Source organism: Ochotona princeps, chromosome 24 (assembly GCF_030435755.1).
Source record: "Ochotona princeps isolate mOchPri1 chromosome 24, mOchPri1.hap1, whole genome shotgun sequence".
In the NCBI taxonomy this organism is placed as follows: Eukaryota; Metazoa; Chordata; class Mammalia; order Lagomorpha; family Ochotonidae; genus Ochotona; species Ochotona princeps.
In genome coordinates, this window is record NC_080855.1 from 25,543,517 (window position 1) to 25,649,805 (window position 106,289).

General features: G+C 51.2%; 6 protein-coding genes and 1 pseudogene across 14 annotated transcripts; 2 read left to right on the forward strand and 5 right to left on the reverse strand.

The window, feature by feature from the left end:
- Positions 1-1,518: 1,518 nt before the first annotated feature.
- Positions 1,519-13,299, reverse strand: FUS (FUS RNA binding protein). 5 transcript variants are annotated; one of them, XM_036492895.2, is made up of 15 exons: positions 13,103-13,277; positions 11,701-11,725; positions 11,461-11,615; positions 10,672-10,813; positions 10,307-10,494; positions 9,891-10,101; positions 7,914-7,948; positions 6,432-6,464; positions 5,180-5,283; positions 3,198-3,327; positions 2,934-3,035; positions 2,722-2,845; positions 2,224-2,324; positions 1,977-2,124; positions 1,519-1,719 (listed from the first exon to the last, which is right to left on the reverse strand). In XM_036492895.2, exons 1-15 carry the CDS (start codon positions 13,113-13,115, stop codon positions 1,680-1,682), a joined length of 1,551 nt encoding a protein of 516 aa, XP_036348788.2. In that variant the 5' UTR covers positions 13,116-13,277; the 3' UTR covers positions 1,519-1,679. The 5 variants fall into 5 exon arrangements, with proteins under 5 accessions (XP_036348788.2, XP_004586965.2, XP_058536536.1 ...); XM_004586908.3 differs by having other exon boundaries at positions 10,672-10,816; positions 13,103-13,270; XM_058680553.1 differs by having other exon boundaries at positions 1,977-2,324; positions 13,103-13,299.
- A 16,250-nt stretch (positions 13,300-29,549) lies between these two features.
- On the forward strand, positions 29,550-38,780 carry PRSS36 (serine protease 36). Its single transcript, XM_058681096.1, has 14 exons — positions 29,550-29,586; positions 30,117-30,149; positions 30,317-30,479; positions 30,627-30,907; positions 32,911-33,077; positions 35,449-35,698; positions 35,800-35,929; positions 36,120-36,376; positions 36,471-36,637; positions 36,945-37,182; positions 37,274-37,415; positions 37,657-37,907; positions 38,001-38,122; positions 38,258-38,780. Exons 1-14 carry the CDS (start codon positions 29,550-29,552, stop codon positions 38,543-38,545), a joined length of 2,526 nt encoding a protein of 841 aa, XP_058537079.1. The 3' UTR covers positions 38,546-38,780.
- Positions 38,781-40,555: 1,775 nt separating this feature from the next.
- PRSS8 (serine protease 8) lies at positions 40,556-44,399 on the forward strand. 2 transcript variants are annotated; one of them, XM_004587157.2, is made up of 6 exons: positions 40,556-40,776; positions 40,995-41,012; positions 42,175-42,337; positions 42,890-43,161; positions 43,252-43,418; positions 43,512-44,399. In XM_004587157.2, exons 1-6 carry the CDS (start codon positions 40,692-40,694, stop codon positions 43,815-43,817), a joined length of 1,011 nt encoding a protein of 336 aa, XP_004587214.1. In that variant the 5' UTR covers positions 40,556-40,691; the 3' UTR covers positions 43,818-44,399. The 2 variants fall into 2 exon arrangements, with proteins under 2 accessions (XP_004587214.1, XP_058536521.1); XM_058680538.1 differs by lacking the exon at positions 40,995-41,012.
- A 69-nt stretch (positions 44,400-44,468) lies between these two features.
- KAT8 (lysine acetyltransferase 8) lies at positions 44,469-54,700 on the reverse strand. 4 transcript variants are annotated; one of them, XM_004586906.3, is made up of 11 exons: positions 54,428-54,700; positions 52,885-52,959; positions 52,625-52,800; positions 48,485-48,538; positions 48,231-48,395; positions 47,515-47,604; positions 45,707-45,847; positions 45,529-45,622; positions 45,287-45,437; positions 44,957-45,111; positions 44,469-44,629 (listed from the first exon to the last, which is right to left on the reverse strand). In XM_004586906.3, the coding sequence occupies exons 1-11, from the start codon at positions 54,636-54,638 to the stop codon at positions 44,565-44,567; spliced, it is 1,377 nt and encodes a 458-aa protein (XP_004586963.1). In that variant the 5' UTR covers positions 54,639-54,700; the 3' UTR covers positions 44,469-44,564. The 4 variants fall into 4 exon arrangements, with proteins under 4 accessions (XP_004586963.1, XP_058536517.1, XP_058536518.1 ...); XM_058680534.1 differs by lacking the exon at positions 54,428-54,700 and adding an exon at positions 53,108-53,648; XM_058680535.1 differs by lacking the exons at positions 52,625-52,800; positions 52,885-52,959 and having other exon boundaries at positions 54,428-54,528.
- Positions 54,701-56,971: 2,271 nt separating this feature from the next.
- Positions 56,972-60,982, reverse strand: BCKDK (branched chain keto acid dehydrogenase kinase). Its single transcript, XM_004587158.2, has 12 exons — positions 60,847-60,982; positions 59,977-60,298; positions 59,813-59,881; positions 59,581-59,691; positions 59,316-59,363; positions 59,116-59,235; positions 58,932-59,030; positions 58,362-58,435; positions 57,959-58,087; positions 57,790-57,879; positions 57,492-57,650; positions 56,972-57,397 (listed from the first exon to the last, which is right to left on the reverse strand). Exons 2-12 carry the CDS (start codon positions 60,157-60,159, stop codon positions 57,253-57,255), a joined length of 1,227 nt encoding a protein of 408 aa, XP_004587215.1. The 5' UTR covers positions 60,160-60,298; positions 60,847-60,982; the 3' UTR covers positions 56,972-57,252.
- Positions 60,983-62,362: 1,380 nt separating this feature from the next.
- LOC101520996 (nicotinate-nucleotide pyrophosphorylase [carboxylating]-like) lies at positions 62,363-68,065 on the reverse strand (annotated as a pseudogene).
- A 12,223-nt stretch (positions 68,066-80,288) lies between these two features.
- AKR1E2 (aldo-keto reductase family 1 member E2) lies at positions 80,289-94,463 on the reverse strand. Its single transcript, XM_004586905.3, has 10 exons — positions 94,329-94,463; positions 92,254-92,421; positions 90,175-90,291; positions 88,835-88,912; positions 86,829-86,951; positions 85,991-86,088; positions 84,206-84,278; positions 83,573-83,656; positions 81,672-81,754; positions 80,289-80,513 (listed from the first exon to the last, which is right to left on the reverse strand). Exons 1-10 carry the CDS (start codon positions 94,365-94,367, stop codon positions 80,471-80,473), a joined length of 906 nt encoding a protein of 301 aa, XP_004586962.1. The 5' UTR covers positions 94,368-94,463; the 3' UTR covers positions 80,289-80,470.
- Positions 94,464-106,289: the final 11,826 nt, after the last annotated feature.

Below are 106,289 nucleotides of genomic sequence, written 5' to 3' on the forward strand. Positions count from 1 at the left end.
ACCCAAGCCGCTCCAACCTGGAGGGCATCCCAAGAGCAGCAGGGCAAATCCTATTTCAGGATGAACTAAGTCCTCAATACAGAACATACACCAAGCACACTGAAGCACAGCACTTCCCAGCCAAGCAGCCCAGGCACTCAGTGCTGCCCCCTGTTTTGCAGTGTTACAAACCGCCATGACCAGAACCTCTTCTCTCTTGGCTCTCAGTTCTGTGCAGTTAAAACTCACACGAAACAACTGGCCTGGCAGGTACAAGCAAGCTTACAAACACTACACATGGGGAAAAAAAGTAGGCCAGGTGAGGATTATGGCTAAGCGCCAAGAGGAATTTTCTCACCAACACAACCCCACCCTTTCTCTACCATTTGACGATCCCTTAGAAAGGTTTTCTGCCTACAGGCATGGAGCCTCAAACCTGCAATCTCATCCCCTGAAACCCTGATCTCCAAACTGTTCCTCCTAAATCCAGCATCCTGATCTAAGGTCCCTATCAAAGTCTGGCAGGCATCTACCCTCTTCCAGAAAGAAAATGCTAAGAAACTGAATCAGAGAAGACCAGGAGTTGTGGGTTCTCCAGTTGACTCTAGAGCATCACATAACTGACCACTTCACTTCTGGCCCTTGAAGCACATGGCCTACTCTCCCAAGACTGAAGATTAGCTCACGACAGTGCCACCAACACTTCACTCAAGTTATACTCCCTTCCTGCTAGATCCAACTAACTGGGGTGTGGGCGCTGTGGCAGAGTAAGCTAAGCTGGAGTTTGTGGTGCCAGTAGCACATATCGCAGCCAGTTCTTGTCCCAGTAGCTCCACTTTTTTTTTTCCTAAAAACTCAGTTAAAGTTAGGTACCAAGAGGATAGAGATCTTCCATGGACTGGTTTAAGCCCTCAGCTGTTCCACTTCTCACCCAGCTCCGATGAGACCATGCCTAGTGAGCAGTGGGAGATGGCCCTATGGCTTCAGCTCCTGCCACCGACATGGAGACCTGGATGGAACTGTCAGTTTCTGGCTTTGTCCTGTCTCAGCCCCAGCCCTCGCAGTCATCTGGGGAGTGAGCCAGCAGAGGAAAGATGTCTCTCCCCCAACGCTTTCAAACAAGTCTCTAATTTAAAAAAAAAGAAAACCCAACTGGCCAACAGAGTCAGAGGTGAACACAGCCCTCAAAGACAAACCTTCAACAAGGAGATACTTCTACAAACAGAAACTAAGCCCAGCACGCTGGTGAACCTCCCACGCGGCTGGACAAATGTCAGACAACATCCATGACATCACATGTGTTCCTTTACTCCATTTACACCTCCAGTGTTGCCAGGACAGAGGTTTTCATCTCCACTCAAGGACACCACCGGATCTTTTCTCTCCTGGATCAGATATCAAACACTTTATTCCAGTTCCCGCTTGGCAGGAACAAATGAATTCCTGCTATGCAGGAGGATGTGAAAGGAGCCAACTCCCCGCATTCCTGACCCGGACATCAATCCTCCAGAAGAGCCAAGAGGGGGAAGAGGAACAAAATTTAACTAAAATGATGGTTTTTAATGGGAACCAGAGGTATGGTTACAATTACAGAGTCCAACACAAAAATCCATGGGTGATCCGGGAGTTGGAAGGTTACAAAGTAACGAGGGTAACACTGGGTACAGAAGAAAAGCCACTTCAGAACCTTAGGAGTCCGACTAGTACGGCCTCTCCCTGCGGTCCTGTCTGTGCTCACCCCTGGCAAAAAAAAAAAAAAGCAAAATGTGCATTAGGTCTGAGTGCTCAGCCTCTCCAGCCACCCCTCCCAGCCACCCCTCCCAGCCACCCAACGACCTTCTCATCGCCCAGTGGAAGGCATGTACAGATGAGATCATTTTCCTCAGAGATATAATTTTCTTTCCCCTCCCCACTTTCCTATATAATTATCAAAATGAAAACGCTCAACAAAACCTTGTTCCCCCATCACTGTGTTCCATTCCCCTAGGAAATCTCACCTGGAGTCCATCTTGCCAGGGCCAAAGCCGCCTCTGTCCCCACCACCCCGGCCCCCTCGGAAGCCCCCACGGTCCCCGCCGCGGCCCCGGTAGCCGCCCCGATCATAGCCTCCTCTGCCACCACGTCGATCATCTCCATAGTTACCCCCTAGAAAACAAGAAATATAATTCACATTTCCACCCCAACCTCCCTGCCTGATAAAGGCTGTCTGTCCCATGTGCTCATTACCAGCTGCGCCTTTCTTACCCATGTGCGAACCTCCTGGTCCCCCTCCTGGGCCATCTGGTTTAGGGGCCTTACACTGGTTACATTCGTTTCTCCAAGAGAAGTTCATGTTCTCACAGGTACTGAGCAAAAGGAGGACAATCAGTTAAGAGGGATGGGAAGTAGACAAGGTCCAAAGCACAGACTTCAGTGACCTCAGAGCCTAAGGCACCTGAAAGGCAGAGGAACGGGCCTCTTCGGGGAGACTCAGGAATGAAAAGGCAGGCTGTGACTGGAACTCGGTCCCTTATCTTTCCTACCACAGTCCCCCAGTCAATGGGAAAAAAATTAAAATTCACCAGTTTTCGACTGCACGTGGTCCTATTTAGCACGATGACGCCTCATGCCCTCCCACTTCATTCCCTAGTCCCACTATGCACACTGCGCTGCGCACACTACCTGCCATTTTGGTTACTGAATTAACTGTCATCAAGGCACACAGTAAAAGGACTGAAGGAAAAAATCACAAGATTCACTCACGGATTAGGACACTTCCAGTCCCCAGCTCGTTGCTGTCCTCCTCCACCACCACCTCCACTGGGGAATCCTCCTCGGCCACCACCACCACTGCCACCGCCACCGTAGCCTCCGCGGCCCATGGGACCTAGTGTGGACACACAATGATCCATGCCCCTTCCAAGTCTGTGTACCCTAACCTCGCCCTCCCCCCAATCCAGCACGCAGCACCTCACCTCCTCGCCCTCGGCCTCCACGACCATTGCCACCACCCCGATTAAAGTCTGCTCGGCGTGTAGCAAATGAAACCTTGATGGGATTCCCAGAGAATTCTTTGCCTGTGAGAAATGAAAATATCTATAAACCCAAAAACACTCGTGGTACCTACCATCTAAGACCTTCCTGAAGAGGTTTCTGGTGTACTAAGTGTTGCCAGACAACTCAAAACACAGCCTTTCCTATCTGCTCCTGCCCCACCATCAGCTGTGTCTCACACATACCATCAAACCAGTCGATAGCTGCTTTAGCAGAAGGTGGGTCATCAAATGAGACTGTCGCCTCTCCCTTCAGCTTGCCAGTTTCCCTGTCTGTATACAAATTAATCATGGGCTGCCCCGTTTTCTTGTTTGTCTGAAAGAAGCAAAATGAGACAAGAATGATTGCAAAGAACACAGCAGTCATCCCTCCATACCTGCATGTGATGGCCAATTCCAGAGCCCCCACCATCTTTGCATACTCAAGGACCTAATAAAATGGTATCTGCACATCACATCTTCTCTAGGTTACTATAACACTTAATACAGTGCACAGACTATGCTAGTAGTTGATCTGTTGTACTTCACAGGTGATGACTGTTTCTCCCAAGCGTCTTTAATTTGCAGCTGGCTACATCTGCACGCGCCATGGAACCTGTAAAGGGTCAACTAACTGTATTCCCCATATTCCCCCCAAAAAACCTGAGGCTCCTCATCCCCAAACTTCAGCTGTTTCTTCCCAGTCACTCTCTCCCATCTTTCAATTACAGCCATGCTCTGCAACTGCTTCTTTCTTCAAAGAGAAAGCTAAGTATTATACAGCTGACTGCTGAACATGAAGGAACTAATAGAACCATCAAAACGGCCATCAAAATTCCACATAAAGCTTCTGATTCCCTGTTGGCCAGAACTCTTACAATGATACACACACGATTACTACATTCTATATGTTATGTACACTACAGTAGACTGTGAAAAACATACACGATAGGGGCCATCAAAGTGCAGCTGCTCTACTTCCAACCTGGCTTCCTGCTAATGCACTTGGGAAAGCAGCGGATCATGTCTTAACTACCGTCACCTGAGAGAAGCTGATGGAAGCTGATGGGATTCCAGGTTCCCGCCTTTGCTGTGGCCCAGCCCCAGCCACTGGGGACACTTAGGGAGTGAATCAACATGCAGGAACTCTCCTGTCACTCTGCCTTTCCATTAAGTCTAAAAACAGGGAGAACTGTTCACATGGTACGTCATTACCATAACATCATCATATGCCATTTGACACTTGAGTTCGCTACAAAAAGCAACAGGTGGCTATTAATCATAGCAGGACAGGACTTCAGATAACCTTCATGCAGATGCGGGGACAGCTGTGCCACCAGCAATCCGCAGTGGCACCGATTCCATCCCAGTTGCTCCATTTCTGGACCAGTTCCCTACCAGTAACGCTCTGCAAAAGCAGCAAAAAATAGTCCAAATGCTTGTGCTCTGCCACACATATGGGAGACCTGGTCCCGCCTTGGCCATTGAGGCCATTTGGAGAGTGAAGCGCTAAATGAAGGCCTAATAATTTGACTTTCAAAATAAGCAAATATTTTTAAAAAATGAAAAACTATGCAGCCATATTAAGTACTATAGCCTCATGCTTACATTTAAACTGCAAACAGTATCACATACGGTGCTTAAGTTTTGACATAATTTTTCCTGTAATTTTAAACTTTTCATATTGTTTACATAGTTGAGAGGGATGCATGCCCATATGGGCCTCCAATTAGAACGGGAAGGGTCAGGGTATGGAGGAAAGTAGGTAAACAAATTTTCTTTTTTCCTGTGTCCACTGGTGGTGAAGGAGAAGAAGCTACTCCTTGCTGAAGTTCTGACAAATTTAACTTTTCATAACATATCTGGTTTTTAGGATAAAGATAAAACAGACACACTACATGCTTCGCATATTAAGACCAGAGCATGCATAAGGTTTCCAATATTTCTAGACTACACAAATAGCTTCTCACAGACCCCTGAGACCACCATGTGTATAAATGGATCTATACACTCCAAAATGTGTGCTGTTCGAGAATTTCACAGTGTTGGGCACTACCTCTTCATTTTTGTTTCGTGGTAAATGTGATTTCTTTCCAAAAGATGTCAAGAATCAAGCTGGGAAGATGTGTTTCTAGCCAATGCGTGAAATCAAAAGCTAGTAAGAAAGCAGCAAGCTCTGCTCCAAGTACCTTGATGATACCAATCTGCTTGAAGTAATCCGCCACAGACTCGATGGTGACATTCTCGCCCAGGCCTTGCACGAAGATGGTGTTGTTGTCGGAATTATCCTGCTCTGCTCGAGGAACACAGAGGAAATATAAATATATAGAGTTTTAAAGTAGAAAACAAATGCTTAACAAATAATTCATAATCTAACATCTGATTGAAAAAAATCCTGAAAATCTCTCAAGTGACCAGTATCATTTTGGATCCAGGATAAACAACTGAAAAGAATCCACATGGAAATTGGTGCTGTAGCTCAACAGGCTAACCCTTCACCCCCCCAAACACCGTGATCCCATATGGGCCTATCCCAGCTGCTCCACTTCCCATCCAGCTCCCTGCTTGAAAGCAGAAGAGGATCACCCAAAACCTTGGGACCCTCACCCAATGTGATACCCAGAAGTGACACGGCCCCTGGTTTCAGATCGGCTCAACTCTGGCCATCTTAGCCATCTGGGGAGTGAACCAGTGGATCGAAGGCCAGCCTCCTCTCTATACAATCTGACAAAGATTTTCCACCTGCTGGTTCACTCCCCAAGTGGCCGCCAACACCTAGAGGTGAGATGATCCAAAACCAGGAGCCAGGAGCCCCTGCAGGGTCTCCCATGTAAGTACACAAGCCTCTACTGCTTCTCCAGGCCGCAAGCAGGAAGCAGGATGCAAAGTGGAGCAGCCAGGACATGAACATACAGGATCCTTGTGCTCGGAGGTAGAGGATGAGCCACGAAGCCACTGTACCGGGCGCCCTTTAGCTCTGTCAAGTAATTTTAAGTTAACAAAAATCACACAACAATGTGTACCCCTATTTACCTACTTTGAAGACCTACCATAAGAATCCTTACATTTAACCTAGTGTCCAAACGTGAACTCATTAAATGCTTCCCTTTGTGTGACACAATCAGGCTTTTGTTCAGTTTACAAATTTGGACATGATACATAACCAAAAACAGCCACTGCTTTACCAGTTCTGCAGTGGCCCACGGTGCATCAGCACCACCGGCTTATTAACAAAACAGAAACTCGGCACTCCTCCCACACCTACTGAACCACTGTAGGGAAGAGCCCATCAACCAGGCACTGCAGAACCAGTACACACTAGAGAGCTACAACCCCATTTAAACACCCTGCCACCTCTCCCACCAGCTGCCTCAGCTGTCACTACCCGTCTCCAACCTCTAGGTTCCCATCCCTTTGGTCACTTTCCAAAACTGCACTCACCCGAGTCATGACGTGATCCCTGGTCCCGAGGGCCTTAAAGTGACAGAAAAAAGAACAAAAGAAAAACAAAAACAAGGAAAAGAGCCATCAGTCAACCAGGAAGGACACCAAGGAAGAAGTTAACACCAAATCCAAACTCTTGCAAATTATCAGGTTAAGTGTTCATAGCCTCTCTCCAAACCCCCGTGGGTTGCCTGCCCAGGAGGAAACCCTAGGCCGGGAGACACAGGCCCTTTTCTCAAGATCTGTAACTTCAGTCCACACAGGGACAGCTCCACACTTCAGAAAATGCTGCCTCCCCGCAGCTCAGGCTGGGCCATGTCCTCAGCACAGACGTGGAGGGGACGGGGATACGACCCGTTAACCCGACTCAGAGCCTGGCCCTGCACTCTCACCCGAGAGACAGGGGCTCACCACCAGCAACAGGACGTGCATCCATTCAGTTTCTCCAAACTTTTAACACCAATACACTTATCCCTTGTAGAACAATTGGTAATTTCATCTTAAGAAACCATTCTTAAAACCATTTGTTTCCCCAAAGCCACAGGAAAATAAAAAACATAGATAATAACTATTATAGTTTCAAAGCATGTCCCAGGGAACAGACCAGTAATCTTATAAGGTAGCCTCTATGTTGTTTTTTTTTCCAGAGACCGTCTTTGACCAATGTTTAGCTGAATTTGCCATATGTATTACACCCATACACAATGACACCTAAGTCATGAACCCAAGCCTTTGGCTTTAAATGTTGCAATGAATCAAGAAACCTTTTTATTAACCAAACCAGAAAAGTTCCAGCTTACTGGGAGACTTCTCAATTATTTGTCCTTTTTCCAAGAATTCGGTTTTGTGTCGATTAAGACCTGGTTATTTCCCATGAGCCACACATGCTCCCATTCTTTCTTGAAGTAGTCCACACCTTCCTTTCCCAGAGCTAGTTTCTATTTGCCCACCTATGTTACATACATGTATGTGGAATTGCATTGACACCATTCAGTACTTCATGAGTAAGATACCAACTTCGCCATCCTCGGGCCAGGGTAGTTATTTTAGACCCTCTCCCAGAATCAACACATTTGGAGATTTCATACATACACACGCACACAAAGTCTTGGACACAATGATCAAAAGGATCCTAAAGCCAAGTCGTCACCACGTGTCCCAGCACATACTCGCGCTTCTCACAATGGTGGTCGCTAAGCGCCAGGCGTGGCAACACCCGTCAAGAGGCCTCCTCGACACCTCTTATCAACCTGAGACAAACCAGTTTGGTACCAGATGGTTGGTGAGTCTTACCCCTGCCTGCCTCCAGGTTGGCACAGAGATGGCAACAGGTGGCACTCTACCCCACCCCTTTCTGGAGGTGGTCCTGGACACTTTAAAACCTTTGACACTCAAGTTAACACACTAAGACATCTGCAAATGAACAATCAGACAAAGCATTGCTGGGAGTTGGGAATTTTGGAAACTCTGTTCACTTACCACCAAATTTATTGAAGCCACCACGATCACTTCCGCTGGAGAAGACAAGTTAGAAGAAAGGACATGAAGCTTCCAACGGCTACAAAAGGGTGTTTTGTTTTGTTTTTGAATTTTATCATTTCCCAAATGTGGGTAAGTGTTTTGGGGAAAAGATACATGTGGCTACTAACATACAGCCCTTCCTGACCATGCTTGTCTGATCTTTGAGCATGTCACACACACGTGTGCAGTTTCTCAGACACAGGTTTGTTGGTTTTTTTTTTAAAGGATTTTGCTTTAAAATGTTTTATCTATTTCCTCTGGAAAAAAAAATGACCCATTTTTCCTTGGTTGTTCTTCCGACGTAGCAGGTGTTTTTTCCTCTTGTGGCGAGTAGTTGACAACCCAGCAGTTGGTTTAAAAACCCTACCCCGGATTTACCCAGAAGACATTTCACACCAGGCTGGGGTAGCCCTGAACACATTTGTTGTGGTTTTTGCTTTGAAAGCAGCAAGCAGACCCAACCCCATTCCCTAAAAAGTCAAAACCAAAGGCAGTTTCCCCTAAAGCAAGACAAACTTAGCTAAGCCCTATCCTAACTACTGAGATGGTTTTGATCCCCCCACCCCCGGGGTCACCCCTTCTACACTGCGAGAAGAGCCGAGTATTTTGCAATGTCACCTTTCATACCTGTGGCACATAAAATGCAGAGCAAGTTAACAGTCACATAACAGTTGCTTTTTTTTTTTAAGTTTTTCATTAAACACACGCACACAAGAGTTTTCCTTATTTTCTGCATGTCTTTTTGAGAATGCCCCCACCCACCTCTGAATACTTACCACACATGAACCCTCACTTAAACTTTTTCTCAAAAAGGAGTTAACACTGCCATTCCTCCCCCTTCCAATGAAGACAGAGTAGGGTCCTTCATATTGTATTTATCAACAGATTTGACGACTGCTTTAACATCAAATCTAAGGTTTTCCTTCCAAGTCAACTTCAGGGAAGGGAAGAAGGTCCAGTGGGACAAGCTCATGTTTTTTAAGCAACCAGGGCAAGGTGGACCGAGGAACAAATAAGTGGGATATGAATGTCGGAGTACTGTGTCCCAAAAGTCTGCACACTTCAGTCAGATGACCCCATAAACCAAGTCACACACAGAATCACTACTGTCAATCAAATTAGTGCAAATCAAGCTCATGGACTCAAATGACTACAGAATGCGGAAAGAGTAGCCAATTCCTGGAAGCTGAAGTCAAGTTAAGCATTACCAACGCCCTGCCAGGACACATGGGCAGCCAGACACCACAGTTCCCTACCGTTTCCCAGGAGTGGGCTCATCAGTTTCCCTTGCAGAAAGAGAAGTCTTTACTGCCACAATTCTTGCCTAGGACATCAATGACTCCAATCCTTTCCTTTCTTTGGAAATGAAAAGTGTCAATAGTCGAATTTCTATTCAGAGGTGTGGATGGGAGTTCGGGTTCTCGCGAGTGAAATGGGGATGCACAAAGAAACAGTAACTGGGCCCGGCGGCGTGGCTAAAGTCCTCGCCTTGAGCGCCCTGGGATCCCATATGGGCGCCGGTTCTAATCCCGGCAGCTCCACTTCCCACCCAGCTCCCTGCTCGTGGCCTGGGAAAGCAGTCGAGGACGGCCCAATGCATTGGGACCCTGCACCAGCGTGGGAGACCCGGAAGAGGATCCAGGTTCCCGGCTTCGGATCGGCGCGCACCGACTGTTGCGGCTCACTTGGGGAGTGAATCACCGGACGGACGATCTTCCTCTCTGTCTCTCCTCCTCTCTGTATATCTGACTTTGTAATAAAATAAATAAATCTTAAAAAAAAAAAAAAAGAAACAGTAACTGCTCCCAATCCAAGTCCTCACCGTCCCTAGAGCACAAAACACTGACCATGCACTACAAGACTGGCTTCAGGGGAGAGTCATGCACCCCGCCGCACTCCCCACTAGAGATACTCCCTGGCTCCTGAGACACCTACCCCATGCCGCCTCTGCCTCCACGGCCGCCGCCTCGGCCTCTGGGTTCATAGCCGCCACTGCTACGGTTGTAACCACCGCCGCCGCCCCTGCCGCGGCCCCCTCGGTCCTGCTGGCCTCCCCCGTAGCCACCGCCACCACCGCTCTGGTCCTGACTGCCATAGCCGCCGCCGCCGCCACCACTCATAGAGGACTGGTCTTGGCCATAGCTCCCTGTCAAGAGGGGAAAAAACATGCCTTAAAAGACAAACTACGAAGTGGTATATAAAAAAAAAAATTAACACTGGTTCCACAGAGTAAAGAGTCGACAGAAGCAAAATGCCAGGGAGGAACCAAAAAAAGCAGCTTTTAGGACAGAAGCCGAAGAGCAGAATCAAAGTCCTTACCAACAAACAGATATTGAGACAGCGACGCTCACCTCCGCCACCCCCTCCGCCACCTCCGCTGCTGCTGTTGTACTGGTTCTGCTGCCCGTAGCCCTGAGGGGGGTTATAGGAGCTTTGCTGCTGCCCATAGCTTTGTTGCTGTCCGCCATAGCCAGACTGCTGGCCATAGCCCCCGCTCTGGGGCTGCCCGTAGCTGCTGCTCTGAGAACTGCTGCCGTAACTAAGGGAAACAGACAAGCCAATCACAACCCCAGCAGGCCCAGGCCATGCATCCGTGCAGCCCGCTCTCCCCCATACCCCGTTACACCCCCAACTGCTCCTACTGCTGCTCACCCGCCCTCCATTCCTCACTCATTCACCTCTCATCCTTCAGGCCCTTTTCCCCACACCACCTTACCTTCCTGAGGTGCTGCTGGGAGCTGGCTGCTGTCCATAGCCAGGGTAGGAGGACTGTTGTCCGTAAGACGACTGGGAACTCTGGCTGCTACCATAGCCGCCAGTCGAGCCATAACCCTGGGGAGCTGACTGAGTGCCATAGCCTGCTACAAGGAAAAACGAAGGCGGTCACAAACACTACGAAGAAAAGAGGCATGAGCCGTGCTGAAGACACCATACTCCTGTGCCACTCCACGCATGAGAAGTCAGCTTGAGAAGAGGCTGCTGTTAACTGGCCAACTCCTACCAAGAGACTAACGCTGTAGTGTCTACTGACTGAAGAGTTTCATTCCAACTATCCCTAAAGCCAATCTCTAAGACCAGCATCCCAGTCAAAAGACCCCTAGGTAGGAACCGCATTAGAACGTGCTGGTATGTGTTCAGGATACAGAGGAAAACCCACAGGAATTATTTACACTTTAGGTCCTGGGGACAAATTCCATCTTCTTGTGTATCACATGACACATGGTAACCCGACTTCAAAACATGTTGCAGAAAGCCATTTTGCTCATTAAGAATCAGCCTAAACCTGGCTCCCCTCTAGGGAATACACCCGTTTTCAAACTCAGAGGGGAAAAAGAAACGGGCTTGGCATACACGTAGAGAAGAAAAAAACGAAGCAGGAAGTATTTTCCCTTGAAAGGCCTCAAGACGGCATAAATTTCAGGATTAAGGGGGGGGCGACACGAGTTAACTCCAAGGAAAACCCTCAGGGCAGGGGAAGAAGGCGGGGTGATCCCACCAGACTCACTGTTCTGTGTCTGTCCGTACGAGGAGCCATAGCTGCTCTGGCCATAGCCGGAAGTGTCCGTGGACTGCCCGTAGCCGCCATAGCTCTGCTGGCCATAGGGCTGACTGCTCTGCTGGGAGTAGCCCTGCCCAGGCTGGGTGGGGTAGGCCCCGTAGCTGTAGGCAAAGAGTGCAGTGAGAAACAAGGGCTCTGCACGCCCCCGCCCGGCCATGAAGGTGGAGGCCCAGACCCGGCACTCACCTTTGGGTTGCTTGTTGGGTATAGTCTGCAAAAGGAAAGCACAATCAGTTACCAGCGAAGAGAAAGACAGTTAGATTCCCCCCCGCAACAGAAGCCAGGCCAGCAGACAGCACCCCCCGGCAGCTACCCCAGGACACTCCGCAAACTCTGTTCCTGGGAAGCCTGTGGCAAGCCTGCCACCATCCCTGGCTCGTCCACACACACGCCCTGACAAAGGCCACCAGCTCCTAGGTAACAAGATCTTAATTCGAACCCCCTCTCCAAGGTACCATGGTTCATACGGTGGTCTCCCCCTCAACAAAGAAAGCCTCAAAAATAAAAGGAAAAAGTGCTCTTCGCCCTTCTGGTTAACCTTGGGGCCCAGTGGGGTCTTGGGCAAAGTCCAGCAACCACCCAAAGCTCTGCGCTTGCCCCCGGGGGTGTGGAACAATCCAGCACTCGAGTCCCTAGGCCTGGGACTCCCGACAACTTGGACACCTCAATCTGCCTCTCAAACGCAGCAACCCAGAAAGACTGAAAGCGCCAGAGCCAAGACGGCAGCAGCGCCAACAAGGCACTCCGGGGCGCAGGAACCCGCGGCACTTCCCCCCGCAGGAAACGGCTAGACAGAGGACCCGGCAAGGGTGTGGCCTGAGCCACCCGTGGCTTGCGGCTCCCGGTCCCGGGAAGGACAACTTTACGGCGAGAAAACCCGGGGGCTCCCTTTCACACACAACCCCGGTTCGTGCGTGTCCCTGACGCCCCTTCTCCCGCCCCGCAAACACCGTGGGGCGGGCGCGCGCGGCCGCGATCCAGAGCATCCGCCCCCGGCCGCGTGGCAACCGAGGCGGGAACGGCGCGGTCCCGCCCCGCCCCGTCCCCGTGGGACCCGCCTGGGGGGGGGCCCGAGGCCCGAGGCCGGTGCCCGGTCACCGTCCAGAGGGTCTTCCGACAAAACCCCGGACCCACGCGAGGCGGGGAAGGGGGATCCGCGCCGCCGGGGGAGGAGGGGCCGGCGGGGCGCGCGCCCGAGTGCCCGGATGCAGCACTGCGACAAAGCGGGCCCGAGCGCGGGGTCCGGCCCGGGGCTGCGGGGCGAGGAGCCAGGCCACCGAGCCGGAGCGTCTCCGCCCCAACCGCACACCGAACCCCACCGACGGGCGCCCTCCCCGCACCCATCTAGGAACGCGAGCCTTCCCGCGCCGCCGCACGAAACGCGCCCGAGGAGCAAAACAAAATGGCGACAACAGACTCCCCCATCGGCCCCCTTGTCCGCGGCTTCCCGCCACGGGGGGGGGTGGATTCCGAAATATCCTACACGCGATCGCCGCCCCGACCCCACCCGACAATCATACAAAGTGCAACCCGGAGAGAACAGGAAGGGCCCGGCGCGACGCCAACACCGCCGCGCGCCCGTACCCACCGTTGGAGGCCATGTCCGCGCAAGCGCGCTCGGCCGCCCAGCAGCACGCTCCCGACCGCACAACACGCTGACGCCGCGAGGACTGAGCGGCCCCGCCCCCTGCGCCCGGCCTTAAATAGGCCGCCCCGCCCACGCTCCGCGGAGGACTGTACCACCCTGTGCCCACGATGCGGGGGAAGCAGGGCCAGACGCCGGCCGCTCTACGGAGAGTGTAAAGAGTCCTAGAAAAAAAAGAAAGGGAGAAGACCAACTGCTACACGTAAGAATATAACCCTACATAATCATTCTTTTTTGGATAAAGGGTTCATGGTCTCTGTTCAGGCCTAGCCCCGGATACGTCTTCACCCCTATGAAGAAATAGAACGGTCTGATCCGTTAAAGGCGGGACGAGGGCCTCTGGGCGGAAGGAACCGTAGGCCTGGCGGGAAGCCGCGGCGTGGGAAGCAAGACTCGTGCGGCTGTGCCTGTTTCCTAGGCCCCACTTTCACTCAGGATGGCGAGCCGCTCCCCCTCTCCTCTCCGCCGCCGCGGTCCTCGACCCTCCCGCCCCTGCCTGTCTGCGGCTCTAACGAGGCTCCGGCAGCGACGCACCTGCGGGCCGGTCTTCACGTGGGCTCCTTGGCGCTCTTTCCTTCACTGGGGTTTGTAAAGCGTGGACGTTACGCCTGGACCGCTGGGCCGTCCCTCGTCTCCCCCAAGGCTAAGGGTTTTGATCACGGAGGATCCAGTGAGCGTGGACGGGTTCCCAACATGTTCCCAGTAAGAACCTATGCCTGGGGCCCAGCCTGATAGCATAGCGGTTAAAGCCCTCTCTTTGAATGCGCCGGGATCCCATATGCACGCTGGTTCATGTCCCAGCTGCTCCGCTTCCCGTCCAGCTCCCTACTTGTGGCCTTGGCAAGCAGTCGAGGTCGGCCCAAAGCCTTGGGACCCTGCACCCGCATGGGAGACCCAGAAGAGGCTCCTGGCTTCGGATCAGCTCAGCTCCAGCCTTTGCGGCCGCTTGGGAAATGAGTCATCGGACGGAAGATCTTCCTCTGAGTCTCTCCTCTCTGTATATCTGCCTGTCCAATAAAAATAAACCTTTTAAAGAAACACTTATTAAAAAAAAAAAAAGCCTATGCCTGACCTTGCGACCAGTGTGGAAGTAACCAGAGGTCGGACATTTGCACGCAGCTTCAGCAGTTTGGTGTGCAGCTGTTTCGCGTCAAAATCTGGCTGGAGGCAGTAAAGCCATCTCCCTGTTGTAGATGAGATAAGTGAAACTCTAGGGCCCAGCACGGTAGCTTAGTGGCCACAGTCCTCGGGATCTCACATGGGCCCTGGTTCTAATCCCAGCGGCCCCGCTTCCCATCCATCTCCCTGCTTGTGGCCTGGGAAGGCAGTCAAGGACAACTCAAAGCCTTGGGTTGCTGCACCCACGTGGGAGACCCAAAGGAGGTTCAGGACTCCTGGCTACGGATTGGCTCAGCTCTGGTCATTGTGGCCATTTGGAAAGTGAACCAGCAGATGCAAGATTTTTGTCTCTCCTTCTCTCTATAAATCTGGTTTCTTCTTCCCAATATAAATAAATAAATTTTTAAAACACGTGTTTATTTTAAAAGATTTATTTATTTTTATTACAAAGTCAGATATACAGAGAGGAGGAGAGACAGAAAAGAAGATTTTCCATCGATGGTTTGCTTTCCCAAGCAGCCACAACAGCTGGAGCTGAGCCACTCCAAAGCCAGGAGCCAGAAGTCTTACAGGTCTCCCACATGTGTGCAGAGTCCCAAGGCTTTGGACCATCCTCGACTGCTTTCCCAGGCCACAAGCAGGGAGCTGGTTGGGAAGTGAGGCCGCCGGGATTAAAATGGGCACCCATACGGGATCCTAGCATGTTCAAGGGGAGGACTTCAACTGCTATGCTATCGCGCTGGGCCCCAAATAAATCTTTTTTTTAAAAAATTGCGCTAGAAAACTCACAGCTGCAAGTGAACCTGTGAACCATTTCAGGGTGAGCAGTACTTCCTCCCTTGGGCCAGAAAAAGGAAGTTCTTAAGGACACAAACCCTTGAGAATTGCAACTTTTTTAAAGAAAAGGTTTATTTTTATTTGAAGGCATATTTACAGAGAAAAGACACAACAAAATCTTCCATCCACTGGTTCACTCCCCAAATGGCCGTAACTGCCAGAGCTGAGCTGATCCAAAGCCAGGAGCCAGGAGTTTCTTCTGGGTCCCACCTGGATGCAAGGACCTGAGCCATCCTCTATTTTATAAGCAGGAGCTGGATAGGAAGTGGAGCATCCAGGACTAGAACCAACAGCCATATGGGATGCCGGCATCCCAGAGGATTAGCCTGCTGAGTGGCCACAATGGCTCCCTGAATTACACCTTTAAGTGACAACGTAATTTAACTACATTTGGATATGTTTTGATATGATTGTCAGCAAATTTCCCCATGGTTTTGGCATTGGTTGGAGGATCTTTTTTTTACTTTCAACCACAGAAAAAGTACCGAGTACCAATTCTAATTGTACAAAGAGCCACTTTGCTTCTCACACACACAGCCTGTACCTCCAACTTTACTGTCTATGATGGTCAGGTTTTTAGGGTGACTTCCTCTTTCTCTCCCACCACAAAGACGAAACACGCATCTTCATCTAAAAATTACCGAAGTCAAATTTATCAACAAAAATATCTTCCCATTTCAGTAATCAGCAGGTGAGGCAACAACTTCTGTTCGCTTATTCCATCTCTTCACAATCTTTTACACCATTTTAAAAATAAGATTTATTTATTTGAAAGGTAAATGACAGAGTACGGGGATGGTGGAGCCGGAGAGAGACCTTGCATCCGCCCGGGGCTGGGCCAGGCCCGAGCCAGGATCCTGGAACTCCATCCAGGTCTCCCATGGGGGCGATAGGGACCCAGCTACTGGAACCTTCACCTACTGCCTTTCCAGATATGTGTTAGGTGGCCCTGACCACCTAATGGTTCAGATGGCTAAATGAATGCTCTCTTTTTTTTTTTCCTCTTATAGTTTTCTTTATTAGATTAGACATTTCATATACAGCAGTTAATCTAGAAAAATACATTTAAAAAATTTTCAACACACCATGCTCCCTGTAATAAAACCTTCCACACCCTGTTCTACTGTACAAATCCATCTACATTAGTAATGTAAAAAGAAATTCCACCAACGCAGCAATGCTGTCTCCTACCCAACATCCATCTAATGTACACATGGGTTTCCACTATTCAAACTTTAGAGTTAGAACTCTGTTATAAATTTGTTTCTAACGTACTCTGTACATGTTAAATAAACTAAGCTTTCTCTTGTAGTGCATTTACCATTAAACAGGTCTAGTCGACACTTTCTTTTTTCAGTACCATTCGTATTATAGTGGTTTGCCTGTGAATGTAATTACAATCTAAAAGTGCACACGGTTGACTTTCCCAAGTACCGGCCTATCTCTGGAGGAACCTACTAATGCTCCTGGAAAAGGTCACCAACAGCACGATTAGGAACGCAGCATCAGGGTGAACTCTGAGACTATACAAGTATATACACAGCTGAAGGACGCCCAGTCTCCAGCCTCTTTTTACACCAATGTCCATGTCCACAGGGTCAGTATGGCACTAGGTATCATTAGGGTTGCTAGCTACAATTTCAGGATAAGCAAGGCAGCCCAAGGGGGAGAAAAAAGAGATACCCTGAACCGACTGATGCTAACTAGAACTCTAGTACATCACAGTGTTTTAAGTAGTATTAGTGTGCTGCCCCAACAGGCAACCGGGCTCCCCAAGTGGGACGCGGTGGGACACGGGGCAGGCAGCCAGCCTTTGCTGAGGGGTCATGTCCCCACCACCGCATTAAATGCTCTCCTTTCAAGTACCAGGACTGTTATTTGAAAGATTGGAGAGTTCTAGTTCATAGGATATTACGATATTATTACGCGCAGCTAATTCCCACAACCTGCTTCTTTACCATGAGCTGAAACACACCAGACGCAACAAGGTATCTTAGGAGGTTTATTCCAACGGAGCAGGAACAAGGTAGGGGTGGTGAAGATCAGGAAAGGGAGAGGAGAGAGGAGAGAGAGACCAGAGAGAGAGAGAGAGAGAGAATGCCAAGTTACATCTGATTGGTGGACGGCTGGACCGGCGCGAACTTCATGAGCTGTGAGGAAGAAGGAATGGTGCTGGGTCCAGGGAAGGATATTGGAATAACTCCTTACAAGGACTCCATATGGGTGGGTGCTGGTTCGTGTCCCAGCTGCTCCACTTTTTAAAATTTTTTATTGGAAAGATATCTAGAGAGGAGGAGAGGCAGAGAGGAAGATCTTCCATCCAATGATTAAGACCCCAAGCGGCCGCAACGGCTGGAGCTGAGCTGATCCGAAGCCAGGAGCCCATTCACATGGGAGACCTGAAAGAAGCCTCAGGCTTTGCCCTGGTTGTTGCTGCTGTTGGGGTCCCTGCAGTGGATGTGGGGGACACGAGGGTGTGAAGACATTGTTCCATTGTAGGCAGGGCCACAGGGAACTTCTCGCTGAGGCAGGGCCCCGGGTGGATATCTACAGCCACCTGGATGCAGCTCCACCTTCCTTTGCATGGATACCGGACCACCCTGCAGAATTCTAATCCGTCCAGGCGTTTTTGCTACTGTGAGACTGGCTTTTTACACAATGTGAGCTTGGAGGTTAATGTCAATAATAATGTCTTACAAAAGGGCCTTCTATTATTCCTACTGTCTTGGCTGTCCCCATTGACCTTATGCTAATCAAGGGACCTGTATTTAGGGTTTCATTCTTTCCATAATCTTTAGGTTCTCCTTTTCTTTGTGATACAAGATCAGGTTGTAGAATAAGAATCGTAGCAGGAACTTTATTGCTTTTGGGTAAAGCAGGTGGCAGGGTTGTCCTTAGAAACACCCACTTGACCATGACGTGGAAAGTCTGAGCCAGAGTTTGACTGATTCTGCTTAAATAAAGCGGACAGCAATATTGCATGGTCCACTATCATCATGGAATCCTAGTGGTCCGTCTCTTTCTGTCTTTGCATCGACTCCACGCACACTTCGCGAGTTCCGAACCCCGGGCCGGAGCTGGACTCCGGCAGCTACCATCTGGGGAGAGAACCAAGATGCAAGATCTCTCTCTCCCTCGTGTCAAATCAATACTTTTTTTCTTTAAGCAAATGGTCAACGTGATGCATTTTTTAAATTCTTACTATTTTAGTTTTTATTAGGCAGAGTTACAGATGGAGAAGAAAACCAGAAGCCAGAAAGTTTCTTCTGGATCTCCCATGTGGGTTCAGAATCCCAAGGTCTGGGACCATCCTCTGTTGCTTTTCCAGGCGCATGAGCAGGGAGCTGGATCAGAAGTGGAGCAGCCAGAATTCGAACCCATGGGGGATGCCAACACAGAAGGCAGAGGCTTAACCCAATGTACCGTGTCACCGGCCCCTTTCATGTCTTGTTGCTGTGTGCAACTCAGCAGGCTCACCTTGGTGCGCCAGCAGCCATCAAAGAGTTGGTATGGAAGAGAGAGAATTTAAAATATCTAATTGACTCATTTGCCTTTTTGAAGGCAAATAGCTCTTTGAAAAAATCCGAAGTTACGCAAGTGGGTCATGCTGTTCTGGAGAGTTCCCTGGGGACATTCCAAGTTTAAAACAAATGTGTTGTGTTTCTTTTTGTCGCCTCCCTCCCCCCACCGAAAAAGTCAGAACTCTCCTTAGTAATTTAAATATGTTTTCCTGTCAAGGTTTGCAAATGCAATCTGGAAATAAAGCATGTGTGTTTATTTTTATACACTTGGCAGGTTCAGGTTCAGATCCCCTTGCACAGTGCAGCATAAACAACTTTCTTCAGATTCTTTGCATATTTGCCAGGAAATTCTTGCATGGCTGCCTTTCCCAGCTCTTCTCCCTTCTGCTTTTTCTTCAGAGCCACAGACTATGGAGCTCTGAGCCCTTGAATAAGGCAATAATCGATTAAATAAAAACTTTAAAAAAAAAAAAGGGCAATGACAGGGTTGACATTGTGGTCTAGTGGGTCACGTTGCTGCCTGATAGCAGCGTTCCGCCGGGTTCCAATCACAGCAGCTCCCTGCTGATGCGCCTGGGAAAGCAGCAGAGGATGGTCCAAGTGCATGGGCCTCCCTATCGGTGTGGGAGACCTGGATGATGCTCTGGGCATCTGGCTGCCTACGGGTCCTGCCTGTGCTGTTGGGACCATCTAGGGAGTGAACAAGAGGATGGAAGATCTCTCCATCTCCGTAATTCCAATTTTAAGGGAGAGAGTTCTTCCAAATGTCTGTAGTAGCCAGGGCTGAAGCCAGGTGCCCAGAGCTTCTTCTGGGTCTCCTGTGTGGCTGTAGGAGCCATCTTCTGCTTTCTCAGGTACATAGGAGGGAGCTGGATTATAAGTAGATCTGGGTCCCGAACCCATGCACATATGAGGTACTGGCATTGCAAGCAACAGCTAGCCTGCTGCACCATAATGTTGGGTCCTAAATAAATCTTTAAATAAATAAATAAATAAATAAATAAATAAATAAATAAATAAATAAATAAATAATATGGGCCCAGTGCAGTAGCCTAGTACCTAAAATCCTCAGCTTGCACACACCAGGATCCCATATGGTCACCGGTTCTAATCCCAGTCACTCTGCTTCCCATCCAGCTCCCTGCTTGTGGCCTGGGAAGGCAGTCGAGGACGGGCCAAAGCCTTGGGACCAGTTCCAGCCATTGCGGCACTTAGGGAGTAAAACAGTGGACAGATCTTTCTCTCCATATCTCCTTATTTCTTTCCAATAAAATAATAAATAAATCTTTAATGATGATAATAATAAAGGAAGAGATGATGGGATGGGGAGACAGCCTGCAGTCTTTCACCTTTTTTTAAAGATTTATTTATTTTGATTGGAAAGGCAGATATTACAGAGAGGAGGAGAGACAGAGAGGATGATCTTCCGTCCGATGAGGCGTTATTTGAATGGTAGATGGGTAAGACTGGCATAGAGTGGGGAGGTAGGTCCTCTGCGCTGTGAGTAATTGTCCCAGTTACAACCCTCATCCAGTGGCTCCTTATCACTGGCCAAGGAGTTTCCCTTCAGCCGTGTGGCTGTGTTCCCACCCCCATATCATCCTGATTGCTCTGAGATGTTGTTGGCTTCGTGGGATAAGAGGTAACACCCCACCGAGGCCCCTGAGGTGGCATCAAGAGCCTGTCTCCTTCCCCCAGCAGGAAGGAGCAGTACACCCTCTTCCCCCATCCCCCACGGACACAGGAGGGAACTCTGGAACAGGACTCTCACCCACCCTTCCCTCCCTGTCCCTGATCCTATCTCTCAATCAGTGGCCCACATAGGTCTGCCATCCCCTCATCTTTGTAATGAGCCTTTAAAATTTTAAATAAAAATTTAAAGAATTTGTCTAGGAGAAATCCTAGCGTTGGCACGCCATTGACATGAATGACATCAGGGGGTTCCAGTCTTCTCTGGCACCACCCCTGGATGGCAATGGTTTGGGTTGCTATATGGGCCAAAACATCCACATCAACTTGGAATGTGAAGGTCAGGGAGGTCGTGGTGTGGATGAGAGTACCCAGAGATCTTTGCCCGGAGGCCAAGCAGAGAGTGGGGAATCTTGTGAGTGGGCTCACAAACTCACACAGGGAATGACTGCATTTTGTTTTCTTCTTTTTTTAAAAATATTTATTTACTTTTACTGGAAAGACAGACATACAAAGAGGAGGAGAGACTCAGGAAGATCTTCCGTCTGATGATTCACTCCCCAAGCGGCCGCAAAGGCTGGAGCTGAGCTGATCCGAAGCCAGGAGCCTCTTCTGGGTCTCCCATGCGGGTGCAGGGTCCCAAGGCTTTGGGCCATCCTCGACTGCTTTCCCAGGCCACACGCAGGGAGCTGGATGGGAAGCGGGGCCGCTGGGATTAGAATCGGTGACCCTATGGGGTCCCGGTGTGCTCAAGGCGAGGACTTTAGACACTAGATTAGCAATTCGGCCCAAAAATCTACAGTTTCATTAATGATGCAACAATAAGTCTGGCAGCAGTGGGATGCTGTGGGGACCTGCTGGCCATGTTAAAAGTGAAAGTTACAGGGCCAGTGCTGCAAGCTAAGCCTCCGCCATCCCTTATGGGTGCCAGTTCATGTCCTGGATGCTCCACTTCTAATCCAGCTCCCTGCGAAGAGCATGGCAAACAGCAGATGATGCAAGTGCCCGCCACCCACATGGGAAACCAGGCCGAAACCATCACAGCCATTTAGGAAGTGAACTAGTGGGTGGAGCCTCTCTCTCTTCACTCAGACTGTCAAATAAATAATTGCATATTTTTAAAAAAGAAAAACAAGCAATAAAAGCTAAGTTCAGTTAGGCGCAATAAAATTTTGACATGTAATTCCCTCAACTTTTGGAAGACCCCAGAGTGTACTACCGTAACAGGTAGAAAATATATTTAGGGCATCCCTTGCAGAAGACAGGGTTTCCATTTACAGGGACACTTGCCTAGGAAGTATCAAGGCTAAATATTGTATTTCCTTGCAACTGGTTGATACCAGTTGCAGCTTATAAACAAGTGTGGCCTTTGGGTGACCCCTGGATGCCAGGCCCGATTGAATGACTGAAGGCAACTTCTGACCGATAAGCGTTGACACTGGCCTTAACCGATGACTCACTGCATTCTGTCCCAGCTGGGTTCCTCTCCCTCCATCTCTCCTACAGGTGTTCTCCTTCACTGGTGACTTGCTTAGCTGTTATCCAAATCCAAACCTTTTATTTTTTAATTTGGATGAGTATTGTTTTATTCACTGCCTAGCTTTAGAAACAATATCATCATTTACCTTTTTAAAAAGTTCTAAGATTTGTTTACTGGCTCCTAAAACAGTTTTTTTGTTGTTGTTGTTGTTTATTTTGTTTTGTTTTGTCTTATTTTCTAGTTATTCACTTATTTATTTATGTATTTATTTAATATTGGAAAGACTGATAAACAGAGAGGAAGAGAGACAGAGAGGAAGATCTTCTATCTGATGATTTGCTCCCCAAGGGGCCACAATGGCCAGAACTGAGCCATTCCAAAGCCAGGAGCCAGGAGTCTCTTCCAGGTCTCCCACGCGGATGCAGGGTCCCAAGGCTTTGGGCCGTCCGACTGCTTTCCCAGGCCAGAAGCAGGGAGCTGGATGGGAAGCAGGACCTCTGGGATCAGAACTGGCACCCATTTGGGATTCTGGCACATGCAAGGCAAGGACTTTAGCCACTAGGCTACCGTGCCGGGCCCTGTTTTGTGTTGTTTCAGTGAAATAGTCTTTGGTCCATAAGTCGCCTTCTAGATCAACGACAAAGCTGGCGCTGTGGCATAGGAATGTAAGTGGCTGCCTGCGAAGAAGCATCCCCTATGGGCATCGCTTCGAGTTCCAGCTGTCCCACTTCCAATCCAACACCCTGATGCTGTACTGGGAAAGCGGAGTGTGATGACCCAACTCCTTGGGCCCTTGCACCCACATGGGAAGCTTGCAGCTATAACACAGAAACCTGCTCACCCCCAAGCTGGCCTCCTGCCTTGCCCCTGCAGATACACCAGACCAGGTACACCAGCCAGGCCCCACACTGTGAATGACACATCTCAGTCCTAGGGCAGTGTCTTCTCTGAGTGGTCCCGCTGTTATAGGGCTGCACTGGGGAATCTGGGGGATAGGGCAAGTGACCTGGCGATTCTTTGGGGAATCACATCAGTGGGTAAGGAGGAGAGTTGGCTGCAGAGTGAGCTGCGGGGAATGTTAATTACACTCCTTGGCCACATGGGGGAGCGCCAAAAGAGACGCGTCAATGCAGCTCAAGATCACAGGTTCAAACACCCAGTAAGGTTAGCGAAAGCTGTTCGTTTTTGCCTTTCATTTTTCTTACTTGTTTGTTTGTTCTCATTCGTTTTAAAGGTAGACAGGAACAGACAGGTAGCACATCGGCTCTCTCCTCAAGTGCCCACCACAGCCAGGGCTGGGCAAGGTCAAAAAGCTAGAAGCCCGGAATTCCATCTGGGAGTCTCCCACATGGATGGCACGGACTCCCGTACCTGAGCCATCACCCTCTGCTTCCCGGGTGCTCATTAGTGGGACGCTGGATCAGAAGTGGAGCCAGGACTCAAACGCAGACCCTCTGCCATACGAGAGGTGGAGATCTGAGGCGGTGATATAAACAAATGGCCACCCCCTACATTGTTTTTGGAATTCACTCCACAAAAGTCTCATTCTTGCCAGCAAGAAGGCAACAATACAGTAGCTAAGGAAATCGTCTGGGAGCCAAGGGAAGAAAGCTGTCAGGTTTGGCAAGTTCAAGTGCATCATGGCCTATGAAATCTGAACTTCAGGGATGGTGTTTGATGGAAGCAGTACCTGCCCGTCTTTCTTGTCCTTGTTCCTGAGTTCAAATGTCTTCTGTTTCAGACTTCAGCTTCCCACTGCTGGGCACCCCGGGGGGCAGCGAGTGAGGGTCAAATAGTGGGGTCCTGCCCACTCGTGTCAGAGATTTGATGAAAGGGGTTCTGGCCCAGCTCCAGCTGTTGTGGGCATTGAGAATCTTGACAGAATTGTAAAGAATGAAATTTAAAAATTTTTACCTAAAAAAAAAAGACTGGGTCAATGCGGTAGCCTAGTGGCTAAAGTCCTCACCTTGCATGCACTGGGATCCTATGTGAGTGCTAGTTTGTGTGCCAATTCCCTGCTTCCCATCCAGCTCACTGCTTGTGGCCTGGGAAAGCAGTTGAGGATGGCCCAAAACCTTGGGACCCTGCACCCACATGGGAGACCTGGGAAGGGCTCCTGGCTCCTGGCTTTGGATGGGCGCAGCTCCGGCTGTTGAGGTCTCTTGGGGAGTGAATCATTGGATGGAAAATCTTTCCCTCTGTCTCTCTTCATTTCTGCGTGCGTTGGCAGGAAGGACACATGTTGTGGCACTGCATGCTAGCTGCTGCTTGCTGCTTGGGATACCTACATCCCATATGGGGTCATCCTAACTCTACTTCCAGTCCAACTTCCTCCTGACGCACCTGGCAGGCGTGGGATGACGGTAGGCACTTGGCTTCCTGTCAGCCATGTGGAGACCAGGATGGAGCTCCTGGATTAAGCCTAGCCCAGCTTTTGCAGGCATTTGAAGAGTGAGTTAAGGCCCAGCGCTATGGCTCAATTGGCTAATCCTTCCCTTGCAAGCTCCAGGATGCCATATAGGTGCCAGTTCATGTCCCAGTTTCTCCACTTGTCACCTAGCTCCCTTATGGCCTGGGAAAACAGTAGAGGATGGCCCACATCCTTAAGTCCCTGCTTCCATGGAGGAGATCCCAGGGCTCCTGGCTTCAGGTCAGCTTAGCTCTGGCCGTTGAAGCCATTTGGAGAATAAACCAGCAGATGAAAGATTTTTCTCTCTCTCTCTCTCCATTCTTTTCTCTGTAAATCTACCTTTCCAATGAAAATAAATCTTTTTTTTTTAAATGAAGATTCCATCCCAGCATCAGTCCAAATAAATAAATATCCTTTACATTTTATTTTGATCTGAAAGAATTACAGAGAGAGGGAGAGAGAGAGAGAGATCTTCTATCTGCTGGCATGTTCTCCAAATCACCTCAAAGGCCTGAAGGGTTCCAGTCCAGAGCCAACCTGGAGCTTCTTCTGGATGATCCAAATAGGTGCAGGGGTCCGAGGACATGAGCCACTCTCTGCTGTGCCCCCAGACCACGAGCAGAGAGCTGGATGGGAAGAGGAGAAGCCACATGAACTCAGGCCTGAGGAGGGAGGATTGATCAGTCAACTGAGCCACGCTGCTGAGCCCACAACTTAATTTTTTGAGATTTGCTTATTTTTGTTTGTTTTTAAAGATTTATTATTTTTATTACGAAGTCAGATATATAGAGAGGTGGAGAGACAGAGAGGAAGATCTTCCGACCGATGATTCACTCCCCAAGTGAGTGCGACAGCCGGTACTGTGCTGATCCGGAGCCAGGAGCCAGGAACCTCTTCCAGGTCTCACACACGGGTGCAGGGTCCCAAAGCATTGGGCCATCTTCGACTGCTTTCCCAGGTCACAAACAGGGAGCTAGATGGGAAGTGGAGCTGCGGGGATTAGAACCGGTGCCCATATGGGATCCTGGTACATTCAAGGTGAGGACTTTAGCCGCTGGGCCACGCGGCCGGGCCCAAGATTTGTTTATTTTTATTTGAAAGGCAGATTTTTACAGAGCGAGGAGAGATAGGTTTTCCATCCACTACTTTACTCCCCAAATGACCACAAAAGCCAAAGCTAAGCAGATGCAAAGCCAGATGCCAGGAGCCAGGAAATTCTTCCAGGTCTCCCACGTGGGTACAGGAGCCTAAGGACTTGAGCCATCCTCCACTGCCTTCCTGGGTCATAAGCAGGGATGGTACATGAGTCAGCGCCCCTATGGAATGACAGTGCCACAAATGCTGGATTAGTTTACCGTGCCACCATTCTGGCCTGCTCAGCATCTTTTAAATGCTTGGCTAAGAAAACTAGTATTGGGGGTGAGGGGTGGGAGGCAGCGCAATGTATAATTGGCTAACTCTCCACTTTGCAAACACCAACATCCCATATGGGCATCAGTTCATGTTTCAATTGTTTTATGTCCCATCCCACTCCCTGCTTGTGGGTTGGGAAAGCAGTGGAGGACAGCCCAATGCTTTGGGATCCTGTACCTGTGTGGGAGACCCAGAAGAAGCTCCTGGCTCCTGGCTTCAGATTGCTCAGCTCTGGTTGTTGTGGCCATTTGGGGAGTGAGCCAGTGAATGGAAAATCTTTCTGTCTTTTCTTCTCCCCATAAATCAGATCTGACTTTCCAGTAAAAATAAATGAATCTTTAAAAAAAAAAGAAGAAGAAAACTAGTATTTAAAGTGTTTTCTGAAGAGTAATTTCCCTAATCCCAGGCCACTCATAACCTTAAGAAAACTGATTCAGAAAAAAAAAGAAAACCCTCTGGCACTAAAGTTTTTCAAAAGAAATTATCTACTTTATCAGGAAATACAATGCCAACAACTTTGCCTGAGCATGCTTTGTTTTTCCCAGTGCTAAAGTGTTCCATTGTTTCAATTTAACTTTCAGAAACCGCACGGCATGCTGGTCCTGGTATATCTTGTAATCTTGCACCTTTCACAAGCATTTTTGGCTAAGAGAGGCAGTTTTGGGGCTGGTTCATTTTGATTTTCCTTAACTGACCTTGGAATTCATTTTTGTTATGAAGTGTGCTTCCCCTCTTTGTATCTAAGTGGAAGAGCTATACAATATATGTCTTTTCTTTAAGATTTACTTTATTTTGGGCTCGGCAGCCTGGCCTGGTGGCTAAGGTCCTCGCCTTGATCCCATATGGCCGCTGGTTCTAATCCCGACAGCTGCACTTCCTCTCTGTCTCTCCGCCTCTATATATCTGACTTTTCCATAAAATAAAGTAAATCTTTTTTTTAAAAGATTTATTTTATTTTTATTACAAAGTCAGATATACTGAGAGGAGGAGAGATAGAGAGGAAGATCCTCCCTCCAATGATTCACTCCCAAGTGGCCGCAATGGCCGGAGCTGTGCCGCTCCAAAGCTAGGAGCCAGGAGCTTTGGGTCTCCCACGCAGGTGCTGGGTCTCCCACATGGGCGCAGGGTCGCGAGGTTTTAGGTCGTCCTCCACTGCTTTCCCAGGCCACAAGCAGAGAACTGAACGGAAAGTGGGGCTTCCAGGATTGGAACCAGAGTCCATATGGGATCCCAGCGTGTGCAAGGTGAGGACTTAGCCACTAGACTACCAAATGGGGGGCCCACAATATATTTGTGCGGAAGAGAGGGACAGAGAGAGAGCCTGTTTGCTGGTTCATTCACCAAGTGCCCACAAGGCGGCGCGCGCGAGCCAGGCACTGCCTCCAGTACTTGAACACAGCGTCCTGAGGCAGAGTCAGGAATCAAATCCAGCTACTTCAACGTGGATGGGGTGGAGCTGTCGTAACCACTAGGCCAGATGTGTTCTCCCTAAAGTACACAAATTGGGGCTGGTGCTATGGTTGTAGAAAGCTAAGCTTCCATATGGCACCAGCATCCCATATGGATACTGGTTCATGTCCCAACAGCTCCACTGCTGATGCAGCTCCTGTTTATGGCTTGGGAAAGCAGCAGAGGATTGCTCAAGGCCTTAGCCCAGTGGGAGACCCATTGGAAACACCAGGTTTTGGCTTTGGATCAGCTCAGCTCTGACTATTGCAACCCCTGGGAAGTAAATCAGCAAATAGAAGATTCCTCTATCATCTAGCTATCTCTCCTTCTCTCTATAACTCCACCTTTCAAATAAAAATAAAATAATTTTTAAAAATAGAGCCCCCCATGGGCCCCCCATGCGCTGTGGCCTAGCGGCCGAAGTCCTTGCATTGCATGTGCCAGGATCCCATATGGGCACTGGTTCTAATCCCAGCAGACCCACTTCCCATCCAGCTCCCTGCTTGTGGCCTGGGAAAGCAGTCGAGGATGGCCCAAAGCCTTGGGACCCTGCACCCGCATGGGAGACCCAGAAGAAGTTCCTGGCTTCGGATTGTCTCAGCTCCAATATTGTAGCCACTTTGGGAGCAAACCAGAAGATGGAAAATCTTTCCACCTCTTTCCATAAATCTGAACTGCCTTTCCAATAAAAATAAATAAATATTTCAGAAAATTTTAAATAGAGTGCATGAATCTGAAGCGTGCAGCTCGATGAAATTCCGTGTTTATATACAGCTGTATAACCACCGTCTAGGTCGAAACTGAAAACCTTCTTTAGTTTCTTTTTAACTTGTTCATAAAAGGTGATTGATTCATTTTCACTTCGTTTGAAATGGAGAGTGATGGAGATACAGTTAGAGGTGAAGAGACCCTCAGCCTGCTGGACATGCTCGGAAAGCCACAGCTGGGCCAGGTGGGCGCCTGGAGCCCAGGAGAGTGGCAGGGTCCACCGCCTGCTGCCTCCCAGGGGTGTGTTCGCAGGAAACTGATCAGAAACCGAGCGTGGGCTCAAACCCAGCCACTGCCGTGCGAGATGGAGGCCTCCCCAGCGGTGGTGTCAGGCCGTGTCACGATACCCACCCTGGCCTCTCTCTTGCTTTCTCCCTTCTCAGACAGCACTGGCACGTGGGGTGACCATTCTTCGGGTCTGTGTCGCCGGCTGTAAGTTTTGCTCTTTCCCAGCTGCGATTATGCCCTATACCACGTATACTAGTGGCACATAATCTCTATGGGGTCTGGCCTTGCAAGCATCGGAAGTTCTGCTTTCCCTGTGTCTGGCCATGGGTGTGCCGGGTGTTAGTTCTCAAGGAAGCCACTAGGATGCTGGTGTTCAGCCACGCCCTCTTCACCCGCTGTACGTCCTCTGCACTGTCACTGGCTTCAAAGGGCTGCCCGTGCCTGGCCAGTTTCTCTGAACCCTACCTACTGCTCCTTAAAGGGTCCAGTCAACTATTCTCAAATTCTTTTTGAGGAGCCATGTGTATTTTATTTTACTTTTATTTGACTTAAAGTGAGAGAGAGAGAGAGAGATCTTCCATCTGCTGGTTCACTTCCCAAATGGTTGCAATAGCCAGGGCTGGGCCAGGGTAAAGTCCCAAGCATTTGGGCCAGCCTCCGCTGCTTTCCCACCTGCGTTAGCAGGGAGCTGGATCGGACATGGAGCTGCCAGACTTAAATCAGCACTCCAGTATGGGACATTGGTATTGCAAGCAGTGTGTTGTAACACTGGCCCTCCAACTGTTTCCTTAGCAGGGCTTTTACTGATACATAGGAGAGGTTGAATAATTTCTTCAGGGTCACCCTAACTCCCTGGGGCAGAACCTCTGGGTGCGCTCTCAGGCAGGACACGCGGCAGGGTGGAGCCCTGCCCAGCCCCCTCCCAGAGTCTGTAGGGCCCGCCCAGCCAGGCTACAATCTGGGATTCCTTTGTTGGGATGCGATTAGATTCCCTAGGGCTTCTGTCCCAGACCTGGCCAACAACTGCAGTAACCAGAGCTGTGTGAGAAGAAAAGGCCAGGCCCCTGGGGCAGCCGCACCCCAAACACAGGTGAGGTCTTGGTGAGTCACGCCAGTGAGGGGCCGCTCCCCCCCACCAAATCCCAAGGGTAACTGCTCATCACCCCAGCGCGGCCTCATCACGGCCCGGAATACTGACCTCGCAATACTCTCCCCGTCCTCCTGTCCACGCACCCTAGAACTAGGACGCCCTGCCCCCACCCTGGGCCTCCCAAGGGGTGAATGGGCTCAGGGCTCCAGGTGGGGCTTCAGGCTCCTGACTTCCTCCGTCCAGCCCCAAATCCTCTCAGATTCCCATGGATGGGTGCTGGCCAGGGAGGGTGGGGCTGCTCCCAGGACCATCAGGAGTCACTGGCTGCCGAGAGCTGTGGCAGGGATCAGGCCTGCTGCTGTACCTATCACCAGCTCCAAAGGGCCATGACCCAGCACCTGCTGCTCCCACTCGTGGTCCTCGGTAACCAGAAGGGAGAGCTGCAGTGGGCCTGGATTCCCTCATCTAGGCAGCAGGGAAACCAGGATCCCTGGGGCGGGGGGGGGGGGGGGGCGGGGGGGGAGGGGGAGATAGACCTGGGCAGTGCACTGGGAGAGGAGGGAGGGGTTGCCAGAGGCAAATGAGGTGTCAATGTTTGGGGGCAAAGTGGGCCTCTAAAGGCAGAGGGGACTGGGGTGCTCAGGGGGAGACAAAGCCGGCCCCAGGCCTGCCGTGAGGGGAGTCAGAGAGCGCAGCCCCCAGCCTCTGGGCGCTTTCTGTCTTTCCAGCCATCAGGCCCCTCCCAGGAGACTTGCAGGATTCAGGTAAGGTTGCTGGACCCGTGGGGTGGGGGGTGGGAGGGGCGGCAGAGGGGAGTCATGTGTAAAAGCAGAAAAAAAAATGCAAGCGGCAGCATGAGCTGGTGGAGGGAGCCTGAGGGTGCAGGGGGTCGGGGAGTGGGCAGCCTAGAGACTGGGGCTGCAAGTCACCAGGGTCTCCCCTCTGACCCGCAGCTTCTCCCACGCAAGAAGAAGCCGACGATCTGGGTGAGGAAGACGTTGGGGCGTCCTGGGGACCTTAAGGGGAGGTGGCAGTACCCAGAAACTTCTGCCAAGGAAAAGGGTCTCTTTGCCCAGAAGTGGGGACGGGCGTCATCCTCAGGCACCTGGGGCTCCCCTAGGCAGGCTCTGACCTCCAAGGTTCCCCACTGCAGATTGCGGGCGCCCCGAGCCCTCTGCCCGCATCGTGGGGGGCTCCGATGCACAGCCTGGCACCTGGCCGTGGCAGGTGAGCCTGCATCACCGGGGCAGCCACGTGTGCGGGGGCTCCCTCATCGCCCCCTCCTGGGTCCTCTCTGCGGCCCACTGCTTTGTGTCGTGAGTATCCGCCCTGGTCCAAAGCCTTCCTGCCCCTCCAAAAGCCCCAAACCTGGTCGTGACCCCGCTGAGCCCCCAGACCCCCGCTAGGATCAGCCCGGCTCGGTGGAGTCCACCTAACCCCCTTCCGCCTCGCTCTCGGCGCAGGAACGGGACCCTGGAGCCCGCGGCCGAGTGGGCAGTCCTGCTGGGCGTGCACTCCCAGGACGGGCCCCTGGACGGCGCGCACGTCCGCGCGGTGGCCGCCATCCTGGTGCCGGACAACTACAGCTCGGTGGAGCTGGGCGCCGACCTGGCCCTGCTGCGCCTGGCCTCGCCCGCCAGGCTGGGCCCCGCCGTGCGGCCCGTCTGCCTGCCGCGCGCCTCGCACCGCTTCGTCCACGGCACCGCCTGCTGGGCCACCGGCTGGGGGGACGTCCAGGAGGCCGGTGAGCGGCGCGGGGTCCGGGAAGGCGGGAGCACCGAGAGACCCAGCGGACCGCGCGCTCCGCGGGAGGCGTGGCCTGGGGCGCGTCCCTGCAGGCCGGGCTCCGGGATGGGGCGGGGCGGGGCCGCGGGCGGAGCCAGGACGTGGGGGCGGGGCCGGGGCTTGATCGCCTGGGCGGGGCCACGGGCAGGGAGGGGATGGGGGGTCAAGGTGGAGCTGTGGGCGGGGTCACAGGAGGGGAGACATAGGCGTGGTCTCGGGTGACGTCTGTGGGAGGAGTCTCACCAAACCTGTGGGCGTGGTATTGGGGTGTTGTCTGTGGGCGGAGCCTCAGGTGAAGCCTGTGGGCGGGGCTCGGGAGGTTGGGTACGTGGGCGGGGCCAGGGAAGATGGGATTTGTGGGCGGGGTCCCGGGAGGTGGAGCCTGGGAGGAGCCTCCGATGGGCGTGGCCTCGGTGTGTGGGCGGGGCTTAGCTGTGTTTCTGCTAGGTAATTCATGTGAAACACTGAGATACAGCGTCTGGCACACAGCAGGTGCTGGGCAAATGCCTGTGCCCTCTCTTCCTTCCCTCTCTTCCTTTCAGGCCTCTCCACTCTCCTTATTTGCTCATTCTCTCACTCAAGGTATTTCTTGAGTGTTTGTATATGCCACGCACTGGATGAGACCCCAGTGACCATAAAAAGCCAGACAGCTTTCTTCTCAGAGCTCACGTTCTAGTAGGCAGAGAAACGATGATTCCAGCAAATAAGCAAACACTGTGTATTAGAAGCATGGGGAGGCACACAGCCCTTTTGCATTCCCCGTCATCCCTGACATGCAATGCTACCTGTCTGGGTTAGCAATCCCCTCCACATACATATTCCACAACTGCTGGGATCCCATCTGTGCCAATGCGAGGGGCATGCAGAAGGAGATGCCACGGCCTCTACTTGCAGAGGGGTCCCCTCCCAGCAGAAGGTGACAAGAAGGAGCCCTGGGGGCACCTAGGAAATCTACATGGATGGGGCCAGGCCATCCTGAGCTGAGCAGCCGATTTCTGGGAAAGTTTTGCGGAGAGAGGCTGTCCCCAAGAAGAGACGGGGCAGCTGGAGGTATCCGTGGGGCCTGGGGGAGGCAGAAGACCACGAGGAGAGGGAGAGGGCCACAGGAGCTGCAACAGCTGCTGAGGCTGGACCACCAAGGTTCTCAGGTCAGCCTGAGGGCCAGGGGACCCCACCAGCTTGGCGGAGCCCATCCTCAAACTGCCCCCTATACACACACACACACACACACACACACATGCACTTGGAGCCCCAAAGGCAGCCTGGGCAGCAACTGAGGATTCTGAATGACCGAAAAAGGAGCTGTGCTCACACCTCTCTGCCACCGCGTCTTTTCAGGACCCAGAGACTTGCTTCCAGCAAAATCAGATGCCGTGTGGGACAGACCGGGTGCCCCCACGTAGGCAGCAGCTTGCGGCAAGATCAGAGCTAAACTTTAGAAGCTGCTTGGGCAGCCATGCATGAAGAATAGCCAGGGTCGGTCATGCAGACCCAAGGCTACCCGGTCTGCCCTGGGCAGTTACAGCAACTGCTAAGAAGTCACCAGCACCCCTGATGGGGGGGTCGGGGAAGGATGTGGAGACAGACAAGAGGCTGACACCTTGATCAGCCCAGGCTTGGCCATCCAGGTCCACAGCCCCAGTTTGGCCACCCAGGTCCACAGCAGCATCTATGACATCTTTATGAAAGGGATGCCCTCTGTACCACCGGCACCTAGGGCTGCACCTCAATGGCTTTAGCCCCTCCAGGCCTCTGCGCACCTTTGAGCAGTGCGCAACCTGCACGATCATGCGTGGCAATTCTTACGTGAGAATACAGGATAGGAGCAAGATGAGGTGTGGGCGACGTGGTGAGCTGAGCTGCCGGTGGCGACATCTCAACGGAGGGAACAAAACTGAGCCCAGGGGACGTGGAGGCTCCATACCTGCCTCATAGGATCTGCTGTCTGCTTCTGGCCCCCAGACCCTCTGCCTGTGCCCTGGGTGCTCCAGGAAGTGAGACTGAAGCTGCTGGGAGAGGCCGCCTGCCAATGTCTCTACAGTCGCCCGGGTCCCTTCAACCTCACTTTCCAGCTGCTGCCAGGGATGCTGTGTGCCGGCTACCCGGAGGGCCGCAGGGACACCTGCCAGGTGAGGGGCCAGCCGCTAACAAGCAGTGTAGCGGGCAGACAGAGCATCTCTCGGAGCCTTCCTGCGGAGGGTGAGCAAAGGCTGTTGGAAGGCAGATGTGGGGAACAGCTGGGGTTGCACAAGTGGCCACTGTTCCTCATGGTGGCATAATGCGGGAGGGTGCCAGGCTCCAGGAAGACCTGTCACTCCCTGTGAGCTGTGCAGCCTTGGCCAGGCGACTGAACCTGCTCATATGGAAGATGGAGGGAACAGCATTCTTCACGTTACTGCCACAACACCCAGTGCTCAAGCCTTCATCAGCACTAGCTAAGGATTTGATTTGTGTGATTATTAGCCCACATCCCAGCCCCTAGTGTCACACACTGAGGGAAGAGTGGTTGAAAAAACAAACTAATCCTTCACTGAAAGGCAAAAAAAAAAAAAAGTCTTTTATTTCTTTATTTGAAAAGATGCAAAGCAACAGATGTGGTGGCAGAACAGACTAAACCTCCATCTACCTGCGCTGGCGTCCTGTATGGGCCCCAGTTCTAGTCCCGGCTGTTACACTTCCCAGTTCAGCTCCCTGCTTGTGACCTGGGAAAGCAGCAGAAGATGGCCCAAGTGCTTGGGATCCTGCACCCACATGGAAGACCTGGAGGAAGCTCCTGCCTCCTGGCTTTGGACTGGCCCAACTCCCAGCTGTTGCAACCATTCAGGGAATGAATCAGAGGGTGGAAGCTATCCCTCTCTGTCCCTCATTCTCTCTCTGTAACTCTGCCCTTGAAATAAAAATAAAATAAATATGCTTTTTAAAATAAAATAATAAAAAGAAAGAGAAGCAGAGAGAGAGACAGGGAAAGATCTGTCCTCTGAAGATTCACCTCCCAAATGCTGTAACAAGCCGAGTTTGGATCAGGTCAAAGGCGGGACCCTGCAGCTCTATCCAGGGCTCCCCGAGCCATGGGCCATTGTGTGCCACCTTCCCAAGTGCATTAGCAGGAAGCTGGATCAGGAGCGGAGTAATCGGGGATGCATACTGGAGTTTCAGTACTGGATTCAAGTGTCCCAAGCAGCAGCTTAACTCACAGTGCCATAATTTCCACCCTGAAAAACATAGTACATTTGAAACATCTTGCCCAGAAATCCTTCTCCCAAGCATGAGTGCTGGTGGCGGGGGGGGGGGGGGAATTCAAGCAAACTGACCTCCGGGTCTCCACCCTCACCACCCCAGCTCTGCCGCCGCCAAGTCGCCAAGTCGGAGGTTCCAGGACCGGTACAGATAACCTTCTGGCTGCTGAAACAAAATAACAAGCAATTCAAATGCCTGGAGACCACTGCTGCCTGGCAGAACTTCCTGTACTATTGGAAATGTTCTTTATCTTTGCTGTGAGCGGAGCATGGTAGCTGATGGCCACGTGTGCTCATTGAACACATGACATGTGGCAAGTGAGGGGCTGGCGCTGTGGCCCAGTGACACCAGCATCCCAGAGGAGTTGCTAGTTCCAGTTCCGGCTGTTCCACTTGCGATCCAGCTCCCTGCTGTTGCACCTGAAAAGCAGCAGAGGGAGGTCCAGTACTTAGGCCCCTGCACCCACCTGCCATATCACATGGAGTTCTAGGCTCTAGGCTCCTGGTTCCTGGCTCAGCCTGGCCCAGACCGTAACCACCACAGCCCTTCCTCTCTGTTACTCTGGAAATTCAGATTTGCAGAAAGGAGAGACAGAGAGGAAGATCTTCCAACTGCAGGTTCACTCACCAAATAGCCCCAATGGCCGGAGCTGAGCCAATCTGGAGCCAGCAGCCAGATGCTTCTTCCAGGTCTCCCACATGGGTGCAGGGTCCCAAAGCATTGGGCCATCCTCCACTGCTTTTCCCAGGCCACAAGCAGGGAGCTAGAAGGGAAGTGGAGCAGCCGGGATTAGAACCGGCACCCAAATGGGATCTCAGCAACTGTGAGGCCATTAGGCTACCACGCCGGGCCCAATATATATTTTTAAAGCAATCTTGCTTTCACAGATGTGTTAACAGGGAGCTGGATCAGAAGTAGAGCAGCCAGGACTCAAACTGTGCTGACATAGGTACCAGCTCACAGACAGACACTGAACCACACTGCAAGTCCAAGTTGGTCCCTAGGGTTTATTTGCAACTGGATGAACCAAGACAGGGTTTACTGGAGCGAGTCTTCTAGTTATGAGTGAGAGCTGCAGATTTCTCTTGCTTGGCCTTGTGCTCCTGGCCTCGGCCGTTCTCAGGGCTTTCTTCTGTGCTGGGGTTTGGGGAAACTAAGGACCAGACATCGCCCAGGCAACTTTCTAGCAGATGGCGGGAGGGCAGGTCACTGCAGGGACGCTGGCACCGACGGTGTTGAGTCCCTGTGCCAACTTCCCAACAGGGGGATTCTGGGGGACCCCTGGTCTGTGAGGAAGGTGGCCGCTGGTTCCAGGCAGGGATCACCAGCTTCGGCTTTGGCTGTGGCCGGAGGAACCGCCCCGGAGTCTTCACAGCAGTGGCACCCTATGAGGCCTGGATCCGGGAACAGGTGATGGGTTCAGAGCCTGGGCCTGCCTTTCCCATTCAACCCCAGGAGCCCCAGTCAGGCCCCGGGGAGCCCAGGGAGGAAAACTGCACCATCGCCCTGCCAGGTGAGGGCCAGGGCACCAGGGAGGTGAGCTGACTTGGAAGAAGCCGAGTGGTGGGGAGGGTGGCAACTCCTGGGTCTTACCCAGGTCTCTCGCCTCCTCAGAGTGCGGGAAGGCTCCGCGGCCGGGAGCCTGGCCCTGGGAGGCCCAGGTGATCGTGCCAGGATCCAGGCCCTGCCATGGGGCGCTGGTGTCCGAGAGCTGGGTCTTGGCACCTGCCAGCTGCTTCCTGGAGTGAGTAAGCATTCCCCTCTTCCCTTTGGCCCGAATCCCGCTCCTGGGTGAGGTAGGGGTGGAAGATTCTGAATAAAAACAGGGGTTCCCATGGAGATCTGGTCGGTGACCCCAGCCTGGAGCTAAGGACTCTAAGCCACAGAGGGTGGAGGGTGCGAGGTTTCCAGGCCCCAGCTTTCCCACCCTGCAGCCCCATCAACCCCGACGACGCGCCCCGCGACCTCGGAGCCTGGCGCGTGCTGCTGCCCTCGCGCCCTCGCGCGGAGCGGGTGGCGCGCCTTGTGGCGCACGAGAACGCCTCGTGGGACGACGCATCGGATCTGGCCCTGCTGCAGCTGCGCGCGCCCGTGAACATGAGTGCGGCCCCGCGGCCTGTATGCCTGCCCTACCCGGAACACTACTTTCTGCCGGGGAGCCGCTGCCGTCTGGCCCGCTGGGGCCGCGGGGGTATGCGGAGTCCTGAGGTTGGGTGGAGCGGCGCGGAGCCCGAGCCCCTGTGGCTGCAGCGCGCGCTCCCCGCCTCTCCCCCGCGTCCCCCCAGAACGCGCGCCCCGCTCCAGCGCGCTGCTGGAGGCTGAGCTGCTGAGCCGCTGGTGGTGCCACTGCCTGCACGGCCGCCAGGGGGCGCAGGTGCCGCTGCCCGGAGACCCGCCGCGCGTGCTCTGCCCCGCCTACCGGGAGGAGGAGGCGGAGGCGGGTCGCTGCTGGGTGAGCGGCGGGGGGCGGAGCTTGCGGGGGCGGGTCTGAAGGGGGAGCCAGGGAATAGGCCGAGAGAGCCGTGGGCGGAGCCTGCAGCGCTGGAGGGAGGCGGGGCCCAAAGGAGCCCTGGCGGGGCTGGTGCGGGAGTTCCTGGCAATCCCCAGATTCCTGGAGAATCCTGGTGTGAGGGTTGAATTCTTACCGATATGGGCAGTGGCGCTGGCAGAAGGAGGTGGGACGGGTTGCGGAGCTCATGGGGTCTGGGACGCCCGGAGGGGACCCCGCTGCTCGCCGCGCACATTCTGTCTGGCTGCAGGATGACTCCAGGTGGAGCCTCCTATGCCAGGAGGAAGGTACCTGGTTCCTGGCTGGAGTCACGGACCTCTCCGGCGACTGTCTGCGTCCCCGAGTCTTCTCCCCTCTGCACGAACATGGCCCATGGATCAGCCATGTGGCCCGGGGGGCTTACCTGGAGGACCAGCTAGCCTGGGACTGGGGTCCAGATGGTGAGGAGACTGAGCCCCACACCTGCCCCCCACACACAGAGCATGGCGGTGAGCAAGAAGGCCTTTGGGGCTTAGCTGGGAAGGGGGGTTAGCTCAGGGGCTCAGGACTCAGCTGTGGGGTCCTCACACCTCTCTCTAGCTTGTGGCCTGCAGCCAGAGGCCTCTCCCGAGGGGTTGCTGTGGCCCTGGCTGGCAGAGGTGCACGTGGCTGGTGATCGCGTCTGTGCTGGGATTCTTGTGGCCCCCAGCTGGGTGCTGGCAGCTACTCACTGTGTCTTCAGGTGGGTGTCCTCACACACACACCCCAAGCAAGAGCCAGGAAGGGCCCTAGGCTGCTGCCTGTTGGGACCCTCCGAGCCCAGGGGAGCACTGTGCAGAGTGTTCTGGGGGAACAGAAAGGAGATGTGGAGGAAAGAGATCAGATCTCAGGCCTGGGGACACATCCTAGCCTTTTATGTAGGTCAGGAAGCACCCTCCCAGCAGTGCGAGCAGTGGGAGCAGCACCAGGTCTTGTTCCCACAGGCTGGGTTCTACCACAGTGCCTCACATGGAGGTGTACCTGGGCTGGGCAGGGGCCAGCCCCCGGGTCTCACGGCTGGTTGTCAGCATCCGTTTGCCGCGGCACCTGGGACTCAGGCCTCCTCTGGCTCTTCTGGAGCTGAGCTCCCGGGTGGAGCCCTCCCCAGCAGCACTACCCATCTGCCTTCATCCAGGGGGCCTCCCCCTGGGGGCCAGCTGCTGGGTGCTGGGCTGGAAGGACCCCCAGGACCGAGGTGAGAGCCCTGGGTGACAGAGTGGGGGTGGGGAACAGTATGACAAACAACTGGGGACCAGCACCCTGGGCACAACCCCTTCCTTGTCTGCAGTCCCTGTGGCTGCCGCTGTGTCTATCTTGACACCGCGTCTCTGTCACTGCCTCTATGAGAGTGTTCTGCCCTCTGGGACGCTCTGTGTCCTGTATACAGAGGGGCAGGAGGACAAGTGTGAGGTATGTACTGGTACCGGGCCCCAGCATCCCGGTCTAGACTTTGAGGTAAGGCGGGCCAGCCTACCCCAGGGAAGGTATAGGGCCTTGGGGGAGGCAGCGTCCCAGACCCCACTGACCCTGGCCCCGATTCTGCAGGTGACCTCAGCACCTCCCCTCCTGTGCCGCACCCAAGGGGGCTCCTGGGTTCTGGTGGGCATGGCCATGCGAGGCAGCCGGGAGCTGTTTGCGGCTGTGGGCCCTGAAGAAGCCTGGATCTCCCAAACCGTGGCGGAGGTCCACTTCCTGCCTCCAAGTGGCTCTCCCTACTGGCCCCCCGAAGGCAGCAACCTCTGTCCCCCAGCCCTGGCAGGGGCCCCACGCTTCCCATGGTCAGCTCTGTCTGTGCTGCTGCTGCTGCTGCTGCCTGCACTCCTCCAGGGCTGACGGTTTGAATCCCGGGGCAGGGGGCATGGCCTCCCCTTCTTTTCCCAGCCCTCTACAGCCCGCCCAGTAGAGCAGGAATGCGACCCAACCGGTTCACTCCTGTGGAGAACTTCCAAAGGTCCCATCCACCCCAGGGCAGCGGGCTAAAGCTCACTGGGCCTCAGTGCCAGCTCTTTTGGGCCTAGGAATCCTTGAGGGGAGGGGTGGCAGGAGGAGCAGTGAATAAACGTATAAATACAGACCTGTGGCTTTTGTGGCATCATGATGGGGGGGGGGGCGGGCTGAGGGCATGTGGGCCACGGGGAAGCCCAGGGGAAGGGCCCCTCCTTCTCAGGGCCTCGGTGAGTCAGGCTTTGGGCTCTCAGGAAATATGTCCCTGATAACGTGGCAGTTGCTCCCGCATTCCTGCCCCGGGGCAGGGGAAGCCAGGTGGCCACCTGTGTGTGTGTCACCTCCCCCCGTGGAATGAATTCGTGTCCCAGCACCTGCTGGATACCTCAGCCCCGGCTGGCTCCCTGCTGCCTGCCCAGAGCTGGAAGAACTGTCCCCCTCAAAAGCACACCCAAGTGTATCCCCCAAGATTTGGACTCCCTCCCCCAACCACTTGCCTGGGCATCTGCGCATTCATTCACGTCACAGTCACTGCTGCCCACTAAATCAAGGCGCCACGGGCTGGCGAGGGGCATGGGCATCATCAGAGAAGCCCACTGAAAGCTCTTATTCTCAGACCAAGCACACAGGGGCACCTTGGGTTGAGGGGCTGGAAAAGGACCAGGAAGCCACGTCTGAGCACAGGACGGGGTGTGAGGAGACCTGGGAGGTCAGGGAGTGAGAATGGACATCAGCTGATGAGGGTGGCGGGGAGGGGAGATCTGTCTAGGGATGGAGTCAGAAGGAGGGCCCAGAAGGGAAATGTGGGAGAGAAGAGCATCTTGAAGGGCCAGGTTTATCCTGAGCCGCTAGACACCAAAGAGAATATTCCCTGGAATCTCCACAGGGAGGTGCATTCCCATCTGCTTCCATGGCTAGTCTGCCCCCCACAAGCCACCGTCCACTGTTCCTCTCTCCCAGTGAGGGTCCAGCTGGACCCTCCCACTGACTCACACCAGGACTTCCCTGGTCCCCCAGCCAGGACCCTAAACTCCCTTCCTGCTGAGTTGGGAAAGTTGGTGAGGAGGTAAGGGTGTTTCTCCTGAAGCTTGAGTCCAGAGCATCCACTGGATCCCAAGCTGCCACGGATTCTCGGAGACGTGCATCTGACAGCTACCATCTCCTTTCCCTGAACCGCTGCACCTGGGTCCTGAATTCTAGAACATTCCCCTGTGCCACTGTCCCTCCCACCCCTCATCTCCATTAATACCATCCAACACGCTCTTTAGTTCTCAAGGCACTTTGTCCAGAACCCCTCAAGTTGCTGAGCCCTCTTATCCGAACCCCAGTGCTTGTCCATATCAGTCCCAGTTTGAAATTAGTGTGTCAGTGTTTTAGGGTGATCTCAGGTCCCGTCTGCCATCTCTCCTGCCCCCTTCCTGCTCAGGGAAGCACCAGGAATATGACAGACCCTGGATTAGTATTTGTGCAATGGCTGGCAGGTGAAGCTCAGGTTGGTGACCTGGACTCAGGCGCGTAAGACTGGGCCAGGTACTAGCGGGTAGGGGTAGGGGCATTAACTGATGCTAGAGACCGGGCCTGGGCCTTTGACAATGGCCAGCCACCCAGGTCTCTAGCCCTGCCTCAAGCCGCAGTCCCCACCTCCCAACACACAGCCTGCGGGGGGGGGGGGGGGGGATCTGAGAGCTCTTGGCTGGAGCTCAGGCGTGCGGCAGGCGGGGCCGGGGGAGGGGCCAGCAGGTAGGTGCCTTCCCCTGAGCTGCTGTGACTGGAGAGGTCTCTGCCTGCGTGGCCCGGACCAGCCGGAGTCACGCTTCTCCTGCTGCCTGGTCTGAACTCCAGACGTGCTCACCTGGCTGCTCTCTGCCTTGGAAGCCGGCCTCAGCCACCTGCTCCGCCACCCAGCCGAGCTCAGATCCCGGAACCCCTTACTTTGGAGTCAGATACCTGGATCCTGCTGTGGAAGGCAGCTCCGGGTTCTTCCCTTGTCTACCTGGTGTCTCTCCTGCTCTCCCGGGGGCCCTCATCCTGGGCCATGGCCCGGAAAACGGGCTTGGGGCCTGGGAAGCTGAAAGCCGTGGCCATCCTGCTGTCTTTTGGACTACTCCAGGCTGGAATGGGTGAGTGCATTTTGCGAGTTCAGGGGCTTTGGGAGTAAGGCACAATGCTCTTCCAGGGGTACCTCGCTTATCCCGGTCCCGGGCCTCCCTGCTTCTCAGCCTCCCTCTTCCTTCGGAGGTGGCTTGGCCCTCCTAGAAAGAAAGGGGGGTCAGGCCTCTGGAGAAGCGGCAGGTGCCTCTTCCCTGCTTAACCGTCCCTCCTTCTCTTTCCGCTCTAGGAGCTGATGAGGCTGAAGGTGAGACTGGCTGGGTAATTGGGGGAGGGGGAGGGGACGGGATTAGGATTCACACTCTCCCAGTGGGTTTAACAAGTGTCTCCCCCGAAGCGAAGCCGGCCAACCCGTTCCTCTATCAGCTCTGTGATGGGGGGTTACTGCCTGACTTTATGGGTAAGAACCCTGAGGAACTAGCTTGTCCAAGGACACACAGCTGGATTTTTATATTCACTCTGGACTCTCGAGGTGGGGCACTCAAGGTTGTTTTGACCGAAATAAACCAAAGGTCTCTTTCGAAGGCTCCACAGTTGGTGAATCAGACATTTCGAGCTTGGTTTCACCACTGACGGGTGCCTCCCTCCGAGTCCCCTTGCCTCCCTAAGCCGGTGTCCTCACCGCCCCCACTCGAGGCGGGCTTCGTGTTCCTCTGCTGGGGCTCTAGCGAGGAGGGCAGGAGATAAAGGAAGTGAAAGCCAGGTACGGCGGCAGCCAGCAAGCACTAAATAGAGGCTATTGTCATGATGATGACGGTGGCCGCTGGGTCTCTGCTCCTTTGGAGGTGACTTTGTGAAGGGCATTCCGGCTCTGCTCCCAACTGTGGCCTCAGGGAGGGGAGGGCTGGGGCTGGCTTGGAAGAGCTTCAGTCTATCCACCCGCCTGTGACTCCAGCTGGGACTGGCTGGGGAGTTGCATGCATGGGGACACAGTTGTCCAAAGACAACAGTGGGATGGGGAGCTTGGAGGCCATGCCCAAACAGCAGGGTCAAGACAGGTGATGGAGGAACTTGAGAGAATGTGCAAAGCGGAGTAAGGTCAGGGAAAGGGTTCCGAGGCAGAGTGCTCCAGAAAAGTGAAGGTTTAAAGGTGGCCCCTTGTGAGAGATGCCTTCAGCAAGTCCATGGAAAACAATGGGAGTCTGTCCTGATGGGACATTGAAAACTATGCACGGCTTTTCATAATTGCACTTTCCATGAGGTTTTGGAAACCTCCCAAGTGCAGTCAAGTTGTGTCTGGAGGTGGGGGCTGGAGCAGTGGGTGGGCCAGCAGGTATGGGCAGCAAGGGACGGGAACTCAACACTGGTTGAGGGCTGGGTTGGGGACAAAGCCACCCCAAGCTCTACCCCAGACCCCATGGGATGGCTTAACAGCGGCTGTGGCCTGACCCCCTTTCACCCTCCCCCAGTCCCCTGCGGTACCACTGTCCAAGCACGCATCACCGGTGGGAGCAATGCCAACCCTGGTCAGTGGCCCTGGCAAGTCAGCATCCTCTACAATGGCGTTCATGTGTGTGGTGGTTCTCTTGTTTCTGACCAGTGGGTACTGTCAGCTGCTCACTGCTTCCCCAGGTACTAGCTGGGTGGCGGGAAGGGAGTGGAACCCCAAAGGGGTCTGAAATTTTGACGGTTACATTAGCATAAAACTTCGAAAAATAGTGCCTTTGGCATAGCAGCTGGGTTGCCCACATGCCATGTATGTCCAGGGTTCAAGTCCTGGCTCTGCTCCAGAGGCTCAAGTGTTTATGTCCCTGTTACCCTCACGGCAGTTCCTGGTCCTGGCTTTGGTCTTGGCCCAGCCCTGGCTATTGGGGAGTGAACCAGTGGATGGGAGCTGTTTCACTACAGTTCAAATAATGCATTTTTTTCCCCAAAGTGGGCTGGCAGTGAACATTGACCTGTCGATCCAGGTCAGAGGCCAAGTCTTTGGACTGGATCCAAGGGTATCAGCCAAGGCTGAAACACCAGCCTGGAAGGCAGGCAAGAGGTTACAGGTCATGGGCTAAAACTAGGGTCCTGCTTGAGGCCTAAAAGGTGCCACCTGAGAATGGCATGTGGGGTTGGAGGCCATGAGGTACCAGGGGTCCCTTTCTGCCTGCCCTTTCCCCCCGCCTGTGCTTGCAGTGAACATGCTATGGCAGACTACGAGATCAAGCTGGGGGCTGACCAGCTGGACACCTACTCTAATGTCACCAAGACCAGTGGTGCAGCTGAAGTCATCGTCCACCCAGACTATCACGAGGAGGGCTCCCAGGGCGACATAGCGCTGCTCAAACTCTCGGAAAAGGTCAACTTCAGCCGCTATATCCGGCCCATCTGCCTTCCTGCAGCCAACGCCTCCTTCCCCAATGGCCTCAAATGCACTGTTACTGGATGGGGCTATGTGGCCCCCTCAGGTGAGGAGGACAGGGCATGAATGCTCAGGAGTGCAGTGGGAGGTTTGCTCTGGGGTGGGAAGCCCTAGGTAAGCATCACCTTGTCTACAGTGAGCCTTCCGAGCCCCAAGCCCCTGCAGCAGCTGGAGGTACCGCTCATTAGCCGTGAAACATGCAACTGCCTGTACAACATTGACGCTAACCCTGAGGAGCCCCACTTCATCCAGGATGACATGCTGTGTGCAGGATATGTGACAGGGGGCAAGGACGCCTGCCAGGTAGGGCTGTGGGAGCAGTAAGCCGGGCAAGTCCCAGGAGATGACAGCCTCTCGAGCCTGGTCCTCACACTGTCCTGTGACTTTTCTCCTCAGGGTGACTCCGGGGGCCCACTCTCCTGCCGTATGGATGACCGCTGGTATCTGGCAGGCATTGTGAGCTGGGGTGATGCCTGTGGGGCCCCCAACAGGCCTGGGGTGTACACTCTGACCTCCCGCTATGCCTCCTGGATCCACCAACAAGTGCCTGAACTGCAGCCTCGTGTGATGCTTGAGACCCAGGAGTCCCAGCCTGACAGTTACCTCTGTAGCTCAGCGCCAGCTCTCCGCGGGCTGCGGCCCAGCCTCCTGCTGCCACTGGGCCTGACCATGAGCCTCTTCTGCCTGTGGCACAAGCAGTGAGTGAATCGCCCTGGAAGCTGCTCCCGCTCTGACACATCACACCTGAGGATGGACGCTGCATGCCTTGTTCCCAGGAAGGGCCTGGCTTGGGCCACACCACCCGATCTGCTCAGGCCCAGGTGGGAGGCCAGGCCCTAACCTGATATTCGGAGCCCATTCTTCTGGCTTGGTCTATGGGCTTATAACCCACAAGCCTGCATCTCTGCTGGCAGTCCTGGCTGCCTCCATCTGCCATCTGCAAGCCCATAGACTGGGCTCCTCCCAAACTCCCAAGGACAATCGTGAGATGAGCCCTGGCTTCCATTTGTTTCTCTGAAACTGGGCAGCTACCCAGCTGATTGCTGCTGAGGCTTGGGCCAGATTCTCCGGCCCCACCAGCACACCTGCCCACCGAGCCGTCACTTGGCCTCCTGTCTTCTGGGCTTGGTTGCCTTCAGAACAGGAGAGGCCCCAATCTTGCCCTATGGGTCACCAAGCCCCCTTGAGCCCCGACTCGTGGACTCCGGAGGACTGAGCCCCCACCGGAGTTAGGCTGGGGATTGGGGTGGGGACCAGAAGGAAGGATTAAACATGCATACAGCACAGCTGGCTGGGTGTGATGTGCGATGAAGCCTGGTGGCTCTCTTCCTCTAATCCCTCCAAAGCCCAGTCTCCAGCAGAATTCACTTTATTCACAAAGTCCTGGACGGAGCTGTACATATTTACAGGGGTTCTGAGGCGCTGGGCCCGCGGCAGGGCACAGGCAGCTCACTTCTTGGAGAGTTTGACTTGTTTGTGTTTGGGTGGCGCCCACTTGAGGCAGACTGAGTCCACTGTGGGGGGAGGGGAAAGAAGGGGCATGAGAGGGTGGGACCAAGCCTGCACCCACCCAGCTCTCTGGACCCAGGCCAGGTTTCACCTGCTCTGGGCCAGAATAAAAGGGCAGACTTTGTCCTGGGGAGGGGGCAGGGAAGCTCAGGAATGGAGCAGCCTGCCCTAGAGGCTTGGGCCCTGGGCCCTGGGCCCTGGGAGCTAGTCTGACTGGTTTGGGATCATGTGACAGCAGAAAGGAGATCTTGGCTCCCAACAGTACAGTCTTTACGCCTACCCCTTCCCCGCCCCACGTACATTCACGCACACACAGGGCAGCCCCCACCCACCTGTGATGGGAGGTTTCTTATACTGGGCACTTTTGAGGTGTTCCTCCACCAGCTTGGGTGTGACACAGATCACGTGCTGGCCCTTCCAGTACTTGACCATATTGAGGGACTGCAGGGTACTGATGATGTCGTTCTGGGTGATACTGGTCATCTGGCTAGTAAGGAATTAGAGCAGACACTGGGATGAGTCCTGGAGTGGGGACTGACTGGGGGAGGTAAGGGGATAGTGGGAGTCTGGCTAGACCAGCTAAAGGAGACTGAAAGACAGGATCCCAGCCTATCTTAAGAGCACCAGGGGTAGCTGGCTGAGGCTAGGGCCTGGGCCTGCACCTGAGGTCCTTGATGGACAATGTGCCCCGGAAGTCACGCAGAATCTCCAGCAAGACCCATGACCAGTAGCTGCGGTAGCTGAGTTTGCCCAGGTCAGAGAGCGGCTTCTCTGGGGAGCCCACGGTGCTTTCCAGCTTAGAGAGCTCGTAACCTGGTGGTGGTGGCGCAGAGAAGGTGAGGCTCCAGCCCAGCCCTGGCGGCTACCCCCTCCCCGCAAGAGGCACAGGCCGGGGACCACTCACTGAACGCAATAAGGAACTTCCCATAGCCGCGGCGCTGGTAAGGCGGCAGGGTCAGGATGCAGGCCACGTTGTTTCCATCTGGAGACTCCTTCTCCTGTGGCAGTCGGTCAGGAGGCTCAGCCCCTGCTCCAGCTGGCCCCTCCCCCGCCTCCCCTCGCCCAGTGTTCTGCACCAGCACCTTAGAGAAGTAGCCGACAATGTGGGCCCCTTGCCTGTCCACCTCGGTGAGGATGTAGAAGACGAAGGGCTCCACATCAAAGTACAGTGTCTTGTGGTCCAGGAAAAGCTTGGCCAACAGGCACAGGTTCTGACAGTAAATCTGTGGAGAGGGGCAGAGACCACCTAGGCCCATGGTGCAAGCATGGCTCCCCTGCCCAGTTGAGCCCAGAGGCCACCTGCTCTGCGAGGGCCAGGCTGGGTGATCAGGAAGCTGGGGCCTGCCCAAGGATCAGTCGTGAGCTCTGTCCTGTTCGGTGCTGCATCCTCAGCACTTCGTGCCAAGCTTAGCTTACAGCCAGGTGCCTGGGAAACATTGGCCAAGTCGCCTGTCTCCCTCAGTAGCCCCGAGCTCTGTCTGCCAGCTTGGCCCTGCTCCCTCTGGCCCTTGCCGGGCTTCCTGCCACAGCCTCGGCCTGGAGCCTGGCCTCCCAGCCCACCTTCAACACCCACTCTGGGAGGCTGGTGCTGCCAGTCCCACAGGACTCAGGATGGAAAGGAAGCTCGGAGAGGGGACACACTTGCTTGAGGGCTTCACGCTAGGAAGGGGCAGACCTGGGCAAGACCCTCCCAGCCCTTTCCCCACTCCACCAGCTCCTGTTCAGGAAGGTAGGGCAGAGGGCAGGATCCAGGCACTGAGCGGGTGCTGCCCTGCCCAAGCTCAGTAGGGCACCTGCTCTGACCAATAATGACCAAGGCCCACATGCTTGGGCACCTGCCAGACACTAGGCAGTGCACTCAATAACTGATGAGGGTGGTTGCATTTATTCTACCACCAGCCTGGTCGGGTGAACATTCTGACTACTGTTTTATGCGTGAAGAAACAGGAGCAAAGAACAAGGGAGCTGTTCGGGGCCGCGGGAGCAACGGGGCGAGCTGAAGCCAGGAGTCACTGCCAAGCTTGCCCTCTTCTTCTTCTTCTTCTTTTTTTTTTTTTTTTTTTTATCATTTTTTATTTGAAAGTCAGAGTTAGAGAGAGAGGAAGACATACATACAGAGTGGTGGGGGAAGAAAGAGAGAAAGAGAGCTCTTCCATCCAATAGTTCCCCAAGTGGCCATGACAGCCAGGGCTATACCAGGCTGAAGTCAGGAGCCAGGAGCTTCGTCTACACCTCCCACATGGGTGGCAGGGCCCCAAATACTCGGGCCATTTTCTACTGTTTTTCTCAGGCCATTAGCAGGGAACAAGATGGGAAGTGGAGCAGCAGGTCACAAACTGGCTCCCACATGAGATGTCCATGTCACAGGTGGTGGCTTCCCCCTGCTGTACCACGACCCTGTCTGACCGCTGCCCTCTTGCCTCTACTGCCCTTCCACAGGAACCGGGCACTTGGCTGAGATCCTGTCAGACTGACCAGCATGAAGGCCAAGCTCTCAACAATAGCAAAGCAGGCCCCAGGGGCCCATCTTGGCCCAGGAAGTCATTCTGCCAGGAACAGGAACTGGCTCAGCTGCCTGCTGACCACAGTCTGGCAGAAAATCTCACACAGAGCAGATCTCTCCCAGGCAAAAGAAAACAATCCTTCCAGTGTGCAGAGAACCAGAAACAGTACTTCTGGGTGCACCTCAGGCTAATCAGTCTCTATTCAGTCCCTGGGCTGAGGGAATCCTGGCCCACAGGCTGGGCCTGTGTCCCCACCCCAGGCCTCGGGACAGGTTTGTGACACCCAGAAGATGCACCCGCGGGCTGCCTCTTCCCGTTGGTGACATGAGGGCCATCCCTCCTTGCCCCCTGCCCCCCGCGCCACAGTCCCTCGGCTAGCGGCTCACCTTGTGGTCTTTGCCATCCACTTCATACACGGAGATGTTGCTCTTGCGATAGATCTCCTTCCCTGGGGGCTGCCGCCACTGGCACTGGCCCTGGTCAGGGGAGGAGCAGGGTGCACAGGCTCGATGGGGTCCCTGGGACGTGATCCCCATCAGTCCGCTGTGCAACACACAGCAAGTCTCCCCACTTGCCATCTGTAGACCCCAAGGTCAACATGCTGCCCCTAACAGCCTCAGCGCACCAAGGCCACTTTGCCCTACAGGCACAGGGGCTGAGGGACTCCTGCAAACAACACCTGGCTAGACGGCTTCAGGTCTGTGTGGGCCTGCCTCCAGGGCACCAGGAGCCAGCTTCCGGCTTTACCAAACCACTCATGCTCACCTCTGCTGCACAGATCCCTGTGCTGGCGAACAGAGTGCTCGGCTCCTGGTGGTCTCCATGCCCTCACCCTTCCCGCTCCTCCACATCTTTGGTCCCACTGCTTTGGGGGCTCTTTCTTACCAGGAGTCTGGCCCTGGGAAACACGTGGTACAGCACAGGGCACAGAACGGGACAGGTTACAGCTCCCATTCTAAACAAGTCGAAACTGAATCCACAGTGAACTTGGCCTAGGTCCTCCCACCACAAAGGCATGCAGTTGAAGTCCCTAGACCTCTAGGCAGCCCCTCCTTGCACCCGACTCCTCTAGACGCTCAGCCCCAAGGCCAGCCTCGCTCACCAGGTGGAAGCGGTAGCTCTTCTCATACTTCATGTACTTGAGGCAGTACTCGCAGAGCCACAGCTTTGGCTGTTTCCCATAGTCTTCCGGAAACGGCGAGAAGTACCAGGCATCAATTTCGTAGTTTCCAATATGGATCTTGTCCACGTACTTCACCTTGGTGATCTGCAGGAGTGGCAGCAGTGGGTGGGTGATGTGTCAGTACCCTCTGCCTGAGGCAGGGAGTGCCCAGGCAAACCCTTGCCTCCACTTACCGCCTCGTGCTCCTTCTCCAAGGCCGCTGTGGTGGGGTCCATCTCTGCGTATGTCTGGGGAAGGGAGAGAAGCATGCAGAGGTGAACAGAAGGCAGGCAGCCCACCATGCCACCCTGCATACCCAGTCACCACACCCACAGCTCACAAGCCAGCTGCCCAGACAGCCCTGTGGCCCACCTCCGGCTCTTGCCAGCTGAACAAGGCTTGGATCAGAAGTCTGGGTTAGGAAGAGCTTCAACTGCACACTGGGGCAATCCAGTGCTGCCAGTGGCGAGATGATAGGATGGGTCTCATTTCCCAGACTCAACACGACTGCGGTGCCCACTCTTGGCTGGGCACCAGGTGCTGCCTGTCCAAGGACCGCTTCCACAGGTCCTTTCCACAGGGATTCCCGCAAAGACCCTGTCATTGTCACAAACCGTTCCTCCTGGCCATGTCTCTGTGGGCCCAACTGCCCACAACCAGCCACCAGGCCTGCTCTTCGGACTCCTCCTTCTCAGTCTGGCATTCAATCAGTGGCCAATGTCTCACATGCTGGATGGCAGCTCACCTTCCTGACATTCCTGCAATCATGCCCTGGAATTCTCTAACTGGTCTCTCTCAGCATGCCAGGTCTGGACAACTGACTCGGCCTTAAGAGTGCCTGCCTCCAGGGCCAAGCCCTCGAATCCGGGCTGTGATCAACACCCCTTCTTCTGGCCCTCGTGTTTTTGCACATGGCTCCTTCACACTGACCATGCCCTTTCCTTATGGCCGCCAGACAACGCTTCCTCAAACTGGAACAGGGCATGAGTCAAGCGGGTCCCATGACGGAGCAGACTCCGTGAGTGATAGTGTGTAATCATTTTTATGGTGCTGGTTCCAGTTCTTCCAAGTCCAGCACTGACCCCACCCCCTCCAGGAAGCCTGCTTGGATTTTTGTTCACCAGAAAACACTGTCCTTCCCCAAGTCAGGAGGAACGTGGTTATCAGTAGTTTCCTGGGAAAGCAGGGACCAAGTCAGATGACATAGCACATCCTGTTCTTAAGCCAGACTTCGTAGAAGGTACCATATACAGTCTGGCAATGGAAGCCTATGTCCTATACCAGAAACCTACCCAGAACCCCACCCTCAGAGAAGGCACTCTGCCTATATACATGGGCTCAAAAGTCCCCTCCACCCCTTTTTAATAAAGATTCTATTTGAAAGGCAGTTACACAGAGAGAACTTCTATCTGCTGGTCCACTCCCTAGATGGCTGCAACAGCTGAAAGGCTGGAACATTTTTACTTTGATTTTACAGAAAGTAAACAAGCAGGGAGAGATGTGGCCACTGCCCTTGGCCACCAGCCAGCTCCACTGACTTCAAAGTGTCAAGTACTGATAAACACTGCCGCATTTAGTTCTCAAAACAAGCTTGATGAAGTGGGAACCGTGGCACCAAGACAGGAGGCCACTTGTCCAGGGGCACAGGACACAGCACGGTGGACATGGACCCTTGGTCTGTCCAACTCAGAGTCTGAATGCTGCCAAGATGCCTCTTTAGGACATATTTCCCAGGTGTGACAAAACCCTCTTCTACCAAGGCAATAAAAGGACTACAAAACCACTCCTTTACTCAACATAACGATTTATTATTCAGTTAAACACTGATCAGGCGTCAAAGAACATGGCTGACCATTAACTTGCTTGTTATGACCCCTTCTCATCTGGCTTGGCAACTGGCAGCTTCCAGGGCCACCTCTGCTGAGCGCCAACTAGTGGGGGAATTAATGGTCTTTGACCTGATCACTTCTGTCCAAGAGAGGAGTCCAGGACATGGGAACATGTATTGTTGAAACTCACTACAATGTAGAAACTTCCAGGCACACTTGACACACTGTAGGTGCTCAAGAGCCACAGGGAGCCAGTGCCTCCCCAGCGAGCAAGACAGGTGGCATCAAGAAGCAGTGGGGCTCACGTTGTCCATCCACATGCATGGGCTTCTACCTGAGAGAAAAGCTTTGCCCAGCAGTACTTAGGTCCACTCAGTGCCGGGACCCCTGGAAGCTTCTCTCTTCCCATTTCTTCCCCAGAAGGCAAATTATGCGTCCTCCCAAGGAGTTTGTTTTGCTATGGACTGAAAGGCCACGTGCCATGGCTTGGAACCTATCAGCACCAAGCACAGAACGGGCACTTGGTGAAACCAAGGAGCACAAGTGCACTGAGGGCTTGGTGAACCCATCAGACGTGCATGAACCGAAGAGACTGAGGGCTCAGGCAAGCACTGTGGCTCAGTGGATGAGGCTGCTGCTTGGTGTGCTAACCTCCCATCTCACAGTGCCTGGTTCCTTGCTATCCTGTGACTTCCAGAGGGGCTGGAGGAGTGTGTGACAGCCCAGTGGAGCATGGGTTCCCAGCTATTATCTGTCTAGCCCTGGCTGCTATAGACATTTAGGGATTGAATTGGTGACTCTGTCAAATGACAATGCCTTTCAAATAAATAAATCTTTAAAAAGATTCTTAGTTGAAAGAGTGACGTCCCAGGACTCGTGTAGCTTGCTAGCTTGCCGAGAACCAAACTTTGTCAATAATTTCTGACTTTCATTGTTAAGAATATCAAGTTGGGGCCCAGCACAACAGCCTAGTAGCTAAAGTCCTCGCCTTGCATGTGCAGGGATCCTATATGGGTGCCAGTTCGTGTCCCGATCGCCCCGCTTCCCATCCAGCTCCCTGCTTGTGGCCTGGGAAAGCAGTCGAGAACAGCCCAAAGCCTTGGGACAGTGCACCTGTGTGGGAAATTCGAAGGAAGCTCCTAACTCCTGGCTTCAAATCAGCTCAGCTCCAGCCGTTGCGGCCACTTGGAGTGAATCAGTAGACGGAAGACCTTCTTTTCTGTCTCTCTTCCTCTTTGTATATCTGACTTCCCAATAAACAAATAAATACATCTTAAAAAAAAACAAAAAACAATGTCAAGTTGGCAGATCAGTCTCCCAGCTGGGTTCGCAAAGACATCTAAATCTCTCCTGTCGACTAGGGAGAGCAACTGTAAAACATCACTGAGACCCTGCACTCAAATAGTCAGGCTAACCCTCTTGCTCACAGACCAGTGAGCATCTGGCATGGTTATTCTAGCTTCATGCCATCATGCTACTGGCTGTGAAATCCTGGGCCTGCTTCCTCACCACAGTGAGCAGCCATGACCCTGCGCCACTGAACTGTGAGGAAGTATCCACACATCTAGGCCTCCGCCTGGCTAGGCAGTACCAACTGTTCAATGTCATTCACTCTTTTCCTTTCCTTTCAACTCCAAATCATTTCTGTCTGCTGCGGCACAGCCACTAGAGAACAGAGACGGAAGCACTGGGTGGCAGGGCTCCTGTCCTAGCACTGCAGCTCCTTGCTGTGTGACTTTATAGACAGGCCCTTTTTAAGCCTCTCCAAGGGAGGGAAAGCATCTGGTGCACCCTGAGAACCTCAGAGATGGATCATTCTGAGGCCAGCCTGACAGCTCAAGTGGTGCTGATACAGGTTAGCTCCTGTCCTAGCTGCTCCACTTCCCATGCAGCTCACTGCTTATGGCCTGGGAAAGCAGTGGAGGACGGCCCAAGTCCTTGGAACCTAGCACCTACATGCAAGATCTGGAAGAAGCTCCTGGTTTCTGATTGGCTCAGCTCCGGCCATTGCGGCCATTCAGGGGAGTAAACCAACCGATGAAAAGATCTGTTTCCTTGTCCTTTCTGAAAATCTGTCTTTCCAATAAAAAATAAAAGGTGGGACATTCTCTGGGCTGGAGGGATGGTGCTGCAAGCTAACCCTCCACCTGCGATGCAAGCATTCTGACTGCTCCACTTCTGATCCAACTCCTTGCCGATGGTCTAGGAAGCCAATGACAGACGGCTCAAGCCCTTGGGCCCCCGCCCTCATGTGGGAGATCTGTAGGATGTTCCTGGCTTCTGGCTTCAGTCTAGCTCAGCTCTTGTGGTTGCAGACATTTATGGAGTGAACCAGCATATATGGTCTCTCTCTAACTTGACTTTCAAGTAAAACATCTTGGAAAAAAAAGGGAGAGCGAGTGAGCAAGATGGGACCTCTCTGCAACCTTCAAAGGTACAAAATAAAACAAACATTTAGTAAACAAGATGTGGGAGGCTGGTCCCCAGGCCTGGGGAGACGCGGACCTTCTGCACATGGTTGATCTCGTCGTGCTTGCGCTTCTGGTTGCGTGTGATCTTGCGCTCCGGCTGCTCGGCCAGCTCGCTCAGGTACTTCTCCGAGTTCTTCTGCACGGCATCCTTCACCGTCTTGGTCAGTGCCAGTCGGTTCTTGTCTACCCACTCATCCAGTCGCCGGTTAACTGCGAGGATGTGCCATGAGGGGGCCGCAGCCGAGCCAGTCCCCGCCAATCCCCAGCCCCATCAGAATGCCCCAAGTCACTCACAGCCCACATAATGCACATAGAATTCCTCTCGGCCCTCCTGGTCGTTTACTCGAGACTGGATCACTTCAGCCGAATCTGTGGTGGGCAGAGGACGGGCTCATCAGGTGGGAGACAGCAGGACCAGGGAGTCTCCAGGCTCTGGGGACCACCCAGCTGCACCTGCCATCCCATCCCCCACCACAACTCAGGGAGGTGGGCCGGCTGGGCCATTACACCTATCCACCATGTGAGGAAAAACCCGAGGCTTCTTTAGGGTCCCTGGTGGGGCAAGTGCTGGACCCATATTCAGTTGTGACCCCAGTTCATGGTTCACTTCCTGGTATACGTGCAGCTGCTCATCTGTTCTGGATCAAGTTTCTGCCTAATGCTAGCCACTTCCTAGCTGTGAAGTAACAGGGAAGTCATTTCAACTCTGAGGCTCAGATCCTCGGGCCGGAACACGAGAGGACAGCGCCAACCTGGGGGTGGGGGGCACACCTCTGACTCCCAGCACAGTGCCTGACAACTCACAGATCACTTAGTGAGTGAGGCATCCACCATGGGTCAGGCCCTACACTTAGGTACAGATGGCACAGCAATGACACGCAAGAGGCCCTGCCCTCCCGAAGTGCGCAGCCTGACAAGGGAAAGGACACAGACGGGAAATGACAACAGTGATGTTATGATGTTATGTTACTGCTGAGGCAGAGGTATGCAAACAATGTCGCAGGCACGTGCACAGGGAACAGCTCATTCTGCCTGCAGGGGTCCAGCAGAGCCTGGCTTCAAGGATGAGTGCAGACGGTCAGGTGAGTGAGGAGGAAGGAAGAGAGGGCATCCAAGCAGAAGTCCTCACAGGCCCGCAAGCATCCTCAGAGGAGAGAGGCGCTGCTGGTGGAGGTGGTGTGGAGCCCCAACGGCACAAAAACGAACGCCATGCCGAGGGCCTTGAGGTTTGTTTGGAAGATGAGGGGAGGCGGTGTGATGTGAGTGACTGAGTGAAGGGGTCTTCCCTGCTGGCGGCCTGTGTGTATGGGGGGGGCACTGTGAGGCTCAGCCCACAACACCCAGAGCGAGCATGCTACCCACCTTTCCCCTACAAACTACACCAGTAAGGAACATGGCTACTAAACAAAGACCAGGAAATGCAGCTTATGACAGTGTACAAAGCAGACTTTCCAAACCACCCAGCCGGCGGGGTCTGAGAATCATCTGCTGAGGCGGACAGGCTCCCACTGCCGCGCTGACTCCTCAGTGGCTGCTTCTCTGGCATACTCAAGTTCCATCTTCGCCAAGCCCGGCGCTCGCCCCTCCGCCCCCCCACGAGAACCAGTCCCCTGGCTCTGATCACCAACATCCCCAGCCTGCCCGGCTCTGGTCGCCCAGTCCCCGCCTCCTTGGCCTCAGGGCTCCACCGGGACCCGACCTCCCGACAGCCCGCCGCTCTCAGTTCCCGCCTCCCGGACCCACCCCCGGCCTGACCACGCCCCTCACCAGGACCCGCCCCGCTCTGACCCCGCCCCTCGCCGCAGTCCCCGCCCCCCGGCCCGGACCCCGCCCTCACGCCAGGTGCTATCCGGTCGCCGGCACAGGTACGTTTCTCCGATTTCCACCGTGACTTCGGGCTCGCCGCGCGCCGGGGTCGGTGGGGAGACGCGGCCTGGGGACGGGGCGGTGCCCTCGACCGCCGCGTTCTCCCCGGGCCCGGGCTCGCTCTCCGCGGTGATCCCCGAAGTCGCTGCTGCAACCGCCGCTGCTGCTCCCTGGGCCGCCATCGCGGTGGAGGAAATGACGCCAGAGTCAGGCGCCGCGTCGCAGCTTCCCTCCGAGACAACAGTGCGTGAGGGGCGGGGCGTCAGGTTGAGGGCGGGGTCTCTGATGTGGCGGGAGATTATTGGCTGGCGCGGCTGTCATTATCGGCGCGGCCATCCTTACCCCGTTGCTTGCCCGAAGTTGCAGAGTATCTGGCGGCGCGCTGGACGCTTCGCTGAGGCGGTGGCTCGGCCCAGCCTCTTTTAAAGGCCCCGGTGCCTGCGGAGCGAGGCCGGGGTGTGCCAATTACCGCTCCCTACGTGAAGGTGCGCCACATCTCCTTTTTTTTTAAGGTGGAGATCGCGGCGGCCTGCAACAGATGTGTCCAGGGGTGCCCCGAAGAAAGGAGGCGGTGCCCCCAAAGCCAGTAGAGCAGAAGCCGGCCGAGGATAGTGTGTGAGGACACCCGGGTCCCGACCCTACGCCCCGAGATCAGGCGTCCAGGCGTGTGGATTGCCAGTGAAGGTTAACAACGAGATGCAAGTACGTGCAGGAGGTTAAACCAGGGGCCACGGAATGTCAAGGCGGAAGCTGTTGGCGACGTGCGGGTGTGTGCCTGTTGCACAGCCGAGCGCTGTCGGCAGCCAATAAATACTCCCCTTTGGCTATTTTCTGGATCGTCTTTGATTTATCACGTACTTACTGGATTTATAAATAATTCTGAGAGGCGTGGAACTCTCGGGGCCCGACGGTAACAAATCAAGAACTATCTTGGGTTCCCCCCTTGCGTGGGCGGAGGTGGGAATCGCCGTTAACTTGGCTCCTGGGAAATGAAGGAATGGTGGGGTGTGTGTGTGTGTGAGATTGCGATTGCTGTGTGCCTGTGCCGTTACAAGCAACCTCACAAAAACCAGGCAAGAAAGCCATTAAGATTCTGTTCTTTCCTCTCCGTCCAGTCCCTGTAGCTTGATTCTTACTGCACCTGCCCCAGGGTCAGGCGCCTCTTTTCATTCGTTGTCACCATGCCGACTCTTCCCCTGCGTTAGGGGTTAGCCCAGGTCACTAATCTCCAATCAGGGTCTCTGCTGCTGCCCCACCGCGTGCTGCCTTGTACAGCACAGATCTGATGGTTGCTCCTGCACTGCGTGTGGCTCGCAGTTCCTTGGGAGCTTTTTTTTTTTTTATTTGGTGCCTAGCTCACCTTGAGGTGCCTTCAGAAGCCAGCCGGAGGCTCTCCTTTGGTCAAGCTAACAGCTGTTCAGAGAATTTTGAACCTGGCAGCTAGAGTCCACATCCCTCCCCGTCACCCTCCCACACACTGAATGAATGACTTTTCCATAGGGGGTCAGTGCCTTCCTCGAGTTAGTCTCTCGCCTCCAACCTTGAGGCCTCCTCCCCTGGCTCTGGATTTCCTCAGTTTGGCTTCTTTCCTTCCTTTGCTGTTCACTCCCTTCTGGGAGCATTGTTAACAAAAATGACTGGGACACAAAACTACTTCTCGGGGTTGGTGTCTAGGGAATCCAGCCAGAAACATTCCTTCCTAGGCTCAGACCCATCCACAGGCCCCTGCTGCACCCCCAGAAGGAGGCTGTGTCCACCCCCCCAGCCTCAGCTCTGCCCACCGTGGCCAGCACCAGCCCCACCCTGCCGGGCAGCATGACTTGCCACCATCTGCTATGTGAGTCCTCCCGTCTGTGTCCCCTCCAGCCGGGACCTCCATGACCCCACGAGGTGGGAGAAGTTGGCACAGCTCCTGGTGGGACTCCTCCTCTCCCCTCCCTAGCTGCACCAGGTTGGTCTTCAGGTCTTTGCTGAGGGGAGTGTCAGCTGGGGTTCTGCTTTTCACAGGAAGTTCTGCTTCAAGCCTGACCCTGAGCCTACCTGCTGTCTGCTGCCCCTTCCTTTGGCTCACTTTCTTGGCCGGCCACCTGCCTTGGTGGTGAGCACCACTCCCCACTGGCACCTGCCAGCACACACCCTTCCTTTGCCCTCCCTGGCAGCCGGAGCAGGTGGGTGGTATTTTTACCCTTCCTCAGGCCCAGGCATCAGGTGGCTCAGGAGGCTGCCCAGTCTGGTGACCTTCAACTCTTAAATCCTGTGACCATCGGGAAGGGAAATCAGAACTCGGCATCTCCTTCTGGCCGCTTCTGTTGTCCGGAACCCAGAATTATTTGTTAAGGGAGGTGACTGGAAGGTCTCTGCGGGAACGGCCAAAGTCACCTGCCCCCAGCCACACTCTTGCAAAGTCAAACACGCAGGAGACCTGGGTCTGATCTACTCCCGTCTTGGGAGATTGGGACACGCATAGCTGAAACCCACAGGTTCACCTACCCTCCCCACACATGGTGCCCCAGAGGGCATTCAAAATGTGCACTTTAATAACAAACGACAGGTCAGGGTGAGGGTTCCCTGGAGGACGACAATGTTGGAGCTGGTGCTGGAGTCATCCGGGGTCTCCACTTCCTCTAAGGCCCGGAGGTGAGGAAGCAGGGAACCCCTATTGCAGAGGAGTGGGGCCCAGCTCTACAGGAGTCTATTTGTCAGGGGCCCAAGGACCCAAGATGCAGCGGTGTGTCAGAGCAGAGCGCTGCCCTGCCTGGCCCAGCCCAGGCAGGCGAGCAAGCTGAGCCTGGGACATCAGATCCGGAAGCTTTCTTCCCGGCCGTCGATGTGGCGCAGCCGCAGGTAGACATCGGTGCCAATGCCCTGCAGGGACTGCAGCTGCAGGGAGCCACCGAGGTACTCTGCATAGGCCCGTGAGGTGGGCAGCCCGAAGCCAAAGCTGGGGGCGGACACGGGGACAGGATGGGCTAGAAGGCCCCTCTCCCTCTCCAACCCACTCCAGCCTCCCCAGCTGAACCAGAATGGGGCCTCACCCATGCATGGGGCCTGACTGGCCGCCACTGTTCATGTCCAGGTGGCCAAAGAGGGGGCTGATCCGAGGGTCCTGGGTGCTGGCCTCGGCCGTGGTGAAGTGGTAGTCCATGACCCGATCGAGATCTTTGTGGGCGATCCCTCCACCTCGGTCTGAAATCCTGGCCGGATGTCCACAATGTGGGCTTGACTCATTACCTCCCACGCTAGGTCTGCCTTCGTGTCCCTTGTCCATCCTCACTGGCACCTGGTGCTTGGAACTGGTGCCCTCCCTGGCCCAACCTCCCACCTGGCACAAACCTGATGACCAGATCAACATCATTGTTGGCGATGGTGATAACCACATCGGGGACGTTGTAGGGAGTGTCTAGGTGGCTCTCCATTGTGGCTCTATGTGGGGACAAAGAACGGTAGGTGGTGGCTCCCCAGCTGCCAGCTGCCCCACCAGGCGTTTCCCCAGCCAGCCCACCTCATGGCGTTCTTGAGCAGCTCCGGCAGGATGTAGTCCAGTGGCATGGGGATGAAGGGGAAGCGGGCTGCCACGTGCCCATTGATGCGGACGCGGGGGGCGTTGCCATACTTGTGCTCACACAGGCGTCTGCGCACAGGAGCAGGGGCTCAGATAGATTGCCCCCAGCCCAGTGCTTCCCTGTGGGAGGCCCTTCTGGCCAACCCACCCCCACCCCGATATCTGGCAACACGGGGAGATTTTTTGCTGGGTGTGTGTAGGGTGGGGAAGGGGTGAGCAGAAACCAGGGCTCTTGGTAAACATCCTGACATGCGCAGGATACCCCTCCACTAGTGTCAGCATTGGCAAACCCCGCCCCAGGACATTCCCTGGGCTTTCCTGCCCTCAGGCGGACCAGCCTCACCTAGCAAAGTCCACCCACTTCTCAATGATCTTCTTTGGTGACAGGCGAGTGCAGATGATGCCAACGAAGTCAGGCTGGTGGGAAAAAGTGGGTCAGGACCAGCAGCAGCTGCCCCCTCCCCAGCTGCAGCAGCAGCCGAAAGCCTGAAGCAGCTGCGTGGTGAAGCGTCCCTGTAAGGAGCGACGGTGGCCCAAGAACCGATGAAACCCCACTAACCTGGACTCAGAGTCATCTTAAATACCAGCTTAACCAGCAAAAGTCCACTCGCTTAAGCTCTTTGCCCCTTAGGTTTAAACTGTGTTCTCAGCCAATCCACTGGACTACCTGATAGCCCACTTACCAATCCCCTGAGGTGCTCAGCCCTGGTGCGCACTTACAGCCGCATCTGCACTCCACCCACCACCTTTAGGCTATAAAGAGGCCCTTCACCCTTTGTTCTGGGCTGTTGAGGTGTTCTCCCCCACTCCCTGATCCTGCTTTCCCTTGCTGCCTCCCTTGCTGCAATAAAGACTTCCTGTGGCTGGCTCATTGCTTCCAGAACCATCCCCAGGAGGGAGTCCCCCGCCCCACCTTGTCCTCGTGCAGCGCCAAGTGATGCGTGGCCAGCATGCGGATCCCAAGTCTTGAAGTCAGTGTCTTATCCAGGAAGTAGCGGACAAGCTTTTCATCCTGCAGAGAACAGGGCCTCAGACACCCCACCCTGCCTCCCTAGGTGCCGTCCGCCCCGGGAGGTTCCACTTGTGCTGCCCCTGACCTCTATGTGCTTGCGGCTCTCACGCAAGCCCTCGGCTAAGAGGGTCACCACATCCTTGTGGTCGTCCAGCAGCTGTCGTACCAGCTGGCAGTACTGGGCGTCTTCCGCCTGGTCTTTAATCTGCAGGTCAAGGGGTCATGAGCACAGATGGTGCCCCCTGAGCTCCACCATCCCTCCCCCTGCTCTGGCACGGCGCTTACCGGAGGGAACTCTGTCAGCTTCTGGAAGGCACGGATGTACAGCTCGTGCTGCAGGGAAGGAGGTCAGAACTCACAGGCTGTCACAGGCTCCAGGCAGAGGACAGCCACCCAAAGCCAGCATGCAACCCCCTACCCCTTCTGTGGCAGCACAGCCTCAGCCTTGGAAGGCCTGGGGCCATCCTAAAAAGGGCCCCTGGGAGCCCCAGGCTCCTCATCTGGTCCTCAGAACAGTGGGCACGCTGCCACGAGGTCCTCTCTACCTTACCACATGCAGTATTGTGGGGTTGCAACCAATGATGAAGGGGAGACTGCGGAAGCCCTTGATGCGATGAGCTATTCTCACCGGCAGCTCCTGCTGCAAGTACCGGCCGCTTTTCTAGAGAAAAAAAAAAAAAAGGGCAGGGAAGGCAGCACCCCCACCCCACCTCCCATCCTGGGAGGGGGGCTGTTTCTGAGAAACCCAGGAGCCAAAAGGTAAGCAGGGGCTGGTACCTTACCAGAAGGTGGCTGCCATCTTGAGAGCGGCCAGAGTAGAGCATCATGGTGGGGGTGAGGCGGACAGACGGCTGCAAGGACGGGGGTGGGGGGGGCCATGAGCACTTGTCCCGCCCCGCCAGCCTTGCCCTCTCCCGGGACACCCCCACTGGCCTCCCCAGAGCACCTTCTCAGCCGCCACGTCGATGGCCGACTGGTTGTAGAAGGAAGTGACTGTCTTGGAGCGTTCCCGTGCCATCTCCACATGGTGCGTGTCGGTGGCTGAGGTGGAGCGAGCCCGGCGGGAGAGTGCGGGCCCCAGGAGGGGCCGGAGAGGAGACCCGGCCCGGGCGCCCTTGGCCAGCATCATCGTCCTGCGCCTCGGTGGGACCCGGCTAGGGGACCCGACAGATCGGGGTGACCCCAACGCGGGGTTGCGAGGAGCGTGGGTGGACAGCGGGCTCTCTTCTCTGACTTCAGGGGCGAGGGCCCCGCAGACCAACTGCCATCTGCCCGGGCGAGGGACAGGGCGGGTGGGAGAATGAGACTCCTCGCCACAGGGGTACCGTTATCCTCAGCTGCCAGCTGGCCCTGCCCACCCCTGCGGTCACCTCCCCAGACAGGCCAGGCCCAGCCATCCTGGGGCTGGGGCTCCTACTCTTCGACCCGAACTCTGTCTGCTGGCCTGGGCTGCGGGGAAGCAAGCCTCACACCCACTCAGCAAGAAACCCCGCTGCCAACTCCTGGGGGCGGAGCTGATCCCGACCCCGCGCCTTCCAGATCCGGTGCCCCCGGGGCCCGGGCGTGCGGACGTGCAGCACCCGGTCACCGTGCACCCAGGGGGTCAGCTCCTGGGGGGGCGCGCCCTTTCGCTGAGTTCCCCCTCTGTGGACTGGACTTGGTTCGGCCCGAGTTCCATCTCCCCCTCCATATGGTAGATGCCGGACACCCCACCCCCCGCGTCCCGGTCCGCGCGGGCTCCCGCGCCGGCGTGGAGGCTGCGGACGTGCGCGGCGGAGCCTCGGCACGCAGGACCTGCGCAGGTTGCGCCACTTACCGCGGGGCAGGGGTCAGGGCCAGGGTCCGAGCGGAACCGCCCAGTCAAGCGGCAGGGCTCGTCGAGCCGCCTGCGCCCTCTGCCGCCGTGACGTCGCGCGGGCTGTGGGTGTCCGGTGCCTGCTGGGAGTTGTAGTTTGGCGGCGAGGACCCCGCGTCTTAAGCTCTAGTCGGTGCAACGACTGGGGTTAGGTCCCTTCACCTGGATCCACGGACTTCATTGGTCAGGTTTGAGCTGGGGTGGAAGTGAAGTAGAGAGGACTCGTACCAGCAGGAGTGGTGACTTTGCTAAGACCTAACGGGTTCCTTTGGGTGCAAGAGTGCATCCAGCCCCACAAACAGTAACTGAGGGAATAGCACCCACGAGTGCCACCCAAGCACACAGCTCTTGCAGCGTCTTCTTCACCCATTGGGCCAGCACCGGTGATGCCCCGCCTACCGACAGCAGCCCACCACCATCAACATCAACATTACTGCGCACTGGGAAACTCACTGGATTAACTTCACGGTGAGCCTGGGGCTGCCTGGTGCACCCTAGCCCCTGGCTGGCCAGGTGAGGAGGAGGCACAGGCAAAGGGTGGGCATAAACGCGGTGAGGCGACAGTCCTTGGCCACTGTGCAGCCCCAGGGACCAGCCCTCACAACCACACCGATCTTCCCGCTGCCTTGAACTCCTCGGGGCTCTCCTGCCCCCCAGACATTGCAAGATGCTGTGTCCCACCTGCCTCCCCCACTCTCCCATGCCCAGTCACACCCCAACACCAACACCTCTTCAGCAGCCTCCTCCTGGTCTCCCCACCCCCCATCACGGCCATGCTGACTTCCTCCACCACACCTGCCCATGCAAATCCTGGCTGAGCTGCAGTCATGCTGACTGCACACCCAGCCGAGCTCCAACTGCTCCTGGAGCCGAGTCCAGAGTCTTGGACCTACCATTCTGTTGTCTGGAGCTGGTCAGTGCCCCAGCCATCCTGTCTTCCCTATTCCCGGCTTCAAAGCTGCCAGCAGACAATGCAAACCACTGCCGTGGGGTGGGGGTGGGGTCTCTGCCACTCCCCAGGGCCGGCCCCCAGCTCATCACTTATCAGTCCTGTTTTATGTGCTAGAGAGTTCTTTCTGGCCATTGGGTATGGGTTCTTATCATGCACCGTGAGCTCCCTGCACAGGCCACTGTAGTTCTTGTGACCTTAGCTGCCTGACTCATGGTGACCACACAGCACCATTGATGCAATGAACACCTGACTCAGCAGAGGTACTGTGCAGCTGGGAGGGGGCCCTGTGGCCCTTCCTAACCCTGACCAGGCCGCTCGCCAGGTGCTCACGACCACCCAGAAAGCCTCAAAAGGTTGAGTCTTTATTAGATCCGTTTTACAGACTGGGAAACTGACACGCAGCAATGAAGTCAGTGGGCAGCTGGGGCAGGAGTCGACCCAGGCTCACCTTGACTATGCCCCGTTGGCCACTGTCACCCTGGGGGCACCACCTCCCCACCGCTGCTGGCATTCCTTCCCTTGGTTTCAGGACCGGCGGGCATGGGGCACAGGAGCAGTCCCCTCAGCAAACAGCTTGAGGGAGAAGTCCAGGGCTGGGGCCGCCTGGGTGAGCACCCCCAGGAAGATGACATCCACATGGGGCCCACAGAACTGATGCAGGTTGCCCAGTGTGACACCGCTGCTGGCTTCCATGGCCACGTTTGGGAACTGGGCCTTCAGTGCCGCGGCCATGAGATGAAGCTCCTGCAGGACACAAGGTGGGGGGTGAGAGCCCCTCTCCGTGCGCCCACCCCAGGGCGCAGAGCCCTCCCTGCCCCAGACTCACCTCTGGCTGGAAGTTATCCAGCAGCACCAGGCCGGCTCCTGCCCGGGCAGCATCCAAGGTCTCCTGCAGGATGCTGCACTCCACCTCGACCTTCAGGGTCGACCCCACACTGCCTGCAGGCATAGGAAGGGGTCCTGAGACTGGGCACAGCTGGAGCTGCGATTGGAGAAGCTCTGAATGGGCAAAGAACTTGGGACTGATGCAGGAGGTACACCAGGTGATGTTTTCTGTTGGGGTACAATCATGTATGCGGGGATCACTTTTATGGGTGCAAAAAGGGTTACATAGCAGTGGCATTTGATATCTGGGTCTGACACTTCCATGAGACTCAGAGAAGATGTTCCAGACAGGAAGATGAGCCCTGGGTTCCCCTGGGGACCTGTTCCAGGGTTGGACAGCAGGAGGGGTAGCCCGTTCTGTACATGGAGCAGTTGAGGCTGGAGGGCTCTGGCAGCCCTGGAGCCCAGGCTGGTGCTGGGCACACCTCCCACCCCGGCCACCAGTGCCACCCGGGAGGTGCACGTACCTTCTGCACGTCCCCGGCCGCCACGATGTGGTTGTCCTTCACCATCACCAGCCCTCCCAGATCGTAGCGGTGGGAGGCCGCCCACCCACCAGCAGCCCGTATTTCTCCACCATCCAGAAGCCCGGTGTTGTCTTCCTCGTGCCGGCCACATGGCCTATCCAGCCGGTGGCCCTGGCGACTCGCACCGCAGTGGTGGCTGCACTGGCAATGCCGCTGCAGTGGGCCAGCACGTTGAGGGCCACCAGTTCTCCCAGCAGCAGGCAGTGCGCAGGGCCCAGAGCGCAGCGACCTTGGTCACAGGTGCCAGCTCTGATTCTTAGGAGAGGGACCAGGAGACCTGGCAGCCGAGCTGGGGGAAGATGGCCTCAAAGAATGGCTGCCCAGCCAGGACACCAGGGGACTTGGCCCAGAGCGCTGCCTGTGCAGGCGATGCCCCCGAGACCAGGCCTGAGAGGTGGTGGCCCGGGCAGTCTTCCTGCAGCCAGCTGCTCGCCAGCGCTGCCAGTGTCGGAGCGGGCAGCAGCAGTGGCAGGCCTTGGGGACAAAAGACAGAAGCCTTTCAGCCTGGGAGGACAGTATACACGGTGACAACCTGTGGATTGGTCACAGCCAATCAGGCAGAAGATCGGGTGTTCCAGGGGCGGGTACTGGGGCCCAGGGTGGTTCTGGGGGCCAGATGGGGTTGCCCAACAGAGCAAATGGAAGGATGGATTACCCCGGGCAGGTGTTGGGCACAGCACTTGCCATCGCTTGGAACACCAACATTGCACACCTGAGCCTGGCAGTGAGCTCTAACCCACTGGGCTCCCAGCCCAGCTGCCTGCTGGTGCACACCAGGACAGCAGGGGCTCAGGTACATGGGACCCAGCCATGCACCGGGAGAGCAGATGGGAGAGAGAAAAATCTTTCATTAAAAATTAAAGTAGGGCCCAGCGCAGTGGCCTAAAGGCTAAAGTCCTGGCCTTGAACGTACCAGGATCCCATATGGGCACCGATTCTAATCCTGGCAGCCCCATTTCCCATCCAGCTTCCTGCTTGTGGCCTGGGAAAGCAGTCGAGGTCGGCCCAAAGCCTTGGGACCCTGCGTCCATGTAGGAGACCCAGAAGCAGCTCCTGATTTCAGATTGGCTCAGCTCTGGCTGTTGTGACCTTTTGGGGAGTGAAGCAGTGTATGCAAAATCCTTCCTTCGGTCTCTCCTTCTCTCTGTAAATATGATTTGACTTTCCAATAAAGATTTATTGAATATAGAAAATTTTCCCCAAAAGACCTATTTATTTGAAAGGCAGAGTTAAAGAGACAGGACAAGAGAGACAGAGAGAGAGAGAGCTAGTTTCCATCTGCTGGTTCACTCCCCAATTGGCTGCAACAGCTGGAACAAGGCCAGGCCACAGCTAGGAGCCTCATCTGGTCTCCCATGTGAGTGCAGGGGCCCAAGCACTTGGGCCATCCTCCACTGCTTTCCTAGGCCATTAGCAGGGAACTAGATTGGAAGTGGACCAGCCAGGACTCGAACTAGCACCTATGTGGACCGGCCCAACTCTGGCTGTTTAGGCCATTTGTGACTGAACCAGCAGATGGAAGCACTCTCTCTGTAACTGTATCAAGTAAAATCAATGAAGATTTAAAAGAGGAAAAAGACATGGAGAGCAGACCTGGGCCCTGGCCCCTGACCCCAGGTGCTCTGGTCTGGGCTCCAAGTGCCCCCAGCTTAACCCCTGAGCCAGACACCTACCCAGGGCCAGTGGTGGGCTGGCGGAGGACCACAGAGGGCATGCCAGGCCCGGGGTTGCCACACAGCAAACTGATGGCAGAGTAGGCCCTGTGAACTTAGGGGTCGGGGTTGGAGGTTCCTCTGCTTCTTTCTGGCCCTGGGGGTCTCCCCCAAACCCAAAGTCAGCTGGCATTTCTACAGGGGCAGACTGCCCATGGGAAGAGGGCAGGGACAATGAGACTGCAGCCCTGTTCTTCAGGGGCATCCACGGGTCCTCGCCCTGGAAACTAAGGGTTTGGATGGAGTGTGTGTGTAGGGGTGGGGTCTTCCTTTGTTAGCAGCAGCTAATGGGCGCTCTGAGGGAGCTGCCAGGGCAGTGGACAGCGGACAGGACCCCGACGCGGTACAGCATTGCCACCTGGTGGCTTGAAGAAGACTTGCAGCCTCGTGGACAGCCCTGGCCTTCCCAGGGAGGAGGAGCTGAAGGGATGGCAGGCAGGAGTGGTGGGACGAGAGACGCTGTCTCAGTCTCTCTGTTGTAACCCTGTCTTTCAAACAAAAACTAAATCTTATAACCAAGGAAGAAAATTCCACTGTTTTGGGCATGAAATGCACTCACAAAAGGGAAATGGATGGGTGAGGTACAATAGCCTAGTGGCTAGGCTCTGGCCTTGCGTCCACTGGGATCCTGTTTTGTATCCCAGCTGATCCATTTCTCATGCGTTTATGGCCTGGGAAAGCAATGGAGGATAGTCCAAGACCTTGGGACCCTGCACGCATGTGGGAGGCCCAGGGGAAGCTCATGGCTCCTGGCTTCAGATCGGCTCAGCTCCAGCTGTTGTGGGAGTGGGCTAGCACATGGAAGAGCTTCCTGTCTGTCTCTCCTCTCTGTATATTTGATTTTCCAATAAAAATATAAAATAACTAAAAAAAAAAAAACAAAATTCACAGAGACAGACACAATTCATTGGTTTTTCAGGGCTGGTTGAATGTGAAGCGTGCGGGGTCTTATTGGACTGACAGACATTTCTATGAGCCAGACCACTCGGTACATTTGGGAAAAATCAGGGCCTTGTGCACTTGCACAGGGACCAACGCACTGACCGACGACATGAGCCATTCCTTCCCCACATTTCAGGGAGCCAATGCATCCAGGCAGTCAGCATCAGACGTCAAGTTCAAGAGGGAAGAAACGACAGGGGGCCTCCCATCGAGACCACATCAGCACACCACGCCAGCACGCCATCCTGGGGTCCCCATCTCCCCCCACATGCCTACTCACCTGCCTGGGATCCAAGCCTTTGCATGAATCCCACACCCACTCTGCAGGCCTGAGCATGAGCCCCCATGCCACACACTCATGCTGGCACAAGCAAGGTGCCCATAATGGTGCATCCCCGTGTATTTTATTGAAAAATTTCTCTATTGGAGCCAGCAAGTAAATTCGCTATCTGCAATGTCTATGAGCTTCCAATCCAGCTCCCTGCCTGGGAAAGCCAGACAGGACAGGCCAAGTTCTTGGCCTCTGCACTTACATGGTGTACACAAGAGCTGGGGCTGAGGGCACGGTGGCATATGCTGTAGCACACACTAGCAAGAGCTGGACGAGGGTGGGCCAAGCCAGGCTTCAGCAACAGCTGCTGAGTGTCAGGACTGAGAACAAGCAGAGAAGGAGTGTGTAGGGGTTGCCCTGAATAGGCTGTAACACCTGCAGGTGCACAAGAAAACTATGGCTGGTGGGGGTGGGAGGAAAGCCAGGTCGGGTCAGGCTGCAGTACCCAATAGCACATGCAAAAACAGGCTGGGGGCAGGCCAGTAGGGCTTTATGGGGCTGTCCCAAGTAGCTGGCAGCACCCGCCAGGATCATGTGAGAACCAGGCCTGGAGTGGGCTAGGCCGGCTAGGCTGCAACACCCACAGGTTTGTGTGAGAGCCAGGGCTGGGAGTGGCAGCAGCACCCACTGGCACATGTGTTGGCTGGTGCGGGGAGTAGACTGAGCCTGAACTGGAACGGCTGGCACACACAAGACCAAGGGTTGAAGACCTCCCAAGGGAGGTTTCTAAGGACCTCCCCAACTAAACCATGGAGTTCAGGATGATACAGACATGTGGTCTCATCCTGGAGCACATGTGGCAGGACTGGGCCACTTCTTGACCTTCATACAAGAATGGAGAGCAGACCCAGATGAACATGAAAGTAAAGACAGCTGGCTCATCTAAGCCAACAGAAAACTTCAAGTACCTCAACCAAGGATGCAAAAAAAAAGTTTGAACACCAGGCCAGGCTCCACAACGAGCACTGGGTCTGTGGGCACACAGAGGTGGACTGTCCAACAGGCCTTGGCAAGAGCTTCACACCTCTGGTGTAACGGAGCTGGCAACCTGTCAGAACAATCAAGCCCACTCAAGGAACACCCTTGGAACTAAGAGTTTAGCTGCCTACAGCCATTGTGCCGCGCTGGGAGCAGAGGAGCTCGGCAGGGCAGAGAGGGGAGGAAGGCAGTGCTGTTCCCTCTGCACAGCTCTGGGCGCAGAAGTTAGAGTCTTAGCCCAAGGCAGGGAGCCTGGACTGCATCCCCCGGAAGGCGGGATAAGGATGGGGTCTGCTAGCCCCTAGGGTGACACTCTTTTAAGATACGACAATGGACAACAGGAGCCCCAAAAAGCTGGTTGTGGGGGCCCGGCACGATGGCTCAGTGGCTAAACTCTTGCCTTGCATGTGCCAGGATTCCCTATGTCCCACTGCTCCACTTCCCATCCAGCTTTCTGCTTATGGCCTGGGAAAGCAGTAGAGCATGGACCAAAGCCTTGGGATCTTGCACCCATGTAGGAGACCCAGAAGAAGTTCCTGGCTCCGGGCTTCGTATTGGTTCAGCTCCCCATTGTGGCCATTTGGGGAGTGAATCAGCAGATGAAAGATCTTTTCTCTTTGTTTCTCCGTCTCTGTAAATCTCCCTAGCCATATTAACACACACACACAGAGAGAGAGAGACTGACAGAAAGAGAGAGAGAGGTGTGGAGGCCACAGCCCACCTGGCTGTCCTCCAGGGGCTCATAGAGCTTGGTGTCTAGGCTGTAGCTGGGCACAGCCCCAACTCCATTCTCCACTGGCCCTTGGGCATAGCTGATGTCCACTCGGGATCTGCTGGGCCCGAGGAGCGCCATCCTGCCAACAATCCAGAGAGACTCTGCCCGAGCCCAGCACACTCGCCTGCCCACGGTCAGCCTGACCAGCTGCTTCAGGTAATTGAGCTGCTCCTTCAGGCAGCGGCAGCAGCCCATGGGGCTCAGGCTGGGCAAAGCAAGGGATGGCCTGGGGCTCTGACATCAACCCTGACCCTGGGTAGACTGTACACAGAAGGGGTGTGGGTTGGAGGCACCAGAAGGCCAGCTCCTGTATTTTTAATACTGATGCTTAGGCACACATTGGGAAAAAGATGATTTATTTGGGGGCTTTTCGGGGCTGGTGGGAGCCTCACCTGGGGAGGGGGAGGGGCACAAAGAGGGCCAAGGAGCCAATGGGTTTCAGAGGGGCAGAGGATGGAACACTGGGCCTGCTGTCTCCAGGCAACCCCATTGTCTGCTGCCTATATAAAGCCCCAGCATGCCTTGCTCTGGCGACACTTTGTGGGATTGTCCGACTGAGATGGACAACTCTTCCAGGCAGAGCTCCAAACACTGTTCCGGATCATGGAACAGAAGAACGAATTATTAGATGATTATCAGAACACCTTAAAGGAGAAATACGCCGAAATAAGAGACCTCCACACAAGGCACACAGCTAGCTCTGTTGAGCGACTGAGAGAAAAGGGAGCCTCTCACTACGGACGGGAGTTCCAGCACCGACAAGATACCATCCGCTGCAGTGAAACACACCATCCAGAAACTGCCAGCAGAGTTGGCAAAGGAAGTTCCCCAAATCCTCAAAACTCGTGACCAGTCTTGTTCAACTACAGGAGATACCTTAAGTCAGCTCCAAGGTTTGGGAGAGGCCTCCAACACATCCTCAGGAGAAGGAACATGTGTCACCTGGAGGGAGCCTTTGAAAGACCTCCATGAGGAATTGAAGAGCCTGAAAAGGTCCTTAGTGGCCAAAGACGAAACCATCAGGCTCCTCCAAGATGAAATGGAGACACTTGCACATTCCTGGCCCAAACATCAAAACTGGCGGCACAACACAAAAAAATGTCATCCCGAAGAAAAGATCTGAAAAGAAAACAAACCAGTTTAATGAACTTAGTAGAAAGGAAAGAGATTTTCCTCAAACTCAAAACCAGGCAGGTATGATTGTTGAAGGAAAATCATCAAAAGAAGAAAGACGAAATCACAACTTTGACACAACGTGTGAAAAAACTGGAAGACCAGATCTCTACTCTGGAAACAGGGCTATAAAACGTTAAAGAGGAAAATGAGAAACTATTGGACACCCCTCAGCAAAAGTTATTGGCTGGAGAAGTGGCCCATGGTTCCTGAGTTGCTAGGGGTGCTGCCTCCAGCGTGCTGTGCCACATCGGGTATCTACACGTCAGGGGTGCAATGGGACATTCTTCTGTAACCGCTGTGTGCAGAGGAGGCGCTGCTCCCAAGCCGTTCCCCTTGCCCACTTGAGCATGACACCCCCGGGAAGACACACAAGAGCTTCCGCATCTCCTCCCCAACTCCCTCCACATGGCCCAGGGCCCTAGCGTGCCTCTACTTACAGTTCTCAGAGAAACCAGAAGAAACTGTGTCCCGTGCTCCTTCCCATAACTTCTGTCCCGCTTCTGCACCTTGTTCCTGAAGGGACACCTGCGTGTCAGGGGACTGCTCAGCTGGGAGCACAGGAGCCTCTGGGTCAGCCCGTTGTGGTATCATGCTGAAGCTCAGCTGTGGCGAGAGTGAGGAGGGCCCTGTTGCTGCTGCCTTTTATAGCCACTCTGCTGGGCGTGTGGGCGAGGCCCTCTCCCATCATCCCATCATCCCATCATTCCACTCTGCAGGAGGCAGCTTTCCTTGTGCTGGTAGTGGTGACCCGAACCTGAGGGTGTGGTGCAATCTTTGTGTTTCCAAAGAAGATGGACTGACGAGCTAGAAGCAAGAGACTGGCCCCCATCTGATTTGTAGCCTCTTGACCACCCACAGCTCTTTTCAGACCCTGCCTCCATGTCCAGATGCAAATCAAGCAAGAGGCAGGTCCCATCGCACGAGGCACACTTGCAACTCCCCAGTGCCGTGAAAGGACACCTTTCCAATGAGATTCCCCATGAGCAATACACACAAGAGTGGCCACGTGGCTCAGCAGAATCATCCATTGAGATCTTTGGACCCTCGTTCCTGGGTGTGTGTGTGCGCACCTGGGGGGAAGTTGAAAGGGTTTTGGGTGTGGTTGTCCGGTCTAGCAGGGAAAGCACAGCTCAGAGCCTAGCAGCGCTGTGAGAATAGCTGATTTTGACTCCCTGCTCTGCTGCTGATGAGAGCTTCCTGCTGCAAGGCAACACGGGGCGCCGATGTGACCACTGCAGGATGGGCCTCTGCCATTATCATGGGTGAAGTGCCCAGCACAGGTCCCAAAGCCTGAGGCGCTGCACTCCACTGTGCGGCCACCCCACTCTGCTCCCACCCTATGCTCTGGCCTCAGAGCAAGAGGACGTTGTTGGAGAACCCAGTCTAATGGAGCCTGCTCCGGCCAGCTCTGCAGAACATCTCTGAGACACAAGGCTTGAAAGAGACCCAAGAAAGGCAGGCAACAACGAAGCGTCTACGAGTTTAGCTTGATGGATTCTTTATTCCAAATCATGAGTGCTGTGCGACATCGGGTATATACACGTCAGGGGTGCAATGGGACATTCTTCTGTCACTGCTGTGTGCAGAGGAGGTGTTTTGGGCCTGGGGCTCCAGATGCTTGGGGCCCTGGCCTGCTCGCAGGGGAGATGTGGCAGCAGCGCGGAGTGTGTCCAGCAGAGAGGCGCCCTCTTCTCCTGTGGAGGTGATGAGAGCGCAGCGAGCATCAGGCTAGCGGGCTGTGTGGTCTGTGTGCTGCTGGGTCAGCTTGGGAGAGGTCTGGCCATTGGCGTGGGCCGAAAAGCTGGGAGCAGGGGTGCGTGACTGGAAGTGGGGCTCCAGAGGAGGCGAGGAGAGGAGCCAGCCCTGGGCAGGGAAGGCCCAGGCCGCGTTCTCAGACAAGGCGTAGCAGGTCTGCGCAGCAGCTCTCAGAGATTCGCGCAGCTGTGGCAGTGTGCACAACTGCTCCTGGGTGAGCGCCCAGGGCCCCTGCTGCACACACAGCTGGACTGCCTCTTGATAGATGGCGTGGGAGAGAGAGCGCAGGGAGAGCACCAGGCTCTTGCGCAGAGCTGGCTGCTGGTGAGCTGGGGCCCTGGACATGCGGGAGACATGCCTCTTCTTGCGCCCTGGCAGGGTGCTCCGGGATGCTCTGGGGGGAGCAGCAGGTGCCTTCTGAATCTGGCTGGACACCTTGGCAGCGTGGGCACGTTGGCGTTTCTCAGGCAAAGTCTGGCTGAGATCTGCGGAAACACAACACAAGGTGGCACAGTCAGCCTTTCCCACAACGCACCCCCCACCCCCCACAGGCCCCTGAGCAAGCCTCCCTGCATAAGCCTGTGCCTGCTGTTCCCTGATGGGGAAAGCAAGCTCCTTCCTACCTCTTACCTGTGCCGGCCTGACCGCTGTCCTGGGTGCTGACTTTCCTCTTCTTAGAGTTCTCGCCTGGAGCATCATGGCTGGACTCTGCTGCTGTGAACAACAGGCGAGTTAAAGTGATGGTTCCCGGTGGAGCGCCACAGCCCTGGTCCCTCCTGGACACACAAGGAGCTCAGCTGGCACCAATGGTGCTGGCTGCTCTGGTCCCCACCCCTACACTCAGCATCTGGACCTCCTGGCTGCAAACACCAGGCCTTCCCTGCCCAGGGAGGCCGAGACTGGCTCACACCTGCCCTGCCCTGCCCCAGGTCAGCTGGGCAAGTGGCATGTGGTTCCTGAGTTGGCGGGGGTGCTGCCACTGGTTTCCAGCGTGCTGTTTCGGAACTTGTCCCTCTTTGCGGTGGGCTCTGATTCGACATCAGAAGGAATTCAGGTGGCTGAGTGACTCCCAGATGTGCCCTGGAAGTCAGATTTTCCCTGCCCGCAAAGCCTGTATTTTGTTCGCGAGGTGTTTTTTGTTTGTTTGTTTGTTTGTTTAGTTTGTTGGTGCCCCATATTTTGTGCCCCAAATCTGCACATGCAAGGCTGAAATGATGAGTGGGGAGAGCTAAGGGCCAGAGAAAGGTTTGTGGCCGGAGAGGTAGCTTCTGCTAGTTGTCCAGGTGAGACCTGGAAGGTGTTTCTTGTGCTCCTCAGAGTCCTGGTGTTAATAGCCATGAGGTGCCACATCGGAATCTCCCCTTGTGCTTGGCATATTGTCAACTAGGCCATCCTGTGCTGACTGCCCCCTGCCCCACTCCTCTTCCCCACCAGATCTCAGAGCCCCGGGGACATCTGGCTAGCTTGCCACCTTCCAATTCCAAGGTGAAGGTGAAGGGGTATGCTCCTTCTACGGAAGCTTATCTCACATCTTTGTCAGTCAGAGAAGGGACCAGTGAATCATTTGCATGGACCGGGAGCCTCCCTATTCATCCTGCACTGTGTTTCTGGCACATGCTGTTAGCCTAGTCCTGTCAGGCCCTTGTCCAAGATGAACCAAGTGATGAGGGTGCAAGTGGGCATGAGCAAACACTCAAATCCACCCCGGCGCTGCTCCCAAGCCATTCCCCTTGCCCACTTGAGCATGACACCCCCGGGAAGACACACAAGAGCTTCCGCACCTCCTCCCCAACTCCCTCCACACGGCCCAGGGCCCTAGCGTGCCTCTACTTACAGTTCTCAGAGAAACCAGAAGAAACTGTGTCCCGTGCTCCTTCCCATAACTTCTGTCCCGCTTCTGCACCTTGTTCCTGAAGGGACACCTGCGTGTCAGGGGACTGCTCAGCTGGGAGCACAGGAGCCTCTGGGTCCGCCCGTTGTGGTATCATGCTGAAGCTCAGCTGTGGCGAGAGTGAGGAGGGCTCTGTTGCTGCTGCCTTTTATAGCCACTCTGCTGGGCGTGTGGGTGAGGCCCTCTCCCATCATCCCATCATCCCATCATTCCACTCGGCAGGAGGCAGCTTTCCTTGTGCTGGTAGTGGTGACCCGAACCTGAGGGTGTGGTGCAATCTTTGTGTTTCCAAAGAAGATGGACTGATGAGCTAGAAGCAAGAGACTGGCCCCCATCTGATTTGTAGCCTCTTGACCACCCACAGCTCTTTTCAGACCCTGCCTCCATGTCCAGATGCAAATCAAGCAAGAGGCAGGTCCCATCGCACGAGGCACACTTGCAACTCCCCAGTGCCGTGAAAGGACACCTTTCCAATGAGATTCCCCATGAGCAATACACACAAGAGTGGCCACGTGGCTCAGCAGAATCATCCATTGAGATCTTTGGACCCTCGTTCCTGTGTGTGTGTGTGCGCACCTGGGGGGAAGTTGAAAGGGTTTTGGGTGTGGTTGTCCAGTCTAGCAGGGAAAGCACAGCTCAGAGCCTAGCAGCGCTGTGAGAATAGCTGATTTTGACTCCCTGCTCTGCTGCTGATGAGAGCTTCCTGCTGCAAGGCAACACGGGGCGCCGATGTGACCACTGCAGGATGGGCCTCTGCCATTATCATGGGTGAAGTGCCCAGCACAGGTCCCAAAGCCTGAGGCGCTGCACTCCACTGTGCGGCCACCCCACTCTGCTCCCACCCTATGCTCTGGCCTCAGAGCAAGAGGACGTTGTTGGAGAGCCCAGTCCTCCTGGTGCCTGCTCCGGCCAGCTCTGCAGAACATCTCTGAGACACAAGGCTTGAAAGAGACCCAAGAAAGGCAGGCAACAACGAAACGTCTACGATTTTAAAGATTTTATTTTTTATTCCAAAATCAGATATACAGAGGTGGAGAGACAGTGAGGAAGATCTTCCGTCCGATGATTCACTCCCCAAGTGAGCCGCAACAGGCGGTACACACCGATCCGATGTCGGGAACCAGGAACCTCTTCCAGGTCTCCCACGCGGGTGCAGTGTCCCAATGCATTGGGCCGTCAGCGACTGCTTTCCCAGGTCACATGCAGGGAGCTGGATGGGAAGTGGAGCTGCCGGGATTAGAACCGGCGCCCATATGGGATCCCGGCACGTTCAAGGCGAGGACCTTAGCCGCTACGCCACGCCACGCCACGCCACACCGCCGTGCCCCGAAACGTCTACGAGTTTAGCTTGATGGATTCTTTATTCCAAATCATGAGTGCTGTGCGACATCGGGTATATACACGTCAGGGGTGCAATGGGACATTCTTCTGTCACCGCTGTGTGCAGAGGAGGTGTTTTGGGCCTGGGGCTCCAGATGCTTGGGGCCCTGGCCTGCTCGCAGGGGAGATGTGGCAGCAGCGCGGAGTGTGTCCAGCAGAGAGGCGCCCTCTTCTCCTGTGGAGGCGATGAGAGCGCAGCGAGCGTCAGGCTAGCGGGCTGTGTGGTCTGTGTGCTGCTGGGTCAGCTTGGGAGAGGTCTGGCCGTTGGCGTGGGCCGAAAAGCTGGGAGCAGGGGTGCGTGACTGGAAGTGGGGCTCCAGAGGAGGCGAGGAGAGGAGCCAGCCCTGGGCAGGGAAGGCCCAGGCCGCGTTCTCAGACAAGGCGTAGCAGGTCTGCGCAGCAGCTCTCAGAGATTCGCGCAGCTGTGGCAGTGTGCACAACTGCTCCTGGGTGAGCGCCCAGGGCCCCTGCTGCACACACAGCTGGACTGCCTCTTGATAGATGGCGTGGGAGAGAGAGCGCAGGGAGAGCACCAGGCTCTTGCGCAGAGCTGGCTGCTGGTGAGCTGGGGCCCTGGACATGCGGGAGACATGCCTCTTCTTGCGCCCTGGCAGGGTGCTCCGGGATGCTCTGGGGGGAGCAGCAGGTGCCTTCTGAATCTGGCTGGACACCTTGGCAGCGTGGGCACGTTGGCGTTTCTCAGGCAAAGTCTGGCTGAGATCTGCGGAAACACAACACAAGGTGGCACAGTCAGCCTTTCCCACAACGCACCCCCCACCCCCCACAGGCCCCTGAGCAAGCCTCCCTGCATAAGCCTGTGCCTGCTGTTCCCTGATGGGGAAAGCAAGCTCCTTCCTACCTCTTACCTGTGCCGGCCTGACCGCTGCCCTGGGTGCTGACTTTCCTCTTAGAGTTCTCGCCTGGAGCATCATGGCTGGACTCTGCTGCTGTGAACAACAGGCGAGTTAAAGTGATGGTTCCCGGTGGAGCGCCACAGCCCTGGTCCCTCCTGGACACACAAGGAGCTCAGCTGGCACCAATGGTGTTGGCTGCTCTGGTCCCCACCCCTACACTCAGCATCTGGACCTCCTGGCTGCAAACACCAGGCCTTCCCTGCCCAGGGAGGCCGAGACTGGCTCACACCTGCCCTGCCCTGCCCCAGGTCAGCTGGGCAAGTGGCATGTGGTTCCTGAGTTGGCGGGGGTGCTGCCACTGGTTTCCAGCGTGCTGTTTCGGAACTTGTCCCTCTTTGCGGTGGGCTCTGATTCGACATCAGAAGGAATTCAGGTGGCTGAGTGACTCCCAGATGTGCCCTGGAAGTCAGATTTTCCCTGCCCGCAAAGCCTGTATTTTGTTCTCGAGGTGTTTTTTGTTTGCTTGTTTGTTTGTTTGTTTAGTTTGTTGGTGCCCCATATTTTGTGCCCCAAATCCGCACATGCAAGGCTGAAATGATGAGTGGGGAGAGCTAAGGGCCAGAGAAAGGTTTGTGGCCGGAGAGGTAGCTTCTGCTAGTTGTCCAGGTGAGACCTGGAAGGTGTTTCCTGTGCTCCTCAGAGTCCTGGTGTTAATAGCCATGAGGTGCCACATCGGAATCTCCCCTTGTGCTTGGCATATTGTCAACTAGGCCATCCTGTGCTGACTGCCCCCTGCCCCACTCCTCTCCCCCACCAGATCTCAGAGCCCCGGGGACATCTGGCTGGCTTGCCATCTTCCAAGGTGAAGGTGAATGCCCCTTCTACGGAAGCTTATCTCACATCTTTGTCAGTTAGAGAAGGGACCAGTGAATCATTTGCATGGACCGGGAGCCTCCCTATTCATCCTGCACTGTGTTTCTGGCACATGCTGTTAGCCTAGTCCTGTCAGGCCCTTGTCCAAGATGAACCAAGTGATGAGGGTGCAAGTGGGCATGAGCAAACACTCAAATCCACCCCGGCGCTGCTCCCAAGCCGTTCCCCTTGCCCACTTGAGCATGACACCCCCGGGAAGACACACAAGAGCTTCCGCACCTCCTCCCCAACTCCCTCCACATGGCCCAGGGCCCTAGCGTGCCTCTACTTACAGTTCTCAGAGAAACCAGAAGAAACTGTGTCCCGTGCTCCTTCCCATAACTTCTGTCCCGCTTCTGCACCTTGTTCCTGAAGGGACACCTGCGTGTCAGGGGACTGCTCAGCTGGGAGCACAGGAGCCTCTGGGTCCGCCCGTTGTGGTATCATGCTGAAGCTCAGCTGTGGCGAGAGTGGCCCTGTTGCTGCTGCCTTTTATAGCCACTCTGCTGGGCGTGTGGGTGAGGCCCTCTCCCATCATCCCATCATCCCATCATTCCACTCGGCAGGAGGCAGCTTTCCTTGAGGGTGTGGTGCAATCTTTGTGTTTCCGAAGAAGATGGACTGACGAGCTAGAAGCAAGAGACTGGCCCCCATCTGATTTGTAGCCTCTTGACCACCCACAGCTCTTTTCAGACCCTGCCTCCATGTCCAGATGCAAATCAAGCAAGAGGCAGGTCCCATCGCACGAGGCACACTTGCAACTCCCCAGTGCCGTGAAAGGACACCTTTCCAATGAGATTCCCCATGAGCAATACACACAAGAGTGGCCACGTGGCTCAGCAGAATCATCCATTGAGATCCTTGGACCCTCGTTCCTGTGTGTGTGTGTGCGCACCTGGGGGGAAGTTGAAAGGGTTTTGGGTGTGGTTGTCCAGTCTAGCAGGGAAAGCACAGCTCAGAGCCTTGCAGCGCTGTGAGAATAGCTGATTTTGACTCCCTGCTCTGCTGCTGATGAGAGCTTCCTGCTGCAAGGCAACACGGGGCGCCGATGTGACCACTGCAGGATGGGCCTCTGCCATTATCATGGGTGAAGTGCCCAGCACAGGTCCCAAAGCCTGAGGCGCTGCACTCCACTGCGCGGCTACCCCACTCTGCTCCCACCCTATGCTCTGGCCTCAGAGCAAGAGGACGTTGTTGGAGAGCCCAGTCCTCCTGGTGCCTGCTCCGGCCAGCTCTGCAGAACATCTCTGAGACACAAGGCTTGAAAGAGACCCAAGAAAGGCAGGCAACAACGAAACGTCTACGAGTTTAAAGATTTTATTTTTTATTCCAAAGTCAGATATACAGAGAGGTGGAGAGACAGTGAGGAAGATCTTCCGTCAGATGATTCACTCCCCAAGTGAGCCGCAACGGGCCGGTGCACACCGATCCGATGTCGGGAACCAGGAACCTCTTCCAGGTCTCCCACGCGGGTGCAGTGTCCCAATGCATTGGGCCGTCCTCGACTGCTTTCCCAGGCCACAAGCAGGGAGCTGGATGGGAATGAGCTGCCAGGATTAGAACCGGTGCCCATATGGGATCCCGGGGCGTTCAAGGCGAGGACTTTAGCCGCTAGGCCACGCCGCTGGGCCCTCCTGCTTGGTCTTTAAGTCAGAGCTCAGATGGTGGTGTAGAGAAACCAAAACCAAGATGTCACCACTGAGCTTTGAGAAATATCCATGGATTTATACATCTGAAAAAATATGATCAGATTCTCACCTGGCTGGCTGATGACACCCAGAGCCTGGGAGAACATCATGACCATGGTTTGGAGGTTAAGGGTGTTCCTGGACACATGTACAGTGTCTATGGAATGTGTTTGAATTGATGTGCTTTGGCGGTTCATATTCTAGCATGGGCCCTGCCTTCTAAAAAGACACAGAGAGTGGAGAGTGTGATGTCCATTTATCCCTGCGACATCTCTTCACTCATCAAGCTGCCAGAATTCATTAATGAGAGTTCAGGAAGAGAGTTTTGTGACTCTGATGCTTCTTATTTGATACTTGGTAGAGAAGTGATTATCCCTTCCTTTACTGTAGTTTGGCAATCATTGATGTTGTTTTCCCATCATATTGCTATATTTGTACACTTGAACTTGAACCAGCATGGCTTTAGGATGACTCTTTTTTCCCCTAGGATTCCGCAATGTGCCTCTACAGTCTATCCTTTGGCACCATTCGTGGGCATCCATTCACCTTCTATATCCAGTAGACGCTTAGACTTCAACCAGCACCACCACTTCCAATATTTGGTATGAGGTTCTTCACTGGAGGAACTGACTTGTAAAGTGTAGTAACACTTCTTTCACTGTGAATCATATAAAAATACATCCCAGATGTTGCCACAGAGCATTGCAACACACGGGTGAAGGTCTCTGAGCATCTTACAACTTAGATCTTCTTTCTAATGACATATAATGGGCCACCACCCAAGCATGTGCAAGGCAGCAGGTGTCTGCTTAAGTGAGGAAAGGTGTGACCATATAAATAACAGTTGTAACCTGGAATCCTATCAGCCATCTCCTTGCCCTTCCAGGAACCTGCTCTCCTTCCAAGCCCAGTGTTTGGGGCACCAGCCCCCTCAGCTCCTCCAAGGCTCCAGCACTTCAGAGCTGAAGGATGCCAGGTGGCTGTGGGCCCCAGGCCCCCAGGTGTCTGCCGGCAGCTGCAGGGCTGGTCCACAACTCTTGGAAGCCTGACCCTGCGCAGGAGCTCTGGGTGGCCACTTTGCTTCTATTGCTTGCACGTTCCTCTTCCAGGGTGGAGGTTCAGAGGGAAAACTGTGATCCCTGGGCAGATCCTCCCACTACCATAAGCCCTGGATGGCACCAAGCCTGTTACATCACCAGGTGGCTCTGCTTTGCCTCGCACCCATGACTGGCACTGGGCCAGGGCCAGGGCCAGGGCCAGCAGAGCTGTCCCATGCCTGTCTACCTAGGGCCCAAACCTAGTGACCCTCCGGCATTTCCTTCAGCCACTTCTCTCTCTCCCATATACAGGCTACTATCCTCTCTTACCGGTCAATCCCTGGAGGCAGGTGTTGAACTGCATGGTGATGGCAGACTATGTGGATCCTGAGGAAAACCCTGCTGGGAGATGGCCCCTTGCCTGGTCTTTCCAGGGCTCCAGGCACCTGGACTTGCCAGCCGTCTACTCAGGGAAACCTAAATGCCCTCATCCCAGGAGTCTGCTGCTTCCTGCAGATGGTGTACTCTTGTCCCATAAACATCACTCTGTTTATCCCAGAAGGTAGATCTCTTTGGAGCTCTGTCCTGCCTCTCAGCACTGGCATCGATCCAAGCTGCCTCCAGGTCCCAGGACTGAGCTATGGCTTCCCTGCCCCCTGGAAGTGACACTGTCTCAGGATTGCCCTCTCCATGCCCAGAGGAGGAATCTTGATTCCCAGCTGCCAGTTTCAAGTTCTCACAGGACCTGAGATGGGCATCTGGAATCCGTTTACTTTCACCCCAAGGAAACAACTGTCCTGGATTTTGATGTGGAGTAGAGGTGTTTGGAGGGATGACTGTGCCTACAAGAGAGTTTACCTGTATGTGCCCGTGTTGGGGGTGGGCTGGGACAGTCCGATACCAACCTCACACTTAAAGGGGTGGTAGCCTGTGGTTGCAGGTTTTTGTGTCCCATCAGCAGTAGCAATCACTCATCTTTAACTCTCTCTCTTGATGTGGAAAATGAAAGTGAACATGCTAAATTTTTATCCAGGTTCTTGCCTACTGCAAGAGATAGAAATACTGAGTGGAGACTTATAGCGTGTGCAAATATAGAGCTTATGTGGCAGTGAGGGAATAAATATACATATACACACATGAGCTGTCACATTCAAGGAACTGTCTAACAACAGTAGGTCAAAGAATTGTCCCTAAGTTGGAAAACATCCCTCTGTGCTTCAGAAAGAGAAGACTCAACATCTCTTCCTGATGTGATGTGAACAGGCCAAGCAATGCATGCAGGAGAGGAAATAAGCCATGTCTCCTCTGATAGGAAGTTGCCTTGGGTATAATTTGACTTACCAGACAAAAGATGGATTTTTTTTAAGGAATATAATTTGATTTTTTAAAAAGGAGCTTAATTTGGGAGAGGGAGGGAATCCCAGACTCTACAGAATTGTATCATAAAATTCAAAATTAAAAATAAAAGTTAAAAAAGGAGAGAGGGCTCAGTTTTGAACTGAGACCACATTGCAGATTAGTTCTATTTGCTTTATGATGTGTAACAGTAAAGATGTTTAGGAAAGAGTAAGGGAGGAAAAAATTGGACAAAATTGATCAAAGGCAAAGTTGAGTAATGAGCTAGATATTCATTACAATATATTCTCAACACTTATACACTGTTTAAAAATTTCCATAAGGCAACATTTTCTTAAAATCTGCACATTGATCTCCCCTATCCTCTTTCGCGATGGTGCTGATGACATCCACTTGTCTTGGTGGGGCAAAACTGAGGAAGAAGGAAGCTATCCTTAGTACTCTGCGTGGAAAGGGTAGTCTTTGTGACTTTCAGTTCTGCAAAACAGAAGCAAATGAATAGTAGAAACAAAAATGTATGTGACTTAAAGGTTATTTATTTGCAAGACACTTACAGAGAGAGAATGGAAGAAAGGGAGAGAGAGAGAGAGGGAAAGGGGGGTCAGATATATTTTTGCTCTAATATAATTCAATATGATGTCAAATCTAGAGATATCATATGTAAATCTTACTCTGTGTTAATCAATGTCACTTCATACTTACTTGTACCTAGTGTAACAAGAACTTGTGATGTGATTCATTAATTAACCATCCACAAGAGGTGGATTGTTTATAACCACCTGAGATAGTCAGTGTCCACATATAACTGTTATTGGTATTGCCTATAAACAACGAAGGCCTAACCCTCACTGTACCTACATTAGGGCCCCAGTATACAAGAATTAACCTACAGTGAAAAGTTATTCTCCTACATGGCTGGGAGACACTCTAGTGGAAGCATGATGGACTTGGGAAAATTCACGATGGACACATGTTATGAACCTAGAGGGGAGAATAGAGTGGGGGGGGATTTGGGAGAGGGGGAAGGGAAAGCCCACCGCCAACTAAATTGTATCAAAAGACAATAAAAATTTTTGAAAATGGAGAGAGAGGGCCCAGAGCGATAGCATAGTGGTTAAAGTCCTCATCTTGCACCTGCCAGGATCCCATATGGCACCGGTTCTAATCCCGGCAGCCCCGCTTCCCATCCAGCTCCCTGCTTGTGGCCTGGGAAAGCAGTCGAGGACGGCCCAAAGCCTTGGGACCCTGCACCCGTGTGGGAGGCTCACAAGAGCTCCTGGCTTCGGACTGACTCAGCTCCAGCTTTTGCGGCTGCTTGGGGAGTGAACCATCGGACAGAAGAACTTCCTCTCTGTCTCTCCTCCTCTCTGTACATCTGCCTTTCCAATAAAAATAAATAAATCTTTAAAAAAAATTAAAAGAGAGAGAGAGAGGGAGAGAAAGAGAGGGAAAGGGAGAGATAAAACTCCCTAGTGCATCAAATCAGTCTTTAGCTTCATTCAATATATCTTTGCACAGGAAAGAATTATAATAATAAGGTTCCATTAACCTAAAGTGGATATAAAAGCTTATTCAGGGACCATCCATCTAATCTGTATATTGCTTCCTTTATTTTAAAATGAAGTAAATATTTACGTGGGAAATGTGACCAGTCGGAGATTTTTGTCTAGATTAAGGATCTCATTCATATCTTCTGCTGTTAACTCAAAATCAAACACCTGGAACCAGAATAAAATGTTAATAGAAAATATTTTTCCCCATCCAATTTAGTATTTATTTTCTATTACCAACAGTCACTGTCTTAGATCTGCATATGGCATGTCAATATAAAAGCAGCACTTCATTAGATACCTGGAATTTCCCCTTGAATTATAGCCTAGATTTCCAAAACACATTTTGATCCCATTGATTTGACTGGAGTTGGTTCTGCCTCAGTTTTATTTAGGAACCATTGGCAAGACTGAATATATACTCTATTCATGTGTGCGAATAAAGACATCTTCAAGTAGCTAAAAATTATTGCAACAAATTTTTGCCACTAAACATTCACCCCAAATAAACTCAGCAAAACCACTTCATAGCCCTATGCCATTAACCACATGGTGCTTGAGATGGTTAACACTAACAGCATGTGTAATCCAATACATTTTTTTTTTCTGAGTAAACACTGCTTCTTCCTTCTAGAAGTGCAGCACTGGCCGTTGTGATCACTTTGGGAGTGAATCATTGGGTAGAAGATCTTCCTCTCTGTCTCTCCTCCTCTCTGTATATCTGACTTTCCAATAAAAATAAATCTTAAAACAAGAATATGCACAAAAGGACTTTGAGCATCCCCAGATTTTAGCATCCAAAGGGGTACCCAAAATTAGCTACTTGCAGATATAAGGAGGTAACTACGTATGTGGACACATTTGGTATCTCCTAGTTGTTATACTAACTTTAGGGATAAAACAGTGCCACATGCGGCTAATGGAAAACTAACGTATCAACAGAATAGCAAAATTCTGAGTATCACAGCACAATGCCAAACTGTATATACGAGTGATTAATTCCTGACTTACACAGTTAGCTACACTGACATGACTAACATGCATTGGCTATTAACAATGCCTACTGATGCTCATGAGAGATTTCCTGTGGGTGATTTCAGTAGCTGCTGCTGACTCTCGGTTAATTTCACCATGTACTTCTTTAAAACAGCACCTTAAGCCAATCTTTTACATGCTTTATCACATTTAACTCTTTCAGCAATCTTTGAGATGGTATTCTGTTGAAGAAATTAAGGCTTAGAATAGTCACATGGCTGTTAGGCAGTGGGTGGGCCTTTGGAAATCCCAAATCTGTGTTCTTAACCACTGTGATATAGACGGCATCTTCAGGGTTGAAGCCACACATAGTTGCAACCATGAATTTCAGGCACTTCTATTGTTCTTGCCTGAAGTTGAAGATGCTGCTCTCAAAAGGATGCTAGACCGTCAATGTTCTGTACACATGTTTTCAGATGAAGACACCTACCTGACTGATCTTTACTCCTACCTCTCAAAGTCACCAGACAAGATCTGGAACCTTTCAACCTAAGACTCAAAGTAGCATCTCTCAAATGACCAGGGAGGATTTCCTTTGGTGACAGAGACTGGTTTGCTTTGCCTAGCTCCGGAGCCAGCAGGAGGATAACACTGAAGCTCCTTGCAAGCTGGTACAGGCACATGAGTTCCTGACAATTCAAGGTCAGTAGAAGTGAGGCAGACACCCCCAAACCTGGCATGTCTTAAGTTCCTCTCCCTTCTTCCTCAACTTGAACAGAGTGGAGAAAAAGTCAAAACCCTGCGTCAGGGCCGGGGGGAAGCAGAGTACATTGACGTGGGGCCTGGGAGCCCTGTATCACTGAAAGAAAGGACCACATCAAACATCTATTGTGCAGAGGAGTAGATCTCTGCTGTATCAGAGACACAGAGATCTCGAAACTGCAGTTACATTAGCTATCTTGTCCTAATACCAGATCCTAATCCTCTAGCATGAAGAAGGAGAATACCTACTTGCATATATTCTTGAATTTGCTGTGGATTGACAGCTATGGGAATCACTATTACATTCCTCTGGATCTGAAATCTGAGCAAAATCTGTATGGAAAAAAGGACTGTATCACACAAAAGGAAACCTTCAGTCAAAATAAGGCATTTTTCTCACAGTCTGAATTCTATCAGTTCAAAAGTCAGTAACAGTCCGATATTTATCAGAAATTCTTTCAGATCAAAATCGTTTAGAAGTGAGATGCCTGAGCAGAGGTTTGGAGGACCTTCCCATACCTTAATTAGAGTTACATGATATGTTAAATAATGTGTCCAAATAAACTGGATGTTAGAATGGGGAAGACTCTCATAAATGACTTCTCTGTTCCATTTCATGCAAACTGTGCATGTCCTTGGGAAGACAAAGGAAGAGAGCCTGTAGCTTATCCACTGAATACTGAAAGACTAGCAGGCCAGAAAACTGTGTTTCAGTGAATGGGACTACGTTTACAACCAATATGTGATTCATTCATGAAGAGTTCTGATAAATCATGAACTCATCCAGATCAGCTAAACCTATTTCTTGGAAACATCGACTCCCAGGACAACTAAGGACACCAAGAATGGCAAGCCCAGCACAACACATCTTTCTCTGAGTACCTGAGCACGAGTCTTTCCATGTTTCTGTGCAATTTTCTGAAGCACAGGGTCATCCGCTAAGTCAACCCCCTTCCTAGAAGTACAAAAGCGCAGTTTGGTGAACCAGAAGATCCTTTGTAAATGAGTCTTAAAAAAAAACTGTTCCATCCTGTGGATGATTTATTTTCCCCTGATCATGACGTATAATTAATATAGCAAATTTAGAAGATATGCAGAAGTACATCACCCTAAGGTCAACATGTGGAGATACTCATTGCTAACATTGTGGTTGTTACAACCACACATCATCACTTTGTTTGTGGACCTGTTTTGTGCCTTTTCTCAAGAATCAAGTGACACCAAAACAGCACAGCTGGCATTGGGATTTCTGTGATCGGGTGGGTGGCAGGGATCCTTCTGACACGGAAGTATCCTCTGGTATTTTGGCTTTCTTCTGAAGGACTTGGCAGGTAGCCTACAGAATCATTGATCAGCAGATGATAATTTCAGAAATGTGTATTCAATACCATGCAAAATTTGAGATTGTAAGCATGTGGAAAGTTTACTATAGAACATTTTGAAGGCCAAGTCTCTGTTCCTTAATATTTGTCCAGAAAAGGGACAGGACCAAACAACTATGGAGCCATTTTTTCATGCCACATGCTTTCATGGATACTTTCCACAATGTTCATATGTGGAATATAATCTATTCTTCCAAGAGCTTCTGGACTCCTACAAAATTCAAACATACATGCTTCAGATCACACGGAACATACAAAGGTGACAAATTTTAGTCATTTCATCCCAGTGGGGTGCTTGTACCATGTCACAAGAGCTAAAAAGAAAAGAACGAGTAAGACAGAATTTTTGTACTCAAGAAGCTTTAGTTAATAAAAGAACCTGAGGGGAATAATGGCATAAAAATGTGACAAGGACTGCACACAAAACATGAACATAGAATTCATGAAGGATTCCTGGAAATAAGAATGTTTAATTGGACCTAACATTTTAAAAACAATAAACAGCTAAATTAAATAAAAAGAGATAAGATTTCCAAGTAAATAGAACAACATATGCTAAGGTGTCTAGACTTGAAAGAACATGTTCTGCTCCTGGAACACAAGAATCTCCATGTGGTTGATGCAACAACAGGGGAACATGAAGCCAAAAATAAGAAGGGATCACATCAGCTGCTCCTTCCAGACCGTTCTAATATATAATTAGTTTGATGGAAATTTAAGCAAAAACATGACACAATTGTTGGAAGCCATTTGAAAAAGTAGGTCATAAAAAGGTTGGAAATCAGTTAAAGTGCTCCTGTAAGAACTTCAGGGAATAGATCCTTAGTTAAGCAGTGATGGTTACAATGGAGGTCCAAAGAGAAATTATAAGTTCTCTTGACAGAATAATTATTTCTTAATGGATCAAACACAGTATACACAAATATCAGGTTCTGGGAAAAGAAGATAGTTAAGATTTATGTTACTTAAAAACTGAGAATTCTTCGAGATGTCCTGTTAGAGTAGCTGATGGACACTAAGGGAAAGTTCCATGGAATGTTATGTTTGGGTGGGTCATGGCCCTTAAGATGACCTTATAGGTAGACTTGAAATACAACTATCCGGACTCTGGCAAACACTCCCAGCCTTCACCCAGGGGTTTGGGAGGTTTGGAGACAACTTGTAGTCCCACCACACACTGACCAATTAATTTAACGAACCTCATCCAACTGTCCAAATGAAATGGAAATGAGGCATTCATATCCTGCTAAGACTCCAACTAACATAGTCACTGATGCATCCTTACCATGAGCCACCAAAAGGATAGTAGGCAGTCACAGACACATCTCTGTCTTGGCAAAACTTAATCAGATTCTCCTGGGCAAGATATGGGTGGCACTCAATCTGCAAAGGAAATCACAGATGACCACAAAAATTTAGATGGAACACATTCTATGAAAAGTATAAAAGGAGAGAAGACTAGTATCAATGTCTTGACTCTCACTGAGTATCCACAGCACCCATGCTGAGCCCTGGGTATTTGGGTCTATAAATATTAGGGATGGACTATGTCAGGTTCACGACACCACCTGCTGTAAAGGGTTAAGTCTACAATCTTGGGAATACATGTATCTGAAGGCTCTAATATCCCCTGTTCAAAAAGGCCTTCACAGAGTGTTCAGTGAAAACAGCAACATTCCATAGCTCCCATTTCCTTTCTGTCTTATATTTTCCTCCAAAGCAACTATCCTCATCTGACAACTTACATAATTTATTTTCTTATATCTGTAGTCACTAAGACTTTAGCTTTATGAGGACAAGAAGGTCTTTTAAAACACTGATTTATTTGAAAATCATGGTCACAGGAAAAGAGGGAGTAACAGAAAGAAAGAGGGATATTCCATCTACTGGTAAACTCCTCAGATGAGCATTACTGCCTTTGCTGGACTGGGCTGAAACCAGAAGCCAGGAGCTTAATCTGAGTCTCTCGTATAGATGGCAGGGGCCCAAACACTTGGAATATCATTCGTTACTTTTCCAGACCATTAGGAGAAAGCTACCAGGACAGGAATTAACACATAGCAGATACTGGCTTAACCCATTATACCACAACACAGGCCTCAAAGACATTCCTATCAGCTTACCTGGTTAGTCAGTGGCTTGAGCCTCAAACCAGGCTTTCTTAAAAGTCTATCAAGTTGTTCATGGTTAAAGTTGCACACTCCAATAGCCTTCACCAGTCCTGCATTCACCAGCTCTTCCATTGCCTGAAAAAATGGCAAAGAATTCTGGTTGTTGTTTTTTTTTCCCCAGGCACTGTCTGTCCCTCTGAAACATGCCCCTTAACGACTTGGCATAGAATTCTAGACATAATTTTTTTGACAATATTTTATTTAACTTTGCGAAAGTGTTTATGTTTCCAAGGTGTTGTCCCAGTTCCATTTCTTTATATCTGGGATACACTAAGCAATTTATATGACTTCATGAATCTGAATTTCCTCAAGAGAAACCACAGGATGTGTTGAACGTGTCCATGACATAATACATTAAAACAACAACAACAACAACAAACTTAGCTAAATCTGGAATCTAGTAAGCACTCAACATTGTTTAGCTAATGCTTCCCATTAATTTGAATACCCATTGGTATGATGCCAAACAAATATTGCTAATCTTTTTTGTTTACATTTCTTGCTTACAGTTCTATCACATCATTTTTTTTTTGATCCACTCTCACCATTTACTATGGTAAGGAACTCAGTAGAGAGCAACACAACGATCTCAAGCTTTCATTGACCAGTCAGCCTCGCCCTCAGCTTTGGAATGAAGCTGACCTTCGTGCCAGTATCAAGCAATAAGCCCTCAGTGGTCACTGGGCCAGTGACTAATGAGTTAGTGAGAACCCATAGCTACCTGTATTCTGTAATTCAAATGTTAATGGAGCAGCAGAGCTGTAATTCCTTGCCACTGGTCTTGACACCCTAGACATGGAGACACTCTGTGGTGGTGAGGATGGAAGCAACTAGTCCAGAGATTTCGCTACATTTGTGATATCCCTCTTGTTACTCTTCTTTGTATTACCGCACACACTTAGGTGACATCACCCATCATACTCACATAGTAGCTCTAGAATTTCATCTGCTGAATTGAAGTTCTCCAGTCAACTGAACTCTTTATTCATGATCTGTAAACATTACCCTTCTCTTACTCCCATGTTAGTTAGAAAAATATATGTACTTGGTCAGCCATGCTAGAGACTAAGCCCTAAAGGAATCTTGATATCCTTAACCTAAACTCCTGATGCCAGTCTATTGATTGACTTCCATGACATTCCCAAACTTGCCACTCCTCTGATTCCCCTTCTCTGTTTTATTAAAAGACCTCAATATTTTTCATTTAGACCCTGTCAATTTTTGAAAATTCAGTCTCTCCTTCTGTTATACCTCCTATTTCCCCCCACATGAGCTTCACCATGTTGTCAACAATTTAGAATGTTTAAAAGAGAAATAATAGGAAGTATAAAGTATCAATAGTAGATACCGTTAGGAAATTGAATATGAATTTTAATTATTTTCTTTTTTTTAAAGATTTATTTATTTTATTGCAAAGTCAGATATACAAAGAGAAGGAGAGACAGAGAGGAAGATCTTCCATCCGATGATTCACTCCCCAAGTGAGCCACAATGGGCCGGTGCATGCCGATACGAAGCCAGGAACCTGGAACCTCTTCCGGGTCTCCCACGCGGGTGCAGGGTCCCAAATCCTTGGGCCGTCCTCGACTGCCTTCCCAGGCCACAAGCAGGGAGCTGGATGGGAAGTGGGGCTGCCGGGATTAGAACCGGCGCCCATATGGGATCCCGGGGCTTTCAAGGCGAGGACTTTAGCAGCTAGGCCACGCCGCCGGGCCCTAATTATTTTCTAAATAAAGCTTTAAGGAAAAGCAAAGCAATAAGCTAATAGTCACGTGAAGTCATTTGAGGTCTCTGAGTTCTTGAAGTACCTGTTCATAATTCAGAATGCATTATGTCTCCTTGTGTCTCAAGGAGATAAGCCTGGTGTCTTTGAACACAAGAAGGTCAAAGACTCACAATTTCCTTTCTGACGATCCATAAGCATGGATGAAATTGTAGCTGGATGTGACGCAGCTTACCTCCCATGTGTCCAGGTAGTCAGTCTCACTGGGTATAACCCTGCCATAGTGATCCAAAGGCAACTCTTTCTTTCCATGCTATAAGAATCAGAAGAAAATGAGCTTATTGGGGCCACAGTCACCACTGCTGAGGAGTCTGTGCAGAGAGGATTGAGATATTTGGAAAGAACTGTATGTGTCAGGATATTTGCATCCAAATCATAGTCTAGCTACTACACAACTCCTGCCTAGGATACCTTTTCCAGGCTTGGATTGGACACCTTTGTAAGAATAAAGTCCTTGCCAGCTTTTAAATTCACTATCTATCACAAGGGATAAAAGAAAAACATTGATTCATCACTAACTACCTGCAAACAGATTAGTAACTTCAGGTAAATGAGAAGAGCAAAATTCACTTTTCTTCACGTCAAAAGCTTCTCTCAACTTCATTATTAGGATGCTTTTCATCTTTTTTTTTTTTTTTAACATTCTCATTCAAGAATACAAAGGTTCAAGGGAGGTAGAAGGCAATGAACAACCCTCTGAAATGATATAAATCCAATCACTGCCCAGCAGTTGCAGGTATTAATTTGGAATCCTCTTGCCTGATTCATATTTGCCCCTGCCTACCTGGTATATTATATAGTATGAGTGGATACAAGCCATGCTTATTTAGCCACATACCCCTACCAGAATGATAGAATGCCAAGTATGATCCACTCCTGTGACCACCCAGTGCCAGGAAGACTAAAATTCAATCTAGGGATGACGTGTAAGGACAACTTAGCTATCTCTCACATGAGATTGAGGTATGGAATGTTGCTGAGTTAAAGCGAGTTGGTGGTGGGTGAGTCAGGGAATAATTGTGAGTGTAGAAATTAACTGAATAAAAGAGAATTAACCAGAAGAATCCTCCCATTTCATAACCTACTAGACACAGTGAAGATGAACAATAGAGAAAGTGAAGATGCATAATAGAGGAAGGAATGTGCAAGGAGAGGCAGGGCCAAGGACATCACTGGGAATCTGGGAATGGCACAAGATGCAGCCTTGAGCAGCAATAGTTCCTCGTTAGCTATCTGCTTTCACATAATCACTGCGAGGGAAATACTTTACATTTTTTCTTGGAATAAAAGTATCACTTCTAAGAGAGAAAAGCGGGGGCTTCAAAGATATTCCAATCCAAGCCTCTCCTGTGCTGAGATCCAGAAATATTAAAATGTCTGCCAAACTCATGGCTAGTACGTGTGTCTGAAGTAGCAGAACCCATCCCCGAGGGCCAGTTCACGGTCTTTCCACCATGAAATGGAGTTGGAACACAGCAAGGAATTCCACTTAATGAACCACTTAATGAACAGTACCTGGAATCCCATAGGCCAGTGCATGAGGTAAAGGTCCACATATTCCAGATTGAGGGTCCTCAGAGTCTTGATACATGCTGTTTTCACCAAGGACTTCTTGTGGCAGGTACACCACAGCTAAAAAGAGAGGGGTTGCTGTAACATGTGACTACGACCCAGAACTAGCACAGCGTCAAAAAGGCTCTACAAAAGTTACTTGGAAGATCAAATACATTCAAGATGAGATGATGACCAATAAAACAAGACAGGTTTTGCACAGAACACAAAGGGGTATTAGGCTTCCAAAGTGGGCCCTTTTCTCAAATTCCCACTGAAGGAAAGCTTAAAACAGTAAGAAAAATTTGATGGGAGATACGTTAGGTATTATTTGAATCCTCTGGGGCTAAAAAAAATACCTGCTGACAGGTGAATGAAAGGAAAAGGAGACTAAAATAAATGAAAACAAACACAATATTTCTCAGAAATGTGAAAAAAAACAGTATTCAGAAGTAAGTACATCACATTAGTAGTAGTAATCTCTAGTTAGCAACAGCTGTGATTATTCAAAAGAAAAATTTCTCTAAATTATAGGGTAAGCCTTAGAAATCCCAATTACATGTCTCCCTACTCTGAGTACTCAGAAGAAATTTCCATACTAGTAAACATCACACCCTAATCCTTACAACTCCTGTTAAACAACAGTGATGAAAGCTAAAAATTGCCTTACAGTAAAACAGAAATACATTATGGTAATTACAGAATTTCAGTCTAGAAATTTCTTCAAGTCTTGTTTCACAAGTTCTGAATCTGATCCCCACAATTCCAATATGACAGCTAGAGAGAACTAGAACTTGAACCCTCAACTCTTGATATTATGTTCTTAACATTCTGCTCAAAGTCATAAGCAAAGGAATTAATGAATTCTCCACTACCTCAGGCTATACCTGCATTTTCTTGATAGGGCTTGCTTTTTTTTTTTTTTTTAACCTTCTTTCATGTCCACTTCTTCTTCTGTACCTACTCCCATTAGGCCAAGACAGACATTGCTATTATTAATAATATTCCCTCACCTGACTCCTACCCCTGATTCAAAGGCATGCTCCTTGCATTTACAATACTCTATATACAACACAAACTGCCCTTACATGTGAGCTACCCTATCTAAAACCCCAGCATTGACCTGTGTTTTAATGGGAAAAGTACAGGCTTCTGACAAGACACTCCAAAACTCTCCTGACCTGTACTCTGCCCACATCTCCCACATTTGTTTACCCTCTCTGGTCTCATTGTGTGATCCAAGAAAATCAAATTTCTTAGAAATCCCTGCACTTGATGGCTAGTAAAGTCCTGATGACTGTTTTCATTTTTCTTTGGCAATGTTATCCCCCCTCCTTTGTCTAGATCATGCCCAAGGTCTATTAATCCAGAAGTCTGGGTTAGAAATTGGAATATGAATTTTTATTCTCAACTCAGGGTGATACCGATTCTGAGAATTGCTATGTACACAGAATTCAAGTGAGGTTTGCCTGATTTTCAAGACAAATTAGCTAGGGGGAGAAGCAGAGAGAGGAAGAGATATTCCACTCAGTGGTTCACTCTGCAAATGCCCTTGGTTTCTTGAACTGGGTCTGGCTAAAACTATCAGCTAGGGAGTTTATCCAGTCTCTGTGCAAGCGGCAGAGACATAAAAACTGGAGAAAACATCTGATGTCTCTCAGGACCGAAGTAGAGCTGGACATTTATCTTGGGCACTCTGACATGAGATGCAGGCAACCCAGATGGCAGCTGTGGCAACTCACCACCCAACTTCTGATTTTTGCTTTAAGAATGTGATGTTAATTGGAGGATATCTACTGTATCCTTTTCTGAATAGCCAAATCAATGACATGAGGCAAAAAAAAATCCACGTGCAATATATCTCAGCAACATTTTCATGAAGGTATGAAAGTTCTTTAAGAAGCAAGTCAAGTTTGGAACAAACCCATTGACCTTGATAAGGAAAACAGAAACTACTCCACGTCGTGTGCTATGTCAGCTTTCCTGTGACTGAATCCTGAAATGGCTAAGTTTCTACTGTCCTCGCAGCACAAAAAGCCCTACCTTGCTGACAATGAAGATATCTTCTCGGTTCACGATGCCATCTACGATCTTGGAATACACGGCTGCTCCAACCTCACTCTCATTGTGGTATAGGGAGGCACAGTCAATGTGCTTGTACCCCATGTCGATGGCCATCTTCACTGTCTCAGTCACCTCTCCTGGACCTGCCTGTGAAATCAGCAAAACAGAAGTGTTCCTTCCAAAGGGAAACAAAGCCAACCCACATTTCCCAGTTGTCACTTAGGAATGTGGTGTCACTTAACAAATTAAGTCACTGAACTGGCATTCGTATCATAGAGTCCAAACATTAGGGAATATCAGAGTCAGAAATGAATTTACAGATAATCGAAGTTCCAACAGCTTTATTTATTTGGGCAAAAACTGGATGTATTTGCATGACTACAGAGATGCTGTACTTCCTGCATAATCAAAGGAATAAATAAACAAGTGTGCAATGGATGATTATTAATAATAAATGAGACACAAGGAGTGGTAAAATACATCCACTCTCCTTAGACATCACACAGCATGAAAGCAATCATCACTCTAGGCGACATGTGTCAAGCCCAAATAAACACCATTGATGCTGTCAGCACAAGTTACTATCAAGAGGCTTCAAGTAAGAAAAGAGATTGTAAGTAAGACGACAGGAGAGTATCACAATCTGATTAAGCTGAAGCTCTATAATGGACTTAATAGTTCACAAAATTGATACTCTATGAGCTGAGCAGGATTTATTTCATAAAGAGGCCTTCGTTGAAACGGAAACAGATTTAGAGGGGGCAAAATGAGAACGAAACAAGTATAATTTTGAGTTAAAAAAAGAACAATGAACACATTCAGAGGGAGCAAAAACATGAAAAGGAGTATCAGTGGATTAGGAATCAAAGTTGCAATACGAAGATCAACAAAAGCAGTAATTAGTTCTATGAAAATCCTGAATAAAATAAGACTAATCAAATCATTATGGAGTGATTTGGAAAGGAGAGCATATAGGCAAAATATAGACAAAATATACTTTAAAATATTATTTACAGCTATGCACAATTTGGAAAAAATAACATAGTATGAAAAGATTTCTAGAACAACTGTGAAAACTCAAAAATATAAACGTTAAATGGCTCTGTAATAAATGAATCAATGATACACACACACACACACACACACACACACACACACACAGCGAGAAAGAGAGAAAGAGAGAGAGAACTCCACAGGGAATTTTTTTAACATGTTCTAGAGAAAATCATTCAAAGTTAACATAAAACCATTCAGATGCTACAAAAAGAGAAAATGTCCTCAACGTTTCAGCATTATCCTGAAGTAAAAGAACAAATAGACATAATTTAAAAAGTTCCCAAAATATTAAATGCCACTACAAAATGCCATAGCTGCAACCATATTTTTAGATAATTTGTTAAGATTTATTTAATAAAAGTTCTAGGTTTAATTACGTCAGAGAAGGATAGCATTTTAGGTTGTTAAGAGCTTTAACTTAGGAATCTGTGTCATGAATGGCTAAATCCTCACCTTGAAAGCACAGGGATCCCATATGGGTGCCAGTTCATGTCCAGGCTGCCCCACTTCCCATCCAGCTCCCAGCTTGTGGCCTGGGAAAGCAGTAGAGGACGGCCCAAACCATTAGGACCCTGCACCCTCTGTGGGAAACCCAACGAAACTCTAGGCTCCTGACTTTGAATTGGCTTAGCTCTTACTGTTGTGGCCATTGGGGAGTGAAGCCAGTGGATGGAAGATCTTTTTCTCTGTCTCTCCTTCTCTCTGTAAATCTGAGTTTCCAATAAAAATAAATAATTAAAATAAAAAAAGGAGCCCTGAGTGATCTCCTTTCCCTCTTCCATGGGCCATTCATGGGGCACAAGTAATATCCTAGAACCACAAAGGATATCAGTTCAGATATGGACCAGATGGAATTAATGTGGCTTGAGGAGAAGTGTGAGAGGCCTGGGCAGTATCGGGTGCAAAGCAAGTCTCCCAGTACAAGATTCATCCCCACCCACGGGAACGCCCTTAGCCAGGTGTTCGGTGGCCATCTTCTGTCTGTCAGGCCATTTCACCTTCCAAGTGCCCAGTCCCAGAACTGGGATCTTCATCATTTCCGGTGTTGACAAGTGGCTCTCATCAGTTGGTGCCCGTAGCGGCAGTCACGTTGATTAGTTGGAAACCTCGCGTGGCCGCAACCCTTAGATTGGTTGATGAACTTCATTCTGATTGGCTGGTGACAGCACGTGGGGAAGGGGGTTAGTATTTCTCTAGACCCAAGCAAGTTCTTGGGAATTGGGGCATCAGCAGGACCCGAAAGGAAGGGACGGCTAGCAACAGAGCCGGAGTACACTGTGTTGGGAGGGTATTAGTTTATTCTCTGAAACAAATTTGGTCACACCTCTTGGAAATTACAATTTTATATTGTAACAATTTAAGTCATATCTTTCTGAAAATTTGTTTTTCAGCCACAGAAAATGTTATTGATAATTTGTTTTTTTTACTTAAACACCTGGAGTGGAAGATAGGGAAAACCTTGTATATTCTGTGTGATTCATTTACTTTCCATTTTATACCAGGCCCTCAGGTTTAAAATTGCCATTTTATGAATCATTTTCTCATACACAGTAAAACCACACTAGAGGAGGGGTAAGAACAGGCAAAGATTGACCTCAACCTCACCCTTCCTGACCATCCTGGTCGTGAAAATGCTGCAGTCAGCACCCACGTTCTGGCTGAGGCGGACAGAGCAATGCTCATTAGCTTAGATCTTTGAATGCTGCTCCTGGGCTGTGTGTGTGTGTGTGCGCGCGCGCGCAGAGCAATTTTAAAAGGCTTTCGTGGGAGGGCACAGCACTGTAGTATAGTGGGTTAAGCTGCCACCTGCGAATGTGGGCTCCCTTATATTGGCCAGTTTGAGTCCCACCCTCCCCACTTCCTGTCCATCTTGCTACTAACGTGCCCAGGAAGGTAATGGAGGATGGTGCAAGTGACTGGGCTCCTGCACCCACATGGGAAACTCTGAATAAACTGCTTTCTTTGGCCTTGCCCAGTCTTAGCCATTGTGACAATTTGGAGCGTGGACCAATAGATGGAAAACCAAATCTCCTTCCTCTCTCTCTCTGCCTCTCCCTCAAACCCCGACAAACACACGGACTCCTGTGGCTCATGCGAAAGACCCAGATGGGGATTCAGCTTGTGGCTTCTGCCTTGTCCAGTCACACCTTCTAAGCCTTTTGGGAAGGGAAGAGATGAAAGATCTCACCTGTCTCCATCTCTGTTACTCTGCCTGTAAATAAATATTTAGAAAAGGTGAATAAACAAGTGAAACTTAATTAAACAAAAACTTATCTTATTTTACTTTTCCATAAACTTTCTGAAGTTCCCTCATACATGCAGGTGAATATACATGTGTGCATATAATATTTAGTACATATAACATGCCCTTTCTCATCTCTCTACTAATGGGTACTTTCACTGTTCCCATACTTGCTCTGTGTGAGCAGTGCTGTCCTCAACACTGGATGCCAATGTTTTTCTACATCCTGTGTTCATTTTCTTGGGATTTTTACCTACAAGTGGAGTTGCAGAAATATTCGTTTTAAAATTTAAAATCATTGTGTATTTCTTTGATAATTATTATATTCTGAAGGAACCTACATTTTTAAAATTTTGGTAAAATCTCGGTATTGTTTTTCATAGTACTATTAAGTTTCTGCTCACCTGATACAAGTGCCTTCTCTTCATGTCCTTGTTGACATGTCACATCTTTTGATTTTTAAATTCAACAGCCAGACTGGATGTTATGATGAAGCAGTTAAATAGTCACTGGGTATTGCTTGCATTCACAATCGTTGACATACTAAGCTGCTTTTATTAGGAAAGAATATGAAGCTATAAGTATTACATTTAAAGGTGTTATTTTTTGCAGCTTAAGTCTTAGGGATATGTCAGTAAGTAATTAAAATGTAAGAGTGGTTCTTGTCTTTAGAACTTAATGGACAGGGCCCGGCGCAATAGCGTAGTGGTTAAAGTCCTCGTCTTACATGCACCAGGATCCCATATGGGTGCCAGTTCTAATCCCAGCAGTCCCGTTTCCCATCCAGCTCCCTGCTTGTGACCTGGGAAAGCAGTCAAGGATGGCCCAAAACCTTGGGGCCCTGCTACATGTTTTTTCTTTTAGGTTTAGCTTCTACGAAGGTCTAATAAACTTAATATTTTTGCCTTATAGTTGTCTTGGATGATTTTATAACTATTTTCTTAAACATTGTCTTGTAAGTCCCATGGACTCCTCACAGTCTTATACACCCTTATTATTTTTGTAGAAACAATGATCATTGTAAGAAACTGTATACAAATCCCACAATCAGAGAGCTTCTCTACGTGGATGGCCATACTTTTACATGAATTCTTGCTGTTTGGAGCCTGTTCTTCTTACTCAGTAGCATCTTCCCATGCCAACTGCCTTGTCATCTGCGGCTATCACTGACATTTTACTGAAACTACATGCCGGAGTTCCTTAACCCATCTCCTCCAGAGGACAGGTATATAGGTTCTCTGCTGCTAAAAATGATCAGACCACAGGTTCTGTGATTTGTCTCTGTGTTTAGAGTTTTAAGCCTAGAGATGCATTTGAGGGAAAAGAAACCTCACCTTTAGTGACCCCAGCGCTGACTCCTGTGTGTCCCAGATAATGTAAGGTCTGGCTCAATCCATCACCCATAGAAACTTACACATCTTCTGCTGGTTGCAGTCATCCTGTCAGTTCTATTCCTAACCCTATCTCATATGCAAACCAATGGAAGCTGTGGCCCAGCCTAATCCTGCACACCTCATACCCAGCCCTCATACACACCAGTGGGAAATTCAGCATAGCCGGAGTTCTTTATCAACCATGTTAGCTCAATTAAGTGCAATATGTTTTTGCTTATATTTTGTTTTATAATTGTATAAATGGGAGAGCAGTATTGTGGTTCATGGACTAAGTCACCACTTATGCTTGCATCCCATATAGAGCCCAGTGTGAATTCCGACTATTCCACGTCTGTATTTTTCCTGTGATGTTCCCAAAGGAAACATCATGGTGGTCACACATAGCTGCAGCAAGGAGAAACAAGTTTTCACACAGATTTCACTTACATTTGGAGGCTGTCAGGGGAAAAGAAAGAATAGCAATGCTTTATCAATATCGGGACTTTAACATCCTATGATTTAACACCTCCTCCATTCTATTCTCAGTTGCTTTACTTGTTTAGTGTGTCCTCATGGGCTATTATCTCCAAGAAAAACTCTCAAGACCCTGACATTCCACTGGACATGAAGTTCCAAGCTCAATGTGGGTCCTGCCAGAACTTTTAAGCCATCTGCCTAATCCTGGAGACTCCGGTCTATAACAAACCCTGGCTGGTTCCTCCCTGTAGGGGGAGTTTATTCTATTGCAGGAGGTTTCAGGACCTGAAATTTTTGTCCAGTGAAATTTTAATGCATTCTAGTTACCAGTTTCTTTCACAAATATTGGGCTGCACACTGGAAAGGATGAGATAATCCTCCTGTACAGAGATGTCTAAACCATAAAAATCTGGCTATGGGATTTGTGAATAATCCATCATGTCAATTAACAAAAGAACTTCACAGGTGTGATGATAGGATATTCTCCACGATTCTCCAAGTGTGCCCAGAATAGTCACCAGGAAGTGATATGACAGGAGCAACAGGGAGGAAGACAGTCCTTCAGGTACACAGGACACAATTTGGCCACACTCTGTGTCAGCCACTAGCTGGCATCTCCTTGGAGCTTCCAGGTAAGGGCCAACCTGATATGAGAATGGACTTGGACCTGGTTGGGACAGGTGCCTACAGCTCACTGTGCATCAAGGCAACAGCAGACAGCTAATGGGTGGGTTTGAGAAGAGGCTAGGTATGCTAGGAGAAACCCCTGCGCTTATTTCATCCCAGGTATTCTGGAGTCCAGAACCTGTCAGGGCTAGGAAGCCCTCTACCATAACACACTATCCTGCTTCCAGGGCATTTCTCATTGTGAAAACTCTTCGTAGTGCTCTGTAGTCCTCTGTGTGCCTGCTGCAAATGCCTTTGTATGTAGTCCCAACATTTTCAGGAGGTTCCTGCAGGGAGAGGACTTGGATGACTATCCTTACTCTGCCACTTGGCTCAAAAGACCATATGACACATTTTGTGAGTGTGTTTTAAACTGTTCCTTGCTGATGTTTTAAAATGATTCAAGTATCTGGATCTCAGTTGCATAATCCCTTTGCATAATTCAAGCAAAAATAATTTATTCAAGATGTAGAAGTTCCCAAGAATCATCTACCACACAAGATGCTTGAGAAACCTGATGTGGGCCAGTTGGACATGAAGATGCCAGCAAGCGCATTCTCTCCAGCTTCCCAATAGATTTTATCAGGTGGGGAGCAGCTGGTTCTCCCATGAGAATAATTAACCATATGCATACAAGTGTGTAAGGCAGAGAGCACCAGTAGAGGCATGTACACTGAATGATCTCTCAGAGATGGTGAACACTTTGTGCTCCCACAGAGAAATGTAAAATGGGGTCTTCCTCAGAGATGATGAGTGCTGTGGGCAACCACAGGGATGGTTTCACTGTGGGAACACCATATTAGGTAGAACTATATACGATACCTGCTCTCACCACTTTTATTTCATGCAATTCTGAAAGCTGTACAGAGCCATTCATCAAGAAAAAATTAATCAAGTGGATACAAATTGGAAAGGAAGAAAACAAGTTATACATGTTTGTGGATGATATGATTATACAGGAGAACCAAAAGACTCCACTATTTATTAGAATTGAGTTTTAAAACTTAAGAAGTAAATATGTATGTAAAATCAGCACACAAGATTCACAGATTCAATGCAATCTCCACTAGAATCTGAGGACATTTGTCAAAGAATATTCTTCAAAGAATCTCATTCATATGTAAACACAAAACACTCACAAATACCCTAAGCGATCTTAAATGAATAAAAACTAATATAGCATCTGATACAAACATACTTTAGGGCAATCATATGGTACTGGCATAAAATGGACTTGCAGATTAATGAAACAGAATAAAAACCACAGAAATAGCTGCAAGCATCTAAGAAATAATTTTTGACAAAAGTACTAGAAACACTCCTAGGAGACAGAACGATCTCTTCAACAAATTGGATTTCCACATGTGAACATTGAAATAAGACCTACATCTTAGCAAGCCTACATTATGGTGTAGCAGGTCAAGCTACTGCCTATAATTACTAAAACAACTGGGGCCAGGCCAATCTGAAATCGGGATCCTAGAGCCACTTCAGTCACCAGGACTTGAACCTGAGCTTCCATATAGAAAGCTGAAATTACCAGCAACAGTTTAACCTTTTGGGTCTCATTGATTCACATCCTCCAGAAGATATTAACTGGCATTAAGTTTCATCTAGCTTTCATATGCCCTTATTTTTGGCAAAGAAAATTTCTGAGCATGTAAGTAACTGCTTTCAAGGTTAATGAGAATTGGTCTTAATTATGTGTTCCTGGTTTATCCAGTTCATTCTTTTGAGCAGGTTAAATTTATTTTAGCACCATCTTAACCTCCTCAAATTCATATGTTCAGTTGAGATCATTGTTAAGTATTCAAGATGATTCAAGCCAGTGAAGCAGTGTGGTAAAAAACATGTGGAGAGAGAACAAAGATGGCGGAATAGGGTGAGGACAGTTTTAAACAAAGGAAGATTAGCCAAGATGAAGCAGATATGGCACAATCTTGGGAAATAAAAGCGAAAGGCTGACTGCGAAGGACACCTGGGGGACCTGTGGTCATAGAGAAGCAACAGAGATAGCAGAATGGTGTCGCAATGATCCGGTGTCCAGCAGTGATCAGCGATCGAAGCTTCACTGGCACTCAGCCGGGAAGGTAAATTCATAGGGAACTCAGGAGGTGAACCCAGCAACAAAAGTACCCTTCTTGCTGATTTATTTAATCTGACCATGAACAAAAGCAGAATGGCAGAGGCCAAGCAGTCAGGTGCAGAAACAGGGGGTATTAATGGCACCTTGCCTATAAAGAAGCAAAAGCCTGTCAACCTCAGAGTTAACCGAGGAAGCCATAAAGGAACTGCCAGATAAAGATTTTTATAAAAATTGTCTTAAAATCTATTTTTAAAAATGAGAAGCATCTACACGTGATGGAGGAATTTAAGGAATACATTACACAGGAAATAGCAACATTGAAACAAAATCAAGCTGAATTATTAGAAATGAACACAATGCAGCAAACTAAAAACTCAGTTGACTAACTCCATAATAGAATGAGTGAAGCAGAAGAAAAAAGAATCTCAGAATTGGAAGACATCTACTGAGGTAATGATAAAACAGTGAAAAAGCATGAAGAGGAACTGAGTCAAGCTAAGAAAAGCATTAGAAATTAGGTACACCATGAAAGGTCCAAATATAAGAGTTATGGGAGTTCCAGAAAGTGCAGATAGAGAAGTTGGGCTCAAAGATGTATTCAGTGTAATGATCATTGACAAGCTCCCTAATATGGAGAATCGTGAATCAAAACAGAGGCAGCGTACAAACCTCCCAATATGCTCCATTAAAAAAATGATGACCATGACATACCATACTCAAGGTATTTTCAGTTGAATATCAGAGAGAAAGATCCTTAAATATGCACATAACAACAGAAACAACTTCTAAAGGAGCACCAATCAGGCCCACAGCTGATCTCTCAAGGGAAACTCTACAGACTAGAAGAGAATGAGGTGATACATTCCACACTGTAAAAGGCAAAAACTGTCAGCCCAGAATAACTTACCCAGCAAAGCATTCCTTTGTCTTTGAATGGAAAGAAACAACCAACAGAATGGGAGAAACTATTTACATACTACACAACCAATAGGGGAATAATATCCAGCATTTATAAAGAGCTTCAGAAACTCAATGACAGCAAAACACAGCCCCATGAAAACTGCTCAAAGGAAATGGGATGGCATTTTTTAAAAATTTATTTTATTTTTATTGGAGATTCAGATATACAGAGAGGAGGAGAGACAGAGAGGAAGATCCTCCATCTGGTGACCCAACTGGCTGCAATGGCTGGAGTTGTGCCAATCCAAATCGAGGAGCCTGAAGCCTCCTCTGGGTCTCCCACGCAGATGCAGGGTCCCAAGGCCCTGGGCCATCCTTGATCACTTTCCCAGGCTGCAAACAGGGAGCTGGATGGGAAGCGGGGCCACTGGGACACGAAGTAGCACCCACATGGGATCCCAGTGCATGCAAGGTGAGGACTTTAGCCACTAGGTTACCGCGCCAAATCCAATGGGATGGCATTTTTTAAAAGAAATTTAAATGACCACTGGACATATGAAAAAGTGCTCAGGCTTCTTAGCTATGAGGAAAATAAAATATAAAACTATTAACATTCCATCTAATTCCAGTGAGATTGTCCTATGTTCAGAACTCTACTAAAAATACGTGCTGATGTGAATATGAAAAGACGGTTCTTTATTTCACTGTTGGTGGGAGTGTAGGCTAGTATAGCCAATATGGAAGTCAGTATGGAGAGTGCTAAGACAACTGAAAATGGATCTGCCACATGATCCAGCCTTCCAATCCTGGGGATATATTAAATGGAAATGAAATCTGCATATGAGAAACTGACATGTAATCCTATGTTTACAGCAACCCAAATTACAATGGCAAAGATATGGAAAAAATCCTGATACAGATCAAAAAGGAATGAGTAAAGTGTGGTAAAATCTACTCAATGCAATACTGCTTAGCCACAAAAAAGAATGAAATCTTAGCATTTGTAACAAAATGGTCCCAACTAGAGACCTTTATGCTTAATAAAATAAACCAATCCCAAAAGGACAAATATATGTTCTTTCCTATGTAAGACAGCTTTTCTGTAAAACACAAGATCAATGTGTAAATAGGTACAAGTGTATATGCATATATTCATCTAGAGGAACTTTTTATAATGAACACTAGCATACTGGGAAGTAAAGAAACAATTCAGTATACATCTTAACTCCAGAATGAAATACTGACTCCCAAAGAAACTGTTAAATGTGTCTTGACACAAGAAGGCTGGATTTTATACTGTTGTCTTTCCCTACAATGTCATGATACACTGAAATAGCAGAATGATGAACTTGTGACTAATGTTGAAGTACTGTACTATTGTAGTACTACAGGGGATACCAGTGAGGGTCGAAGGGAAGATCCCCAAGTCTATAGAACTGTATCATCAACAATAAAATTTAGAAAAAAGAAAACATGAGATCTGTGTCATTCCTGGTGATTCATAAGTAACTACATTGTGGGTTCTACTTCAATTAATATATTCTGTGAGAACTAAAACTGTCCAAAAACATCTACATTCAATGGCAAACAATGGAGATGTCATAAATAATTTCTTCTATGCAGAGCCCAAATCAGGTGCTCAACCAACCTGAAGTGGAGATTAGCCTGTGACCTTACTAAAGTTTATGTGACCAGTCAAGTTCATTGTTTAATGTTTAACATGGTTACATCAGTGGAGTAGTATGGTTGGAAAACATTAAATATTTGGTATCTGTGTCCAAATTGCAACATATTTCAACTTAATGTTGATGCTAGATGGCATTCTCTGTTTCTGTCTTCAAGGTCTGCAACCTCAGAAATTCTAAACCTAGCTCACAGAATCCTCGTAACCAGCAGTAAGAACAGGTTCAAAGGACCAGGCTGGGAGAGATGACAGTGAAAAGGTCTAGTCTGTGGTCAAGTGAGTGAATGATGTTTAGGGTGATCTGGACTCCTGTGATGAGTTCCTACCAATCATCCTGTCTCAGTTGTCCCATCATTTCTTCCAGAATCCAATGTGTGGCTGTTTCCTCTCTTGCACACCTACCTCCTTCTTTGTTCTCTTCTGTAACACCCATGGCCACTGAGTTTTCTCAGCCAATATTTAGTCTATCAATTTGTTGGACGAAACTCATCAGGGTAGGGGGAAGCCTGTGCTTTGTCCATTTGGACACAATGGAGGGACTGGCACAGAGTAACGATCCTATGCTAGTTTTTTAAAAATAGAGAAAGAGAAAGGAGTAATTGTACTAAAGCAAGAATGAATCCAGCGAGAAAGACATTACATGCTGAATCTTCAACTCACTGTGGTTGGAGTGATCTCAATGCCTTGAGCAATCAGTCAGGTGGCTTTCCTTTTCACAGACCACATAACTCCCCTCTCAGGCTAGATTTCTGTGCTGCCTACAGCTTCCTCCACTTGATGCGTCACATTGCTTCTTGCTCTTTCTGTTCGTTTTTTTTTTTTCCTCACGTACTTTGTTTATATAATGTGAACAAATCCCACATGCTTCATGATGCAGTTTAAGGAACCTTGTGATACTTCCTATCCGACATTCCCTCCTGCCCGTGTCCCTATCATCTTGCCTTTTTATTTCTTTAAAAAATATTTACAATCACATACTTTAATTTCACTTGATTGTCAAAGGTTCAACAGTACCTTGGGTAGAGATTTGAACAAATAACAAATAGGAAAAGCCCTACTATTTCTCAAAAGTATAGACATGATCTAGAACCAATAATTCAATCTCAGAATATCAATCTCACTCACACAATATTTTTTTGTGTTCTGCGAATTAGTAAGCACAGAGTATGAAAAACTTATATGTCTTTCTTGGAATGTTTTCCAGTTTCATTTATTTTGTTGCAAAATACAGAATTTCATTTTTAAACGGTTGCATCAACTTCAATGGTTATTATTTATTTTCCTTATTCAGTCATCTGTTGAATGACATCTGGGTTGATGACATATCTTTGCTCTTGTAAATTGAAATGAAGTGAACATGGGTACACAAATATCTTTCTTATATGCTAATTTCTTATTGTTTGGATAAATCCTCGGGAGTGGGGTGGCTGCATGATTTGGTAGATAAATTTTCAAATCTCTGAAATATCTTCAAACGTCCTTCATATGGTTGTACTGGTTTCCATACCCACCTACAGTACATTTGTGTGTATGTTCCCCACATCCTCAAATGGCATTTATTGTTTTTGAGTTTTGGGTGATGGTCATTCTAACTGGAATGTGGTGAAATGTCATTGTGGTTTGTATTTAAATGTCCCTGTGGCTAGAGATCATGAGCACTGATAATATGTCTGTTGGCAATTTGTATTTTATGCTTGAAAATGTTCCAGATTGTGTGCTTTTCCCATTTCTTAACACGATTGCTTATCTTGTTGTGGATGAGATTCTGGAACTTTCTGTAGATTCTGGACATTAATCTTCTATCAGTTAGTAGCATAATAGTAATATATTTCCCCATACTCTTGTCTGCCTCTTCACTTTGTTGGTGGTTTCCTTTGCAGAGCTGATGCTTTTTAGCTTATTTAATCCCATTCTTTTCACTTTAATTGCCTTTGCTTGTGGCCTTTTCAAGAAGTCTTTGCCTATTCCTATGTCCTGCAGTTTCCCTGATATTTTCCTCAAGTAATTTGATGGCAAAAAGTCATATATTTATATCCTTGATTCACTTTGAGTTGATTGAAGTATAACATGTAAGGTGAGGGGAGTCTTGTGTCATACTTCTGTACAGATAGATTTCTTAACAGCATGATTTTTGAAGAGACTATTCATATCCCTGCTTATTGTAGGTCCTCTCAAATATAGATTGGCTGTGGATGTATAGGATTATTTATGGATTTTTCTATTCTATTCCATGGATGAATGTCTGTTCAATGTCTGTATCTGTGCCAATACCAGACTGTTTTGAATATAGTTGCATGTAGTAAATCTTGAAGCCTGGTATTGTCATGCCCCTGCTTTGATTTGTACTTAAATATTGTTTGATGTATTTGGGGTCTCTTATGTTTGCATATGAACTTTGCTTAGGGAGTTATTTATTTTTATGTGAAATATTTACAGAGAGAGAGACAAAGAAAGCTTGTCCATCCATTGCCTCATCCCTCAAATGTCCACAGTGGCCGCAGCTGAGCCAGTCAAAGCCAGGGAACTCTTGTGGTCTTCCATGTGGGTTCAGGGGCCCAAGAACTTGAGTCATCCTCTGTTGCTTTCCCAGGCCACACACAGGAGCAGGATGGGAAGTGGAGCAGTTTAGGACATGAACCAGTACCTGTATTTGATGTGTGCACTGCAGGTGAGGATTAGCCTGATATGCTACCATGTTGGTCCTTTTGCATATAGGTTTAGCATAACCTTGTGCATATCTGAGAAGAATATGGTAGCTATGTTGATTGTGATTGCATTGAATATGTATATTGCTTTTGGTACTATGAGCATTTTGATTATAGTAATTCTACAAAGCCACATAGGAGATTTTTTTTTAGTAAAGATTAGGGGCTGGCATGGAGGTATCAGGCTAATCCTTCACCCTGTGGAGGCATCTCTTTTTCTTTCCTTTTAATTTTTAGGATTTATTTATTTTTATTGGAAAGGCGGATATACAGAGGCGGAGGGACAGAAAGGAAGATCTTCCATCCAATGATTCACTCCCCAAAGCGACCGCAACGGCTGGAGCTGAGCCAATCTGAAGCCAGGAGTCAGGAGCTCTTTCTGGTCTCCCACACGGATGCAGGATCCCAAGGCTTTGGGCCATCCTCGACTGCTTTTCCAGGCCACAAGCAGGGAGCTGGATGGGAAGTGGAGCTGCCGGGATTAGACCCAGCATCCATGTGGGATCCTGGTGTGTTCAAGGTGAGGACTTTAGCCACTATGCTATGGCATCGGGCCCAATAGAATTTTTTTTTCATTCTCTGGTGTCTTCCATTTGTTTCATCAATGCTTGGTGATGTTCATCATAGAGATCCCTCATGTCCTTGGTTAAGCATATTGTAAGATATTAAATTTTGGAAGCTGTTGTGGATGGGACTGATCTTTAAAGTTCTTTTTCATCCAAGGAATATTTTGTGAAATCAAATGCTATTGATTGATTTTATATTCTACAACTTGACCAAACTCTCTTATGAGTCCCAACAGACTTTTGTTAGAGTCTTTTTGTTC

Coding starts and splice junctions, on each gene's coding strand:
- FUS (XM_058680552.1), bottom strand. Junction 11,616..11,700: donor ACCCAACAAGCAACCCAAAG/GTGAGTGCCGGG, acceptor CTTTGCCTACAG/CTACGGGGCCTACCCCACCC. Junction 10,495..10,671: donor CCCAGCAGCACCTCAGGAAG/GTAAGGTGGTGT, acceptor TGTTTCCCTTAG/TTACGGCAGCAGTTCTCAGA.
- PRSS36 (XM_058681096.1), top strand. CDS start 29,550: ATGACCCAGCACCTGCTGCTCCCACTCGTGGTCCTCG. Junction 33,078..35,448: donor GCCGCAGGGACACCTGCCAG/GTGAGGGGCCAG, acceptor ACTTCCCAACAG/GGGGATTCTGGGGGACCCCT. Junction 36,638..36,944: donor CGGAGGCGGGTCGCTGCTGG/GTGAGCGGCGGG, acceptor GTCTGGCTGCAG/GATGACTCCAGGTGGAGCCT.
- PRSS8 (XM_004587157.2), top strand. CDS start 40,692: ATGGCCCGGAAAACGGGCTTGGGGCCTGGGAAGCTGAAAGCCGTGGCC. Junction 42,338..42,889: donor GCTGCTCACTGCTTCCCCAG/GTACTAGCTGGG, acceptor CTGTGCTTGCAG/TGAACATGCTATGGCAGACT. Junction 43,162..43,251: donor GGGCTATGTGGCCCCCTCAG/GTGAGGAGGACA, acceptor CCTTGTCTACAG/TGAGCCTTCCGAGCCCCAAG.
- KAT8 (XM_004586906.3), bottom strand. CDS start 54,638: ATGGCGGCCCAGGGAGCAGCAGCGGCGGTTGCAGCAGCGACTTCGGGG. Junction 48,539..52,624: donor AGATCAACCATGTGCAGAAG/GTCCGCGTCTCC, acceptor TCCCTTCCCCAG/ACATACGCAGAGATGGACCC. Junction 45,848..47,514: donor TGGATGGCAAAGACCACAAG/GTGAGCCGCTAG, acceptor CCCTCTCCACAG/ATTTACTGTCAGAACCTGTG.
- BCKDK (XM_004587158.2), bottom strand. CDS start 60,159: ATGATGCTGGCCAAGGGCGCCCGGGCCGGGTCTCCTCTCCGGCCCCTC. Junction 59,031..59,115: donor AGAGCCGCAAGCACATAGAG/GTCAGGGGCAGC, acceptor TGTTCTCTGCAG/GATGAAAAGCTTGTCCGCTA. Junction 57,880..57,958: donor CTGCTCAAGAACGCCATGAG/GTGGGCTGGCTG, acceptor GTCCCCACATAG/AGCCACAATGGAGAGCCACC.
- AKR1E2 (XM_004586905.3), bottom strand. CDS start 94,367: ATGATGAAGATCCCAGTTCTGGGACTGGGCACTTGGAAG. Junction 86,089..86,828: donor TCAAGCCACTGACTAACCAG/GTAAGCTGATAG, acceptor TTTCCTTTGCAG/ATTGAGTGCCACCCATATCT. Junction 84,279..85,990: donor TATCCTTTTGGTGGCTCATG/GTAAGGATGCAT, acceptor TTGTACTTCTAG/GAAGGGGGTTGACTTAGCGG.